The sequence below is a fragment of the Malaclemys terrapin genome, chromosome 22 (genome assembly GCF_027887155.1).
Source record: "Malaclemys terrapin pileata isolate rMalTer1 chromosome 22, rMalTer1.hap1, whole genome shotgun sequence".
Classification (NCBI taxonomy): Eukaryota; Metazoa; Chordata; order Testudines; family Emydidae; genus Malaclemys; species Malaclemys terrapin.
In genome coordinates this window covers 10,565,472-10,703,877 of record NC_071526.1, presented here as the reverse complement: position 1 = coordinate 10,703,877, position 138,406 = coordinate 10,565,472, and the positions used below count along the sequence as shown (strand labels likewise).

The window sequence follows — 138,406 nt, the reverse complement described above, 5'->3', positions numbered from 1 at the left end:
GCCCTTGTCTACAACTAGCGTAGAGCCATTTAGTTTAAGGAATCAATTGAAGTGAAATCGGAATTAGCCACTTGTAATCCGCTGTAAGCGGGTCCACAAAGGAGTGGGCAGCAGGTGAGCTAAATTGATTTAAAAAGCCAGTTTTAGGCGGGGCCAGGCAATTTGTCAATCACTGCAGTGAAAAAGGTACAACCTGTGTGTTTAGCTAGGACTTCAGATGAGCTAACACTTTACCTGGCTGTGCCACCATCCCTCTTAGCATCTCAAAGCGCTGGGAAAGTGAGGCAGAGAGCTGTTAAGGGACAACATGACCCCCCACTCCCCAGTCTTCCCAATCCTTCTGCCAGTGCATAGGCACGTCTACAGGGCTCTCTCAGCCTCTCTCTTGGCCTTCAGCTCTGCTAATGAGTCCTTCCAGGCCCTCCAGTGGTGACGAGTTTTCCCAGCAGCAATTAGATTTGCTCCTTGTGCAAAAGGGACAACGTGAAGTCACCATGGGGCGCACGAGACAGTGAAGATCTCAAGACACGTCCATGCAACAGCCCTACAAACTTTTATTATGGGCCTGATGAAATGCATCCTAGAATACTCAAGGAGCTGACTGAGGAGATCGCTAATGGCTCAGCTATTATCTTTGAAAAGTTTCAGAGTAGCAGCCGTGTTCGTTCTTTTTGCGGATACAGACTGAGTACTTGTGGCACCTTAGAGACTAACAAATTTATTAGAGCATAAGCTTTCGTGGACTACAGCCGAAGAAGTGGGCTGTAGTCCACGAAAGCTTATGCTCTAATAAATTTGTTAGTCTCTAAGGTGCCACAAGTACTCCTGTTATCTTTGAAAAGTCATGGAAGACGGGAGAGATTCCAGAAGACTGGAAAAGGGCAAATATGGTGCCAATCTATAAAAAAAGGAAATAGGGACAATCCAGGGAATTACAGACCAGTCAGCTTAACTTCTGTACCCAGAAAGATAATGGAGCAAATAATTAAGCAACCATTTGCAAACATCTAGAGGATAATAAGGTGATATATAACAGTCAGCATAGATTTGTCAAGAACAAATCATGTCAAACCAACGTAATAGCTTTCTTTGACAGGATAACAAGCCTTGTGGATGGTGGGGGTGGGAAAAGTGGCAGATGTGGTATATCTTGACTTTAGTAAAGCTTTTGATACTGTTTCCCCATGACCTTCTCATAAACAAACTAGGGAAATGCAACCTAGATGGAGCTATTATAAGGTGGGTGCAGAACTGGTTGGAAAACCGTTCCCAGAGAGTAATCATCCATGGTTCACAGTCATGCTGGAAGGGCATAACAAATAGGGTCCTGAAGGAATCCGTTCTGGGTCTGTTCAATATCTTCATCAATGATTTAGATAATGGCATAGAGAATACACTTATAAAGTTTAGTATCAGAGGGGTAGCCGTGTTAGTTTGAATCTGTAAAAAGCAACAGAGGGTCCTGTGGCATCTTTAAGGCTAACAGAAGTACTGGAGCATAAGCTTTCGTGGGTAAGAACCTCACTTCTTCAGATGCAAGTAATGGAAATTTCCAGAGGCAGGTATAAATCAATATGGAGATAACGAGGTTAGTTCAATCAGGGAGGGTGAGGTGCTCTGCTAGCAGTTGAGGTGTGAACACCAAGGGAGGAGAAACTGCTTCTGTAGTTGGATAGCCATTCACAGTCTTTGTTTAATCCTGATCTGATTGTGTCAAATTTGCAAGTGAACTGGAGCTCAGTTTCTCTTTGGAGTCTGGCCCTGAAGTTTTTTTGCTGTAAAATGGCTACCTTTACATCTGCTATTGTGTGGCCAGGGAGGTTGAAGTTTTCTCCTACAGGTTTTTGTATATTGCCATTCCTGATATCTGACTTGTGTCCATTTATCCTCTTGCATAGTGACTGTCCAGTTGGCCAATGTACATAGAGGGGCATTGCTGGCACATGATGGCATCTATAACATTGGTGGACGTGCAGGTGAATGAGCCGGTGATGTTGTAGCTGATCTGGTTAGGTCCAGTGATGGTGTTGCTGGTGTAGATATGTGGGCAGAGTTGGCATCGAGGTTTGTTGCATGGGTTGGTTCCTGAGTTAGAGTTATGGTGCGGTGTGTGGTTGCTGGTGAGAATATGCTTAAGGTTGGCGGGTTGTCTGAGGGCAATAGCTGGGAGTGCTGGTGGCGTAGGGTCTGAGTAGGGAGTCCACATATCCAGACAGTCCTTCAGTGAGAGTGCAGTTTTAGTGTATTCCTCAGTGGATCTGAGGAAAGTGGCCTGTAGAATCTGGTGTTGGAGAGTTGTCTGGCAGCCTCCTTCTGGTAGTCAGACCTGTTCATGACGACAACAGCACCTCCTTCATCAGCCTCTTTGATGATAATGTCAGGGTGGTTTCTGAGGCTGTGGATGGCATTGCGTTCTGCACGACTTAAGTCATGAGACAAGTGCTGTTTTTCCATAATTTCTGCCTGTGCACATCAGGGGAAGCATTCTATGTATAGGTCCAGACTGTCATTTCGACCCTCAGGAGGAGTCCATGTGGAGTTGTTCTTCCTGTGTTGTTGGTGGGAGGGTATCTGTGTATCAGTGCGCTGTTCAGTGTTACCTTGAAAGTATTCTTTTAGTCAGAGGCTGTGAAAGTAGGCTTCCAGATCACTGCAGAACTGTATCATGTTCATGGGGGTGCTGGGGCAAAAAGAGTCCCCGAGATAGGACAGACTCCTCTGCTGTGTTGAGTTTGTAGCTGGATAAATTGACGATATTGCTGGGTGAGTTAGGGGTACCCCTGTTGTGGCCCCATGTGGCAGGTAGGATTTTAGACAGCTTACGGTCCTTTTTCCTTTGTAGAGAGGTGAAGTGTGTAATGTTGATCTCCGGTCTTATTTTAGTAAAGTCCATTTGTGTGGAGAGTTGGTTATTTATGAAAGTCTCCAGGTTGGAGAGCTCTTTCTTGATGTTTTTCTGTTTGCTGTGTAGGATGCTGATAAGGTGATTCCTCAGTTTCTTTGATAGTGTGTGGCATAAGCTCTCACTGTGGTCTGTGCAGTATGTAGATAGCAATGGATTTTTCACCTTCAGTCCATTTGGTATGATGTCCATCCATTTGCATTTGGAAAGGAAGAGGATATCTGTCTGTATTTGTGCAAGTTTCTTCATGACGTTGATAGATTTCCATTCCATACGGCTAAATGCAGTGCCTTGCATGGTGTCAAGTATCAGAGGAGTAGCCGTGTTAGTCTGTCCTATCTTGGGGACTCTTTTTGCCCCAGCACCCCCACGAACACGATACAGTTCTGCGGTGATCTGAAAGCCTACTTTCACCACCTCTGACTCAAAGAATACTTTCAAAGTAACACTGAACAGCGCACTGATACACAGATACCCTCCCACCAACAACACAGGAAGAACAACTCCACATGGACTCCTCCTGAGGGTCGAAATGACAGTCTGGACCTATACATAGAATGCTTCCACCGACGTGCACATTTCCATTACTTGCGTCTGATGAAGTGGGCATTCACCCACGAAAGCTTATGCTCCAATACTTCTGTTAGTCTTAAAGGTGCCACAGGACCCTCTGTTACTTATAAAGTTTGCGGACGATACCAAGCAGGGAGGGGTTGCAAATGCTTTGGAGGATAGGATTAAAATTCAAAATGATCTGGACAAACTGGAGATGGTCTGAAGTAAATAGGATCAAATTCAATAAGGACAAATGCAAAGTACTCCACTTAGGAAGGAACAATCAGTTGCACACATGCAAACTGGGAAATGACGGCCGAGGAAGGAGTACTGCGGAAAGGGATCTGGGGGCCATAGTGGACCATAAGCTAAATATGAGTCAACAGTGTAACGCTGTTGGAAAAAAAAAAAACCAAATATAATTCTGGGATGTATTAGCAGGAATGCTGTAAGCAAGACATGAGAAGTAATTCTTCTGCTCTGATTAGGCCTCAACTGGAGTAGTGTGTCCAGTTCTGGGCGCCACATTTCAGGAAAGATGTGGACAAATTGGAGAAAGTCTAGAGAAGAGCAACAAAATTGATTAAAGGTCTAGAAAAACATGATTTATGAGGGAAGATTGAAAAAATTGGGTTTGTTTAGTCTGGAAAAGAGAAGACTGAGAGGGGACAGGATAACAGTTTTCAGCTACGTAAAAGATTGTTACAAGGAGGAGAAAGAAAAATTGTTCTTCTTAACTTATGAGGATAGGACAAGAAGCAATAGGCTTAAATTGCAGCAAGGGAGGTTTAGGTTGGACATTAGGAAAAACTTCTTAACTGTCAGGGTGGTTAAGCACTGGAATAAATTGCCTAGGGAGGGTGTGGAATCTCCATCACTTGAGATTTTGAAGAGCAGGTTAGACAAACACCTGTCAGGGATGGTCTAGATAACACTCAGTCCTGCCATGAGTGCAGGGAACTGGACTAGATGACCTCTCAAGGTCCCTTCCAGTACTATGATGCTTATTATCATGGGGTTAGTAGCATGCCTCCTGTTCGTAAGCTCTACACCCAGTCGTAAGCATTGGCAGGATCAGACCTTGAGGGTTTTTTCTCCTTCCACGTTAGAAAGATTTTTGGACACCTTTTTTGGTACTTGCTGTGGTAAGTGTGGGGCCATCTCTCTGAGCATCTCACAGGCTTTTCAGATATTTATCCTCACAGCTCCCCTTTGTGGTAAGGAAGTTTTGGTAACCCCATGGTACAGGTGGGGAACTGAGGCACAAAGGCTCAGTGACTTGCCAAAAGGTTGAGCTCTAGTATTTCAGGGAAAACCCAAACAAACCCATCACTGCCAGAGTCAATACAAGCTCTCATCTGGCTGCTTGATCAGTGATCTAATGGCAGTACATGTGCTGGATATGGGAGTTCGGGCATTGAGCTGCCCAGGAGGGCTGAGGCTGGGAGAACTGTGGAGACAACACATCCATTCTCTGGGGACAGCGACCCTCTTGAATCTCATCTAGGCAGGGTTTCTGGAGCTGCATTGGTGGTGCTGCCCAAGAAGATCATTTGTGTGGCTTTCCTGTGCACACAAAGAATCATCATGCATAACACGGGAACCTTGGGGGCAGGATGGTGGACCCTCCACAGACAATATGGTGCTGACTGAGGTGTATTGATTTACTACAGAACCAGGCAAAGCCTCCGAAAGGTGGCAGTGGGGGAGAAATCAGGCCAAACTGAAATTGTGGTAACTGAATTCTAACTCAGCTGCTTTCAGGCTCTGGCCCTTCGCCAGGAGTCTAAGGGATGACTGAGCGACCCGAGTAGCAGGTTTGATGTATCTAGATTCCCTGCAGCTTCAGGGGAGCTTTCTTCTGCTGCAGGTAAATAGAGCCCCCTGCACTTTAAGTGTATGTGAGCCTTCTGAAGAGCTCTTAAATGAGGTTCTGTCTGGGTATTAAGACTCTCATGGCCCTTTTTGGAAGAGCAGGGCAGGGCTTCCACCCAGTATCCCTGGCCAGGATCTCCTCTATACCCACACCACTGTCCACACAGCCACTGCTCCCCCCTCTACATATGGTGGTATTTCAAGAGTGACCTAGGCTCAGATCCTCAAAGGTAAATCACAATGGGAGTTAGGCACTTAAATACCGTTGGGAATGTGGGCCTGTAGTAGTCTCAGCCGAGGTTCGGCCCTCAGCGGGGCTGTGGGGTATCCCACCACCTCGCTCTGGTCCGCTGTCAGTCCTAGTCCGGCGGTAGTGTGGGACAGCAAACACACGGTTAGGGGCTCAGGCCCTTAAGCAGGGGCTGAGCCAATAGGTCAGAAAAAGCCCAGGCCCTCAATCAGGGCAGGGCAGCAACCAGGCAGTCTGGAGCTCAGGCCCTTAAGCAGGGGCTGAGTCAATGGGTTGTAGCAGCCCAGGCCCTAGGTCAGGGCAGGGCAGCAATCAAATAGTCAGGAACCCAGGCCCTTAAGCAGGGGTTGAGTCAGTGAGCAACAGGTCCCAACCTCTCTAGGCCAGGGGAAACAGGGGGAGTCTGCGGCAGGGGGGACACAGGCCCTCCCACTCCACTGCATCCCAGCCCGGGGCCCTAGCAGTGGTAGAAACTTGCTGCTGTCAGTGGGGATCCTGGCCACAACACACTGACATCAGCTCTGGCAGTGCTGCAGCCAGACTGGGGTCGGCTGCCCTCGGGCTACTTCCACACTCCCCCTCGTAGGGTACCTGGGCCGTACTAGTGTCCTCGGGGCTCTCCACCAGCATCGGTTCCTCTGGGTAGATAGCGAAGGGTATGCTCGGCTCCTCCTCGGGATAGCTAGAAAGGGGCAGGCTTGGCCAGTCCTCCTCAGGGTATCGGGTGAGGGGTAGGTTCGGCAGGCCTGGTGAGTCAGCAGGCTGGTCACGGCCTGCAGCTATCTCCCAAGCAGGAGCTCGGCCACAGACATCTGCTCTCTCCGCCAGCTTGTCCTCCACTGTGCTCTGCAGGCGGGCTTTTATACTTCCGGGTCGGCACCGTGACCTCTGAGGGATGGGCGCTGGACCCGGTGTCTCCACCCACGTTGGTGTTAGGGGAGGTTTGGCCCTCAGCGGGGCTGTGGGGTATCCCACCACCTCGCTACAGGGCCCTAATCCCTGTCAGCACAGAGATTGCTGGGGATCCTCTCAGATGAAAGGCACAATCTCCTGCAATGAGAGATTACTTTCAGGTACCTCCCGTATCACACACAGCACATCTCCTGGCTTCCTCAAGGAGTGACAGTTCAGCCTCCCTCAGACAATTTATGAGCTGGAGTTGTAAAAATGCAGGGCCATGGTACTTGCCTGAGAAAGTTTCCCACTGTCCACTCATCAGCTGTTCTCTGTCAACTCCACACTGAGAATATTTACGCCCAGCAGTTAACGTTCACCTTTTGGGCTGAAGAAACCAGGAGTCAGCCTGCCCTTCCTTGCCTTTTAGCTGATATTTATAATCACGAGGTCTCCTAATTCATACCTGCCAGGCAACCCACAGAGAAAGAGCTAAGGAAAAAACTCAGTATATGGGAAGCACAATATCAGTAAGAACTTGACTGCAGACTGGGAAGGGTTAATGCTAGTGGAGAAGAAATAGACACACCTCTCTTACTTTCCATAGCTGAACAAAATTCTATTCCTCAGCATTTCCTTGTGGCCATTTAATCACAGCGCCTACCTGCTGTAACCAAATGTGAGGTTAATAGTTACAATTAGGCTCAAATCAGATTTAACAACCAGCCCTCTGAAGTGACTAATCAGGCAGAGCTGAATCCTAATCTGTGTCTCATGCTGGTAGCCAAACTCATTAGTTCTAGATCAGATAGTTTAGGCCTGAGTAGATTAATTTAATGCCAACTGGCTGCCTCTGAAATTAAATGATTCTGAACTGACTAGTCTAGTGTGAAATTGATTAACTAATTTTGTCTGAAATTGATTAAGGAGGTTGGATAGACTAGTCAGGTTTGTAATGCACTGATAGGCTTCAGCACGGCTGCAGGCCTGTAAGTGTCTAGTACTGCCTCTAATTGGCTCTAGGTAGTTAAGTGAGATGCACTAATCAGCACTAGATAGATCCCTGCAGGTCTCACACGGATTAATAGGTAGAGTTAATTAATCCAGTCTGAAATTAACTAATAAACCTTCCATCAGCCAGGGAAATCTAAAGTGAACTATATGATTTTAACTAGGTCCAAAATTAATCAGGTCCGGTTAGATGATTTAGTCTTAGAGTTGCAACAGCACTGCTTTATCCAGGGAAATCCCTATTAAAATCATGTTAGCACCACTTGTTGACGGTAGCTGCCCACACTGCAGCTCACTCCTGATTTTCAAACATCAGGTTTCCATTCTAATCTCTACTTTTGCACAAACCCAGATAAGAAGAGAAGGAGAAAGGGAGATTGAAGGTTGGAGAGCAGTGTTTTGGAATCAATATATTAGTTGAGGAAGAGAGGCATTTTTCCCCCCCCAGAAATAGCCTGCCCCAATAAATGCTAGAATAGCAGAGGGATCCAAGGGAATTATATTAATCTCAGAGCGTCTACGTATTTAAAGTAGGAGCAGAGATCATACGTCTTTTCCCTCACGCTCCCAACCCTTTTATAACTTTTCATAAAAGCAAGTAATTTTGCATTGCATTTTAAATTTGGCTATAACTGTGAAGAACAGTGGTGGGCACTGTGGGGAAGTGCAACCTCAGTGAGTACTGATTCAGAACTTCAGCACGGTTAAGAACAGTGTAAACACAGCTGAAGAAAGGGGAGCAGGAAGTGATCATCCCCAAACCTAAGTGCATTATTAAAGTCTCTAAATAACTCTCTGAATTTGTGAGACTGACCCTCATTATCAGATTTTTTACTACAAAATTGGCAATGAACTACAGTGCGCATCATACACAGAAAACTCAAAGTGCAGATCTGTCTGTATCCACCTGTCCTCTTTTGTCTTAAACTTAGTTCCTGGTCCAAATCTGTGGTTTTGATCTGTGTTTGAACAGCACCTTGCCCAGTTGGGCCTGGTCCATGAATAGGGTTCCTAGGTATTACCACAAAGCAAATAATCATTTTCGAATTGCATGCAGAGATGGGCCCAAACGTAAACCTTGGATCCAAACCTCAAACTGAGAGGGGACTGGAGTGTACAGATAGAACTGCTCTTGATAACCAGCTAAATCCAAAAGCTCCGAGTCTGATCTGGATTTCAACCCTGTCCTTTTAACAGTCTTTGGAAGGATGGGTTTGGTTCAGCCCACCATACCGATATAAAATGCAGATCTACAGCTGGAATTCATGGATTCATAGATTTTAAGTCCATAAAAGGCCACTATGGTCACCTAGTTGGACCTCCTGCATCACACAGGCCAGAGAATTTACCCAGCAATTCCTGAATTGATCTAAACATTCTGGCCTTGAACTAGTTCAGAGGAGTTATATAAGCCTGGATCCATACTAGTCGCATTTCTATATCTGATTATTTGCATTAATGGACAAAATCCTCTTGAAGCTTCTAAAAGGGTTAAAAAATGCCCATTGTCAAACAAATCCTCTAATTTGATTATACAGCCCTCCCCGTTCAGTCATGACAGAGTAAACATTTCCCCTCTACTTTGCCATCTCTTGAAACCAAAGGCATCGCGCCACAGAATGTTGCTGTTCTTTGTGAATGGATTCTCATTTCATTCAACAATCTTGAAAATCAACCCCAAGACGTATTTGTCAAAGGCTGTATGGAGGATCGGTGGCCTCCAGGGATTGGCAAAGGGATATGGAACCTTTAATCTCTGCTGTTGGTTTAAATCCAGCCTCGCTCAGAAGTGACCAAGAGTTCTTACTCACGGAGTAACAACGTAGGTCTCTTTGCAGTTCCCAAGTCCACTTTGTCATGTACGCTTGTACACGATAGGTTGCAGGGCTGCTCCTAGCAGATGGGGCTTCTGTATCAGATACAGACTGACTACAAGCTTGCTTCTCAGAGAACACCAGATGTGTTCACTATAAAATCCCTTAATGCTCTGCCAGGTCTGGCTAAGGTTAGCTTGAATAAAATCTTTTACACACAGCACCACCTAGTGGCAGAACAGTATAACACAATTTAGCATTCGATTACACACATCACCACTATCAGTGCCAGCTAGCACCCTTGGAGACCAAAGACCGGACAGGTCACTAATCGGATCCCCTCTCGGACTTGCTGTAAGGGGGAGGCATGTCTGCAGATCAGCATGGGAAAAGCATGCCTGGCTACTGTGGCTGTTCTGTGGAATTGATCCAGAACCTTTCTCGGCCCTAAATTCATACTGAATTTCAAGTTATATGTTTCAAAATGGGCTGATGGGGGCTGGAATGACTTCCAGCAGCTGGGCATTTGGAAGAGGCGTCTCCCCTGATAGACTGAAGATCTCCTCTGAACAGAACATTTCCACTTTGTCCTGTTCCTGGGAGAATCTCATAAAGGCAATTTGTCCCCATCCCCTTCTCCAGAAGCACATGCCCTCTGTCTGAAATCACAGGGCGCCCCCTAGTGCCCTAAAAGCCAGATTTTTTTCACATGTGCCCAATGACAGCTGTTGTGGCTAGTCCTGCCTCCTTAATTGAGGATTTGCAGACTTTGGAAAAAACTCCCCGTGAGAGCATGGCCAGGATTAAGCTGGGCACAGGCAGCGAGAGGAAACATTCGCTGCTTTAATGTTCTCATATGTTGACAAAGCAAGTGTCAAATCACAGTATAAAAGACTAATAACATCCCTGCATTAGCTTAATGCAACAGGAATGAGGAGAGCAAAGCTGGAAGGTGTCTGTACTGTTTCTGAGATCAGGACAGGATAATCTGCGGCTCTTGGGATCCTCACCAGCTGCTCTGGGAAGGCGATCTCAGCGAAAGCCTCAAGAGAGGAGGCACGACACCCCCAGAGGCCATGCAGGGAGACAATGGCAAAAGAGAGTCTGTGGCCAGGGTTCTGTAAGGGTATTGAGATGCAGTGACTGTGGGGGACAGCATGGATGTGTAAAGGAGAAACGCCTGCACTAGGACAGCGTTGAAAGGAACGTGGCAAGCTGAACCCTTTCAGCAGCACGGGCAAGAGCAGAAGTAGCTCTCAAAGATTCAGTCAGCTTTGTACAAGAGGGGGATGGCGCATCAGACAGCAGTGATGGCATCACGAGTCTCTCCTGGAGCCCAAGAGCAGAGCAGCGTGACAGAGATGGCAATTTCCTACAATATCCTGCATAAACTTTACTGAATTAACTTCAAAATTATTGAATTAATAGACGTATTTTAGGAGCTCATTGGATTAAAAATGCAAATGTTTGTGGGAGTGTATGTAACTGGTCTAGGAGACATGACTAATGTGAACCTTGGAAATGTTATGAGCTTCAAGGACTCTTTTAAACAAAGGGCTAAGACATGAATGAACAATTAGTCAAGTAGGTTTCCCAGAAATCTCTAGGAGAAGGAGGATGCAAATGCACCTATTCCAGTTATTCAAGAACTGAGTCTTCGAAGCTTTGCGAGGAGGTGCGGACCTTTTGTCTGGCTGATTCCCTACTCAAGGTCATGTCAAAGACCCAGTCTGGATAAAGGAGTGACTCCCAGATTCATGAGCGTGCGTGGTCTGAGTGAAAGCTGTCATGAACTGTGACCAAAGGAAAACCCCGCAGTGGGGTTCGAACACCTGTTTACCACCCAGAGCCCGTGTTGGAGTCAGGTGTTGAACTCTGGTAAGCTTATCGGCATGTGTGTAGGTTCTTTTATTGTTTTTAATATGTTTTTTCTGGAATGCTTTTGCCTTAAGAATAAATGTTCCTACTTAGAGAGAGCTGTGTGGCAATGACACTGTTTACCATCTCTGAGGAGGAAAATAAAGCAAGCTGGCATAGGCAGCCAGATTTTGCTGAGGAATTCACCGAGTAAGGAGGGAACTGGGCAGCCTGCAAATACCCCGCCCAGGAGGGAAAGAGACACTGGTCTCCACCTGAGAGAGGCAACAGCTGGGGAGCTGGAAGCCTGAGAGTGGGTGCCTTCACTGGACCACAAGGAGGTACAGTTACCCTGAATGGAGACAATCAGGTTTAGGCTGTTGGGACGGGAAAGCACCAAGGGACAATACCAACCTCCATGCATGCAACAGTGGTAATAGGGAAATGCCATGTGGGATTTCACCTGGATAGCAGGGCCTCCGGGGATGTGATTCCTCGGGGTGAATTGGACTTGAACACACCCATTACAAAGAGTGATCACAATCTAATAGTGTTGAGAGTATAATGCAGCCCATAGGAAATGTAACCCCATAGTAACTAACCCGAAAAATAACAGATGGTCCCAATTGAAGTTTGTGGTAATGGACGATAAACCCCACCAACTCCTCCCGGGGAACACAGCCATACAAGCTGTGGAGCTGAAAGGAAGCTGCGACAGGAAGTGTACCCTACTGTGGAATCTGTGTTCTTACCATAAAGGGAAATTCCAGTGGCACTATTTCATCCAGCATGCAAGGTGCTCAAAAGTCTACAGAGCAGGCATATCATAGCACCAGTAGAGGTCAGTACAGCCTGGGGAAGCAGCATGGTAAAGAAGCCACCAGGCAAATTACACATAGAATCATAGAATATCAGGGTTGGAAGGGACCTCAGGAGGTCATCTAGTCAAACCCCCTGCTCAAAGCAGGACCAATCCCCAGTTAAATCATCCAACGGATTTTTGCCCCATATGAACTGGGCATGGAAAAGACTCCACTATGCACTGCCCACAGTCTGTGATGTGAGGAATGGGTTTTGGCAGAAGCCTGGATAAAAAGGCCAGCATGATAACAACCTTTGAATAACCATTTGATCTCTATAAATGGCTGCGCTTGCCATGGGAATAAGTCCACCACCAAAGGTGTTCCAGAGAAGACTCACCGATGCCCTGGAAGGGCTGGCTGCCTGGAATAAAAATAATTGCAGGTGATATCCTCATTGTAGGTGAAGGGAGCAAAGATACCGAAGCTGAACGAGATCATGACAGAAAATGACACGCTTTTCTATAGTAGTGTGGGAACAAGATCATACTACTCAACCCAGAAAAAATGTGACTCAAACAGTATGAGGTGGCATGCAATGGACATCTGCTCACAGCAGAGGGATTGTCGGCACATCCCAACAAGATCAAGGCTGCCAGAGATATGCCAGCTCTGTGGATGTGAAAGAGTTACATTCATAGAAACGATACATTTTCTGTCCATACCTGGCTGCAACAGCAAAATCCATACATCAGCTCCTAAGGCAGGAAGCTCAATGGGACTGGGCAGTTCCCAACAGCAAGCATTTGACACACTGAAACAAAGGATAAAAGATGACCCTGTCCTGAAGTACTATCTGCCAGGAGAGACCACTGACACACCAGTGCGATGTCTCGGAGAAAGGACTGGGTGTGGCTCTTTTCCAGGAGCAGCCGGTCACTTATGACAGCAGAACCATGTCAGAGGTGAATAGGGATACGCCCAAATACAAAAAGAGCTTCTGGCTGTGGTATTTGGAGTGGAGCTATTCCATCAGTACACCTGTGGCCACCCAAGTGCAATCAGACCACAAACCCCTGGAGACAGTCATGGCAAAGTCCCTTCTTTGTGCTCCAAAGAGATTGCAACGCATGTTGATGTGCCTCCAGCGACACCGGGCAGTGATTAGATATTGTCCAGGACAGTTACTGGTGTTAGCTGACTCCCTGAGCAGGGCATATATACCCAGCATCAGCGAGCTGGGGGTTCGGGATATTAACTCCATCAACATGCTGCACTCTCTCTCAGTTCTGACAGGGAAGCTGATGGAAACCAAAGAGGTAACGGAAAAGGACATCCAGTCAAGAGAGCAATACTAGCAGGGTGGCCAGAAGACAAAAGCCAGGAGCAGAACCATATTTTCAAATTCACAAGTCTATGATTGGCACACTTGAATCAGGAGCCCGCAGCTTTCCTTCCCATTGGTGGGTTAGAATCCAACAGTCCCTCCCTGCAGGACCCAGTCTTGCTCCTTGCACCATTCACCTGCAGCGGCTTCTTCAAGCTAGCTACAGCTTCCCAAGCTTCTGTCCTGCCTAGTTGGAGTGTCACTGGCTCCCACTCAAGCCCCACACTGTCCTAATCCGGCCTCTCCCTTATGTCCCTCGGCCTGGCCTGAGTTAGTCACATGACCTTTGATTGCCCCCCCCACCCGTGTTATATGATGGGCCCCAGTCAGTTATTCTGCAATACTTTAAATACCCTCAAATAGCTAAAACTAAACAAAACTTGTTGACTTGATCTTCCCTTTCAAATGGCAGTAAGGACTTTGGGAATTTAAGGGCCCGTCTATAATCCAGTTGGCCACTAGATGTCAATACAGTTTCACGCAAGGAATCTGAGGCACTTGAAGGGACATTATCCATTTAAAAATCACTATCTGAATATTTATTTGCTTATTGTTGGTACCAGTAGTAATTTACAGCCACAAACACGTGCTCAACTTTAAGCCCCATTGAAGTCACACCTCAAAGTGCTGGGTCATACTTTATATGAAGGGTATAGTTATCGTTTATAGAGGGTCAATCAATTATTAATAGATGTTATAAAGACATTTAGACGTGAATAGTACGTATTGGATGGTTGTTAAGCACATTGGTAGATGGGGTTATAGCTGGTTCTAAGCAAACTATTGACCTCCTGGAATGTGTAGCAATCTATTACAATTGGCTAAGTGTTTATTAAAATATGGATTGATCATCCTATCCTATCTCTGAGATTGACCTTGAAAGGTCATCATGTCCAGCCCCCTGCCTTCACTAGCAGGACCAAGTACTGATTTTGGCCCAGATCCCTAAATGGCCCCCTCAAGGATTGAACTCACAACCCTGGGATTAGTAAACCAATACTCAAAGCACTGAGCTATCCCTCCCCCCAAGCCATTTATAAATGTACCCTTACAATCAAAAAGAAGAACAGGAGTACTTGTGGCACCTTAGAGACTAACAAATTTATTAGAGCATAAGCTTTTGTGGACTACAGCCCACTTCTTCGGATGCTGGGCTGTAGTCCATGAAAGCTTATGCTCTAATAAATTTGTTAGTCTCTAAGGTGCCACAAGTACTCCTGTTCTTCTTTTTGCGGATACAGACTAACACGGCTGCTACTCTGAAACCTTACAATCAAGTCTGATCTTTTAAACACATGAGCACACATAGGTTATGAAGTGACTTGCCACAACATGGTGACATCCATTTTCAGCATCCACTACCGGACTCTTCCCCGCTCCCCCCCCCCCCCCGTCAGTAGAATCATCCAGTGCGGTGGCAAATGTGGAGGGATAGAGCGTAGCTTAACTGGATCAGGGAATTACCCCATCCCTACTGCTCACCCTCTCCGCCTCTCTCTTAATGCCATCAGTGCACTGATGCTTGCTGATAGCTATTATTGTGGGCTTAACAGCCAAATTAACAAACCATACAAAATAAATGCTGTCTCAGCTAATCAGACAGGCTTCATCCTTTGGCAAAAAAATCCAAAGAGCAAGATGTGACTTCCGTACAATAAAAGCTGACACCCCACACCCCAATATATTGTCCATGCTGTGGGGGAGAAATTGACTTTTATATGCTTGGATGCATACATCTCCTCCAGTGGAAACCCCACTAAAGAAAGAGGTTGTGTATGACATTGAGAAAGCACCTGTGTCTCTGGCAAGCTTCTTTTCTCCCACCTCTCAGTATAGGTAGACGTAATGGGCTGACCACATACTACAGATAGATGATCCAGTTCAGATAAAACAAGAACCAACCCAGATCAGACCTTTCTTTAATTAATCATATGTGCGACATAGTGGAGTCCAAGCTTTGCTCAGAGCAAAATGTAACCCAAATCTCTCCTGTACACACTGCAGAGGACATCTACTCCTGCTAGTGCTAGTAAGAGCTGCAGAATCTTCAAAAGACATTACAAAGCCATACATGTAATGGCTTCTGTGATGGGTTCGGTCACGGAGACCCCCTTGGGACTGTCACCTGATATACAGAGACTACCTCTGAGCCCGTTTTCCCTGCCAGCTTGGGGCCTCAGAACCCTGTCTTGTTGAGCCAAACATGCAAGCTTGCTGCAACACAGACCCAGGGTCTGAACCACGCCCCCAAAGCTGCAGACTTAACTGAAAACCATTCAGCAAGTACTTCTGTCTCCAGCACACAGACAGGCAGCTCCCAATGGGATCCAAACCCCAAATAAATCCATTTTACTCTGTATAAAGCTTATACAGGGTAAACTCCTAAATTGTCCGCCCTCTATAACACTGATAGAGAGATATGCACAGCTGTTTGCTCCCCCAGGTATTAATCACTTAATCTGGGTTAATTAATAAACAAAAGTGATTTTATTAAGTATAAAAAGTAGGATTTAAGTGGTTCCAAGTAACAACAGACAGAAAAAAGTAAGTTACTAAGTAAAATAAATCAAAATACGCAAGGCTAGCTTAATACACTAAGGATCTAGTCACAAATACTAACTTCTCACCCTACATGTTATCTCAGGTACAATCCTTTTCAGACCAACGTTGTAGTCGTGGCCTGGGTCTAGCAATCATTCCCCCCCACCCCCGTAGTTACAGTCCTTTGTTCCAGTTTCTATCAGTCATCTCTTTGGGGTGGAGACAAGGCCGGCTCCAGCTTTTTTGCCGCCCCAAGCGGCGAAGGGGGGAAAAAAAAAAGCAAATCGGTGGCACTTTGGCGGCAGCTCAATTGCGCCGCTTCATTCTTCAGTGGCAATTCAGTGGCGGGTCCTTCACTCCCTCTCCTCCTCTTCGGCGGCAGCTCAAAGAGGAAGAGAGGGACTGAGGGACTTGCCGCTGAAGACACGGACGTGCCACCCCTTTCTATTGGCCGCCCCAAGCACCTGGTTCCTTCGCTGGTGCTTGGAGCCGGCCCTGGGTGGAGAGGCCATCTCTTGAGCCAGCTGAAGACCAAAATGGAGAGGCTTCCAGGGCCTTTTATATTCTCTCTCTTGTGGGAGGAAACCCCTTTGTTCTTCTGTGCAAAATCACAGCACCAAGATGGAGTTTGTAGCCACATGGGCAAGTCATATGTCCATGAATGATTTAGTTTTTTGCAGGCCAACGCCATTGTTTACATGTTAGTTTGAACGTTCCTAGGAAAGCTCAGATGTGGATTGGCGTCTCCCGAAATCCATTGTTAGTTAAATACTTCCTATTACTTGAATAGTCCCTTCACAATATGCTAGTCAAACCTCCCTTATGTGTTTCCTACAACAAACACTTCAAATACAAACATAGAGCCAACACTCATAACTTCAGATATAAAAATGATACATGCATACGAATAGGATGAATATATTCAGTAGATCATAACCTTTGCAAAGATAGGTTACATGGCATATCTAGCATAAAGCATATTCCAGTTATGTCATATTTACACTCATAAGCATATTTCCATAAACATATAGAGTGCAACGTCACAGCTTTGTTATACTCTTTTTTCAGCAAGAGTTCAAAGGGACTGAATGTCTTGGAAACAAACAGAAGATACACTGGGACTGAAGTTCAAATTAGTCCAACCTGGGAAAACCTGCTGGCTTTCTCATGAGCGATCCTTGACTGTTGTCTTAAAATTACTGCAACCGTTATTACTGGCTTTGGAAAGTATCTACCAAGATAGGACCAATCTAAATAGTAAGGCTAGGCCGGTGGACTACTTTTGTTACTAAGTTCAGAGAAGACTATCGCCATTCTCTCTCTTGTAAGTCTACTGTTGAAACCACGTGGGTCATAAACAATGTCATCCAGGTATCTGCTACAACAATAGTAGATCTTTGTCCAGCAATAGAAGCTACCCTTGGATCAATCAGCGATATCCATTGAAATCGTACTGGAAGAAGCAAAGACTTCAGTCCAGAAGCTGACTAATGAAGGTACTTATATATTGATTCCTTAAGTGAAGAGGACAAGAAGTGTTTGTTAAGCCAGCTGAAACAATACACAGACTTGATTCTTACAAATATACAATAGCGATTTCTGGATTCTACTCAACCTCCACGTAGCTTTTACAGATGCCTGTCTTATAAAACACCTATAGTTGAGTGGAGTGAGGCACTACCAGCAATGGGGCTGCTATGTGATCAGGACAGAATAGAGAATTTTGAACACAGAGTGGCATATCATATGATGAACGAATGAAGATTTAACTTCAACTATTTCTTCTTTCTCATCACTAGTAGTTCGACCCGATCTTTGTGCTCTGTTTCCTGGGATGAAAGAAGTAGGAATTCATCTCTTGCTACTCCCAGTCACAACAGCTACAGTTGAGTGTTCTTTTTCCTCATTGAATAGAATTTTGTATTCTGAAATAAGTTGCCTTCTGCCTGATCACGAGCATATCATGAAGGACTGGAAGTAACAGACACACAAGACACCAAAGAGTTGTCCAAAATTACAACAAAAAACCAAGAAGGGTGTAGATGTAGTGCTTCATAGTAGGCTTGAGTAGCCAACTTTAATTTCTGTGATGATTATAAAACATTAGTTAAATCTAATAAAATGATCATGAAACATTTTTCAGTTTTTACTATGGTGCCACACAGCCTACCTTCATCCTCACGGTCTCGACCCTCATTGGCCCTCGCCCCCCCGTAAATGCAATCCCTGCCCCTAATTTCAATTCCTGGGGGAAACACTGGTGCAGCCCCATTCCTGGGAAGAGGGCGCCTCAGATCAGGGCACTTCCACTCTGACTGTTTTTCACAGGCAGGCGCTGGAGGATATTAATGAGGGGTGTAATGAATGCTGATCCCTGCCTGCGAGCCGTGTGAGAGTGTTCTAATGAAGACTGATACCTGACTGTCTTGTGCTATGAAGTCCAGGGGCATTAAACGTTAACCCATTCTGAGATGCGTGCAGTGGTGCCTTTTCTACCACATTGATCTGGGAGGTATAAGGAAGATGGGACCTCAGCTGCCTGTCACCATCACTTCTGAACTGTATGTCTTGCAGGTGACTAAGTATAATAGAGACACCGCATAGTCAGTAAGGGTGTCTTCCTGCTTCCCAGCAGGGAAAAATGCAGACAGTGTCCCTTTAAGGGAAGATACCAATAACCCTGCATCCTCTCGAGAAGAGGGGGGATCTTACCAAATGATCGCATCCTTCAATGTGCTTGCAGACCCCTAAAAGGCATGTCCCCATCACACAGTGACAAGGGATAACAAAAGGTGCAATCCTCCTCCCTGCGTGGCAAACAATAAGCTGCAGTCTAACAAGGGCTGCTTTTTCTTTTTAAAAAGGCAAAATAATAGGATTTGTTTTTTAAAATGGCAAAGATCTAATTGCAGAAGAGAAAAATGAGAAATACATAAAAATTCAGCAGGAAAATCAGCATCTATGAGTGACAGACACGGTAGGTGTTTGCACAGGGGACGGCAGCAAGCAGGGGGCAGCAGCATCTCCTTGGTGAAGTGGGCTGGGGAGGGCTTGGGATAGAGGGCACACCCTATGCAATTCAAACCATTATTACTTAACCGGAGCAGAGGTGCAGGTTGGATTTGCAACGGGGTGTTGATAATATCTAGAGAGGGAGACGGCGTGGTTTCCTCGGCCTCCTCCCCCAATCTCTATGTCAGCTGCGCGAAGTGGTGTATATTACCCCCCCCCCCCATGATCTGCATCCATGGCGCATCATCCCCTCTCCCTCCTTCCTTGCATCCTAACGTGAGCTGCACGAACGCCATATCCACCCCTCACAAACCAACTCTCCCCCCCCCCAGTCAGCTGCCTTAAGTGGTGCATCCTCGTCTCCCCTATTCCCTATGCTGCTCTGGGAGCTGCACCAGGCGTGCATCCCTCCCCCCACCCCGCATCCCGACCCCCATGCATGGAACCGGGGCAACGAGGAGGTCTATTGAGATGCATGCGGCAAACAGAGACACGAGCTCCTAGGGAAAGCCCCGCCCAGCGCGCATCCGGCCCAGCCAATGAGAAGCGGCGGCGCGCGCCACAAAGAAGGAGAAGGGACTCGCCCGCCGCTTCAGCCAATGGGGAAGCGGCAAAGGCAGGGCGCGTGCGGGAGTCGAGTCCGGGCTGCGGCGGCGGCGCGCGGAGGGGGGTGTGTCGGCGCCAAAGTGGGGGGGGAAGGGAACCCTATAATGGCGGCCGGGCGGCGGGAGCGCGGCGGCGCTGAGGTAACCTGTCCGGTGCGCCGCAGCAAAGGGCAGGCGGGAGCCGAGCGGGCCCGAGGCCTGCAGCCGGGGCTGAGGGGAGGAGCTCCTGACAGACAGCCCGAGCAACGCGGCCTCCCGTGCCGGGGGGAGAGGGCAAGCCCGAGTCCCCCGCTGTCAAGATGGGGGAGGGGACTGGAGGGGGCGGGGGCTGAGGGAAGGTGGGAGGGGGATGGAAAGGATGGGGGAAGGGCTAAGGGGAGCGGGGGGGGGGCTGAGGCTCAGGAGGGGCTCTGGGAATCTGGGGCGAGGCCTCACCTGCCTGTAGGGGAACGATGGGGCTGGTGTCCCGCTTGGGGCTCTGGGGGGTGGGGTCTAATTTCCTGCCGCTTCCCCACCCCCCCTCAGGAATCTTGGGCCAGCTCTGGTTTTGCTGGAGGTCTCTAGGGAGCACCAGAGCACTGGGGGGGGGGGTATAGAGAGTTTCCCACCCTGTAGTTTTTCCAGTACTTGAGTTAAATGTTGAGGAAACACATAGGCTCGAAACACCTGAGTAAAAATCATTTCACCTGTCAATCAATCAGAATACCCTTCCCTTACTTGTCTGATGTGCTCTAGTCATCTGAGTAGAGAATATGTGAAATTGGATATTACAAAACATGGGGGGGTGGGGTGACCTTTTTACCAAAAAAAGCCAAACAATTAATTTCCAGGCCCTACTCCTATATCCTAAAGGAACTCCCACCCCCCCAAAAAAGACATACACAATTGGGTGTTTCCTTTGTGGGTCAACTTTAACCATGCGTTCCTGATAGCCTCATCTTTGATGGTTAACTTTTAGCATGTGTCTTCTGGGGTGTGAGGTTTGGTTAGATTAGATTATTACATAGGCCCTGATGATATTTGGGAATGTTCTGATGCCGTATGAGAGAAGGGGCTTGTTGAATCTGGAAATGGCCTTTTATTTTTTTTTATTTTTTTGGAGGGCAGTGGGAAAGACAGGTGACAGTCTTTATATTTATTTAGCAATGGGAGTGCTTCTAGTACAGTGTAGAGTAAACTGATGTTTAAAAGGTAAATTGTGCTCCATGCTCTGTTTGAGCCTGAGATGACCATGTCTGGGAAATATGTGGCTTTCCTTCACAATTACATTCATTTTGTTGGTTTTTTTAATATCAGAACTTGATACCATTTTGTGTGCGTGTACCTTCCTTTGTGTGTTTTCTAGTTGCTATTCTCCATATGCTGCACTATTCTCCATATGCTTATATCATGATGATATAGGAGTAGGCTAAATAAATATTACTATCTGAATCTCACATTGTAGTGGCATTTTTGTGGCGAATTTATAGATTTACATTTAAATCATTCAAGACTGTAAACTCACATAACAAAGATGTTGCTGCCAAGTCTCCATATATCTGCACTGATGTTGTCATGACACTGATGATATTTGTAATTTATTTTGTGCTGCAAACCTTGTAGATACTTGAAAGTTGCCTGATGATAGAAGGTTGCTTCAGTGAAGTAGTCCTTCGTGCATGGTTTACTGTAGTAAATATACTGACCTGTGTCACTAACTTTTAAAAGATTATTAGAATTAAAATACTTAAATGGACTAATGGTAAAATAGCAAGTTATTTTCTTTTTGCAAATCACTCTGCTTAGCCAAACTTTATTTTCTGTCTGTAATTAGTGTCCCTTTCTGGTTGGCTTGTATTAGTGCAATGCTGTTGTATTTTTGGGTTTGTAATCTTGCAAGGAAGATCTTGGGTGTATTCCCATGATTTTTTTAAAAATATGAACATACAAGTTTTAGTCTAGCCTCCTTCCTTTCTTAACAAAACTAGAATTTGAGTGTAAACAGTGTAGAATGTCTTTTTAAATATCTTGACCTATTTAAACTGCCCATTCATAATAAGCTGTTTGTTCAGATTGTATTTAAAATTAAAATACATCTCAAAGTACTCCTTTTGCCTCGGTACCAGGAAATCATTTAATAGTTAAACTACAACAGAAAATTTTTACCCATGCTGTATGTGACTTTCTACTTAGGGGATTTTATACATTGTGCCAAACTGCATTAAGTATGGGCTTCAGCCAGGACCTTAACTGGAAAAATGCTATAATATATAGGGAAAGAAAGCACAGTACTACACTGATATTGTACACAGGGTTAGTGTAAAAGATGTTGAGATTAAGCAGTCGAGAGAGTTATGTGACCGTTCTATCCTGACCTAATACAAGTGAAAGATAGAGATGATGTTGTTGTGCCTGAACTGTGAACGTTTTATGATAAAGGCCAGCTAAAATGATAACACTAGTATATAGTGTATATTTTTTGAAAATTCTTCTTCGTCGTGATTTTACTAAACAAGCTTGAGGCTTCTTCATATTGGTAACTTCTGAATGTAATGGCTCATTGCAATCTGATTTATATTTGATGAATGAAAATGCTGATGATTTTAAGCACAGTGATTAGCCCAAACGATACTGATACAAAGAGAGGAAATGCAGATCAGTCGTCATTCATAGGATTATTAGTCCCATGTTATTGTTTTTCCCCCTAGAATCCTTGACCTTGAAGATGGTGAGTAGCCAGCCAAAGTACGATCTAATACGGGAGGTTGGTCGTGGTAGTTACGGTGTGGTGTATGAAGCAGTCGTCAGGAAGACCTCTGCGCGGGTTGCAGTGAAAAAAATTCGGTGTCATGCTCCAGAGAATGTGGAACTAGCTCTACGTGAGTTCTGGGCACTGAGCAGTATCAAGAGCCAGCATCCAAATGTTATCCATCTGGAGGAGTGCATCTTACAGAAAGATGGTATGGTGCAGAAGATGTCACATGGTTCCAGTTCTTCCCTTTATGTACAGGTACATGAAGCTGGGAGGGGGATGGGAGTAATGTATGGGTATCTAGCTGGGCAGGAAGAAGTGGGGAAGATATGGCCAACTTTTTTTTTCTTCATATGCAATGTAAACAATGCTAAGAGTTCTCTAGAGATCTTTGAATACAATGGGTTTACTAAACAGAATCCTCTGGATTTTCAGATTTATAGCCATGCAACTCCAGCAGACTTAATGAAAGTCACACAGCTAAAATCCCATATAGCTCTGACAATTGAAGGGAATGAAAACAAAACACTATCCAGGTACACACTGTTGCATTTTCTGGGTAACAGCCCTACAGTAGCTCTAATCATGAATGGACATTTGCTAATTTATTAAGACAGAACTCTCAAAGATTTCTAAACACCAGCTGTCCTTTGAAGAGGAAGTAACCATCTTTGCTTAGGAAACCATTGCTTAGGATTCTGCCTGTAACCAGGAAGTCCATTACCAGAGTGCAAGAGAGCTTTATTTATTTATTTTAAAAAGGGGGCAAATAAACCTTAAAAGCATTTGGAAGGGTAGCAAAGGTGATGAGGCCATGATAGGAATATATCTGTGAAAGTACATTCACATTTGTATATAAAAGCACTCTTCAGTGTGTGAGTAGCACATCCAGTGAATACTTATCAAATGTTTACTTTATTTATATATGTCATTAAATATAAATTGTGTGAGCTGATCAGATATGTAATAATCAGACACTTGTTCCTGTTGGTTTTTGCGTCCAGTGCAGGTCCTTTTTATTAAATATTTATTATGGTAGTGTTCAATCGGGATTTAGGCCCCATTGTGCTGTACAAATGTAGGAAGGCACCTCACAACTTAGCAGTCTTTTCATTGGGGGAGTGGTTTGAGCATTGGCCTGCTAAACCTAAGATTGTGAGTTCAATCCTTGAGGGGGCCATTTAGGGAACTGGGGTAAAAATCTGTCTGGGGATTGGTCCTGCTTTGAGCAGGGGGTTGGACTAGATGACCTCCTTTGGTCCCTTCCAACCCTAATATTCTATGATTCAGTGGACAATGTTAGACATGACTGCTGAGGAAAATTGTGAAAGTGCCTAGCTCACTGTTAAAGGGACCAGTGTTATTGACATTAAATTAAGTGAGCTAAAGAAACTTTCTATTTTGGATTGATGGAATAAGGATGATCTAGAGGGTACTGCTAGAATGACAAAGAGCGTGGGTTCAGTATATTTCTATTTATTATTACTTGTATTGTAGCACCAACAGGTCTCAGCCAAATCAGAGCTCCTTTGTGCTAGGTCCAAAAACAGCAAATGATAATACCTGCCCCAGAGAGCTTATAAGTATAGAATTATCTATTGTATCTAGACTTTCAAAGAGGCTTGGGTAACTTTATAATGACATTTATAATTATACATGTTAAGATGGGGGCAGTCAAATCTCTTGCCCTGTCCCTACCCAAAAAATAGAACACTACAGAATTGGCCAGATGCAGTATTCAAGTAGTAAAGGGGGAATGCCTTCTTAGGAAGCATTTGGGGACAGATACTCAGCTGGTATAAACTGAAGCCAATGGAACTTTGACAGTTTAAATTAGTTGAGGATCTGCCTGTTGGTGTTGTGCCACTGTCAGGGGTGGGATTTTGAACTTTGTGGACTAATGGTCTGAACCAAGGTGCTAAATACTATGAAGACTTGGCAGGGCTGTATGGAAGACAAAAAATGTACTGTTATGACATATTTCTCTAGAAAGCTTCCTCGCTACTGCCACAGTTCATCAATTTCACTGTCATGAGGTGTGGGTAAAATGTGAATATGTAGTTCGAACAACGTAATTTGTATTCCTTGCTCAGTCTCTGCTTCTTGCAACCTTAGGAGCACAGCTATATTAACAATGTCACTTTAAAGCTGCCATGTGTTTTGTACTCACTTTTCAGAAGAAGAGCCTCACCGTTGATTCAAAAAGTCTTCCTAGAAGGCTATATTAGCAGTTGCTTTGATTTTTGAAAATTCTTTCCAAGTATCCTTAGTCCAGTATGTATTGATAGAATGTGTTGTTTATTATTAACACAATTGGTTTGAAATGCTTAGCTTCCAGAATGTGCTGAAAGCCACCTCACATAAGCTGAAGAAGCAAATGTACAGTTGTGTAACTAGGACTAACAAAGCTGATTAGTCGTTTCATTAGTTTTCATGTAAATCAGTAACTGGAAATTCCTGCTCAAATATATTCCATGCATCTGGGAAAATAGCTCGTTAATAAGTGGTTACTTTAAAATAACTTCAACAAAAGCAGAAGCCTGTTTAGCTATGCATATTGTTCTTCGTTAGATTTTATTCATGGATAGTATGTTCAAATATATTCATGGAGATGGAGTGAAAAGTAAGTTTCAGAGTTCCATTACATAATGTTTCATCAGCAGAGGACAAGTGACTCCTTGGCACTGTATCAATGCTACTGGCTGAAACACTGTATTTGGATTAAAGTTGTTAGAGTGGGTGAATCTAGCTTTGCTGTGGCTGGGACACTGCCCAGCTGAAACAGATGAGAAGGTGATACTTGGGTATCTTTCAAAATACTGTTATCTGCCCATAGCTCTAGGTTCTAAATGGGAGTTTGAGCTATGTTTTTCAGGCAGAAAATTAGTAGGATTGTCAAATTCATTGATATTTCAAAATTTTTTAAATTTTACATGAAATAGATAAGAATGTAACTTCTTTCTCTGTTCATTTCTTCTTTTTTCAGTCAGTAGTTCTTTGTTTCTGTGAATTATGCTTCCTGAACAGGTATGTGAAATCTCTCTTCCTTGTTACAGCTTGTAGAGACCTCATTAAAAGGAGAAATAGCCTTTGATCCCAGAAGCGCCTATTACCTTTGGTTCGTAATGGATTTCTGTGATGGAGGAGATATGAATGAGTACCTGCTATCCCGAAAGCCCAGCCGCAAGACCAACACCAGTTTCATGCTTCAACTCAGCAGTGCCCTGGCTTTCCTTCACAAAAATCAGATTATCCATCGTGATCTCAAACCTGACAACATTCTGATCTCACAAAGCAGAATGGATGCTAGTGACTTGGAACCCACTCTGAAAGTAGCCGATTTTGGGTTAAGTAAGGTATGTTCAGCTTCAGGACAGAACCCTGAAGAGCCTGTCAACGTAAATAAATGTTTCCTTTCAACAGCATGTGGGACTGACTTCTACATGGCCCCTGAAGTCTGGGAAGGACATTACACTGCAAAAGCAGACATTTTTGCATTGGGGATTATAATTTGGGCAATGTTAGAAAGGATCACCTTCATAGACACTGAGACTAAGAAAGAACTTTTGGGGAGCTATGTGAAGCAAGGGACAGAGATTGTGCCAGTTGGGGAGGCACTTCTAGAAAACCCCAAAATGGAACTTCTCATCCCTGTAAAGAAAAAATCTATGAATGCCCGTATGAAGCAGCTGATTAAGGAAATGCTGGCTGCCAACCCACAAGACCGTCCTGATGCTTTTGAATTAGAACTCAGATTAGTCAAAATTGCTTTTAAAGACAGCAACTGGGACACGTGACCTCGAATACTCAAACCTCTCAACAGAGCTGCTTCTGTTTTTTAACAATGGTGCAGCCTTTTGTGGCACCAAAAAACAAAACAAACCTGAACTGAGAACTTCAGGGTTTAGTTTTTACCAACTGAATTTCTTTTGATTTGCATAAATTAAAGTAAACTTGAGTTGGCCATTTTGTTTTAAATACATTTATATGTATATTACCAAGATGTTATACTAAAGTGTGGATGTAAAGATAATTTATATAAGTTGGCCAAGAAAATTCATGAGTTGAGATGTTCTTGCTTTCCAGAAATATGTTATGGAGTATTGCAGACATTCCAGTTTCCTAGCACAGTATTAGGAATTCCCATGGAAGAGGAGGTTTGCATGCTGGTAATGCAAATCCTTGTGCTTTGTAAAGTAAAACTATGTGTATATATTTATGTATATGTGAGTGACTGAGCATGTGAGTTTGCATTCCATACAGAGAAAATGCCACTTTTGTTTAAATTATTTGGTGTGAATCTGGATGATTGGGATCTGTGAGAAAAACAAACGAAAAGCATACGTCCCTCCCCGCTCCCAAATGAATTGTTTTTTTACATTTTTATTTTTATAGCCTATAAATGAAAAAAAGGCCTAAAACTTGACTTTGTAGACAAAAATGCAATGCAAAGGAATCAGAAGATTTAAAGGTGCTGAGATGTGTCTTAGCTGAGCACTTACCACCTAGTAAGTTTGTAGCTGAGGGAGTCAAATTACAGATTTATGCAATCGTGCTAGCTTGTTCGTTAGATCATTAATTACTCAATTTTATTTTATTTTGATAACCAAATACTCTAACACCTTTGGCTACAGTTTCCTAACATGCCTGCGCTTGTGCATCTATAATCCAGTAGCAACTACAGCACTTTCGGGATGGTTATTTTATGAACTTGGTTTATGAAAATGTAGATACTTAATAGAGGAATCCAGCAAATAAAATAGTACTCTAAGACTCTTCCCCTCCCCCCCCCCCCCAAAAAAAAGACTGAAACACAATTTTTCTTTGTCCTTTTGTTTGTTACCCAGTTCTGTTAGTCACTTGCTCTTCCTTTCTTCTTGGCATTGATGCAGTTATGTCACTTAATGTGAGCGTGCTGTGGGGATGATTTAATTAAATGGTGAGCATCTTCATTTTCAAATGTTGGAGAGAAGTTCTAAAATTCAATGTGTGAATGAAATATCTCCGCTTTAGTTGAACCTTTTATGTGGAAAACTTTAATCAGTCCTTGCATTCTTTTGCTACATATTAAGAGGTAGTGTTTTATTCCTTTTGATTTGATTTTATTTTTAATCCTGGATGGTAAATCTAAAAGTTTTGAAATGGTACAAGGCTTTTAACCCATCTCCACAAAAACTGGTTCATATGTTAATGGAGAACTTTCATGAAGAGTGCATATTAGGGTAGACTAAAACAGCTTTGCAGTAGTGTCATAAACGCTCACTAGCTCAGGTGCATGATCTTACTTGCTTACCCTTTAAACTGATCATAATTGGGGGAGGAGATCTGAGACGAAATTTACTTATCCAACTGTCATGTCTAATTGATGAGTAAAATCCTAAAGTTGCAGTGGGCTTTTAAACAACTTTTTTACAAAACCAAGTTCATGAAATTTTTAAAACTTTCAAAATGAAAAACACTTCTTGTTTGGGCTTAAACGTTCCCCTGGAGTGCTTGCAATCCAAACATTGCACCCTAGGGCTGCTGTGTGAACATCAGAAAGTGAAACTGACCAGTCACTGTTTACTGTCCCCATGAATAAAGTGAAGTGAACACTTACCACAAATGAAAAGTACAGTTTGTCCCTCCTAAAACAAAAAGGGAAGGGACCATGAAGCAGGGTTATTGGTCACTTTACTAAATGTTTAGGAATTTGTAAGAGCCAATTGTATTCTGTCCTTGCTAGTGGGTTAGCAGGGAGCAAGGAACCCTGAATTTTATTTTTGACTCACTTTGTCACTATAGGCAAGTTATTTAACTTCTGTGTCTCTTAAATGAGTATACTTCCATGTTTCAAAGGTGTATTGTATGGCTTATTGGTTCTAAAGCATTTGGAAATCTGAAGATGCTGTAAAAATACAAGGTGGCAATAGATTTCAAGAAAAGATGTACTGTCATATTGAGATGTTGATAGAACACATTGGGCCAGAACCTTAGCTGGTATAAATTGGCATAGATTTCAATAGTGCTTTGCTGATTTATACCAACTGAAAATTGGCCCCAGTCATCTTGAGCAGGCTTATAGTGATGTCACTGTCTTTCTTGCATGTGACTTTGTCTATAAAGGTAAGGTTGGGAATTAAACTTTGTAATTAATAAATGGAACTTATTGGAAGTAATTTGTTCATCCTGTTAATGTTTTGTAAGTTGAATCGGTATACTGAAAGCCACAGCTTGCCTTTAAAGACAAGGTCACAGTGCAAGGAGGAAGGTAAAACTGGACTGTGTGTGCAGTGTTACTGTACAATGTATTAGTAACATTCCAACATTGAAAAGTTGATGCTTTTTTGAGGGTTATGTAAGATGAAAGATCGTGCCCTGCTAGAACTACAAACGCTTGAAGATTTTAAAAATATCAAAATACCAAAGCAGGGATACTAGTCTGTTCACTATTGTACCCTAAAATGTTAGTCTGTCTTGGAATAATATTTAGCACTTACCTTCTTTGTGAATCAATTAATCTCCTCTGAAGAGTTTCAAAAGATAACCATGAACCTGCTTCTTAACTTCAGTTGAGAAATTAATTTAAAGCGATAGAGTTAATGGATCATACAGTAGAACTGTTGATTTCCTAAAGTGTTTCTTTGCACTGATTGCCACTTTAAAGGCTGGGGGTACCTATAAGACCCTCGCATGGTGCTTAGCCTAGTGGTGGTGATGAAGCTGAGTGTTTCATTGGTTAACACTGAATGATAGTCCTTGAGGTCTGTGGTTTTGTGTGATTGTTTTTTTTTTAACCTTTGTTGTAAAACCTTTGATAAATCAAACTATTGTCGCAGCTACAAAATAATTCACCAGCATGACAAAGGTCAAGATATTCATCAGCACTTCAGAAAGAAAAGACTTTCTAATCTTTCTTTAAAATTGTAAAATATATTTTATGAAGAATTTATAAAGGGAGAAAATTATTGTGTAATTTATTAAGTTCATGACTGTTTTGAAATAAAATCTGAATTTAAATGAAACCTTTGGAGACTGTAGAGAAACTTTCTTCCTAGTCAGTGTCATTGGGTTTTATATTTAACCATCACCTAAACTAGAGACTTCTTTGTCTGTTTAGTCACTTGCTTGCCAGGAAAGGACTATTGAATAGTATCAGTTTCTTAGTATGTCACTTTCTTAAATAAATTTAGTGCTTATGAAAGGTGCTAGATTGATGTCTTTTGAACCCTGATGTCTCTTCTCCGTTCTTGGCAGAATTCATTTTTTTTTATTATTTTTTGATAACTTTGACAGTTTATTTTTACGCATTTAAACTTTTTTTTTTAATTTTCACATCTGTGGGAAGTTATGGAGGGGTCAGACAATCGACATTGAGATTCAAAAAGTTAAAGCTTTATAATTGTTAAAACACAAATTGTCAAGATTGTGTGTCAAAATATACAAAGTAAATATCCTTAAAGCACACTCTAGTAACTTCTCAAGCAGGATTTTTCTTTTTGCCTATCTGTACACTTTTGTTATTGAAGAAAATATTTTTTTCATGGGTTTGTAGGTGTATGGTGAAATTGATGTCTACCAACATTTACTGATTAAAAATCTAATCCTTCCAAGCCTATCTCTATTCATGGAAGAATAATAGCATCAGTAGTAACAAGTTTTCTTTTGGTTTCCCATCAGTGTGCCACAAATCTGACAGCAGGGACTGACGAGACATGAAGATCAACAGCTAATTTTCTTACCAATAGAAATGGGCCGTGTCCATTCAATCCCTGCTCTCTCTGCTGAGGCTGTTAATGAGGGTCTTATGCACAAGTTTTCTTACCATTAAGAAATGGTCTGAGATCACCAAAATGTTCTTGTACATATCACTGAAGGCATCAGATTGCAACAATTTTCAGTCATTGCCACCCTGGGCTGTCTTTTGAATCTCTGAAAGACCCTCTCTCGTTACCAATCCTGTTAGGTTTTTGAGCCTATCCCAGCGGGGTCTCTGTAGACAGAGATGCCTCAACCCTTTTGGGTCACTGACCTATAACCTATTAGAACAGGGGTTCTCAAACTGGGGGTTGTGACACCTTGGGGGTAGCGAAGTTAGTACATGGGGGTTGTGAACTGTCAGCCTCTGCCCCCAGACTCTTTCACCTCCAGTATTCATAATAGTGTTAAATATATTAAAAAATTAATTAGGGATGGGGGAGGGGTCAGACTCAGGCTTGCTGTGTGAAAGGGATCACTAATACAAAAGTTTGAGAACCATGCATTAGAATGACCTTTGTACTGTTAACTTATGCTCAAATACACACCAATGGGAGGCTCATCCTAGGGGGATGTCTGTGTGGTGCACTGGAATAGTCAGACTTATTCCAGAACGATGCCACACACTGTTCTGAATGTGTGTGGAAATTGTCACCAGCCCAGCAATGACCTCTTGCAACATTAGCCTCACTGCAAAGGATTGGAGGGAAGCATTAAAGAAAGGGGCTAATGTGTGCAGAATGCCTAGATAGGACCTTATTGTTTAAACTAGTCTGGTTTTAAGTTGGAGCTGGAAAAAAGCCTCCCCAATCAGAGGGCAGCATTGGTTGCTGATACTGGAGCCTGTTAGATGTAATTGACTCTTTTTGGGGAGGCATATGAAATGACACTGACTCCCTAGCACACTGGGGTCCTTGGCTAGGGCTTATTAGCATTACTGTAGTGCTTAGAATTATGATGAAAAATCCTAGTTGTGATAATGAGTAGAAATATTCTAAAAATACTCTCCAGGATTAATTAAAAAATAGTAGTAGGAGTGTTTCAGACTGAGGGATAGTACAACTAGGGTGAGATGAGTAATGTGTAGAATAGCACAAGCTGTAAACTTTATAAATTCTATTTCCTTGTCTTCTGACTCCCCTGTCCCTCCACCAAAGAAATCTTTCATCTTTGCCAATGCATCTAAATCCTGACCTATGATATGCATCTATCCCAGTGGAGAAAATGGACCAGGTTCCCAGCAGTGAAAGACTTGAGTGCTAAAATCAAGAAGCTAATGAGTTCCTCCCTCTGCTCCTTAAAGTATACATTTTTTGCTACAGGATAAAACTTGATTACATTCAAGGCAAAACTGTCCCAATTCCTTGCCTGACTTTTATTTATTTATTTATTTTTTCCAGAGTGATTTTTAAACAAACTAAATTCCCGTCCCACAAATGAAATAAAATGCTAAACCTACATCAATTCCAAATATGTATTACAGGTTAATGTTTTTAAAACTGAAATTAATTTGAGTGATGGAACTCTGTGGCCCAGCAGTTAGATGCAATGAAGGCCACATTTTTTGTAAGTTAATACAACTACTTTTATTTCACTCATTTTGCAATGTGTTAAACTGTAGTCTGATCTTGCTCATACTGTACGTATTGGCAGGGCGTTTCTCTTTGGTGCTGGGGTTGTGAACTTTACTTGTTTTTGCTTTCTGTGTTCATTTAAATAATGCTCTTCTCTGTGCATCGGCCAATCAGGGCTCCTTCCTAAATTGCAGTGTAATGATAGACGTTTCTTTTGTGGTTTAGATAAAATCCTGTCTGAGGAAACCTACAGTAATTATACCCCGCCCCTTGGAACATTGCCCTCTCGTTTAAAGTGCTGCACTTTTTTCCTCCTGAACATTGACTGTTTGCGCAAGCTCAAATGAACCTTGTACTAACAATCTGCATATGAACTTGGGAGGCTTTTGTGTACTGTTTTTTCTTTCCTACCAAGGATTGGTGTTCATGATTCTTTTATGCTTGTGTGCGCTAATTAAATGTCTTTCTAAACTTCTACTGAAGAGCTGTAAGAGAGGAGAAAAGGGTAATGAACTTCTACTAGAATACAAAGGATACTGCTTCAAGGTAAACTAGCAAAAAATGTTTAAACACAAACCATTTTAACAGGGCCCCACAACTCTCAGGAGACCGTGCCAAGTAGCATGTGCTGTGCCTCATTTTCTTTTTCAGTCATGGGGTGAGCAGCTGATGCAAAGTGCTGGTTATTCTTACAGGTACAGTTCCCACCAGTTAACAAAGAGGGATTTGTTACACCTCATATTGGAGGCCACAAAATGCCTCAGTGTGTCTGACCTATCTGGTGAATACTTATGAAAATACAGTAGAATAATAATACCCAGCTCTTACAGTGCTTTCCATCTGTCGATCTCAAAGTGCTCTATGAAGGAGATCAATATCATTATCCTCATTTTAGAGATGGGTAAATTGAAGTACTGAGGTGAAGTGACTTGTCCCAGGTCATCCAGCTGGCCAGTGGTAGAGACAGGAATAAAAACATTGGTCTTCAGAGTCCCCATGCAGTGCTCTGTCCACTAGACTGCACTGCATCAGATTGGCTGGGAAACTGCTGACTAAAACAAAAGATAACTGTGTAAGGAATATTCTTCATGACAAATAGTTGTGCCAACTCTAATATTTACCCAGTTCGACTAACCTGTTCTATTGGCTGTAACTTGGAACTTTCAAATGTCCCACTGAGTAATATTGAGCATGGCCACAAGGTGGCACATTATAACCATGATTTTTGCCCGAGCCTGCCTGGCTTTTGAATTACCTCACGGTGTTGATGGTGATGATATCTAGCTCGTACTTAGCACTTTTATTAGATAAAGTATGCTTATTTTACTGAAGATGAGAGGTTTTTTTTAAAAAAAACTAAATTTACAAAAATAGAAATGCGAACTCTTACATTTTTGTTTTCAGGGAGAGCCCTGGAGACTGAAATTTTCTATACAGCAATGTAAGCTTTCCCCCAGGCCACTCCACTAATGTCCCTCCATGTGACACAGAAAGTTTCCGGAGGAGTCAAGGTGGCCCATTCAGTCTATGGCCTCTTTGCTGTTACTGCCACAATGTTCCCACTTGTGGTGGTGGTTTATTGATGTGGAGCCCCCTTCAGTGAGAACTCCAGTGAGACCCATCAAACTGATTTCACTGAAGTCACTGGAAATGGTATCCTAGAGGTGAATCTCCCTTGCTGCAGATTAAGCCCATTACTTCTTGTCCTACCTCTAATGGATACAGAGGACAGTGGCACTCTTACAGGAGACCTATCAGGATGCATAGAAACCATCCTCCAATCACTCCCCTCATGAAGAGCCAGCTTCCTCTAGGACACAACCGACTTCCTCCAGAAACTCAGCACCATTAACAACCCTCCCTCTGAACACCAACCCTGCCACTATGGATGTTACCTCCCTGTACACCAGAATCCCTCACAATGACAGCACGGCTGCTTGCCTCAACTATCTACAAGGCAATGGACAACACTTAGATACCCACCCCAAACACATCACCAAACTCGTCCATAACAATTTTACATTCAACAACAAACACTTTGTCCAAACTGTGGGAACATCATCGGTACTAGGATGGCTCCCAAATATGCCAACTTTTTCCTGGGCTGCCTTGAGGAAGAATTTCTGGACAAACACACCATGCAACCCATGATATACCTGAGATACATCTAGGATGACCAGACAGCAAGTGTGAAAAATCGGGACAGGGGTGGGGGGTAATAGGAGCCTATATAAGAAAAAGACCCAAAAATCAGGACTGTCCCTATAAAATCAGGACATCTGGTCACCCTAGATACATCAATGATATTTTCATCATCTGGACACATGACTTAAACTCCCTCCTAGATTTCCAGCACAACTTCAACCACCACCACCCATCCATCAAACACTCTCTAGAACACTTCCCTACTAGCATCAACTTCCTGGACACCGCAATCAGCTTCAGCAATGGAACTCTACAGACAACTACATACAAGAAACCCACTCATCGCCTCACCTACCTACACAGATCCAGTAACCACTCCAAACACACCAAGAAATCTGTTATCTACAGCCAGCACTCAGATACTTTGCACTTGTCTATTTATTTAAATTCATCTTGTTAAACTTAGACTAATTCTCCAGTTTGTCACGGTCCTTTTGAATTCTAAGGCTGTCCTCCAAAGTGTTTGCAACATCTCCCAGCTTGGTGTCATCTGCAGATTTTACAAGCATGTTCGCCACTCCATTATTCAAGTCATTAATGACAATATAGAATAGTACTGGACCCGGGACTGACCCCTGTGGGATCCCACTAGGTACACCCACCCAGTTTGACAGTGAACGATTGAGGGCTACTCTTTGACTACAGTCTTTCAACCAGTTGTGCACCTACCTTATAGTAATTTCATCTAGACTGCGTTTTCCTAGTTTGCGTGTGAGTCTGTCAGGAGAGACTTTCAAAAGCCTTACTAAAAATCAAGATCTATCATGTCTACTGCTCCCCCCACCCTCCCCATCCACTAGGACAGTAACCCTGTGCAAGAAGGACATTTAGGCTGGTTTGGCATGGTTTTTTTTCTTCTCAAATCTGTGATGGCTATTCCTTATAACCCTATATCATCCTCTAGGTGATTACAAATTGATTGTAAGCACCCATCTCCCTTCCCTACCCTGCGTCCCCCCCCCTTCCTATCAGTGCTGTTGAGAAGCTGTAGGTGACTACTGTGAATTAGATCCCTTGAATCTCAAACAGGTTTCACTGCCTTGATCCTTTTTGTTTTCGATTTATAGACCAGGACTGCCCCCTCCCCCTCCCCAAGCTCTAGGTGCATGTTGAGGGCCTTCTACCTAGAATGAACAGCAGACAACACCCAGGCATAGAAATCTCGACACTCTCCGCTCTGGTGCATCAGCTGATCTTGCAGTGAGATCATGATACTGGCCTCCAACCATAAAGGACTTTTATGGATTAAAACAAGCAAGTAGAATTGCACCTAGAAACGGATGGGCACGTTACATGCTCACTGTGACATCTGAATGCTTTTAAAAAACAATCTGAATCCAGATGAGTGGTTGCCACCCAGCCCTGAGTTCTCTTTCCAGCAGCTGATGGGAAGCTGTACAAAATCCTATCGTTCTTACCCTGTCATTCTTATTTTGCCCACTACAGGCAGAGTCGTATATGTTCTCTGTCTTGCATTTTGGCTCATACTGTATTCTTCGAGCAGTCAAGCCATTCTATGTGCTAGAAAAATCTGATGTGGCATTCTCGAGTGCAAGGTATATCCAACGTTCAGGAGTCCTTACTATTAAGTCATCTAACTCTGGTCAGGGAAGGACTCGGAGATGACATGGTAGTAAAAATATGTGAGCTCTGTTTATGCTCTAGCTCAGTGGTTCTCAACCAGGGGTTCACATACCCCTGGGGGTATGCAGAGGTCTTCCAGGGGGTACATCAACTCCTCTAAATCAGTGTTTCTCAACCCGAGGGCTGCAGCCCCAGGGGAGTCACAGGACAGGTTTAGGGGGATTGCGAGTGCAGGGTCAGCATTAGAGATTGGCAAGCAGGACAATGCTCGGGGCCCCAAGCCAACGGGGGCCCCACAAAAATAAGTTACATGCTTCAGCCCTGTCCCCTGGGGCTCAGCCTTCAGACAAGGCTCACAAGTGAAAAACAGGCTGAAGTACAATATTTATATTCCAATTGATTGATTTGATAATTATATGGTAAAAATGGGAAAGTCAGCTATTTTCAGTAATAGTGTGGCTATGACACTTTTTTGTATTTTTTATGTCTGATTGTGTAAGCAAGTAGTTTTTAAATGAGGTGAAACTTGGGGTACGCAAGACAAATCAGACTGCTGAAAGGGGCACAGGAGTCTGGAAAAGTTGAGAACCAGGTCTAGGTACACTATTGCTAGCACTGGTGGAGAATTACAGGTCAAATGTGTTCGTCTCTAAGGTGCCACAAGTCCTCCTGTTCTTTCTGCGGATACAGACGAACACGGCTGCTGCTCCAAAAAGAGGAACTTGGGATCCAATTGAAACTGCAAGCGCAATTTGAGATCAGCAAAGTGGACAACATTTTCCAAAGCACTCAAGTGAGTTCAACTGAAAGTGAGGGGGATTTAGGCACTTCTGAAAATGGTTTTCCAATGTGTTTACAGGGGGCTGGATCCTTACATTGATTGACACCAGCTAACTCCATTGAAGTCAGTGGATCTCTGCTAACTTGCGGCCATCGGCAGCTGAGGTTCTGGTTCCATACATGTATAAGGTCCTTTGTCAGGTTTTTTCTGGGATTTTAAGGTGTCTGTTGGGGTGATTACCAAGCACTACCACAGAGCAGTACTAATTGGATGAATGCATTGATGGGAGCAATTGCAGGGTATTCTCCCTTGGAAAGCGCATTGCGTTGGTCCCCTCTGGATGGAGGAGGAGGACACGTGAAAGCGGAGGTGATTTTCCTGAAGTCTCTCAGACAAAGGCAGCACTTACGCTACATTCCAACAAGTGAACTGCAGCCCCCGGACTGCAGAACCGGATGCATCATGCCATGTACGCCCGAGCCAAGCTACCTTTGCTTTACAATAAGAAAGTGGGTGGGGGAGGAGAGAGGCGCTGCTGCTCAGGGCTGGGAAAAAAGGGGCTTCTAGTTCTTGGTGGCTGCTCTCTTCCAGTCTGCTAAGGGAAGCTGGAGCTGGCTGGGTTATTGCTGGCAGACGAGGCCTCAGAAACCTTCGCTGTTGTACCTGGAGAGGAATGTTGGCTTATTGACTAGGGCTTTATGGCATTCAGCATGCTTTGTGCATGCTGCTAGCAGGCTGTGATGGGAGCCGCTGGGGACTGTTCCTATGTGTGCTTTCGTGGGTCTGCCAGCCAGGAAGGCGCAGGCTGCCGTCAAAGGTTTGGTAAAAGGGCCCGGCATTAGCAGGAACAATCCCCATCTGCTCGGCTGCTGCTATTACTCACCTCTGCCTTTACCAGAATAGCTGGTTGAATTCCAGCACGGTAAACAAACTGAGCATAGTAAACAGTGACTCATGCTGAGAGCTAAAATAAGAGCGGATGTTTTTAACACTTGGCATTTCCAGCGTGGGACTCTCCTGTCCCACAAAGTTTGCTGAGGGATTCCTCATTTCCCGCTCTGGGTGCCCCTCTGACTCCCCCATTCTCACTCTCCACACAACTGTTGACCCACAGCTGCAAAGCGTGAGAAGGACCAAGCGTGTGGGCCTGGCACTCAGGTGTGAAATAGCTCACTGGGGTTTTCACACCTCGTCCCATCTGATCTGTGCACAAAAAGCTGGGGTCAGCAGTGTCTGATTTGCCCTGTTCTCCAACCGGACCTGCCCAGCTTTCCGCAGTGACGGTAGCGCTTTGCTCTTCGCAAGTGCTTTCCACCCCCGCTGGATACTCACACCAGCTGAGATCACTGCAGCCGGGGACAGGGGTGAAGTTAGTAGCCTGATTTTTTTTTTCCAGAGGTGCTGGGTGCCCTTGGCTCCTACTGCTGTCAATGGGAGCGTGGGGGCTCTGCACCTTGAAAATCAGCCCACCCGTGGCTTACCCAAGCCGTGCACAGTGACTCTGTGGCAGAGATGTAGGACTCTTGGCTGCCAGGCTTATGTCTCCTTCACTCGTCTGGAGAACCACCCAAGTCAGGGGCTAGTATTATCTCGGTACGTACATGGACAGCGCAGTCTAGCAGTTAGAGTGGGGCCCTGAAAATCAAGACCACTGGAGTCTGATTTCTGCCACTGACTTCCCGACTGACCTTGGCCAGGGCCGTTGCTCTGGGTGGCAGGATTCAGTTACTGCAGGTTTGGGAAGTGCTATGAGATCCTAAAGAAGGGCAGAAAGTCGCTCTCCGGCTCAGCACTTGGTGGTCTCCTGTTGCTACACGAGCAGCAGTAAGAAAGCCCTTAAGAAGAACCAGACGTATGGTATTTTCACAGTCCAGAAAGGCGCCCACCATCCCCCGCGGGGTAGTGTCGTTAGCAGGAAAAGCAAGCTCGAAGCTCAGCCATTGCTAGTCGCTGTGTGCCCTCCCGATGGCACTCTGATCTCTTCCCTTCCCTGCGGGCTGAGATGCTGGCGCCCTGCGTGCAGCTGCCTGTCACTTTCCCTGCCGGAAGCGAAGGTCGGACTGCAACTCGTGTGTTTTCTTTACCCAGACCTCCCTCCCCGTTGCTCCTTTATTATTTCAGATGGGCTCGACGGAGACTTCCACCCCCGTGATGATGGGCCAGGGGAAGCCGAAGTGAAACATATCCCCTTAGAGTTTTGCTAAGGCCCCAATTCAGCAGGTGAGTGGTCCCATTGGCCTCAATGGGGCTAATCGTGTCCTTAAAGCTATGCACATGGATAAGTCCCAGGCTGAATTGGGGCCTGATTCTCCAGAAGGACCCATGGATCCGTGTAGGGGTTGCCTACTGACATGGGAGGTCGTCTTTGATCATTCAGTGCTGAGAGTTTGAACCATCTCCAGCCCTTTCGGGCCTTGTGCATGCTGGGAACAAAATCATTGTCGCTACGATGGTGTCTGAGCAGGGTTGGAACTAGCAGAGTTCTGGCTCGTTTCCTTGAGCAGCGCTGGCTGGGCGTTTATCTGCCAGCGGTGGTGCTGATGGTGGAGTGGGCGTAGCATGGTTCTCAGAAGATACCCCTGCCCTCAGTCGTCGGGGAAAGCAGACCCAACTTTGCTACCAACACTGGCCTTGTCTGCCGTAAAGCTCCCACCAGTGCTAGCACCGTCCTGCTGGGGCCAGCACTACGTCTGTGACTGTCAATGGAACTCACTGGAGCAGGGTTAAAGCAGGGCTTGGGCTTGTCCACCGTGCAAGACCCAGCTGTGTTGAGACACTTCTTTGTTCTAACTAGGGCCCCTACCATGAAGCTGTTCCAATGTAAATGGGACCTATGTAGTCTTCTAGTTACAGAGATCCTTCGGGCCGGGAAGAAGCGGAGACTTGTGTACGACAGGTGCCACAGATAACTAGGCAAAGTGGAAGCGAAATGTCCTGTAGGATAATCCCAAGTGTGAGAAGGGTTCAGAGGCAGCCTCACCCCAGTCACAGCAAGGACAGTGTGAGCTGTCGCGCTCGGGTCAGTGAGAGAGACATGAAGTGAGCAAGGGGGATGATACAATGCACTCAATAAATGCACCAGGGAGAAGGCTGGACAGATACGGTGGGAAGAGAACAGGGAGATGGAAATAACTGAACAGGGGCCAGACCTGTAATCATCACTGTTAGCGATTTGCACCCGAGTGGCACCTAAAGGCCCCAGCCGCGTCGTGCTAGGTGCTGTACAGACATAGAGCAAAGAGACGAGCCCTGATCTCCTGCTCCCAGGCTGCGTCTACACTATAGCTATGCACCATGCCAGCATAGCCCGCTCGCGTAGGTGCAGCCTATGCCAACTGGAGCGTTTCTGAGATTGTAGGGACACCGCTTCCCAGAAGGGCTTTAGCTATTCGGAGGGCAGCCGTCTTCTGTTGACCGAGCTGCATCGACACTGGGGTTGTGTTGGCATAGCGACGTCAGTCAGGCGTGGCTTTTTCACAACTGTGACCGAGGTAGCTATGCCGACAGAACTTTCAAGTGTAGACCAGACCTAAATATATGCAAAAGACAACAGGTGACGGCAGCGAACAGGCAGGAGGAGCACAAGATAACAATGAGATGATGCTCTGGTACTGGGCCGATGCTGGCTCCAGGCGGTGCCTCTGGCCAGGCAAGGGGGAGCTGGGCTGATCCGTGTTCCTGGCATTGGCCCTTCCGGCAGCGTGGGGCTGATGACAAGGCAGGAAGGAACTGACTCTGCTGGAGAAAGGTGATTGTTGAGCACTGGACTCTGTTTCGTCTGTGGTATAAACAAACCAGTCTGGGCTGTAGCCCCAGGTGGATTTTCCTTTCCACTTTCCTTCAAGTCACCCTTCCTTTTGGCGCCATCGCTTCCGGCAATCACGCTTCTCGGAAGCTGGGGGCTGCAGTCACTCACCGCCAGCTGGAGTCGCACCACGTATCGACCTGCTGCAACAGCGTGCCCACTCGGTAGTGCTGCCAGTGGCCTGCTGAGTCCAGGACAGTGTATGAGCAGGAGCCAATCCCTAAAAAGTGTGTAAGTGTAAAAACACTGTTGCAACTTCTGTTATAAACGAACCCCAACTTTCATTGTAAAGAGCCAAGCTGCAGCCCTGAGAAGGACAGGAGCGAAACGCATCCCCTGGGAGGGAGGGTGAGCTGTGGGGGGGGTGATATCGTTCCTCGGGCTCGGTGCCTAATCGCACTTTTCCATCTCTCGCATCTCTGCTCCTGCCTCTCAAAACTGGGCTGGAGCGTGAAGAACTGAGACTGGTTTCAAGTCTGAATTAGCTGAGAGCAGACGGAACAAGCTGCCCTGTGTCTGCTTCAGCTCCGCCTGCAGCCCCCGCCGGGGGCAGCGTGTGGTTTACAGATCTGGTCAATTTCCCTGCCTCGGTGCTGAGGGCTGTGTGGGGGCCTTTCCCTGCAGAATGAACAGCCCTTGGACAGGTCAAAGGGCAGATGTAAAAATAACCCCTGGTGCTCACTCCACCTTCCTGCAATTTATAAACTCCCCAGGAAAGACTAAGGGCCGGAACCTTCCACTGGCTGGGGAGTGTTTGGCCAGGAAATGCACCAGCAGGACTTGTGCTATCCCTCTGCTGGTTCAGAATCTCGTGTCTAGAACCGTTGTAGGGACAGCCGGACACGTCCCTGCTCAGGGACAGTGAGAGGTTTGCACTCAGGATCAGGGCTTGTGGGGGTTCATGGGCCTAATTCCCCTCTGGTGTTGCTTCACTGCAACGTGTGTTGGGGATGGATCTGGGCCAGGGAGTAAAGGCAGCAGATACAGAGAATTTCCGGGAACTCCCCCTGCTATCCTCCTTGCGGTCCCTGCCAGTCCCAAGGTCCCGTCAGACACAGCCGGGTGTCAGCCCATCAGCGCTCAGCAGGGCTCCCCGGGGAAGGTGAGTTCCTGCTGCCGGGCTGGACCCCTGCCTCTGAATAATGAGGTGTAAAATGTGAAACAGCTGGGGCCCTGTATCACTTTGTCTCCTTCCAGACACAGGGCTGGCAGGGAGAGGGCCGAGAGAGAAGCGGCTGTTTGCTGCAAGGGGCTGAGGGTTATCTCCCAGCACAGACAGTGACACCCGCGCCATTGGTGCAACCTCCCCCACCTCCACTGCCCCAAATGGCAGATCAAGCTGTGAAAGCACAGAGAAACTGAGCAGGGAGAATGGTGTGAGGGTGGAGCTTGGTCTACGGCGGGGGGGGGAGGAGAATGGGACATAGACTCCGGGATTTAGGCCCAGGTCCTCGCTTCCTTTGTTGTGATGGGAATTAGGTGCTGAAAAACCTTGGTGATTTGGGGGTTAATGACAGCAGGGCTTGTTTGGAACAGCTGGGGGAATTGGGTGGGTAAAATCCAGCCCTGAGCACTGTTTAAACAGCGATGGCCCCCGTGCGGTATTTGGATGTGACCATTGGTGGTAAAGTCGCACGCACAGACCGCAGCTCATATTAGTAGTATTGGTGGCTTGTCATACGTTGTGCTCGGTGCTGCACATATGCCTGGGGAGAGTCCTGCCCTGAATGGCGCAGTCGACATGAACCAGACAGGAAGGATCCTTGCCCCCATTTTATAGATGGGGGAAAATAAGGCTCAGAGAGGTGACGTGACTTGCCCAGGCTCACTCAGGCATCTGTGGTAGAGCCGCCACAGAACGCAGCTCTTCTGTGTCCCAGTCCATAAGACCAGCCTTCCTCTGCAGCCACTTAAAAGGCCAGAGATTTCCTGTGAATGTCTGAGTCAGACAGCCTGTGCCGCTCGGGCAGCACGCAAACAGGGCAAAGTCAGGGCCCCAATTGAAACCTGCCAGGAGATCAACTGCGGCCACAAATGGATTCTTCCTGGCTATGTGTGCATGCAGCCCCCTCCAGTATGCTAGAGACAGAGATGGGGGGTCAGCAGCAGGGGAGTGGAGGGTCTTCTCATCAGGAAAGAAGAGGGAGAGGTATGGATGGTAAAGCAGAGAGGAGGAAGGTAGGCAGAGTTAGCACCGGGATGTCATTTCAGAAAAAATTGGGGGAGGGAGGGAAGTCATGTTGTTATATGTAATTGTCTATTTCCTGCAAAGCCTGGGGGGTTGAGTGGAAGACACAATTGAGCATATAGACCAATGAAAAGTCTGGGGGCTGGGTGGGAACCAACTGCCCCCTTGCCCCATAGCAAATGATGCCCCTGGTTAGGAGGGGGCAGATTGTGTGTAACAGAGCATAAGGCAGATGTAGTGCACTAGGCCTGGCAGGACAGGGGTTAATGCTGGGTGTGAGCAGGAGGGAAAGGGTTAATGTGCTGGGTGTGAGCAGGAGGGCAGGGGTTAATGCAGGCTGCATGGGGTCAGGAGGGAAGGGGGTCAGAAGGGAAGGGGTTAATGCAGGCTGGGGGGGACAGAAGGGGTTAATGGGCTGGGGGCGAGCGGGAGGGAAGGGGTTAATGCAGGCTGGGTGGGGTCAGGAGGGAAGGGGTTAATGCAGGCTGGCGGGGGGCGAGCGGGAGGGCAGGGGTTAATGCAGGCTGGGGGTGAGCAAGAGGGAAGGGGTTAATGCAGGCTGCGTGGGGTCAGGAGGGAAGGGGGTCAGAAGGGAAGGTGTTAATGCAGGCTGGGGGACACAGAAGGGGTTAATGGGCTGGGGGCGAGCGGGAGGGAAGGGGTTAATGCAGGCTGGGTGGGGTCAGGAGGGAAGGGGTTAATGCAGGCTGGCGGGGGGCGAGCGGGAGGGCAAGGGTTAATGCAGGCTGGGGGTGAGCAAGAGGGAAGGGGTTAATGCAGGCTGCGTGGGGTCAGGAGGGAAGGGGGTCAGAAGGGAAGGTGTTAATGCAGGCTGGGGGGGACAGAAGGGGTTAATGGGCTGGGGGCGAGCGGGAGGGAAGGGGTTAATGCAGGCTGGGTGGGGTCAGGAGGGAAGGGGTTAATGCAGGCTGGCGGGGGGCGAGTGGGAGGGCAGGGGTTAATGCAGGCTGGGTGTGAGCAGGAGGGAAGGGGTTAACAGGCTGGGGGCGAGTGGGAGAGAAGGGGTTAATGCAGGCTGGGGGTAGAAGGCAGGCGTTAATGCAGGCTGGCGGGGGGGCGAGCGGGAGGGCAGGGGTTAATGCTGGGGGTGAGCGGGAGGGACGGGGTTAATGCAGGCTGGGGGTGAGCGGGAGTGCAGGGGTTAATGCAGGCTGGGGTTGAGCGGGAGTGCAGGGGTTAATGCAGGCTGGGGGCGAGCGGGAGGGACGGGGTTAATGCAGGCTGGGGGCGAGCGGGAGGGACGGGGTTAATGCAGGCTGGGGGCGAGCGGGAGGGACGGGGTTAATGCAGGCTGGGGTTGAGCGGGAGTGCAGGGGTTAATGCAGGCTGGGGTTGAGCGGGAGTGCAGGGGTTAATCCAGGCTGGGGGCGAGCGGGAGGGACGGGGTTAATCCAGGCTGGGGGCGAGCGGGAGGGCAGGGGTTAATGCAGGCTGGGGGCGAGCGGGAGGGACGGGGTTAATGCAGGCTGGGGGCGAGCGGGAGGGACGGGGTTAATGCAGGCTGGGGGCGAGCAGGAGGGCAGGGGTTAATGCAGGCTGGGGGCGAGCGGGAGGGACGGGGTTAATGCACAGGGAGGGGCTGGCTCTCCCCTGACCGTGAATATCCACCAGCCGCTGCCTGCCCTGGCGGAGCTCAGTTCCCTGGGAGCTCTTGGCAGGGCAGGACCAGCTGGTGCTTGACTGGAGATGCCTTAGCCAGGCTTGGTGAGTGCCCCTCCGCCCTGCCGCCCTGTGCTGGAGCCCCTGCCCTGCCCTAGAGCCCCACTGCGCAGCTCAGCAGAATTCCTGCTGCAAGGCTGGGGGGTCCCAGGGCTGGCGTTACGGGGTAGCAAGCAGGGCAGTTTCCTGGGGCCCGTGAAGCTAAGTTGCTTTAGCCCCTCATGGCGGGGCTCGGGCTTCGGCTTTCTGCCCTGGGCTCCCGCCAGTCTAACACCGGCCCTGGGAGGTACTAACGGGGGATGCATGGCAGTGCCAGGCTCTGGGCAGGGCGTAGTGTCTTGTCCCTTGGGGCAGGCCATGCCCTGCTGTGGGCTCCCCTGGGAGCTCTGTTTGCTCTGTTCAGCCCTGGCAAGCGGGTGCCACCTTCGGGCATCCAGCTCTTGGCCTCAGTGGATTTCCAGAGGGAGGCTGGAGGCCTGTGCTGAGATCTGGCTGCCCCGTGTTTGAGCTGTCTCTGCAGGGCACGTGCCAGGGAGGCGGGCGAGTGTCTGCCCTGGAACCGCTTATTTATAGCGCTGATGGGAGGCAGAAGTTCAGCTCTTTGGGCTTTTTATAGCAGGTTGTTGTTTTTTTTCCCCTTCCTTGCATCCTAGTGGCCCTGGGATAACACGGGATGGGATCTAAGCTCCCAGCTGGAGAAATTTTGGGCTAGCTTCAGTGCTGTGTTAGGATCCACAGGGGAGAGCCCCGGGGGGAGCCTTCCAGCAGCCTTTACAGCCAGTCTCCCCTTAGTGAGCAGTGCATGGGGTGATCTTTTCGGATGCATGTTTTCCCCTCTGGTGTCTGGCAATGAGGCATCTCATGCCCTGGCTGCTGCTGTCCCAACTCGTGTGGCATGTGTGTGTGTATGGTTTCCAAGTGCTCAGCGCCTGTTTATGGCCAGTTTTTCAAGGGCATTCAGCCATCAATAAGCTGAGCTCTGCTGAAAATCTGGTCTTTGGTGTCCTGGCCATATTCTAACTCTGGAACGCTCTCTCTGCCCTGGCAGTTTCACCGGCGCACCATTCTTCTTTTCCTACACCAGCCGTTGGTGTAGTGTTGCTGTGTGCTGTTCAAGACTTGCTGTGTTCCACCCCATAGGTGGGTGCAGTGATCCTTACCTGTCTTTACATACAGGACTGTTGTGTGGCTTAATTCATGTGTGTAAAATGCTTTAAGGTTACCCACAAGGTGCTGTACCCAAGGCAAGTGTTGTAGTGGTAGGAACAATCGCATTTTGACTCAGATCTGCTGTGGAGTGTCTATCTAGAGTATACTGGGGAGAGCTGGTAGAAAACTTTCCTGGCAAAATATGGAGTTGCACTGAAATCAAATTTCCCTGGGGGAAAAGAAACTGTTATTTATTTGTCTTGCGATAGCATGTGAGAGGCTCAGTCAATGCACCAGGGCCCTTTGTGCTAGGGGCTGTACAAACATAGGACAAAGAGACACTCCCTGCCCCCAAAAGCTGACAATCTAAGTATATGACCAGAGACGACAGATGGATGCAGGCAGCTAGAGCGGCACCAGGGAACCAAAAATGTGGATTTTTTGTTTTTGTTTTTTTAATTGGGAAAACGTGAAAGGAAACGGTTTGACCGAGTGTTTCACTCTGATAGAACATATTTCCTCTCCCAATTTCTCAACTTTCCAACTTTTTGCTTCATGAAAATTCTCACCGTTTTGACTTTTCCTCCTCCTTTGGGATGAAAGCAAATGTGGAAAGAGGGATTTCCTGCAGGCTGGAAATTCGATTTCCCCAGTGGCTCTAATAACCGCTCCGGAGCTGGTCTGTTAGCTCCCCTGCTGACTTGATCTCTGCCCTAGAGCTGGAGTTGAAATTCCTGCGCTCAGGACTGATCAAGGCAGTGAACCTTTCCATCAGAAATGCCCCTTGGGAATCTGTGCCTTTATATTATGCAACCCCTCTTTGTGTGACCGAACTGGGTATGCCAGACCCTGGGCAGACTCTCCCTGGGTGGCATGAAGTCTCCATGTGAAAGTCTTACTGATCTCCAGCATGTGGGGTCTTTACCGTGACCGTGCAGGTCAGAGGTGTGTGGTGGGATTAAATGGCAGGAAAGGCGGAAGGAACCAGGGCTTAGCTGGTGGAGGGTTTGGGTGGGTGGATGCTGAGCCCTTCCTTTCGAACACCACAGTATCAAACTCCAGCTGTTGCCTCTTTCTCAGGCTAGACTCTTGCTTCTCGTCTCAGAGGTCTCTGTTAGTTCGGCTCCAGGGAGATCTGGCTCTGCCATAGACTTCCTGCGGGATCTTGGGCAACATGCTTAACTGCTTCATACCTCAGTTTCCCTGCCTGTAAAATGGGAATGAGACCGACGGCGCCTCCGGGGGATGTTGAAAAGTTTTATTTTGTTCTCATTTGTCATGTGCTTGGAGATCCTCGGCTGAGAAGGGCTAAGTGTTCATGTGACAAGTTAGCTGGGGGTTTGTCCTGAGTGTTCCCTGGCAGGCTGGAGGGGAATTGTGGGGGGAGGGAATCCAGCTCCGAGTGTAGACGGGCTTGTTTCCAGCAATGGGCAGAGAATGGTGACTGCCTGGGGTAGGCAAGCTAGTTAACCATTCGCTTCCAATCAGTCACTGCTGGACTGAGAGGCTCTTCAGCGCCATTTGTCTCTTCTGTTAAAGGAAACCATCTGCTTGGGGCATTTACAGCTTCTGCATCTGACTCCAGGCCCCCTGCACTAGCTGCTGTCAACTTCAGCACCAGATTTACTGCCCTGGTCCCACCCTGGCCCCTCATTCGCCAGCCCCTTAGGCTCAGACGCTACTTTGTTCTAGTCCTTCCCTGGAGGGATGGTCAGTCGGGAGGTGAATAAAGGCTCTCTGGTGGTCACGATGCCAGCAGTGACCTCTGGCTGATCATTTAGGGTCTCCTATGAATTAGGAATTAGTCATGGGGCAAAACCGGGGAGGATTTTGCCCTTTCTAAGCCTTGTTGGTCGCTGGCTTGTTCGGTGTGAATGAGAGGTGGTTGGGAGCTGAGCCAGCAAAGTTTAATGGTTCTGGGATTGACCCACCTGTTCCAGGATGAGGCTCTTTGGTTCTAGGATCCTTTATCCTGGGCAACTAGACAGGTGCTTGTTTATATGACAGTAGCACCTGGAGGCTTTGCACACACACCCAGTCAGCGCCAACTCCTGCCCAAAAGAGCTGACAAGCTAAACAGTTGAGCCACGTGGGGAAACTGAGGCACGGAGACAAAGGGGGAAGTGACATGCCCAAGGTTACCCAGCAGGCGAGAGCTGGGAGTAGAACCCGTGTCTCCTGACTCCTGGTCCAGTGCTCGAGCCGCTGGGCCATGCTGCCTCCCTGGGGACTCTAGCCCTCAGCAGCCACTGTGGAGTCAGTGTGTCAGTTGGCTGAGACTTTGACAGATTTAAAAAAAGCCTTTTTCTTGTTTTCCTTTCTGAAAAGGGAAACCCAGAAGGGAGCCCGTCCCAACGCGGGGCCGCTCAGACGCTGTGATTATTCTGAGCCACACGGAAGGCGAGTGGAGCCAGAAACGCCCTTGTGGCTTTTCCACCTCCTGCCGTCTGGTTCCTCCCCTCCCAGTTGCTCCAACCTGGCTCCTCCGTTGCTCCCGAAGGTAGCACCGGCGGTGCTGGGGGCTGCCGGGAAGCATGGGTGGCTCTGCAGCACTTGATGGCCAGATTGTCTTTGTTCTGCTACCGTTGGGCACATAAAGATAAGGCGGCTGGCTCCGGTATTTTTTCCTGTTTAAGTTGCTCTTGGAAGCTCTGCAATAACCCAGGCGACTTCACAAGCTGTTCAGTGCTTTCCCCTTCCTGCAGTGATTAGTCCCACCTAGAGGCCTGCTGCTGTCTAGAAAAAGGCCCGTCTCCCGTCCTCTCCCAGTCTCTTTGCTGTGCATCTGAGCCAGCCAGGTGCCCTCCTTGGCTCCTACTCATCCTGAAGCGCGGTGGTATCCCAGCAGAGATCAATCAGCCCGCCACGTCTCCTTTTCCAGCCTCCTCTCTGCTGCTATGATTCAGAGGATCAGGGGCTGTCACGGTGGGGCGAGGGGGAACTCGCACCCACCTGAAAAATCACTGTGCCCCTCAGCAGCCCGCCCCACGCCACTCTGAACCGCACGACGTGTCTAGAGGTGGCATCAAAACCCTCCCTGAAACTGCAGCCCCGGCCGGCTGCCCCATTCCTCCAAGGTGCCCCCCTCCCTCTCATCAGGGTCTCCTTTGCGGAGCGGCCCTATGCGGTAGATAGGTTTCCTCCTGGCGCCTTGAACGCAGCCACGGGGGCGGGTGGTTCACAAGGGCATCTAGCCCGGCCCCTTTATGGGGCAAGAAAATCAAGCTCCTTCCCTGCTCCCGACTGCCCCCTCTCCTCAGCTCTGGGTTGCCCCTTCGCCAATGCATTCTCCTCCTCTTCCTCTCCTCCATTCCCCTACCCGCATTGTCTTGGGCTCTGGACTGTCTGGGTGCCCATCTCTGCCATGGTGAGGGGGAGAGGCTCAGACCAGAACCCTCATCTACCCCCAACACGGGGGTGGGGAGGGAGTCCCATTTTGTGGGGGAGGTGGGACCTGAACAGACTCCTCCCCCCCCCTCCCCCGGGCTCTTGTCTTCCTCTCGCTCCTGAATCCTTGATCGATCTCCCATAGAGCGATACAGCAGGCAGCAGCTCTGGGGTGCCCCATCCCCTGCTGCCATATCCAGGCTCTCTGTCGCTGTGGGGCCTCGTCCGAAGGGTCTTCCTATGCTCCAGCTCTGGCTGATGCAGCTGAGTTGGACACACTGCTGCCCGCTGGGGAGAAGATGGTGCTGGGTACAGGCCCCTCCTGACTGCATCCTCCACAGCCAGGCAGAGTGGAGCTGGGGGGGGGGGAGGAGCTGTAGCCTGGGTGCCATATTACACTGGTGGGGGGGGGGCAGGGCACCTCTCTGTGCACACAGTGCCAGGGAGGGGGAGATGGTGTGTGTGTGTGTGTGTGTGTGTGTGTGTGTGAATGACCCAGCTGGAGGGTGACTTCCACTTGAGATGATGGTTCCCACTCAAAATGGTCCATCTGGGGGACACTTGGGTGCTACATTATCTGCGTCCCCGTTCCCCCACAAACAGAACTCCTCCTGCGGTGGGACCAGGTCCTGCCCCAGCCTGCGGATGGTTGGCAGCTGCCCGTTACCCATGCAGGGCCCTTTGCTGGTGGTGGTGGCAACAACTTTCCTATGACTAACCACTTCCCTCCTCTCCTTCCAGGAGCTGAGTGCACCTTCCCCACGGCCACTGAGGACTGGCTCCTTGCGGATACGGAAGCCGGTGCCAGAGAGCCCCTCTTGCTGTCCTGTCTGGATACAGATTCCAGCTTCTGGGTGAAGAACCGTGTCGGTGTCCTGTGGCCCACTCGAAGGACTGGCTTTAGAACAGTGTGGATTTGGGGTTTGGGGCTTTCGCGCTATGGTTCCCCTGAGGGGCCTCCCATTGCAGGTCGCTGTGCCCTGTTCCTGAGAGCCGAGGTGCAAGTGCACGAGACCATGAGGCCTGTGTCTCCTGCAAGTAGCACATCCCCCCTGCGGCTGCTGAACCGGGGCCCGGAGTATCTCCGCAGGCAGATGGAGGTGGGGAGCGGGGGCCGCACCCCGAGTGCCGTGGAGAGGCTGGAAGCCGACAAAGCCAAGTACGTCAAAACCCAGCAAGTGATCAACAGCCGGCAGGAGCCGGTGCTGCGTAGCTGCCCCCCGTGGCCTTCCCCTCGCAGCAGGAGGCGCCTGACTCTCCACCAGTGTCAAGAGATCTGTCAGAGCTCAGAGCTGGGCCGAGACAGCCCCAAGCAGAACGGCCCCAGGAAGCTGCTGCCTTCCCCCCAGTCCCCCGTGGCGCGCAGGGGCAGCAGCAAACGCCTGCTGAGGCCCGACTCCCTCATCATCTACCGGCAGAAACGGGACTGCACGGCCATCAACAAGGAGAATGCCAAGGGCTCCGGCCTGGTCAGGCGGCTCTTCCAGGGGCCTCTGAGAGACAAACTCCCCAGCTCCCCCTCCTCCAGGGGCCTGGGCAACAGGCGGCAGGGGCCGGAGAGAGACGAGACCCCCATGGTGTGGGTGCCGGTGGAGAAGGAGGCTGCTAGAATGCAGAGCCCAGGGGGCGGCATCTTCAGCCCGAACGCGAGCCCTGTGGCGCAGCCTCCACACAGCAGCCAGTCGGGGCCAGGCCCGAAGGAGGCCAAGAGGGAGCTGGCCCGAGGCTGCTCCCTGCCCCTCTCAGAGAAGGAGAGGTTTTTCAACTACTGCGGCTTGGACCGGGACCTGGTGGAGGTGCTGGGCAGGGAGAGGTTCGGGCCTGCTGGCTGGGACGCGGCCTCCTCCTTGCTCCTGGGGAGCGTGGGCTCGGCTGGCTCGGAGCGCAGCGGGCCGGCCCACTCCAGCGGCTGCGAAGCGGGGCCTGACGCGGAGGAGCCGGGCGCACGGCGCTGCTCGACCGTCTCCATTATCGAGCGCAATGCCCGGGTGATCAAGTGGCTCTACGGCTGCCAGAGAGCCTGGGCGATGTCCAGGGAGTCCACGGTCTGAGGGAAGGGTCCTTTAGAGACCCCGTCCCGTCTCAAGGGCTGGGGGCAGGCGATCTCCACTCCAGCTCAGGACCCGTCCCGGCACTGGTCACGCCCGCCAGTCCTGCCTCCAGCGAAGGCAATGGCACCCCCCCGTCACTCTCAGCGTGGGCAGGAGGCGGCCTGGGGCATGAACCAGGCAGATCGTTCGGCCCTTGACTGAACCAGACGCTCGTGGGGGTGAAGATGCCCGGAGCTGGCACTTCCCATGCTCCTGCCCTGTGTGTGCAACTACCCACAAGCGCCTTTCTGCACTGGGGCTGCCAACTGGGGACTGCCATGTAAATGGGGGGGCCCAGGTGCTTCCAGCAATGCATGGCCTAATCCTGCTGAGCGGGGGAGGGGGTGCGGGTGACATTCACCTCTCAGGGCCAGTGTGCTCAAAACAGAGACTTTCCTCTTTTCAATGATATTTTAAAATGTGCCCGGGGAAGGAATTGTGCTGGGGGAGGGGGCTTGGAGCAGCTCCCCCTCAGGACTGGCGCTGGCACCTGAGCGTGGGACCAATGGGACTGGAAGGGGAGACAAACTGGCCACTCCCTGCGTCCCCCTTGACTGGCCCTTTAACCCTTTCTCTGCTGCTACGCTCTCGGGCTGGCCCCTTCACCGATGCAGCCAGCTCTGCAGAAGATGAGATCGTAAGGGCAGAAATGGACCCTCTGGCTGCGTGGGCTCCTCCCTTGCTGAGCAATCCAGGAATGGCCGGAGGCGCTGGCGTGACACTAGCAGCCTGGGGTGTGTTTAGGTGTATGGCTGCACCGTGAGAACGGGATCCAGTGGTGTGGGCAGCCGTGGGACCTGGCTGTGCCAGCCCCGGGAGCCCCCCACGCTGCCAAACTTTCTTCTTTTTTTCAAGAGAAATTGTTTTCATTTCGGTTGGATCTGAAAAGATCTGAATAAAGCCGGCTGTGTTTTCAATCCTGCCGCGTGTGATCTCTGCCCAATGGCGAGGATATGTCAGAGCTGCGTCCTGTCTGCATTTCTCTGGACTCCCCCCTGCACTCCACGTGGGAGCAGAGTGAATGTGAACTGAGGGGGGCTCTGAGCCATTGATGTTCCTCTTCCCGCTAGAGCCGACAAAGGGGACTGGATGGCAGTGGGGCGTGCTGGGATCGGGGCCATGCTCAGGCTAGGGTACAGAGCATCACCAGTTCTCCCACCCCTCGGCAGAGTTCAGCGTCATTCTGGAGAATCGGCTTGCCCGAGGCTGGTGGGCCAGTTCCCTCCTGGGTGCTGGGCTCTGCCCTCCTGCGGCCCCTTCCCCCCACAACAGCAGCCTTGCCTTCGGCAACTTCCACTGGCCACCATCCCTACCCTTGCTTCCCCCTCCCAGCCCCCGCAGGAGCAGAATGATCCTTCCCAGCCCGTGCAGATTCCAGCCTGACAGGAACCTGCCTGAGAGCGTTCTGCGGGATGATTTACTCATCCTTTCAGGAGCCCCGATCACCCCCGTGACCTGTGCCCTCCTCCTCCAGGTGCAGGAGGGCTCTGGCGCCCGCTGTGCTCCAGAAGCTCTGCTGTGATAAATGGCTCCCTTTAATCTGCAGGGGGAAGAGGAGTCAGGTTATCTCAGGGGAGCGCTGAACCAACCGACTCCTTTCATGTCCTCTGCTCATCCCCCGCCCCCCCCCCCCCGGGCAGTGGCAGCTGCCTCTTGGGGTCACACCTTCTGCTTGACTTAGAACGCAAGGGGGGGCTCATGCCTCTAGGACTTTCCCAGCCAGCCCCACCGCTGGCTCTAGCGGAAAGGCCTGTAACCAGCCGGGAGGAATGGCTAATGGGAGAGTGGTTCTCTCGGGTGGGCCATGGATGGGCAGCCCCTTTGGTGTGGGCAGTTAAGAGGGAAACAGTACTCCGAGTGGAAAGAGGTGGAGAGGCAGGATGGTGGGTTGAAAGGAACCCCTCTTATGACTGAAAACTGGAACTAGGGTGACCAGATGTCCTGATTTTATAGGGACAGTCCTGATTTTGTGGGCTTTTTCTTATATAGGCGCCTATTACCCCCCACCCCTGTCCCGATTTTTTACACTTGCTATCTGGTCACCCTAACTGGAACAGTCCCAAGCCTGTTCTGTATCTTGGGTTATGAATTTGTTGGGCCTCAATTTGGTTCAGCGCAGCCCTGTTTATCCTAAACGTTGCCACACCTAGCTGCCAGGTTGGGAGGCCAAGCACTCAACAGTGCTGGCCATCCACGCTTCTGGCTTTGCACTGTGCTTCCTGCTCACAGCTCGGCATGTGACCCACAGTACGGGAGTCCTGCCAACTCCTAGGGCCACATGGCTCTATGCCTGTGGCACTGGGGCCTGGCACTGCGCCAGAGTCACAGCAATTAATCCGGGTATTGCTTAGGGTTACCATATCTCATAAATAAAAAAAGAGGCCCCTCCACGGGCCCTGGCCCCGCCCATTTCCCCACCCCTAGCCCCGCTCCTTCCCCACCCTAACTCCGCCCCCTCCTCCCTCCCACTCCCAGCCTGGGGGAAAGGGCTGCCCCAGCGCTACTGGCTTCAGGGTTTGCCGGGCAACCCCCAGACCCTGCGCCCCCAGCCGGCGCTTCCCCAGCGCAGCTGGAGCCCGGGAGGGGAAGCGCCCAGCCGGGGGCGCAGGGTCTGGAAGCTGCCCGGCAAACCATGAAGCCAGTAGCGCTCGGGCTTCGGGCAGCCCCCGTGCCTCCGGACCCTGCGCCGCCGGAGCCCGGGAGGGGAAGTGCCCGGCTGGGGGCGCAGGGTCTGGAGGCACGGGGGCTGCCTGAAGCCGGTAGCGCTCGGGCAGCCTGGCTCTTAAACAGAGCCAAAGCGTCGGGGAGGAGCAGAGCCGCCATTTTCCCGGACATGTTCGGCTTTTTGGCAATTCCCCCCGGACGGGGGTTTGACTGCCGAAAAGCTGGACATGTCCGAGAAAGAGAGGACGTATGGTAACCCTAGTATTGCTTGAGCTGTCCCCTCTTACAGCCGGGTGCCTCTGCTGCATGGCCTGCACTGTTCGCAACTAACACCTGGATTTAGTGATTACAAATCAGTATCTCACGAGTGTAGGGGGCCCTCTGAGGAGCTGGGGAGCCCCCTCTCCACCCTGAAAACTGTCTGGGACAGTCACTGTCTATTCTAACACTTTTCTGCTATGTGTTTGGGAGCTGCCTGGCAGCCCTGAATCTGAGATCTGCGAGCCAGCCGCCGTTCTCCTGCAGAAAGTTACATCCTCGCTGCTGCAGCCATGAAGATCAGATGATGCTTCAAGTTAATCAGCTGGAACTTCTGAACTCTCCGGCTTGTCCCTGGCATTCTAGCTACCGAGCTCTTTACATAGAGTGACCAGAGAGCAAGTGTGAAAAATTGGGATGGGGGTGGGGGGTAATAGGAGCCTATTTAAGGAAAAGACCCAAAAATCGGGACTGTCCCTATAAAATCGGGACATCTGGTCACTCTATCTTTACATTTACTGAGGCCTCCTTGGAGCTGGGCTAGGCCGGTCTGGCTGGGGAACCACAATGCTCCTCTCTGGCCTTGCACTCTATGAATAAAAACTGAAGAGTTGGCGCTGTTCTTTTCAGGGTTCTTTTCTCATGCTGTACACTTACTGACACCTAGTGGCTGCTCTAGGAACAACAACCATGTCAGGGTGACTTTAATAGAAGTTTACCATGTTGACGTTCTTTCTTTTTCGCAGAATTGGGGGAGCAGGGAGGTTGGGGGAGGCTTTATACTGTTAAAGAGAAATTAAATATTGGGGGGGTGTGAGGATGTAAAATTAATGTGGAATCTATCCCCCTTGCGCTGGTGCCAGCAGTGGGAGTTGAGAGGCGAGGCAAGGGGTCTATGCTCTGTAAGTGGAGATGGGGCAATATGGAGGGGTGGAGGTGCTTTTGTAGAACCTCGTTGGCCAGCTCCCATGCCAGGAGTTTGGGTGGGATCCCACATCCCGTCAACCTGAAATTGCAGGGGTGGGGCACTACCAGGATAGAGGGTTCCCACCATGTCCCAGGACTAGCAGGAAGGTTAACAAGGCCCCGTGCTACATTAAAGCTACTCCTGCTCCAGCCCCCAGAGATCCCAGCTCCTGCCTGGTCTTTATCCCTTTTCTTTTTTTTAACGTGAGAAGAATGAAGGCCGGAGAGGCTCTGATTGGTGAGGTGGCTTTCCCTGGGCATATGATCTTCCTCATGAGCTCTGTAAGCCTTGCTCTTTGTGTAGAAAGAAAAAGAAATACTTAGATCTCAGTGTCAGATGCAGACAGAGGTGCTGCATGGGCAGGGTCGGCTCCAGGCACCAGCATTCCAAGCAGGTGGTTGGGGCGGCAATCTGCAAGGAGCGGCACTCCGTGTGTTTTTGCCGCCCCAAGCAGCGCGCCAAATTGCCACCACAGACGGCGGGGCAGTCCATGTGCCGTTAGGGCAGCACGCGTGTTTCCACGGCGGCGGCAATTCGGCGGCAGCTTCTAGGTTCAGCTGCCCGCGACGGCAATTTGCTGGCTTCTGTCTTCCGGCTGAAGATAGAAGTTGCTACCGAATTGCCACCGCTGCGGAAACGCGCATGCCGCCCCAACGGCACACGGACTGCCCCTGCTGTCTGCGGTGGCAATTCGGCGCGCTGCTTGGGGCGGCAAAAACAGTAGAGCTGGCCCTGTGCATGGGGCAAGGGGCACATGTGGGGGTTACGTCCCCCCCCCCTCCAGATTTCTGCCAGGTTTTATAGGCCGTGCCCTGAACTCCGCTGCATACATTGTGTGTCACCCTCCCTCTGCTGTCACCAGTCATGACTCATCTCTGGGTGCAGGGAAGGTGAACTCTTCCCCAGGAGGGAGCAGGGCTTGTTTGGCCTGTGCACGACTGTAGAGATGTTTGAAAGGATGCGATGCAGCCCAGCCAGGAACTGAATCTGTCTTAAATTTCTCTTGGTAGCCAACTCTCCGACCAGAGACCGAGAGAACCTGGTGGGCGAGTGGCTCGCAGTGTATCGGCCCGCTATGCTGGTCTCTCTCTTTCTTGGGTTCCCCCATTGGAAAGTAGTTCAGGAGAGGGGGCTACATGGGCGGAGTAAGGGGGGGAGCCTGCCCCTCTAGGTTATCAGTTCTGAGCTGGGGGAGATGGACCTCATGGACTATCTCACTGCTAATCCCCTCTGAGATGGGTGGCTCTACACTGCCCTTACGTGGCCGACATGGACTCCAAGGTTGTGTATCTACAGGCATGATGTAGGTAGAGCTCTGTGAATTACCTGGCCCTTGACATGGTGAACGTTCTCCCTCTGCCATGCTCCCAGGCAAGTCCCTCTCAGGTCAGCTCAGCGCCAGTTTCCACTGAAGCTTTATTGCCTGCAGCAGCTTATCCCCTAGGGACTAAGCGGGGAACGCTAAACTCCTCTCATTCGGCCTCGGGGGGGCGGATCCTCAGCGGGTGTAAATAACCAGAGCTCCACTGACCTCACTAGTGCTCTGCCAATCTCCACACACTGAGGATCTGGCCCAGGTAGTCTTGTTTTCCAGGCTGTTTTTCCACTAGGCTGTTCAGTAGAGCAAGGGGACGTTTGGCCCTGTTGCTAAACGCTGCCCCCCTGGGCTCAGCTACTCTGCAACCATACTGAGTAAAAATGTGATGACCTTTCTGCTTGCCAAAGTGTGACTGTCCTTTGCAGGGCAGCCCCTAGCTTGACTCTGAGCGCCGGAGAGATGCCACAAAGAAATGATCCCAGGCGAGCCGCGTCCTCGGGATGTGGAAAAGGGGGTGGAGGGAAGGGATCTTTACTTTATACACGTCTACATATGATAAAGATCAGCTGAAACTAACTGCAAATGACACCGTCAGTGTTAAACAGGCACAGCGGCGGGAAAATGCCTCACTCGCGTGCTCTGCAAATGCAGTCCAACTGCAGCTCCCGTCCACGTGTGATGGTGGGTCTGAGTCGCTGAAACAGAGTTTCATGCGGGGAAGCTTGGCTGGGTCGGTTCCCTGCGGCTGGGTGATCCAGGCCTTACAAGGAGCTGTGGACCAGTAATTCACAAGCCACCATGAACATCTAATTCCAGAACTCTTCCTGCTGGAGGGGGAGTTCTTGGCACTCCTTAGCCAAACACTAACCCAGAGGCACCAAGAACCTGCTCCTTCTTATCCAGGCTTTGGCCAAAGAAAGTGTCTGAAAGCCCGGCTGCCCTGGTTACACGAGTTAGGATGGAAGCCACCACGGCCAAGCTTTTTAAAGCGCCTAGTGATCTTTGGTTCTTCATTTTCAGGTATCCAGCTGGAGCCACCTTTAAAGAGGGTCTGGCTTTTCCGAGGTGGGTGCTCTGCTCTTTCAACAAACCGGGCCCCTTTAAGGGCTCCCAGGCTCGGCACCCACAGGCTCTGGTCACTTCTGAAAGCCTTGGCTTGCCAGGTTTGGGAAATCACAGTACACAGAACTGCAGCTCCTCGGGCTCTGGGCTTCCTCCACTCCAGCCATGCAAGGATCACAAAGCGCTCTAGGTCCATGAATTGCTCAGTCCATGGGGCAGGCTCAGTCCAGTCACCTCACACCAGGCCTGGGAGGTAGCAGATAGACAGTCTCTTGCTCACGTTTCAAATGTTGTGCAAAGAGATGACGGGACTTGCCCACCGTCACTCAATTCAAGTCAATAGCAGATCAGGCAGCCCAGGTCCTGCTCTAACCACTAGGCTGCGAGCATGTTGTACAGTACGGGTAGAGAGTGCTTAGCCCTGTGAGATGCATCACACACTGGCGTGGTCCCAGGATCTCTCCTTGACAGTGCAAACGGTACAGAACACAAGGCGGGAGCTTAGTAGAGACCTCGCTCTGACAAGGGCTTCCCAGCAGTGGGGACCTCAGTGATATCATGCAGAGGCCGGCGCTGCACCAGGGTGATCCAGGGGGGTGTTTTCAGCTGAGTTTCAATGTTTTACCTACTTGATTCTTCTGGGCATGATGGGTGCTGGCTGGACCTCCACCCTGTCCCCAAGATGCCCATGTGGTACAAGCTACCCCGAGCTCTGGACTCGCAACCCAAGTGCCACTGTTGGCCCAAGGCGAGGGGAGCAAGACTCCAGGACAGGCTAACCCTGGATTCCCCGGCCCAGCCACGTTCTTAGGCCCAGCTGGTGTCACTGTGAGCAAAGCCCAGGGCGACCAATGTCCCCGTGTGAACCACAGAACTCGGAGAGCGGGAAAGCCGGTGAGACGCTCTAGTCTCTCGACCCCAGGGCAGGCTGGGATCCCCAGAGGGAGAGGGTATCAGCCACTGAACCGTCCAGCCCCTTAGCTCACAGGGACAGACACCAGGGGTGGGGGGCGGGATACTACAGCCACGCTGTGGGTGTTCTAGGCTGACGGTGCTGCTGGATTCTTTGCAGGGACGGAAAGGGTTGAAATGCTGGGTGTTCTCCTCCTGAGTGAGCGAGAGGCCCTGTGCTGAGGCTGATGGGAAAGGTCCTTCCGCTCTAGTTACTCTTGGGGGCATTTTTATTCCTTATCTCAGCCAGTTTGCTGACCAGGAAGCCCCACTTGAAGGCGCCCTCTTCTGGCTCCCGGAGGTCGCTGCCATTGTTAGAATAGGTGGGCTCCTCTCCCGGGGGCTCCCCTGGCGCCCCGCTGAACTCGGCCGCTGGCTCGCTGAACTCAGGCGGGGCTGTCTTCTTGTCCAGCGCAGAGGCCTGCTGCCACTTGGTGGCAAAGACATCCCAGAACCCTGACGTCGTCTTCTCTGCAGAGGGCGACTCCGCTGGCTTCGGTGCCAGGGGGCTGGAAGCAAGAGATGGGGAGATTAGGGGGCGGGGCGCGTCTGAGCATAAAGATCCGGACACACGCAGGAGAGGAAAATCAGACGCCGCACGCTGCGGGGGAGAGCGTCAAGGAGAGAAAGGGAGAGATGAGCAGCAAGAGGGAGGCGGGCAGTATTGCAACATACAGGGAAGAGACTGCGCCTGTATAGGGGAGACACAGATAGACACACAAAGAGATCCAGGGAGCGGCAGAGACAGGATGCCGAGTCCTGGTGTCTGGACAGGCTGCTAGAGCGCGTGCGAGAGAGAGGCTGATTCACACAGACGTAGAGTGACCAGGCAGCAAGTGTGAAAAATCGGGACAGGAGGTGGGGGGTAATAGGAGCTTATATAAGAAAAAGACCCAAAAATCGGGACCGTCCCTATAAAATCAGGACATCTGGTCACCCTACACAGACGTGACCGTAGTTTAATAAAAATCCCGGAGCCACAGGCTTCCCTTCGGCAGATGTTACTGAACCAGCCTGGTTGGGAAGGGGGTGGCTTCTCATTAAGGCATGGGGGCTACCCGAACGCCAGCCCCCGTTCCTAGGCACAGGGCCAGAACACAGGCACTAGCCCGGCTCTGGGTTTGATAGACACAGCGGAAGCCATGTGGGCACTGGGATGAACAGCTGGTTGCTGGGCTCAAGGCTCACCCTGCCTACATGACTGGGGGATGCTCGGAACGGGGGGCTTTGAACTCTCCTGGCCCGGGAGGATCTGCACGTAGTGCCCCATGGCGTGGGACAGGCAACTTCTTATTGCAAAGCTGCCGGCTCTTGGGGCTGAACTGAGGCCGCCCAGTGGGAGGCTGGAACAGTCTCCACACAGGCAAAGGAGCACATGGGAACTGGGTAACTTTTCTACGGTGTGACTGAGGTAATTTCTTCTCTCTCCTCCTACGCCGGCTCCTGGGAAATGCCTCTAGATCTAAACACTTTGCATCCAGCCCTGGAACAGATTTCCACATGGACATGACCAGGACAAGACAGCAGCAGGGTGTGGGTCTCTTGCCTTCAGCCTTCACCTGCGTCCATCTGAGTGGCCCGTGCATCATGTCCCCTGGCTAGTAGAAGCAGGGGTGAGAAGATAGCCGAGGGGGCTGTTGTAGGACACAGTTTCGGGTTCAGACTCAGCCATGGGGTAAGCAGGTGTAGCTCTCACTGATATCAATGGGACCGGGGTCCATGGACAGCAGGGCTGACTTTAGTCCTAAGCCCTCACTGGAATCCCGGGCAATGACAACAGGGTCATTGTGATCCTGGACTTGAGAGGACCCCTTGGCTGGCTGAGAGCTCAGGTGTCACAGGGCCGTACACGCATCCTTGCTCTGGGGGGGCAAAACCCAGACACGCTTGTACCTTGCTGCCTGCAGTCTCACCCCAAAGCCACCCCTCGTCCTGGTTCTCAGGCCTGTGGCAGACTCTCAGCCCTACCATAAGCTGGGCCCTGCCTAGCTGGGTACTGCCTAGAAGGATGGGAGCCCGATGGAGACGCTACGATGGAGACGCTACGACCCAGACGCGAGCGTCAGTCTTACTGGTCAGCGCAGGGCTCGGGGGTCAGCAGCTTGTGCTCATCCTCCCTATTGAACAGAGACGACATGCTCCTCCAGCCTCTGGCGCCAGCCCCCTGGACCTGCAGAGCAGAGGGAGGGAAACCACTGGTCAGTGACGCTGCCCAGGTCCAGGCAGGAGTGGAGCTAGTGTGGTTTGGCCGAGCTCACGTGGGCCCCTGGGAACGTCAACGGGCCCCAGAGCTTTGCTCTATGGGACTGACGCAGCAGGAATGTATTTCCTCTGCCTTCTCCTCCTCCACACACAGACTAGCCTCACGGACACACCCCACAAAGCATCACTGTCCTCTGTCACCCTCAGCATTCTCTCCCCCTCCCCCAAAAGGGCAGTGCCTGTCTCCACTCCAGCCCCTCGTCCCAGGTTAGGCAGGGGACGGACAGCAGATTCAGAAGGGGGTCTCTGCCCCGCTCAGCCCTTGCATGCCCATTGCCCCCTTGTTTTCCATGCCCCCTTCTGAGTGACCTCACTGGTCGTTGTGCAGGTGAGGAACAGCCGGCAGAGACCCCGGGAGCCCACAGGCGAGGGGGCGTTTGCCCTTCATCTTTGTTAGGCTGGGTGTAGGCTCTTTGGGGCAGGAACCAGCCTTCTGGTCTGTTTGTACAGCACCTGGCGCCATAGGGCCCGGGTCCAGGACTGGGCCACCTCGGTACTATAAGGACAGCACAGACATTATGACAGCACATGACCGGGTTCCACACTCACACTGCCTGTCCCCCACGAGACCCAACCACTCCCTCCACCTGTTTATGGGCATCTGCCACCCACTGCAGCAAGAAGGCCTCCCACGGGGAGTTCTGCCATCAGGGTGGCAAAGGAGCGAAGGTTTGACCAGCTCGAGCCGGGCTGGCTGGAGACTGATCAGAGCCAATGCGGCTGGGCCAGGGAGGGGATGGCTGACGCTGGAGGGAAGATAGTGTAACGGGTGCCTGGATACAGCTGGGCACCCGGAGCCACAACACAGCACCTAATTTCTAGAATGCTCAGTGCTCTCTGAGCACCTGAGGCTCTGATCTGACAACAGACTGGGTGGAAGCAGCCCCCAAGCCTGGCAGTGATCAGGGCCTCCAGCAGCCAGGCACAATGCCCCTGAGGGGGATCTGGGCACTCAAGTGACTTTTTTCCCCACTTGTGGTTGTAGATCTGCTGTCCCTTTCTATTATCTGCGACCTCTTCGCCTTAGGCCGGGCTCTGCACTAGCACTGGTGCTTCGCTGTCTACCTTTGGAGGGGGTCTGTTTCTTTAAGGACACGTGTAAGAAAGACCAGGTTACGGTCAAATCAAACGCATCTGTCTCTGCTAATTCACATTCATTAAAGAAACCTGCGGCCGGGGGAGCCCTGGTATTAGGGCCAGAGAGCTTGAAGCCTCCTTATAATAGCCTGGTTTGATTCCCCTGCTCTCCCGCAATACGTTATTGTGTGCTTAATCCCACATCCGGCTTTTCCCTCGGAGCACTGCCCTCTCGTTCGGGCTACAGCTCCACTGCCTTCTTCCCAGCGCGGAGCTCTCCGCTGTAACATCCTAGCCGAGATGGGGCCCAGGCTGTGGTGAGGTGAGGGCCACCCGAGAGCCCGCACGCCCAGGGTTTGGCCTCGCTCGTTCCACTGCAGGAGGACCCACCTGCCCCTTGTCTGTGGTGAAGACAAAGCCCCTGTTACATGCTGCAGCAAGGCAAACCGTGATGCAGTGCTGGGCTGCCACAGATGCAGTAGGGTTGCCGGCCCTCCAGGACTGGCCGGGAGTCTCCCGGAATTGGCATCCATCTCCCGGTGACTATTGAAAGCCATCCGGGAGATTTTAATGGGCTATTTTAAGAAAATGACATTACATCACGTTGGTGGGGGAGAAAAATCTCCCGGAATAGCTTCAGTCAGAGTTGGCAACACTATGATGCGGTGGCACCGAGGGGGTGACAGAAAGCCAGGCAAATCTCCAGGGCAGATTGGAACCTACAGAGACTCCTGAAAACAATCCCAGTGAGCAGAGAAGCCCCAGGCTGGTTCGGCTGGGGGGTGGTGACTGGGGCCAGAGGTCTGATGCTAAGAGAGAGCTGGTCGCTCTGGGAGGCAGGTGGAGCGCCTAAGAGGGGAGACCTTACCCTTCGTGCCAGCTGGGAGATGGGGTTCGATCCCTCCTCCATCAGAACTGGGGCATCTGTGGTTTCCACCAGCTCGGGGTTATCCCCCTGAAACAGACTCACAGCATCAGCCATGGGGCAGCAGCGCGTGTTGAGGAGGGCAGCGTGAACAGCTGCAGGGGCAGCACCTGGAAAGACTGGCTGGCTCTGTCCCTGGATGAGTGGAGTTAGCAGCAGGATTTCTCACCTCCTAGACTCCCCTCCCACCAGTCATTTTTTTTCTCCTCCTCCTCTAGCTGCTGCCTTTGGACTCGGTCTGGTCCATGCACTAACTATTCCCCGTGCAAGGAGCTTCCACCAGAATTCCTCAGTCGTTTGGCCCTGGTCCTAGCAGAGTGTTTGACCCAGGCTCGGTGTTGTGGCATCTCCTGTCTATTCCCTACTGAACAGAAGCTCCCTTCTGCAGCTCACCTTCTCCAAAGAATCAGGCCAAACCCTCAAACCAGGGCAGGATTAAAGAATTCGGGGGCCCTGCGCATGATGGAAACGGGGTCTCCCCACCTGCCTTCACCTAGACAGTTCAGTTAGTTAGAGACTAGCTGTGGGCAAAACCAGGCAGCTGCCTAGGGCTGCAGGTTCTGTCTGGGGGGGCTGGGCCAAACCTGAGTGGGTGGCGCTCGATCCTTTCCCACTTCTACCATAACCAATTTTTTTCCCAGTGGTTGGGGGGGCCTCCCTGAGATGGGGGCCTTGTGCAAGTGCACTGAGTTCACATTGGCTAATCCGGACCTGCCCTATGTGACTAGATGGGAGCGGAGAGTCTCGTGTTATCACCTGACTCCAGGAGCTGGGGCTTTAAGGAAAACATCAAAAATCATGCCATTTGGCCACACTGAAGATAAAGTGACCAGCTGAAGTCTCTCCATGCTAAAAGAATCGTCTCTGCTCCGAGCTCAGCGACCCCTAGAAATGGGTTTCCCTCATTTCACAGCTGTATAGCACCCACCAGTTCTGGAGTTGTACCCACCCCTCCACCCCTACTGGTCCTTCTCCCTGCTCTGTAACAAGGGCCAGTGCTGACTTCACAGGGCCAGGGCTGGGTTTGGATTTCTCTGCGCTGAAGGGCACAAACCCCATCGCTTTTGCCCCACCCCAAGACTCTCCAAATTGCTCGGATCTGATTTTTCTTTTTACTTGAATGATTCGTCAGTGCCCAGAACGCAGATCTGCCAAAAACCAGGGTCGGGCGGGCAAGCCAAGCAGAGCGTCTGAAGTGGCTGGCGGCTCACGGGGCACAAACGCCGGGCGCCAGAGAGTGACTGGCTGCCACAGGCTGCAGCAGCAGAAGCAGAGAGGGGAACAGCACAAGGAGAAGCAGCAGCAGGGAGCGTGGTGGCTGCTGCACTGGCTGTGACCACAGCAATAGGGGCCCCAACGGCACTTGTCCTGCCAGAGACTAGACGTGGCGGCAGCAGCAGCCGTGCTGCGCACTGGGACTCTCTGAGTCTGGGAATCGATGAATAAACCCCAACGTGGCTTGGGAGAGGCTGGTGCCAAAGGGATTGAGGGTGTGGAGCTGGGGGTTGGGCCGGGATCCCGGGGGCGCAGGGTACCAGAGCGGGCGGAGCCGGGGGCTGGGTGGGGATCCCGGGGGCGCAGGGTACCAGAGCGGGTGGAGCAGGGGGCTGGGTGGGGATCCCGGGAGCGCAGGGTACCAGAGCGGGCGGAGCTGGGGGCTGGGTGGGGATCCCGCGGGCGCAGGGTACCAGAGCGGGTGGAGCCGGGGGCTGGGTGGGGATCCCGGGAGCGCAGGGTACCAGAATGGGTGGAGCCGGGGGAAGTGCGGGGATCCCGGGGGCACAGGGTACCAGAGCGGGTGGAGCCGGGGGCTGGGTGGGGATCCCAGGGGCGCCGGTTACCAGAGCGGGTGGAGCCGGGGGCTGGGTGGGGATCCCGCGGGCGCCGGTTACCAGAACAGGCGGAGCTGGGGGCTGGGTGGGGATCCCGCGGGCGCAGGGTACCAGAGCGGGTGGAGCTGGGGGCTGGGCGGGGATCCCGCGGGCGCAGGGTACCAGAGCGGGTGGAGCTGGGGGCTGGGCGGGGATCCCGGGAGCGCCGGTTACCAGAACGGGCGGAGCTGGGGGCTGGGTGGGGATCCCGGGAGCGCCGGTTACCAGAACGGGCGGAGCTGGGGGCTGGGTGGGGATCCCGGGAGCGCAGGGTACCAGAGCGGGTGGAGCAGGGGGCTGGGTGGGGATCCCGGGGGTGCAGGGTACCAGAGCGGGTGGAGCCGGGGGCTGGGCGGGGATCCCGCGGGTGCAGGGTACCAGAGCGGGTGGAGCAGGGGGCTGGGTGGGGATCCCGGGGGTGCAGGGTACCAGAGCGGGTGGAGCCGGGGGCTGGGCGGGGATCCCGGGGGTGCAGGGTACCAGAGCGGGTGGAGCAGGGGGCTGGGTGGGGATCCCGGGGGTGCAGGGTACCAGAGCGGGTGGATCTGGGGGCTGGGTGGGGATCCCGGGGGCGCCGGTTACCAGACCGGGTGGAGCCGGGGGCTGGGTGGGGATCCCGGGAGCGCAGGGTACCAGAGCGGGCGGAGCTGGGGGCTCGGTGGGGATCCCGGGAGCGCAGGGTACCAGAGCGGGTGGAGCAGGGGGCTGGGTGGGGATCCCGCGGGCGCAGGGTACCAGAGCGGGCGGAGCTGGGGGCTGGGTGGGGATCCCGCGGGCGCAGGGTACCAGAGCGGGTGGAGCTGGGGGCTGGGTGGGGATCCCGGGGGCGCCGGTTACCAGAGCGGGTGGAGCTGAGGGCTGGGTGGGGATCCCGGGAGTGCAGGGTACCAGAGCGGGTGGATCTGGGGGCTGGGTGGGGATCCCGGGGGTGCAGGGTACCAGAGCGGGCGGATCTGGGGGAAGTGTGGGGATCCTGGGGGCACAGGGTACCAGACCGGGTGGAGCTGGGGCCTGGGCGGGGATCCCGGGAGCGCCGGTTACCAGAACGGGCGGAGCTGGGGGCTGGGTGGGGATCCCGGGGGCGCAGGGTACCAGAGCGGGTGGAGCTGGGGGCTGGGTGGGGATCCCGGGGGTGCAGAGTACCAGAGCGGGCGGAGCCGGGAACCCCTGTTGCCTGCCCCTATGGCTAGCGATAGAGACCAGAGGCCCCTGCCAGGACCGTCCCTACCTCATCCTTGAACTCCTCCTCCTGCCCCTCGCTGCCCAGAGTCTGCAGCACTTTGGACTTGTAGACTTTCCAGAATCCCTGAGTCATGGTGGCAGCCGGGAGGTTGGCCCGGAGGCCCAGTGGCAGCCGCGCTCCTACAGCCGGTAGCAGGAGAGGCCCGGACAAGCAGGCTCCTTGTGGCTTAGGCGGTTCTGTCTGTGTCGTGCCTGGCAGCCTTTGGCTCAACTCCTGTGCCCCGCGTGCCTAGGGCAGGGGTGGGGTGCCATTGCACAGTTATCCCCGGCGCTCCGAGGGCTCTGCGGGGAATTGGGGACTTGGCGGGATGCTGGACACGCGTCTGGCACCAGCGAGTGCTTGCTGGGATCTGGTGTCTTCATTAAAATTGCAGGGGCCTCCTTCGATATGCAGTTCAGACCACAAAGAGGAACTTGATCCGGGTCTGACCCAGAATGCCAATGGGCTCCTAGACATAGGGCCGGTGGGCCTGTGAGGAGTTCTAGCTGCCTGATCCTGGAGGGGCTGTCCCCTGTCCTTCAGCTCCCCCCATATCTTGCCTCCAAGAAAAGGTTCTCTCTAGCCCCTCATCCATCCCCTCTGTCTTGTTCCCAAAGGGGGCTCTCTCCTGGGCCACAGCGACCTTCTCCATCCCACTCCCCGAGTCTATGCCTGGCCAGTCAGCATCTATGTCCCTTTGCAACAAAGGTCTCTCTCTTGCCTACTATCTGTTCCCCTGCCCCTGTAGAGGCTTCCAGCTCCCAGAGTGAGGTGCTTGCACAGCCCCCACCCCATCCCGGGGCCCGCAGACAGTGTCATCCCAGCTTGGCTGAGCTCTTGCGTTACCCTTCATTGTTTGTGGCCTGTAACTGATCCCCTCTGAGAAGGGGCGCCTGGAACATAGTATCTCAGCAACCAGCTGAAAATAGCGTCCGGCAGCTAAATTATTCCTTAGGAGTTGCTGGCCCTGCAAACCCATCTCTTCTCATTCACGTATTTAGTTTCTGCTCAGGGACCGAAAGCTTTTTGGAGCTGGGTCTATGCAAATTGCCAACAAGGGAGGAGAACTCGAAGCTGGAGTAGAAGTAGGGCGGCTAGCTGCCTGCGGTCTACGAGGAAGGGGCTTCTTGCCTGCCACACATGAGGTGAAGGGACATGGAGGCAGACAGCCACTGGTGGCCCGGAGTGGCAAGACCCTGATGTCTGGTATGGGGGTGTCTTTTGTTCAGTCACCCTCCTGAGCTGCACTGTGTTAATGACAGAGGTCTGTCTGCCATCGCTACGTGCCTGTATGTATTATTGATTCCTAAGCAGAGAGGTAATGTGATCACAGGTGGCTAGCTGACTGACGGCCGCTCCTTTGTTGTGGATTGACAGGTGTATCCAAAATGCACGACTCCAGGTTTGCTACTACACTTCATGCCATTAAGACACCCACCTCCAGTGGAGTTTAGTCATGCTGAGAACCCCCCCAGCTCAGTGCAGCAGTGACCTCACCCAAAGTGGCAGCCATGCACCTCCCCATTCTAAAGGTCACCCGCAGGTTAAAACCCTTTCACCATTTGTGCTGTTTACCTTTTGACCCTCACTTTGCTTGGGCAGAGGGAGCAGAACAGGCTGGATCACTGGTTCTTTAGTCAGTATCAGATTCTCCCCTTGCGGGGGAAGTAGAAGGTTGCAGACACTGCAGGGGAATTTACACACCCCAATCAAACACTATTACCTCCGAAAATCAAAATCCACAACCACATTTCTAGGTTTGTTATTTCCTGCCAAATGTTTTAAACATGTCAGACAGGACCTTTATGCCTCCGTCCCACAAAAGCTTGCTTTTGATTTCACCGAAATGGAAAGCCAAAGTTAGACTCACTGAGCGTGTTTAGCTCTCCCAGGGTTTTCTTTTCGGGCTTTCAAGATCATTCAATATAAGGGTGCAATACTCCTACTAACTGCACATGTCTGTATCACTTTTCATTCAGCCAAGCTGCCTTAAAGAGTTTATTTATAGAGATCATTCGTCCACCATGTAGGCATGCCCACCTCTGGGGTGGGAGGCTACAGCTGTTTATACACAGCAAGGGGCAGGGCACATCATGGTTTCAAGCAGAAAGTGAAGTACATTAGAACATAAGAACGTCCACACTGGGTCAGACCAAAGGTCCATCTAGCCCAGTACTCTGTCTGCGGACGGTGGCCAATGCTTCAGAGGGAATGAACAGAACAGGTAATCATGCCTCACCTGGACACTGACAAATACATAGCTGGAATTCGTCTGGCTCACCTGTGTGTTAGTATTGTTAAAACAGGTATCAGAGTTGTAACAATGTGCTTAGTGTTTAGACCAGGGGTAGTCAATTATTTTTGCCAAGGTCCACATTTCTTGGTCAAGGTACAGTCAAGGTGCGGACTTCAGGGAAACATTTTTCACACCAAGTGCCACTGTTCAACGAACACATACAATTCTATGTAATATACCCAGGGGCCTATTGCTTATATTTTTAGTGCATTAAATTAAAAATAAAATCAAACCACTGTATAACCTAAAAATAGCCTCCAAGAAAGATGTAATAAATTACATCTGAGACTTTGAGAAAGTACATAGAGAAAATGTCAAATAGAGGCAAATATTAGCATTAAAACACTTTCAGACACCTGTTCTAAGTTTTGAATGTGTTTTGTCAAATAAGATTATTGTAGGCATATATGTATATATAGAGATAGAAAAACTCTTCGAAACTTTTGTGGTTTATTTAATAAGTATCAGAGTATGAAAGAAAATAACACTTAGTACACATGAACTCTTTATCTTTTATGATTCAAGTCTTTCCAATAACAAATACACACCCACTTACACACGTATTAAAAAAGACTCATGAATAATTACTCTGAAATACCTGTTAAAACTGTAGTATCACTACTGAAAATGTAATTTTATACAGAGGTTCACATTTAAAATAAAATATGCGTGAATAATGTATAATTATACTAATGGTCATTGGTGGGAAAAGTGATAGGTCCTTTGCTGCACAAGGGCCTTGAAGTTTGGAGTGAGTTCAGTCAATGCAAGACGAAGGCAATTGCACAGATGATTATCAGTCAGAACAGAGCGATACGGGATTTAATCTTGTTCATTGTTGAGAATGCTGATTCACACACGTAGGTGGAGCCAAACATAATCAAAATGTTAAATGCCACATTCCGCAAGTGTGGATACATGGACTCCAGCACAAGAGATGTCCAGAAAGTTTCAGCTGTAGTTTCAGCATGCTGCACCCTAAGCATTTCATTCGCTTGTAAATCAATAAGCTCCAGCTATAGTTTTGCTTTTTCAACATCTGGAAAGGATGCTTTTGCTTGATCACACCAAGTGCCATTTTCTTATACCACAAATGGGTTCCTTACAAACAGGAAGATGTCTTTAATACTTTCAAATTCTTGGACCCTCTGTGGGAAGTTTTGAAGAAGTCTGTCCAGAGATGATGCCATCTGAGTCACGTCTGCAGTGTCCCGGCAGCTTAGCAGCATTGGGAAATGCAGCATCTCTCCAGTTTCCAAATCACTTTTGAAGAGACTCAGTTTGTTTTGAAATGAGGTGACGCTGCTGTGGAGATCCACTATGTTGTGATTTTGCCCCGGTAGCTTTAAGTTGAAATCATTTAAGTGGGCTGTCAAATCAACAAGGAAGGTCAGAATGCTCATGCTTGCGGCATCTCTCAAAAATGCATGTACCTCTTCGGTCTTTTTCCCTGGAATGTTATGTACATATTCTTCCACATGAACTCGAATTTCCCATAGCCTTCTTAGTACTTGCCTTCTGCTCAGCCAGCAGATGTCATTATGAACCAACAGGTCATTGTAATCGGCAGATACTTCTGAAAGAAAGCTTTCGAACTGTCTGTGTTGCAGTGATGGCTTGGACCGAAAGAAGCCGACACGTTTAATCACCATTGACAATACATTTGCATACTCATCGCTAAGCTTCGCACAAAGTTCTGTTTGGTGAATTACACAGTGATAGGAAATCAAATTGGGGTTCAGATCTTGCAGACGTTTCACAAGCCCTCTGTGAGTGCCGATCATGGAAAGAGCGCCATCTGTTGCAATTGACACAATCTGAGTTACGTCAAGACCTTTATTAGACAAAATAGTTTGAACAGAATTAAACAAATCTTTGCCTGCCGTGCAACTATTATGCAGTATAAAGGACAACAACTCCTCCTCAAATTTCTCTCCATAAAAAAAGGGACATACAATGCTAGCTGTGCTGTGTCCCTGATATCATGGGACACTTCCACTGCCATGGAAAGTTTTCAGTTTCATACACAATTGCTTGAAAATGTCTTGTGCCATCATCTCAGTATGCCTAATAGCTGTTGTGTCCGAAAGCGGCAGTTGTCTGAAGGCGTCAACAATGTCTTTCTCCTCTGCAAAATGGATTTCAGCTGTAGTAACCATGCACTGCTTAATAAGGTCTGCATTTGCAAAAAGTTTCCTGTGTTTTGCTGTTATCCACACATATCTCTGTGATGTTTCAGTTGCCTTTTCCTAAGCACAAGTAGCCTTTGAAATAATATTTGTGCTCAGAAAATATGTATCCTTCAATGAAGCGATCTTGTCTGATCTTAATTGGGAGCCCAGTGGATACTTGAGGTCAAAATCCATGTGCTTCATTTCGTAGTGCCATTTGAGGTTCCCACATTTTACAACAGCCACAGTCTCTGTACAAATTAAACATACTGGTCGACCCTTTGGACGTTGAGGCTAAATAAAACAGTAAGTGTCAGTCCACTTTGCTTTAAACAAATGGTTCTTGGTGTCGACTTTCCTTTTCTTTGCTGCCATGTTTAAACACGGTGCCATTAGATGTCAAAAGGGATGGAGGTGGGACAACCTTGGCTCACCTTTGCTCCTCCTGCAGTTCACCCCCCTCACACAGGCCAGGGAGGGAGAGGAGAAGGCACAAGAGCCGTCCCCTTGTCACAGGAGTAGAGGACAGGGAAGCGCAAAACTGCCGCAAGCCACCAAACTCTGTCTTCTCCTACCTGCCTCCTGTAAGAATGGGGCCTGCTGGGACGGGGGAGAGAGCAGAGCCTGCTTCCCAAAGCACCCCTGATTGGCAGAAAAGGAAAAAGCAGCCTATCAGAGGAGGTTGACTGGGCAACTGGGCAACAAAATAGCAGATGAAATTTAATGTTGATAAATGCAAAGTTGTGCACATTAGAAAGCATAATCTCAACTATACATATAAAATGATGGGGTCTAAATTAGCTGTTACCACTCAAGAGCGAGATCTTGGGAGTCATTGTGGATAGTTCTGTGAAAACATCCACTCAATGTGCAGCAGCAGTCAAAAAAGTGAACAGAATGCTGGGAATAATTAAGAAAGGGATAGATAATAGGACAGAAAATATCATGTTGCCTCTATATAAACCCCTGGTATGCCCACACCTTGAATACTGTGTGCAGATGTGCTCAGCCCATCTCAAAAAAGATATATTGAAATTGGACAAGGTTCAGAAAAGGGCAGCAAAAATTATTAGAGGTATGGAACAGCTTCTGGGTATGAGGCGAGATTAGTAAGAGTGGGACTTTTCAGCTTGGAAAAGAGACAGCTAAGGGGAGATATGATTGAGGTCTATAAAATCATGACTGGTGTAGAGAAAGTAAATAAGGAAATGCTATTTACTCCTTCTCATAACACAAGAACTAGGGGCCACCAAATGAAATTAATAGGCAGCAGGTTTAAAACAAACAAAAGGAAGTATTTCTTTGCACAATGCACAGGCAACCTGTGGAACACCTTGCCAGAGGATGTTGTACAGGCCAAGACTATAACAGGGTTCATGGAGGACAAGCTATTAGCCAGGATGGGCAGGAATGGTGACTCTAGCCTGCCCTGAGCTCAGCTCCCACTCTGGCCCTGTGCGTTTCCCGCATGCGCACTGGGCTCGTTCCCTTGCCAGGAGGGGGTCGCCCTGTGATGAGGTCACAAGCCAGCGCCGGCCGGAAGCGGAAGTAGGGGAGGACGAGGCCGTTCCGGTTTCTCTCCCAGTCGCCCCATGGCGCCGCGGAGCTCTCGTCAGACGGGCTCGCACAAGGCGCGCTCCCTGGCCCGCCAGTGGAAAGCGAAGCGGCGGCGCCGGGACCTGGACCAGATCCACGGGGACCTGCGGCCGGACAACGCGGCCAGGCTGCTGCACCAGGAGCCGGACCCCGACATGCCCGGGAGCGCGCAGCACTACTGCCTGCACTGCGCGTGCGTGAGAGAGTGTGCGCGCGGGGGGGCATTGCGCGTGAACTGGGGGCGTCGCAGTGGCCCCTCCAGGGACCCCCCCCCCGGTCCATCTGCCCCTGTCCCGGGGGGGGGAGGGGGCAATGGGAGCCCAGCTGCAGTGCATCCACCACAGCTGCAGTGCATCCACCACAGCAGGCACGGGGGCTGCCCACGGCCTGCGGGGTGTGAGGGGAGTGTTCCCAGGGCCCGACCTGAAATCAGAGAGCCCAGTCCCCTGGGCTAATTGGGAAGAGGTTCCCCAGCCGGGCTAATTGGGAAGAGGTGCCCCAGCCGGCCTTCCCCCATGTTTGCACAGTGGGCCCCGGGACCAAATACTTAACTTCATCAGGCCCCTTTCCCCACCTTCTGATAGAAAAAATGTTTGGTCAGTAGTGACCTTTGGTATCTTGAGCCTTCAACCCTCTCTTCTTCAGTCTGAGTCTCCAAAGCCCCCTGTTTAGTTCTTAACTTGACCCTTTCCTGGAAAGGGCACTATTGTTTTCAACTGCCTGAACTTCTTTCTTCTCTCCCGACAGGCGATACTTTGTAGATTTGAATAGCATGAAGGAACATTTCAAATCTAAAGTTCACAAAAGAAGGTAATGTAAATTCTGTTATGAGGGCATATTTTTCTTAGAAGACTATTAGTGTGAAAAAAAATCTGATTTATTTGGGGTTCTTATGAATAAGAAACACCCCCCCACTCCCTTTTCCCTTCAAAAAGTTATTTGAAAAATCTATTTTTCCATCTCTTCTTCCAACCCCACCAGTCTTCATGGCTCCTTCAGTCTTCTAAAGATAGTTTAATTCAGCTGGTGGCTGAAAGTGTCCATCTAGTCACAGAACAGGTGGTGCAGCATTGATAGCTTTCCCACTGCTGTTCTTCAATCCCACTCTGAAATTTGAGCACCTGAGACTTAGTCTGGATGTCCTGGCAATGTCAAATGTGGCTTTCGCTGGTTTGGGTTTGTGATAGTTTTTTAAAGTGCTCAACTTACAGGGGGAACATTAAAGATTGGAACCCATGTGCCTCGCTTGGGTTTCTTCTTTCTCTTTTAGACTGAAGCAGCTGAGTGAGGAGCCTTATACCCAGGAGGAGGCAGAGAGAGCAGCTGGGATGGGATCCTACATTCCTCCAAAGAAGATAGAAGTACAGACTCAACCGCTTGAGATGGAGGAATCTGGCTGAATACGGAGGCCCAGAGATTATTCTCTGATCCATTAGAAAGTGCCCTTGATTAAAGCCCCACTTTGTGGCAGCGTCTTTTCTGAGTTCAGCAAGTGTCTTTAAAAACACTCCCCCTGCAACAAGGCATAACAACTAACTCCGCTGTTCTCATTAATTCTTCAGCAAGGAGTAGAGCACTGACCAGCGGAGACCTTTGGACCCTCTTGCTTTGGCAGATATTGTGCATTATGTTTTCATTGGCAACATGGACATACAGTGCAGCCAGAGGTCCAGGGAAAGGATAAGCAACGTCCTGCTATGATAGTGACCTGATTGTTACAGTCTTTTCTCTTTGTGTTGGTATTTTAAGCAGTGGATGCAGCTCTTGGCTCAGAGTGTGACCTCTGAAATCACCCATCAAACTATTTTAGCAATCAAGCTGGCAGCTGCTGAAGGAGCTGTAGAACATTCCTTGCCAGTTTGATCCAGATTGAGTTGTAGGCACTCAGTTTGGAAAATGAGCTGAGCTGAATTGTTAGCAAAAACAGCCCTTTCACCAACCAGCTACCTGGACTGGGGCTAATGCCACCAGCTTGATCGTTCATGATGACTGTTTGAATTAGTTGCTTGAAGTCGCCTATCCTTGTTTGTGGGGCGCCTAGAAAAGAGGTCTGAGCAGCCTTGCAGCTTGGTCACTGCTAAATTCCCACTATATTTATTCTTAATATATTTCCTTTGGCAGATGTTTTAACATCTCAAACAATTTCCTTTCTGCCCTCTTCGTGCGTCTAGTTAACTCTTCCCTGATATGGGAGGATGACTTACTAAGCTCCTTCCCTTCTCTTCTATCAAGAGGAGTGCGCTGAAAGACTGCCCCAACCCAGCTGAGCCTAACCTCATCACATTGCTAGGGATGGATACAAATTGCATATGAAACTTTAAAACCCACTGAGAGTCATTTGATTGTGGGAGATCGCCTTCCAGTCAGGGAGCTGTTTTGGGTGAGATCAGTTGCCTAAGAGGAGGGACACACTGCTCATAGAGAGGGTAGGCAGAGTCCGCGCTGACCCACTTTACAAGTAGGGGACTAACAAATTCAGCCCTGTTCCACCAGATGTCGGATAATATTGGGTGGCACATGCCAATATGCTGCCACAGCATAGCTGGGTACTTGGCTTGGTTTTGGATTTTTGGATTTTTACTGAGCCCCTCAAACAGGGAGGCGCTTTCTAGAAAACACATAGCCTGTGTTAGGATAATCGCTTGATCTGCAGGGTGGAATGTGGGGAATGCCACTGTCTGCTGTAAGTCCCTGCAAAGCAAGTTCAGCTAATGCCGGCCACCGCAGTGTGTCAGTGGAGATTAAACATCTTCAGTTCTCCCCTCCCCCAAGGGTGGGGAACCCACCCCAGGTCTTTGTAACGTTTTTATCACCTGACCGTGTATACTCTACTGGCCACATGGAGGTGGGGTGGCAAAAGGATGAGACAAGGCAGGTCACTTAATATAAAGGGATTTATTTAACATACACCAAATTATTTCCTCAGTTCTCCCCTCCCCAGGTATAGGGGAGGGTGAGATAGATGATCAAAATTTAGAAATGTCTTGTATTAACATCTAGGCTTCCCTGTTAGCAGCTTAAACCTAGCAGGCGGGCCACAGCGGTAGAAGTTTTCAGAGAGGTGATGGGTGTGAAGATTAGCCTGATGCTGTCTGAGAAGGTGAAGTGTACCTGTCCCTGGTGCGGGGGGGAAGAGACATGTACTAATTGCTCCATGAAAGTGTCCTCACGCAATTGCTGCAATTAAGTAGTCCATGTCGGCCAGTCTGGACTTCTTGAAAATCCCCCTTTCTAATCTGTAGTTTAACAGCATGATTTAGGTCCCAGCCATCTCATTGTGTGCGCTGTTATATAACAGCAATCGGCAATGACCTTGTTCCAGCTTGTTTTGCTATCCTATGATGCACTGCTCCTGGCTGAGCTGGGCGGGGGGAGGAGATGATAAAAGGGCTCAGTCAACCATGTGTAAATTCTCTCTTGCTGTCAATGCAGCGCATTCCGCCTGTCATACCCCATCGCACTGGTTTAGAGAGGGACACACAAGTGCAACCAGTGAGGTGGAAGTTGCTGTCTGGAAACCTCTTGCTGGAAGTCTCATAAGCCAGGGTGACTGGTAAGCTGCCAAGGTGGATTCTACCCCTGGCCTGGGAGGATGCCTTCTACCCTTTCAGCCTCAGTTCCTGCAGATCGTACTTTATATATATCTGTCCAACCTGTGGGAATGAGTCTTGTCTTCTGTCTCCCACAGGGCCCGAGTCGGATCTCACTTCTGTATAAAGTGGGAGACCTCCCACTGAAGCTTAGAATCCGGCCTCCCATATGGAAGTAGGTTCCCCAGCCTTCTGTCATGAGCTCTGGTAGAGCTTCAGGGAGATGGTCTAGCCTTTCATTTAGTAGCTTAGTTGTGCATGTAGTGGAAGGACAGCATGGACAGGTGCTGGGGTGGTCCGTGGATGGGGTAGGACTTCGCAATGAAATCCATTGGCCCAAACTGGTGTAACTCCATGAGAAACTCTGGAAGGGGTGTGACAGGTGTGTTTGCTTCACTTACTCAAGGACCCTGGACAGCAACAACAGTGAGAGGCTAGGAAAAGTGGGATGGCCCAGAGAGTATGTACCGAGCGATCCCTTTCAAGCCAGCACAAAGCAAGTTGGGAGATGCTTCTAGCTACTCTTTTAGCCTGGGTCCAGGAGAGCAGTGCGAGGGAAGCCTGCGACTAACCTTCCACTACAGACCGAGGGAGGAGGATGTAGCTGACCCTAGTATGAGAGCAGGACTGGAGCATGATGTCACCGAGTGAATGCCAGACCCAAGACCTAGTCCCCACCACCACCTCAGAGCTGCTGGAATCTCCTTAGATCTAGAGCACTCCATCCACATGGATGAGCCTCACTGTTCTGGTGGGGTTTTAACCGGCTCGGTCATTTGGCGGACGCTGTAGTAGGACAGACTTAGCCCCATGATAGCCAAGACTAGAGCCAAGTGATTCACCAGACGGTCTTTAGGTTTGGACTCCAGCCCCCCGGCCAGCTGCATCTATGAGAGGAGAAAAGGCAGCTTTTTAGAACAGGCGAGGCAGACTGAGGGGAGAGGAACTTGATAGTCTCAATGCTTGAAGGACAAGGGAAGCCGGTCTCCCATCAACCCTTGTGGGTTGTGAACTTGAAGTAACCCCATATTCCTTGTGGATGGCAGGAGTCTATTCAGTGATCTGCACCAATTAGAACTGGAGCCATTTCTATCTGCAGTGCATGCTTTCCTTTAGCTAGGGGCCTGCCCCAGGGGACACCTTTCCTGGGATGCAGACAGCAGGGAACACCAGCTGACTCCTGGCTGATACCCAGTTATGTCCATTCAAAGCCACCCCAGGAAATCTTAGAAAGCATTCTCCATGCCTGGCTCCCTGAATGACTGGATTTAGTGTGCGAGCGGCCGGTGCTGTCACTTCTGACCAAGAGGCTGGCTGTAAATTCTTCAACTCTGTGCTCTAGCGGAGTGAACCCTGTTGCTGAACATATCTAGGCATCGCTGCCCTTCTGCGCAGAACCATTCTCTCAGCCCTCATTAGTGACTGTGCCTCAAATTAACCGCTGATCAGGGTTTCTCTTATGCTCTAGTGGGAGGGTCTGTTTCTCAGCTGTGTTCTCATTTGGGATGGGGAATCCAGGCCCCTGTGGCCCCGAGAACAGAGTCTGGGTCTGAAACGCAACCTGCCCATTTTGACAACCAGCTCTTCCAAAAGAGACACTTTCTGTGGTGCAGTGTCGTCAGTGGCAAGGGGGAAGAGAACAGACAGACAAAGTCTATAACAGTTTTCACGGGAGTGGTTCTGTCCCTTTCAAAGGGGGGATGACGGGAACGATAACCAGCTGCTCTGCAGGTACTGGCAGAGAAGCCATAATAATGCCCTGTGGGGCAGGCGTCACCCTGAAATGCTCAGCACCGCTCCTTACATGGAGCCATTTAGGCAAACGCCCCTGTGAGCAAAGCAGCGGCGCTCCTAGCCTGAAGCTAGCGATCTGAAACCTGCATACACCTGGTGGGTGATTACCACTTCCCTCCCCAGGCATGCTCACAGCCTCCCAAGGCAGGACTTGCCATCATACACAATATACCCCCGGACAGCAGGTGCAGTTAGAGCTCAGCGCCGCCGATGATGCCCCTGTGGGGGATGGAGCCCGGGAATGCTGACTCCCAGTCCCCTGCTCTAACCACTAGCCCACGCTTCTTGAGCTGCTCTGAGTTGTCTTCTCTTGCTGGAGCAGCGACTAACCAGGGCAAGACAATGACGGTGCCCGCCTGGCTGCATACGGCTGCGTGCTTGGGACGGACTGAAGGAGGAATCGGCAAACTGGCCTTATCCCAGCCACTGGTATGGACAGCAGAGGGCAATTCCCTCCCCTGCGTGATGCTGCGTGATCAGTGGTGCAGGGACATTCGCTCTCCGCTCCCCGGTGTCTACGCAAAGTGCCCTATGTAGGGCATCACTGCTCAGGCGGCACAGAGCGTGCCTGGCACACATGGAGCCAGCGTGGACAGGCTGCCTGTTGCCAGACCTGGCTCAGGATGAACTGATGGGGCAGGGTCGGGGGAGGTATTAGCATCTCACATTTCGATCTGCCGGAGCTGGGCAGCGATTGCCACTGAGTCTGGGTGATTGAGGCAAAGCTGCGAGCCCTGTACCTGTAAGTACCGTTGTTCAGAGCTATAAGCTGGGGGCCGGGGGTGGTTTAGCAGCCTAAACAGCAGGGCTGAGATGTGCCCCAGACCCACAGGCACAAATCACAGCAGGCTCAACTCCTCACTCAGAGGAGTTGGAGGCAGTGTAGTGGGTGTGGGCCCGTCAAGCCCTGGCTATTCCGTGTGGGCATGAACACGCCCCAGGCTCTGTTCAGAAGAGCGGGGAGTTGCTCCAACATTCTTGATTAAAATTTCCCCTCTCCTAACTGCTGTGTGGCAATTGACTGCCCTCCCTCTCCCCCAGAAGAGGCTCCGGGGATGCCAGATATTGATCCTGGACAGGCCAGGGAGGGCTGGTGCACTCGATGAGAACTAACTCTCGGCTTTGTGTCTAAAACACCAAGACAGGCAGGAGGAGAGAAGCAAAGGGATCAACCCTATCAGAGCTCCAATCCAAAGCGCCCCAGGCCCCGGGATTGCTCTGGTCACTGGACAAGAGAGGGTTCAGGCCCTGGAACTGCATCCCAGGAAGATCAGTGAGGAAGAGGGGGAACAGAGGCATCGATAAAGGCTCATGGACTGGCTGGAGCATCCAAGCAAACCAACAGCCCTACTGAATGGGAGGTGGGTGTTACCTGGAGCAAGCGGAAGTACCCCGGGGTTAAGTGCCTGAGGCGGATGATCATAGCTCCCAGGAGGAGGAGGGGTGGATGTCAGGTGCTGCCTTCTGCTTGTAGTCAGGCAGCTTCACAGACTTGCCTTGACTGCCTCCTGCTGTAGGAGGAAGATGGGCAGAGCTGAAGATCAGGGAGGGTGTTCAGGAACCGGGTAGCAGAGAGCAATCTCCATCCAGATGAACAGCCGTAAAGATGTGTTCTTTGGCCCACGGAAATCACTGGTAAACAGCCTGCCCCCCTCACTCCCCCAGCCTGCTCCAACCCAGTGTTTCCAAAATGCACCCCCCCCAGCCCAATGGCTGAGCGCTCCATCGTTAGGCCCAGATTAGAACCACGTCATTAGTGTTTCCCCTTAGATGCGCCTTCCCAGTCCCCAGCACTGGCACTTGTACCCCAAGCTACAGCTAATGGCTTTTTCCCAGGCTGAGGGTGAGAGGAGCATGTGTTTCCCCCACCCCATTTTGTGAGGGGAATCCCTATCTAAATTCCCCTTCGCTCTGAACCAGTTCCTGGACCCCAGCCTGTCCTTCCCCCAATAGAAACAATTTCCTCTCAATGCAATGGGGATGGGTTTCATTGTTGATCACTTACCTGTGTTAGACTCCAGTCCCTGAGTGCCAGGCAGCAAGACTCCCAGGCAGCTGTGTTGTGGAGCTTTTAAATATTACACACACACACACACCCGCCCTGATGACGATCCCAACCACAGCCAGCCCCGGGAGCAGCTGTCACAAGAGATCAGCGCTCGCTGCTTCGCTGAGCGCGTGCGAGAGAGACGCTGAGAGGGAGAGGCATCTGCCGGGCAAGAAAGCGTTTCATACTGTATATATCATTCTGCAATCTTCTCCAGTGCCCGCTAAAGAGGGGCCACAGCGCCAAGCAGGAGGGAAGCAAAAAATCACGCTGGGCACAAGAGAACGGCTGAGGGCTTCGCTTGAAGGTTACGGATCTGGAGAGATGAGGATGGAAAAATCTTACACGTACCAACAGGGGGCGCCCTTGCCTGGCTGGGATCCAGCTGCCTTGTGGGTAAGGCAGGTGTGAGACGCAGGATGGACTGGTGCTGTGGTTAAAGCACTGGGCTGGGACCTGGGGACAGGGATCTGGCATGAAGTCTGAACCTTATGGTGAGCCATTGGGGTGGGATATGCCTGTCCAGGCCTCAGTGCATGGAAACTTTCTAATCACGCCACCAAAGCTGAAACTCGCTTTCCGCCCCGCCCCAACCCCCTGCTGCATTCCCAGTCAGTTTAGACAGCTGGAGATTATCTCATGAAAACAATCCCAGCACTAGACTGGGGTCAAATTCATGACAGCAGCAGCCTTAATCTGAGCCAGCCCGGGAAATCCAGAAGCACAGTGGCAGATGCTGATAATCCAGCCTCGCTCCCTGGGGAAGAGGGGCAGACAATTGCTACAGGGCAGGAGGAGCTGTGTATGGAAGCCCCGGATTGAAGGAACTTGGAGAGAGCAGCTTCCCCTCCAGGCCCAGGAAAGGATGGAGCCTCCAGGTCAAGGTGAGAGCTCATTGGTGATGTGTTGGGGGAGGTGCGTGTCCAGAACTGGATGAGCATCAAGAATGAATTCCCCTTTGTCAGCAAAGAGGGAAGCAGCTGAAGACCGAATTCCTCGTCCATCCCATGATAGCTGCGTCCTTCCAATGGGGGGATGGCTTCCAAGAGAGGAGCAATCAGCATCCCAGCATTGAAAGAACATGGGGCATGAAGGAGAGACCATCAAACAGCTCCAAGGGCTCTGGGCAAGGGTGAGGACAGTAGGAGCCGGGGTGGGTGGAAGGAAGTGTGGTCTAATGGACTGGACACCAGACGGGGCCCCGCCTACTTCCCAGCTCAGACACAGACTTCCTGTGTGACCGTGGGCGAGTCACTCGATCTGCAGAGCACACATGGTAGTGCTGTGAGCCTTCCTCGCAGAGAGAGCTCTGCAGGTGTTTGCGTCACAAAAATCACAACCCCCCCTGGCGCTAGAGGCTCCCTGTGGGTCCGGGCAGCAGAAAGGCCAAGGACTGACTGAACTCCCCTCTCACCGCCTGAGGGGGGGCGCTCCTGAGCAGGCCCAGGGCACTCCAGAGGGCAGGGTGGGAGAAGCTGGTGCCCATGCTCTGTATAGGCTATGTCTGCCGGCATAGCCCCCTAGCAAAGCATAGACTCAGCTTGCACTGACAGAAGGAGGTTTTTGCTGGTGTAGGGACGACACCGCCTCCCCGAAAGCCCTTAGCTGTGGCGCCAAAAGCCCTCTTCCATGGACACAGCAGCGTCTACACTGGGGTTTTTAGCTACGTTGGTCAGGAGTATGGGTTTTACTCCCCCTGGCTGACAGAGCTATGCTGATATAAGGTTTAAGTGTGATCAAGCATAGGCAATATGAGCCACCCATCCCTGTCCGTACTGCACCTTCCACCAGCATTACCTTCACTTGAGGGGAACTTCTCATCAAAGGAGGCCAGTGTAATTAGCCCCATTTTACAGATGGGGAAATTGAGGCACAGAAAGATGCCCAAACTCACCCAGCAGCAGAACTCGGCATAGAACTCACCTCTCTGGAGTCCCAGGCTAACGCTTTAGCTGCTGCTATGCTGAAGAGAAACCTAAAGAATAAAGCCAAAGCCTCCTCTCTGATTAGAAAGGTTTGGAAAACGCCCCTGCAGATACTGGAGTGTGGAGCTGGACAATCAGCCAGACGCCCAGCCCCTTCTATCCCTGCCTGATCCTCCCTTTGTATTTACAAAAGCAGAATAAAGCACCTACGGATGCAAAACATGAGCTCAGAACAATTGTTCTAGGCCAGTTGTCAGACAGGGCTCCAGCCTGCAGTGGAGTGGGTGGGGTAAAGCTCCTTGCTGGAGTCAGAATGGCGAGAAATTCGGGTGTCTCCCCATAATAAGGCAAGGAATGTGTCAGCTAAAGCGGCTGAAAGCAAATCGCCTGTCGGCATGTCCTCAGGAGGCTCCTAGGGTGTGATGCCCTGTACCGATGGGATGTCAGGGTTTTCCGTCCCAGGGCTAGTTCCTAGGGAGCTAGATTGTTAAAGGTATTTAGGTGCGTAAAGATCTGGCCCTAAGGGACTAAGAGCCGCAGTTCTAGAGCATCTGTGAAATGGGCTCCCTTTGTCATGGTTTGTATTAGTGGAGCCTAACAGCCTCGGCCAAGATCAGGGCTTGTTTGTGCTACGACCTGGAGGAAGAGACAGTCCTGCTCCGAAGAGCTTGCCACTGAAATAGACAAAGGGCAGAAGAAAGTGTTGTGAGCCCCATTTGACAGGTGGGGAACCGAGACATGGAGGGATGAGGTGACAAGGTCATGCAGGGGAGTCTGTGGCAGAGCTGGGAACCGGAATCCCAGCCCAGGGCCTAACCTATAAGACCATCCTTCTGTTCTGGGGAACTGATGCCCTCTACCCATGAGGAACCCCCACCACAAGAGGGTATTTACAGCGATTTCACCCCCTCCTCCGTTCCTCGCCTGACTACAACCAAACTTCTCCTCTTCCCCCTGCAGATCTCACCCCACGTGCATGCTACAAACAGTCTGCGCTCTGCCCTGCAGGGTGACCAGTATCTGCAGCACCACCAACCACACAGGAGGGAAGATACTGCTGGGTGAGTGCTCAAGGGGTCTGTAGATGACTTCCCAGAGGAGTCATGTGGCTCTTCCAGCCTGGATCCCGTCAGCAACTGGCCCTGGCTGCAACAGCCGGATCCTGCAAAACCTTTGGGGAGCTGAGCTGGCTTCAGTGGGGCCTGCTCAGGGGAGGAAGGTCGACTTGCCTGGGAGAGGATTTGCAGGGTCAGGTGCATCTCTGTTGGCGCATCTTGCAAGCTGACCTGCCCCTTCGTTCAGCAGAGCAGCAATGTTTTCCGAAGGGTAAAAGAACAGAAAAAGTGGGCAACTCTACCTTCCTCTGTGGGACTCCCGGGCTGGCCTGCAGAGCCCTGAACGGGGCTGTGGAGCTGCTAAGGGGAAAAGCTTCCGCCCCCACCCCCTTCCCCCTGCAGACCGCCAGGGCAAAGAGCAGAGTGAGTGGGTGGGGGGTGAGGCAGTCCTGGGGGCAGGGAACTCACTGGGCGGGTGTGTGCATGTGGGAGAGGGCTTGACAAGACCGAACGGGGGAGGGGTGTTCTTGTACTATGGGGGCGGGGGAGGCGCTGGAGAACAGAGTTGAGTATTTTGCGGACATTATCTAGGGACTGTCATTGACTGGCACAGCCAGGCCTAACATGGAAGAAGCCTGTACGCCTGGGAAATAGGCAAGTATTATCTCTATTTATAGAGGGGGAAACTGAGGCACGGAGCGGGTGAGTGATTTTCCCAAGGTCAAAGAGGAAATCATTGTCAGACCAGGGATTAGCGTTCCTGGCATCCAGTCCTATGCTCAGAACAGGCCTCTTTCCTCAGCGGAGTTCCTGCCTCCGAGGGGACTGTAGAGCAAGGAACCCAGTGAGGATCTGGGGAGGGGTGATTAAGGTGGCGGCTACGTGCACTGCCGAGGAGGGTGTGGGGGGGAATGCGCTGCATCCAGGGTACTAGGAAAGAGGAAACACGTCAGTCCTTCGAACCTGTGCTGCAGAGGGGAGGCTAGACACCAAGAGTCACCACTCGGCTCCATGTTGGAACTCCAATTTCAATTGGAACTCCCAGTGCAATTAGGAGAATTGGACTCCGGGGGGCGCTGCTTCCACAGAACCAAACAATGGCCACAGAAATGAGTCAGGTCTTTCCCAGTGCTTCAGCTGGAGAGTGGCTTTAACATTTACTTTGTCCTCCGCTGTCATGCTTCACTAGGATTGCAAAACACTTTCCAAGCAGATACGAAAAAAGCCGCGATCGCGATCGGCGGCAGCTCTACCGCCTCCTCTTCAGCAGCAATTTGGCGGCTGGTCCTTCGCTCCAAGAGGGACTGCGGGACCCGCCGCCGAATTGTGGCCGAAGAGCCGGATGTGCCGCCCCTCTCCCTTGGCCGCCCCAAGCACCTGCTTGCTGGGCTGGTGCCTGGAGCTGGCCCTGTCTGTTACGATCTGGGATGTGCACTGCTAACTCTTGTGACAGGTGTTTTGATGATCTTGACAAATTGGAGAAATGGTCTGAAATAAACAGGCTGAAATTCAATAAGGACAAATGCAAAGTACTCCCCTTGGGACGGCGTAATCAATTGCACAAATACAAACTGGGAAATGACTGTCTAGGGAGGAGTACTGCAGAAAAGGATCTGGGGGTTATAGTGGATCACAGACTAAATATGAGTCAACACTGTAACACTGTTGCAAAAAAAGCAAACATCATTCCGGGCTGTATGAGCAGGAGTGTTGTAAGCAAGATACGAGAAGTAATGCTTCCGCTCTACTCCACGCTGATAAGGCCTCAACTGGAGTACGGTGTCCTGGTCTGGGCACCGCCCTCCACAAATTGGAGAAAGTGCAGAGGAGAGCAACAAAAATGACGAAAGGTCTAGAAAACATGATCTCCATGGAAATATTGACAAAATTGTTTAGTCTGGAGAAGAGAAGACTGAGGGAGGACATGATAACAGTCACCCTGTATGTAAAAGATTGTTATAAAGAGGAGGGTGATGAATTTTTCTCCTTATCTACTGAGGACAGGCCAAGAAAAAATGGGCTTGAATTACAGCAAGGGAGGTTTAGGTTGGACAGTAGGAAAAACTTCTTTACTGACAGGGTAGTTAAGCACTGGCACAAATTAGCTAGGGAGGTTGTGGAATCTCCCTCACTGGAGGTTTTTAAGAACAGGTTAGACCAGTGATAATCAGACCTCAGAGTCACAGTAGTGTGAATTCATTGTTTCATTTACTACACCTCTACCCCGATAGAACGCTGTCCTCGGGAGCCAAAAAATCTTACCGCGTTATAGGTGAAACCGCGTTATATCTAGGGTTACCATACATCCGGATTTTCACGGACATGTCTGGCTTTTGGGGGCTCAAATCCCCGTCCGGGGGGAAATCCCCAAAAGCCGGGCATGTCCGGGAAAATCGGGAGGGCTCGGCCGGGGCCTCTTTGGCCGGGGCCGGGGTCGCGGGGCCGGGGGCATGGTGCCGGGCCGGGAGCCGGCCGGGCTGGGCGCGGGGCCGGGCGGGGAGCAGGGGGCGCGGGGCCGGGAGCCGGTCCGGGCCCGCGGGGCCGGGCCGCCGGGGGGTGCGCTGGGCCGCGGAGCCGGTGTCGCGCCGGGCCGGGCCGCTGGGGGGTGCGCCGGGCCGGGCCGCGGGGGTGCGCCGGGCCGCGGAGCCACTGGGGGGTGCGCCGGGCCGGGCCGCTGGGGGTGCGCCGGGCCGCGGAGCCGCTGGGGGGTGCGCCGGGCCGGGGGGGTGCGCCGAGCCGGGAGCCGCGGGGTGCGCCGAGCCGGGGGGCTGGTCCGGGATCGCGGGGCCTGGGGGTGCGCCAGGCCGCGGGGGTGCGCCGAGCCGGGGGGCCGGTCCGGGAGCCGGGGGGGTGCGCCTGGCCGCGGGGGTGCGCCGGGCCGTGGAGCCGCGGGGTGCGCTGAGCCGGGGGGCCGGTCCGGGAGCTGGTCCGGGGTCGCGGGGCCGGGGGGTGCACCGAGCCGGGAGCCGCGGGGTGCGCTGAGCCGGGGGGCCGGTCCGGGAGCCGGTCCGGGGTCGCGGGGCCGGGGGGTGCGCCGAGCCGCGGAGCCGCGGGGCCGGTCCGGGAGCTGGTCTGGGGTCGCGGGGCCGGGGGTGCGCCGGGCCGCCGGGGACCGGCCGGCAGTGCTGGGCGGGCCGGGGGTGGTCGGCCGGGGCCGGCACCCCAGGGCCCGAGCCGACCCAGCCTGGGCCACACCTCCTCCCCCCCCCCCCTTTACCTGCTTCAGGCTTCCCGCGCGGGAAGCAGGGGAGGGGGCGGAGACTTTGGGGAGGGGGCGGAGTTGGGGCGGGGGTGGGGGCGGGGCCGGGGTCCCGTGGAGTGTCCTCCATTTGGAGGCACAAAATATGGTAACCCTAGTTATATCGAACTTGCTTTGATGCGCCGGAGCGCGCAGCCCCGCCCCCTGGAGCGCTGCTTTACCGCGTTATATCTGAATTCATGTTATATCGGGTCGCATTATATCGGGGTAGAGGTGTATTTATATATATATATATATATATATATATATATATATATATATGATTCTCACAGCAAAATGACAGACCCAGTATTATTATTTTATCACCTACAATTGGCTAATAACATAGTAAAAGCATTCTGATTGGTTAAGAACTTAGATTGGTTAATAATTCAATCACACGGTGTTTTAATATCATGGGCTGCAAAGAGCCGCAGGAGACACATTAAAGAACCACTTGCAGCTTGTGAGCTTCAGTCTGAGTATCGCTGGGTTAGACAACACCTGTCAGGGATGGTCTAGGTCAGGGGTTCTTTGCCTGGGGTGCGAGATGCCCTTTCTGGGGGTGCGAGACAGGCCAGATTTTTTTAGAAGGTAAATCATTGAAAACACCAATTTAGCACAGGCACGTAAGTATAACTACTTTGTTTCATCAAACCTATGTATTTATTAACATTATACATTTTTTAACGGTTACTGTAATATACAAACAAAAATATATCTAGGTTTAAGGGGTGCGAGAACATATTTTGAGAACCAAAGGGGTGCAGGCTGCAGTAAAGGTTAAGAACCACTGGTCTAGGCGATACTTAGTCCTGCTTCAGTGCAGGGGATAGGACAAGATGACCAGTCGAGGACCCTTCCAGTCCTACATTTCTAAGATTCTGTGATCTCCAAGTATTTACCAAGGTGAATCCATTTTAGAGAGAGGGAAGCTGAGGCTAAGTGACGTGCCCATGGTCACGCACTGAGACAGTGGCTGGGTATAGAATCCAGGAGTTTCTGATTGCCAGCCTCTGCGTGAACCAGTAGGACACGCTCCCGGATATGCAGTCAGCAAGGACGGTGTTTGCTTTAATATTTAGAGTGAGGATGCGATGTTTAGCCACACTCTGTTAGTAATAATACTTTGTACTTTTACAACACAGTCCATGTAAGGATCTCAAAGCACTTTACAGACTTAAACTCTCATGATCCCCCTGCGATGAGCTGGTAGGCCAGTCGTACTTATTCTCATTTTACAGGTGGGGAAACTGAGGCACGGAATGTCAATGGTGAGCGTGTGTTACAGATCCCGGAGCTGCAGAGGCTACCTGTGACAGCCCCTGCTCAGGGACCTTGCTTCTTTAGCTCAAATTGTAGTCGCTCCTGCTTTTAACTCTGCAAGTCCTCCTTTCCGTGCCGGGCATGTCAGCCGAGATAGCAGGTGTTGTGTTAGTGACTCGCCCATGATCAGATGCGGAATCTGATGGCACTTGGCGCTCCTAGCACCCAGTCCTGCCCTCTGCCCACTAGGGAACACTCCCTCAGTGGCCAGGGCCGAGGTAAACAACCTACTGTGGGTCTGTGCCTTTAAGAGAGTCAGGAGACAGCCTGGGGGAACTGGGTGTGTAAGCCTGTTGAATCAGTGAGACTGGGGGGTTGGAGGCTGGGCAGAGCTCTGAGCTGGGTTGCTAAGAGTTTGGAATTCCCCATGGGGAGGGGAGCAAGGGTCCTCCAGAGGGGGCGGGCCTCTCCCTGCTGAGCGACAGGCAGCTGCACCAACCCCAGAGCCGGCTGGGAGTTACCTGGTGGGGCTGCCTCAGCTCAGGTGTGTCCGGGAGGCCTGCCCCTGGACAGACTTTCCGGGAACAGGGAAGTCCCAGCTGGGGAGCAGAGCTGGGCATGGAGCCCATCAGCGCCTGGGGCCCTGTGCAGGTGGCGCAGTGGCTGAGAGGTGAGTGGGGCGGGGTGGCGGGTCCAGGGCTGGCAAAGTTTGTATGGGGGGGGGGGTGCTGAGAGCCATTGAACCAAACTGTAACGTAAACCCTGTGTATGATGGAAACCACTTCAAGCCAGGGGGTGTGGTAGCACCCCTAGTTCCAGCACCTATGGCCAGGGGGTGCACTCCAGCCCCTCGGGCAGGCAGGCGGCTGCCCGCTCCCAGGGCAGAGTCTGCGCTGGCAGGAGGAGCTGTGCAAGTGCTGCTGGGAGCAGGAGCGACTGAAACCTTCTGGGGGCTCTGGGAGAGGCGGGTTACACTCCTGCTGGGATGGTATGGCTGGGCACGGCCCGGATCCCGGCCCTGGGGGAGGAGAGACATTCCTGGGGGAGGATATACAGTCCAATGCAGGGAGGTGCACATACTGGCGGGGTGGATATGCAGCCCCATGGGGACCTGCCAGTAGGGAGGAAACAGATCTGGCAGCCAGGGAAGGTAACTGGTGTTACACACTTGGTGGGATGGGGGAGAAGGTACATCAGAGAGAAGGTAGAACGGAGGTTCTGTTCTCCCAGTCTCCTCACACGAGGACAAGGGGCCAATCAGTGAAACAGAAAGGGGGACAAACTCAAAACCGACGCAAGGAAATATTTTTTCACACAGCACGTAGCTAGACGGTGGAAGTCCTTGCCACAGGATGCGTCTGAGGCCAAAACCTCAGCAAGACTCCAAAGGGGTTTGGATGCATTTGGTGGATAACAAGAACTGTCTGGAGTTAGACGAGTTAATGCTATTCTGGAAGGGCTGTTAAAAGTCATGCTTCAGGGCTTAAGCCCAGGTGGCGGCGAGAGGACAGGAAGGCCTGGCAGAGCTGTCAGCAGAGGGGGAATCCAGGCAGAGGTCTGGACATGGGCGATCTGGGAGCAGCTGCGTTTGCCCCTTTCAGGCCTGGACAAGGCGCTGCAGGAGTATCCCTTTGAGACGTGGTCCCTGACCGGGAACGATTTGCTGCAGCTGTCCTACCGGCGCTTGGAGGAACTGGGCCTGAGGCGGGTTGGCCATCAGGAGCTCGTTCTGGAAGCCGTGGAGCAGCTGTGCGCGCTGGTGAGTGAGCGGCTGTGAGGCTGGAGCGAGGCCCTCTCCCGATCTCCAGCACCGCCTGCGGTGAGCGACGGCGTGAGGGTTCCCTCCCGGTGTCTGACCTGCGGTCTTGCTTCCCAGATGGAGGGAGCTCTGGGATTCAGGGGATGGTTGGGTCGGGGATCCTGCCCCCCCCCCAAGCAGTTTCAGGGAGCAGTGCAGAGTTGGGGGGGAGGAGATCTGCCATCCACAGCCTTCGTTCTGAGCCGCTCCAGGGCTGGCGCCTCTCTCCTCTGCTGAGCTAGTTTGGATTGTTCTCCAGAACTACGAGCTGGAGACCACCAGCCTGGGGACACTGACAGAGAAGCTGCAGCAAGTCGCTCGGACCACCCAGACCCTCATCCTGAGCCGCAGGAAGGTGACCGCGTATGATGGAGAGGCCATCGAGACGCCCTCCCCGGACCTCCTGGCCTGCATCGCTGAGCTGATCACGGCGGCCAAGGGGCTCTTCTCCTGGCTCAACAGGTACTTGCTCCCCCAGTCTGCAGAGGCCAGGGAAACACCTGGGGAGGCTGGAAGGCCAGGGCCATGTAAGGCGGGATCCCACATGATGAGGAAGGGGGTCGCCGAATGGCACAGGGCGCAAGCTACAGGCCTTCTGTGTCTGTGGGGTTTGCACACACACTCTTTACAGAGGCGGAAAGGGATGCCGGACCAGTGCTGCCAGGACTGGATGCAAGGCAGCCAGTCTCCCTGGCCAGAGGAGGATGGTCTGTTAGCCCAGAGGGACGAGGCTCCACTCAGTGACTGGGGACAGAAGGGCGGTGCTGTGACCACACTCATCCTGGTGATGGTGAAAACAGCAGCATGACAGCCCGGAGCCTTCTGTGCAGAGAACGGGCACAGCATGGGCAGTGACTGGACAAGGATCCCCTGCTCACTTGCCTCTGCCCTGCAGGGACCCCCTCTTGCAGCCAGAGGGGAGTTCCGTCTCCACAGCCTGCTCACTCCTTTGCTGAGGTGGCTCTATGGGGTGTGGACAAGATTGAGACTCCCACCTTGTTCCACGCAGGCCACTGAGTGCCCGGCAGCTGCCCACTGCAGGCAATTAGCTCTGTGGTCAATTGGGACCCCTTCAGAAAGCACCATAAAACCCTGGAAGCTTCCTCGCTTGTGTTAAGCCCCTGGCCCACAGGGAGGACGGTGCCTCGATTAACTTGAGGCTCATTGGGCCCTCTCCTTTCCTGCCTTCCTTTGACCTGACGACTGTCTCACTCCCGCACCTCACAGGTATCTCTTCTCTCACCTGAATGATTACTCAGCCAGCCGGGACATTGTCTCGCTCTGCGGAGAACTGGCCCAAATCCTACAGAAGGTCAGTAATGAGGGTTTTAAAAATCCCAAGAAACCAAAGCCAGACTGTGGCAGGGTTGGCGTGTTTGTGTATTACCCCTGAGATGTGCAGATAGGGGCGACGTCTCTTCAGTACTCATGTCATGCCCGGGTGTCTCAGGACCTAGGAAGTGAGAGTAGGAGGGGCAGAAAAGAAGAGCTGTCCAGATACGTGGTGATGGGCACAATGTAAGGACTGACCGACACTCACATGCCACACATGCTTGTTTCTCACTAGCAAACAATCAGGGAGATGTTTCCCAAAACTTCATCAGGATCTCCATCCAGAATGTTCCTCCTTGGCTGATGAATACCCCCATATCCCAGGAGAGTGTGAGCTCCTAGCGGGTCTGGCGAATCTATTTATTTGTTCTTATTTCAATTCAAAACATTTTTCTCGTAGTCTTGGCACCCTGATCGACCAGCAAATATCCTGGCCACTGTCAATTTAACCATTGTGTTAAAACTGTGTTATTAGCCCCTTGGATTTTAAAGCTTTTCTTTCCCATACTCTAATTTGTCCCTCTTTGTTTGTGCATCTCCCTCAGCTCAGAGAATGAAAATTGCTCGTGTCTGTTTCACGTTTGTTTCAAAGTCAGTTGCATTTTGGGGCGGTCCCCTGCTGCAGTGTTTTGTTACTAATGCTTCAGGCAGATGTTGTTGATTATTAATGTGTGTTTTCATTACAATTTAAATCTAGACTGGAGACCTTCCTGTTGCTCTTAGTGTGTCCATACATCTAATCTTGGGCCACTTCTGAACAGACAAGTGAACCTTGCACTGGTTCTACAGTATATTTTTCAGGGATAAAGCGTATTGATAGTGTATTGATAGACTAGCCCAATGTCCAATTTGGAGCTTGTCGCTTATAGAGGAACCCAACCATATCCTTCTGCATTATGATTTGTATCCGTGCAATATGGTTCATTTCATAGGCAAACCATTTGTCCTTCCAAAGTGTTTTTATCAGATGCGGGGCACTGTCCCCTCAGGCAGGGATGGGTTAGCGGGTAGCTGAGTTAGATGAATGGATATTGGTGGAAGGATGGAGACTGTTTAAAAGAAGGAATCTGACTGGAGATAATAAACTGTCAGCTGATGGAACAGATAACCATACCCTGCCTTTCAATTGCACCTTTTCCCTACAGTTCTCAAAGTGCTTTACAAACACGAATGAAGCCCTATTAAATAAGTCAGGGTCACCCACATGTATATATGGGGAAACTGAGGCACTGAGATGAACTGACTTGCACAATGTGTCAGGGCTAAAATGCCTGAATCCTGGCTCCTAGTCTCCTGCTCTAACCACTAGAGTCATGTCTATAAGCAAGTCGCTGCTGGAGGGGAGGGGTGTCGGAGGGGTGGTATTTGGGTCATGGGAAGGAGTGCTGTTAACTACCTTCATCCTCCAGTTCTCCTCTGTTCGCTAGTCTTCTGCAGTGCTCCTTCATCTTGGATTTGCAGGTTGCAAGAGGGTAAAAGCAGACTCGGGTCTCAGCCATGCCTTCTAGCCAGCAATGCCTTTGTAGTCCACAGGGCCCAATGGTGTCCCAAGTATGTTCTGACTCCTCTAACAACTCCTTGGACCCCAGCAGGGCTCTCCAGCTAGAGTAGAAGGTTACCAGCAAGAGGTACCAGTGCTGCTAGTTCAAATACTAGGCATGCGCCTTGCCTTCAAGAACCCAATTTAGGGGCAAGTCCATGGGGAACCTTGGGAGCCCATCAAGGAAGGGTCAGGGAGGGACTGTAGGTTTTAGTGTTGCAAGCACACTGTGAAGGCTTCCTGGAGAGAGGTCTGGAAGTGGAGAGACGGTTCTTTGCCTGGGGTGTATGTGATCTGGTCACCTGAGCCCACGTCGGTGTCTATCTCGGGAACGGCCTCACTTTACAGAGAGGTTATGGCAGTGATTCAAAGCTGGCCGAAGGGGCACATGTACCTGAGCTGCCCGGGGAAGGCTCGGTGCCTCTGAGGTACTGCCCAGGGGGACGAGGGCAGTAGGAGATGAGCCATGGATGGGTGCATCTGTGGACCCTTAGCTTGGCACAGTTCAGTCAGCTGCAAAGAGGGGAAGGGAAAGAGAAAATGACCAGAGTGTGAGCAGGGAAGGGACCAGGAGATAAACAACATCAAAGGGGGGGTGGGGAACTGTTCTTTATATAACCCTGTGATTCACCCTTTGGGATCAGGTTCCGGGCTGGGGGGAGCTCAGTTGTTCATGAGACTCAGCTGAGCGAAAGGGAGGAGAGAGACTAACGGGCTGAGCCAGAGATTCAGGGGAGGCTGCTCGGCTGAGCCACAGGTACTGGGAGCTAATCATTCCCTGAAGATCCTGCCCTGCTCAGGGGGGAATGCGGCAGGAGAGGGCGTGTCTGGAATGGGCTCTGGGGGAGGCTTCTCCGGCTTTGGAAACGAGAAAGGGTAGGGTAGCTGTGAGGTGGGGGAGGGGAGACTGTGACATGGAGAGAGATGGGAAAGGAGGCTCAGGGAAACCTTAATGGTTTGTAAATGGGGGGCAGGGGCAGGCGGGGGGCCGGGGGACAGGGTCTGGGGGGGCAGGGGCAGGCGGGGGGCCGGGGGACAGGGTCTGGGGGAGCGGGGGCAGGAGAGGGGGCGGAGGGCCGGGGGACAAGGTCTGGGGGAGTGGGGCCGGGGAACAAGGTATGGGGGAGCAGGGCCAGGAGAGGAAGCGGAGGGCTGGGGGACGGGGCCTGGGGAGCAGGGGCAGGAAAGGGGGCGGAGGGCCGGGGGACAAGGTCTGGGGGAGCAGGGCCAGGAGAGGGGGCGGAGGGCTGGGGGACAGGGTCTGGGGAGGTGGGGGTGGAGAGCCAGGGGACAGGGTCTGGGGATAGGGGGTGGAGGGCCAGGGGATAGGCAGGGCCGGCACAACCCATTAGGCGACCTAGGCGGTCACTTAGGGCGCTACAATTTGGGGGGGCGGCGACCGCAGTGGTATTTCGGGGGCGGGACCTTCCACCGCCTCTGTTGGGGGCGGCATTTCGGGGCGGGACCTTCCGCCGCCTAGGGCAGCAGAAAAGCTGGCGGCTCTCCTGGGGACAGGGTCTGGGGGAGCGGGGGCAGGAGAGGGGGCAGAGGGCTGGGGGGCCAGGGTCTGGGGGGGGCGGGGACTGGAGGTGGCGGGTTTAGGGCTGTGGGGCAGGAAGAAACTGATCCTACTAATAACCTAAAAGTAGAGCCATGATCCACCAGTGCCACCCCTGCAACAGAAGGGAGCTCAATGCCGAGGCTGTGCTGGTTCGCCCCTTCCTCTGCCATGCTAAGCAGAGAGGTCCCTGCCATTGTGCCTTGGGGGGCGGATTCCTTTCTGATCCCAGCTCCGGAGATTGGTGTAACTCTGTGTGTGTGAGCAAGAATGGCCTCAGTAAGGCATCTCTCGCCCATTACCCCCGTCCCCCATCCCATAACAATGGATTCTTCTCCCTTGGGGATGGGGCAGAACCTTCCAAACACCGACTGACCTGTGGACAGATACCCCTGTGTGCCTAACCCAGCGGCTGCCCCACATTCTAGCCGTGTGTGCTGCCTGGCTTATTTCCCATGCCCAGGGTGTTTTCCCCACTCCCGTCCCCCGGCATTCTCCTCTTGTCGGAGTCACTGATTTTCTAGTGAAATTCACAAGAAGGGGCTGGAGTTGGGGCCTCATCCAAAGCCCCTGGAAGCCAAAAGTCGTCTCTCAAAGGTCTGTCCTTCGAGCGAGGAGTCCCTCCGACACCACTGCCAGCTCCTCTGCTCCTGGATTCTTTCTCCATTGCCGTACGGGGTCGTGTGAGGGCTCAGTGACTCCCCAGACTGACTGTGTCAGGGAGTCATGTGCTGCCTGGGACAGTTGTGCTCTGGCAGAGTACCCGTTTCTGGGAGCATGAGCACCATCAGCCGACCTGCAGGGCCCAATCCCCCTGTCTGTAGGGGAAGGGGTGATAGTGCCTCTCCACAGTGCCTGGCCTCCAGGATCCCAATGTGCTCTCTAGGCCTAGATGTGATCGGCCAGGCCTTCCCTCCCCCAAGCACCGGCTTCCCTGCCACATGCAGCCGCTCTCTGGGAGGAGCCAGGCGGCGCTGACGGGAAGGAGTGAAGAATGGCGTCTCCATTGGAGACAGCTGGAGGAGTTGCTCTGGAAGCTGGCCAGGGCGCTGGGGTTAATCCTGCTACTGCGCTTAAAAACCAATGCTGAGGAGTCTTTCATGACTGCACAGCCTCAACCTTACGTCTCACCTGGAGGCCGGCGGCACGGCACCCTCTAGCACAGGGCGGGGGCATGGGGAGAGGAGCCACCAGCACCACTACTGCAAGACCTGGGGCTGTGTTACGTGAGTCCCCCATCCATGTAAAGCTGGATCAGCCTAATTTATCGCGTGTCTCTTGTTCTTCTAGGACTGCAGCGTGTCTGAGAGAGAGAACCAGATCCTGCTGATTGTAAGTACTACGGTGGGTGGGTGGGTGGATTCAGTGCAGAAGAACACACATTGGGGTTTGCCTGAGGTCGCTGCTGCCCTTCTGTAGACGCCGTGAGGACTTGGCGGAATGAGTCTCTCCTGCTGTCCTTCAGTGCAGGCACCTCGCGGGGATCTGTGAGAACATCTCGAGCTGCAGCCCGGCAGCCCTGCTGAACCAGACCGCCATCTTGGAGAGCGTGGACCTTGTGCCCACCGAGCCAGAGGACAGTCTGGTGAGTCCGCTTCTCCACCACAATCCTCGCCTCTGCCTCTGGCTCAGGCTGGGGACTCATTTGACGTTTCCAAACTCTCTCTGTCCCTCTCTGCAGGGCATCGAGATCAAATCCACCAACTCCTGCCTCCACTTCATAGCGGGAACCACCACTGAGGTGAGAGATTTGGGGGAAGGGGAGATGGCTTCTGATTTGGTCTTTCCAGCCTGCAGGTGCAGGGAGACGGCTCAGAACTGGTGTCCCAACGTAGCCCCCTTCATAAACCGTCCTATGCTGGCCCATGATGAGCAAAATCTAGTTTGGGTATCAGAACCCCGTGGGCTTGTTAAGGTGCTAAACCCTCTTCCTGAACCAGCTCTAGGACACGGGCTGCACTGGACAGGACTTGGCTGAGTCCTTCCAACTCCGCTGACTTGTGGCCGTGTGTCATACTAACCTTGGCCAAGGCTTCAGCCGGCGCCTTGGTTCAGTTGTCTCCTCACGCCTGTGATCCAACAGGAATCGCCCAAAAGATCAGGCCTGCAAGTTAATGGTAAATCCCCCTTTCCTGAGCCCCTCTGACTTACATCAGCCTGAGAGCTGCTTAACTCTGATTAGGCTCAAGCCACTTGCGCCGCTGCCTTTCTCAGCTTCCCAGCAAGCACAGTTCTGACACCGCTCGGTCTTTTCCTTGCCTCTCCTCCTAGTCTCCAGCTGACCACTGCAGCCAGATCCTGCCGGGGGATGAGATCGTTCAAGTCAACGGGCAGGTTGTGGTAAGTATGGCCCTGTCCTCGCTCCCATTAGCATGCTGGTCTCTTGGGACAGCCAAAATCCTACCAGGAAAGGGGGCTTCTGAATGTAGCTGAGATCATGGCTGATGTGTATGGTCTGCCCTGGGGAAGAACGTCACACTCGGTAGAGGGTGCGACATGGCCTCTGGTTAGAGTGGGGGCTTTGGGTTCTAGTCCTGACTCGCTGTGTCACCTTTGGCAAGTCACTTTCATTCTCTCTGGGTCTGGTGGGGTTCCCCACGTGCGAGGCTCTTTCCCAACAGAAGGTGTGATCCCCGCCCTGAAGGGATCCGGCTAAAACTCACTTCGACTCTGGGCCTCGCGCACCCCCTCCTGACAAGGGGATCATGCTGGTTCCCCCTTTATATAGGGCTCTGAGGTCCTGGGATGACAATGCAACGTATCCCTACTCCTGTTTCTAAGACTGGCTGGTTCCCACTTAATCGCTCTGGACCCTCTTGGCTGTAGGAGTCTGTATGACCCAGATGCCGCTGGGATGCTAGCATGGCTAGTTTCCTTTATTAGAAAGCCTGGTGCTAGCTCTTTTTTCTTTCCTCCGTCCCCTCTTTGCTCTTTGACTCACATCCTGCATGGAGGAGAAGCAAACGCCACCAAAGCCTGGCTTCCACCCCCTCACCCCCCTTTCTAAACACAAGCGCATGGGCACGCCCAGGAAACAGGTAGAATCGCTGTAAGGAACCCGGGTGTTTCTGCCCTGACTCTCTGTCGAACCACATGCTCGACAGACTGAAACCAGAAGAGAGGGGGAGGAAAGGAGGGTTTCAGGCTCTGTCCTGGGAGAGGCAAACACCAGCACTTGGCTGAGCTCTCCACGCGCTTACAACCATCAGTTAATTTAGCCTCATAAAATCTCGACTGCCCACCCAAGTGGGGTCAGAATCATTCTCTCCACTTGACAGTGAAGCATCTGGTTAGGTGGGCGACTGTTTGCTCGAGCTGGTCGGAAAATGGGTCTTTTCCTGTGGGAAGAAAGGTTGACTTTTCAGCAAAAAATCAAAACCTGAAATAACTGGGTTCAGCAAAGGTGCTGCAGTACCTCCTGGGAGTTGTCGTTAGGGGAGAATGGGAGCATGAGCACCCAAACTGGGCTTCCTGGCTGGACTGTAGCTCCCATGATGCACCAGTCTCACCTCTTGGGGAGAGCAGATGGTGCATGATGAGCGTCCCTGGGTGTGATGCAGCATGGGATATGTAGTCTGACTGGAAAGCCCAGTTTATAGAGGAGAACAGGGAGATGAAGAAGCTGGACTACAACTCCCATGAGGCACCACGAAGGTCTATCCAAAATGAAATGTTTCAGTATTTGAACAAAACCTGAACTCTTTATGGGCATTCAGGTTTGCAGCAACAATAAAACCAATTTCCACAGAAATCCGATACTTAGTGTAAAAATTGTTCCTCTGAAAACCAGTTTTCCTGGGGACAGCTTTCAGAGTGGTAGCCGTGTTAGTCTGTATCAGCAAAAAGATCGAGGAGGACTTGTGGCACCTTAGCGACTAACACATTTATTTGAGCATAAGCTTTCATGGGCTAAAGCCCACTTCATCAGATGCGTGCAGTGGAAAATACAGTAGGAAGATATATACATACACCGAGAACATGAAAAAATAGGTGTTGCCATACTAACTCTGAGACTAATTGATTAAGGTGGGCTATTATCAGCAGAAGAAAAAAAAATTTGTAGTGATAATCAAGATGGCCCATTTCAAACAGTTGACAAGAAGGTGTGAGTATCTTGCCGACCCTTTGACAGGGAGGATGGCCAGCTGGATGGCTGCAGGCTATTAGCTGAATGTGTCTCTGCCTGGCCGGTGGTGCTGCAGAAATGGACAGTGAAACGAGAAGGGTGTGGATGACTAGCTTACGAAACTGCATTGATGGCCAGGTGTTTAACTGGTTGGTAGCGTTGTTTGGAATCCCTGGTTATTGGGCGGTAGCAGTAAGTAAAAGGAGGCATGGTGGGTTGCTGCTGGCTAGCTGGATGTCTTGTGAAATGCGCGGTTGCCGAATCGTGGTTCTGGTGACTATAGATTCCCTTGCGCACCATGGAGCTGTAATCAAGGCAGGTGTCTAAACCCTGACCATCGATTGTACCAGGTGCCCAGGGAGAGAAACCTCCCCTTGCTGAAATCCTGTGGTAGTGGTGCTCGTGGCCTTGCCAGCTGACAGAGCCCATGTAACGGAGTAGAATGACCTGCGGAGTTGCCTGTTTCAAACAACCCATTCAGTGCGATTCGGCCTGTGCTGGCGATGAGCACTGATCTGCTAATCCCGTGCGTAGGTGGGTTGGACTCGAATGAATCTAGTGAAGAAAATACTCGAAAAGCCAAACCAGGTGACATTGGTGCTGAAGAAGATTCCACTAACCTCTGTGGGGTCCCCGTGTTCCCCCAGGTCTCCGTGCCATCAGGTAAGCAGGACCCGGTACCCCCACACCCCCAGCATGAGAACTGAACCTTCATTTGCTATGCTGAATAGGCAATGACTGGCTAGGAACCCAGTTGCGCTGGGCTAAGCACATGCGTTCGGAGATGGATCACAGGGCCCTCTTTGCCCGGTCCCCAGGGCTAGCTGTAGCTGCATTGGTGTCTTGGCGGGGGCACCAGCTCCCATCCCCACCCAGTGTGCTCCCAAATCCTCCTTGTGCTGGCTGGAGGCTCCTTTCTGGGGCTCAGCAGTTCTGCAGCTTCCCTTTCACTCCAATCCTTATCTCGTGTCAATGCTTTTGTGAAGTGCCCGGAGTCAGCTGAAGGCATTGTCCCAGCAGCATAGAAGAGCGGTAGTAAGGTGACCCCTGCTCTGCTGTGTGTCTATTGAGCTCCAGTGGTGCGCAGGATGGAAATTCGCTGGCTGTTTTATAGGCACCTGGAAGCTTCTCGGATGCTGCAGAATCTCCTGGCTTGGAAAACAATGACTCTCCAATAAGCTTGGTCTCCCTGCCTTCCAGGTAAGAGCCCAGAACCTTAATCTGAAGTGGCTTCCTGTTGCTTGTCTTCTCTACCCTTGCCGCTGTGTTGGGAGGAGTGACTAGTCATTGTCTGTTACCCACAGAAAGGTGGGGCGGGCAGGGACCTCAGAGGACTAGTCCAGCCCCCCGTGCTGAGGCAGAAGTAAGTAAACCTAGAACCAGCGTTTCTCAGATGTGGCCACCAGGAGCTTTTCTTGCGGCCGCAACCTATGGGGGGGGAAGTAACAGCCCCTCCCTCTCCCTGTTGCTCCTGAATGCACCACCTTGTTGTTGGTTGCTCGGGCCCCCAGCAGGGGTTGAGCCCTGTCCCCCTCTGGAGACACCTGGGGCACAACGCTGGAGGAGCCGGCAGCCGGTGAGTTCCCCACCTTCCCAGGGGTGGTGGGGTGGCAGGCTTTGGGCTTCCGCCCTGGGGTGGTGGGCTGGCAGTGGGGCTTTGGCCTCCAGTCCCAGACTCTAGCCCCCCGCTGCCACCCCCAGCCCCTCATCCAGGGCTTAATTTGTCCCCAGGTTTGGCAGCGCTGAGTACGTCTACTGTGAAAAGTGATACTTGTGCATGTGTTAATTTCACTTTTCACAACAGACTTACTAGCTAGCAGTAAATCTAGTACAATGATTTGGACGTGTCTATGTGCATATTTATTTGTTTTTCCTAAAGCTAATTAAGTATTTTAGGAAAAAGTGTGAGAGTGGCCACCAGCAAGAGTTGGTGGCCGCACTCTGAGGCCATCAAAATATTTGTCCGGTGAACCCCTGACCTAGACTATTGTGTTCCAAGTTCGATAGCTTTTCTTAATATCTAACCTAAATCTCCCCTGCTACAAACCAAAGCCAATTACTTCTTGTCCTACTCTCAGTGGACTTGGAAAACAATTGAGCTTGGTCCTCTTTCTCACACCCTTTCAGGTGTTTGAACTCTGTTATCATGTCCCCATTAGCCCTGTCTGCTCTAGACTAAACAGGCCCAATTCGTAGGCCAGGCAAGTCAAAGACCCTACTTCTGTAGGTTTGCTCAGTAGACGGTAGATCTGATAAGATCACGGTCACCAGAGCAAGGTTCCTGTTTTCAACCTCACATGCCAGGGAAATTTTTTTACGTTGTTGTGAATTAATTATAAGCAAAACTATTGGTTTCCTTAAGGATCTTCTGGGGTGGGGAGGAGAAAAGATTAAAAACATCTCTCCTCTCTCCTCCTCATCCCATTCTTCCCCAAATGCAAAGGTTCCTGTTTCCCGGGAGGAAATGTGGTCTAGTTTTTTTGGATCAGACACTGGGAGTTGGGACTCTGGGTTCCATTCCCAGTTCTGTCATAAATTTGCTATGTCACCTGGGCAAGTCACAGCACCTCCGTGCCTCAGTTTCCCCATCTGGAAAAGGAGGAGGAGATGTCCCTTCCTCACAGTGGTGTTGTGGCCTTGCTAGGCAGTGTTTGCCTCATGGATAGAGCCCTGGACTTCAACTCTAGAGACTTGAGTTTTATTCCTGGGTTGGCCACTGGCCTGCTAGGTGACCTTGGACAAATCTCCCTTTTTTTTTTTTTTTTTTTTTTGTCTGTGCCTCAGTTTCCCCATCTAGAAAATGGGGATAATTTATGAAGTGCTTTGAGATCTATGGAAGATCTAGGCAGTATTTATTCAATTTTTATCTGGAGCCAGGGGTGGCTCTATGGTTTTTTGCTGCCCCAAGCATGGCAGTCAGGCAGCTTTCGGCGGCATGCCTGCAGGAGGTCCGCCGATGCCACGCCTTCAGCGTCCCCCGCCGCCGAATTACCACCGAAGCCGTGGGACCGGCGGACCTCCCGCAGGCACGCCACCCTCACAGCAACCAGCAGGCTGCCCCCCGCGGCTTGCTGCCCCAGGCATGCGCTTGCTGCGCTGGTGCCTGGAGCCACCCCTGTCTGGAGTCTCACAATTGTTTTGCCCCACTGACTTTTCCATGAAGTAACGTTTTGCGTGGGAGAGGAAAACGATGCAGAATCAGCTCCTAGATCGCCCGTGTGGTGCCAAAGGTAAAAACAGCCCACGTGACCAGCACTGACAGGCGTTTCTTTGCTGAACTGAACTCTGATGAAACGCTCCCACTCACACACCGCTGGGGCTTGCAGGGCGGCGCGATCTGCTGAATAGCAAACATGCTACAGGGTTAGTTTGCTGTCAAGTGCTAGTTAAAGGTTTCTCCTCCCCTGAAGCGTGATCGCCGGGCTGGACTCTGCGCTGGATCTCGCCACTGACGAAGAGGTGGCGTTCGACTCAAGCCACCCCGGAGAGGAGACCAGGGACTTCCTACAGCGACTCCCCACTGAAGGTAGGAGAGAGCAGATGCCCTCTGCATCCTGTGGAAAGCAGCAAGCCCTCCTCTGAAAGGCTTTCCACGCTGGGGTGAGCGCTGCTTGTTGCAGGCTAGTGGGACGGCACTGTGGGCAGATACTTGGCTGAGAGTCCTGGGCAGAGCAACACCGGGACCATAGGTGCTGACTCCGTGGGTGTTCTGAGGCTCAAGCACCCGTGGGGGGGGGAATAGGGGGTGCTCAACACCCACCAGCCACAGCTGTTCGGCAGGGTCTCAGTGCTGCCAGCAGAGCAGGGAGCAGCTGGGAGAGGGAGGGGATGCCTTGGGTGGAGGTGGGAGGGATGGAGAAGAGGCGGGACCTGAGGGCGGAGCGGGGATGGAGCACCCACCAGGGAAAAATGTCAGCCCCTGTGACTGAGACTCCTGTTATAAACTCCCTGCCCCAGACGCTCTGCCTGCCTCCCGTACAGCGCCATGCACATTTGAGGCCCGATCTGATCCTCTTCGTGCTACTGTAATATAAGTAAGTCAGGAAAGGGACCAAGCCGACTGGAGTCAGGGCAGGTCTAAAGAGTGCCGCCTACTGCTCAGAGCGGAGGCCTGGGTATCTGGCGTCTCTTCCTGGCTTGGCTGCTGACTCACTGTGTGATTTTAAGCAGGTCCCTTAACAGCCCCGTGCCTCGGTTTCCCCATGTGCAAAACAGTGCTGATAGTACCCTCCTTGCAGGGCTCTTCTGAAACTTTCATCGACTAAGGTTCCCAGAGCCCTTTGCGATCTCCTGAGAGATTATCCACTGCGCGATATGTGCAAAGGCGCTCCATGTAGGGCACATGCAGAGCATGTGGTAACGTTGATCCTGGAGGGCCAGCTTCCCCCAGAGCTTGTTTGGTTTGTATGGCCATGGGGTGGGGGATGTGGGTTGAGACTACAGTGATCGGGTAAAATGTGGCATCGATCATACAGTGCTTCAAGCCTTAAAGGGTAGGCCCCTTACAAACCTCTGGGTTTGAGCACCTGGAATGGCGCTCGTGTTACAGAATAAAGGCTTTAGTGGGGCCAGCGGGGGATCTGGCCCTAAATTTTTAACCCGCTGTCTGACCTCTCTGTGCTAGTGAAATACAAATCGCCACGTGGCTCAGAGGTGTTGGTGTCCCCCTGACCGGTTTGATCTTTGCAGACGCTTCAGCAGCCCCTACGTTGGAGAGCCAAGCTGTGGGGGCAGGATTTGAAGGGTGCAGCTCCCCCGTTGCTGTCGCTCCAGCCAGACCCAGCACCTTGGAACTCGGATCGAAGGAGTCCCCAGAGAACGGAATTGGGAGCAGAAGTCGGGGACCAGAATCTCCCGCTCTTCCAAACAAGGTGAGAGGAGAGCGACCGAGCCTAGGCCAGTCTCTTCCTGTGTGTCCGTACAGCGACAACCCCCTGGGCCTGAGGTGGCTGAGGCCTCTAATGCAGCACCCAAGACTAATATAAATGTGGATGGGATAGAGAAGGCCACGTGGGCTCCTAATGCCCCTGCCCTGTAAGACCAGAAGGAAAGCCATTAGAAATTTAAAAGGCAACAAATGTAAAACTGAGATGAGGGGAAAAATCTTTAACTTTGGGTGCGGTTAACTTGTGGAACTTGCTGCTGCAGGATGTCTGAGGCAAATAACTTAACAGGACCCTCATCTTCATCCTTGCAAATGGTAGGCTCAGGGCTGGCCTAACTCTGTTCCCAGTGAAGTCCCTGGGAGTATACCCTACCCTGCAGTTAACATCACCTGGTGGGCAGGCAGCTGCATGCTGAACTGGCTAGAGCCCTTGGGTGCTCTAAACAAGAGAGCTGTGATCGCCCAGCCATTTCCCACATACGACGGCCAGCCAGCGAGTGCATTGTCCAGTGCCGTAGAGAACGGCGCCTCCTTCACTTTATTGTCTGCCTCCCAAAAACCGTGAGTTGCTTGCATGGCCAGGATCTTTCTAACCACGTGTATCTGTGTCCTCTTCATCCCTTTCAGAGCAGCACCAAGAGTTGCTCCAGGCAGAAAGGTGAGTGGCCTCCACCCGTCCCCCTGTGAGCTTGACAATCGTGAGCTCCAGGTTAACCAGGGGATCGGAGCGTTTCCTCCCCTTCCACATAGGTTTGTTTTTCCCCAGGCCCACGGCACATTCTTAGGTTGCACATTAACTTGGCCACGGGGCCGGTGGCCCAGGGCAGCCTGCCAAAGAGGGCGCCGGGTGCAGGGTTTGCTGAGTCCCACCTGACCTGCAGTAGCTGGGCTGATCGGGTGAGCAGCAGCGTCTGGAGGGGGTGGGGGACCCAGGCTGCAGGGGGGCAGTTGGATGCCCAGCCAGGTGACTCCTCTGGAGCAGGGGTGCCCCTCCTCCCTCCTGCTCCCCTGCTGCTCGGGACTGGGAGTGTCCTGTTTGCTGTGCGGGGAAAGGGGGGCAAGACTGATGTCGGGGTGTCCCCCTCCCCCTGCCCATGCACCTGGTCTCCACTGAGCTGGGGTGACAGGGCAGGGGGGAATCTGCCCATGCTGCTGCCTCTCTGGCTCCCAAGACAGCTGCTTGTGTCTGAACAAGCCTGCAGGCTCCTGATCTGGAGTGCTTTCTTAAAGAGACAGCGCGCTCATACTCACTCGGGCGCACACACACTCTCGCAAGCACCAACACACTCTGTGTGTATGTGAGAGACCATTTTCTCTCTCTCACACACACACACACACACACAACCAGGGCTCGTTCCCCACCTGGGCTGTGCTGTGAGGCGAACATCAGGAGCTGCTGCTCTCCTTACCCAGAGCAGGCAGGGAACGTGACCTGGATGCAGGGAGCCCTGACGTTGCTCCTCGCTCCCCCCGACACCGCCCCCTAAGGGTGCGTGGGGCAGCGGAGCCGCAGTTCCATGTGGGCGTGAGCAGCAATGCAGCTGCTCCGTGCATCCAGGTCAGTTTCCCCAAGCGGGCGCCGGAGGGGGATGCAGGGGTGTTAGGGGCGAAGGGGGCACAGTGCAGGGGTTAGGGGGGGAAGGGAGTGTGGGGATCCCGGGGAGCCCATGAGGGCAATGGGGGGGTACCATACCCATGGGGGCCAGGGCACCAAAATACAAGTTTGCCCAGGGTGCAATTTCCCTAAGGCCGGCCCTGCTTGGCCACGCAGCCAGGAGGGAAGAGGGGTCCCGTGGGCTGTGGCCCCCCGGCGTTCTGTGCCGTGTGGCACTAGATGCAGGACGCACTCAGGCTGCATAGACCCGGAAGGAAGGGCCAGACGTGGTGCTTGGGGCTGCATGCCAGGGAGCAGAGCACGGCCCAGGCAACCCTCTGTCCGATGCTGCTTCTCTTGGCTGCGGAGCAGAATCCGGATGTTTCTGTTTGGAGCCTGGGGCTGGGAGAACCTTTCTCTTCCCCTCCCCACCCTTCCTCCCTCCTCTGCTCCTTGGTGAGCTTCCGCCATGGAAGTGAGGGGTGCTGTTCCAGTCCCCTTGTCCCCCGCCGGTGCAGCTCCTTCCCCATCTCCTCGCTGCCGGGTGCCAGCAGCTGCAGCCCAGAGTGGTTTGGGGGTATGGAGAGAGTCCCTCCAGGGGCTAGGCCGACAACCACCAAGCTTATTTCCTTTGGGAGCAGAGGCAGACTAGGATGAATGGCTGGTGCATTAATGGGCGTGGGCACCCAGGGCCCAGGCTCCCCGTTGTCAGGCACCGAAAAGAGTGGGACTTTCCCCCCTGCCTACAGGGCTCTTCCGTGTCTCTGCTGTCCCCTAGCAGTGAGAGGGCGCAGAGGGGTGGGGATGGGGGAGCTTCGCAGAGAAGCCGCTGACAGGACACGGCTGGTGGCTCCTCTTTTGGAGAGAGCTCCCCTCCCCGTGCCTCACGTCCCCCTGCCCCCTCTCCTCCTTCCTTGCAGGAGTGGCTACCAGGCTGAGCCGCCGGCGGGTGTCCTGTCGGGAGCTGGGCAAGGTGGACTGCGATGGCTGGCTCCTGAAGAAGAAAGACCACGTGGGATTCATGTCCCAGAAATGGAAACGCTGCTGGTTTGTGCTGAAGGGCCACGTTCTCTACTGGTACAACCAGCCCAGTGTGAGTGCGTCCCATGAGCTATGCTGGGGGTTAGTGGAAAGGGGCAGGTGGGGGGGAAGCAGATGTGCCATATACTCAGGGGGCTTAGGGCGGGAGGGAAGGGGGTGTTGGCTGCTGGAAGTTCGACTTCGCTATGCTTGGAGCCCAGTGGACTCCCCCAGGCCTAGGTCAGCCCAACCACTGATGGGTCAGGGAGTCCTCGCTGGTGTGCCGAGGAATCGGACGTCAGCGTAAGAAGTTTAGAGTAGGGGGTAGAGGCCTCCCGTTAGCAGCGGTCCTCACTGCACCTTCTCTCCTGGCCCAGTTGGTGCATGTCCCCAAATGAGACTCCTCTACGCTCCGATAACTCAGTGAGCCAAATTCAGAGGTGATGTGTAAGAGGGGTGGGTGGGTGTAACAGCCCCACAGAGAGAGCTGGAAGATGGATCCTGCACCAGCTTTATGGGCTTTTCCCCCATCCTCTGACTCCACCAACCCCATTTATAAGGAGGACCCTGATCTCCTCTGTAAAGCGCATTCAGGCCTATGTGCGGAAAGGCTACATAAGAAGAGCTGGGGATTATTATTACAATCATAGACTATCAGGGTCGGAAGGGACCTCGGGAGGTTATCTAGTCCAACCCCCTGCTCAAAGCAGGACAAATCCCAGACAGATTTTTGCCCCAGATCCCTAAATGGCCCCCTCAAGGATTGAACTCACAACCCTGGGTTTAGCAGGCCAATGCTCAAACTACTGAGCTATCCCTCCCCACAAGGATGGCTCCAAGGACAGCATGATGTTCCCGGAGTAAGCCGCACATTGTTGATTTACCTTCTTGGCACACATATCAGGGGATAGCCGTGTTAGTCTTTAAGGTGCCACTGGACTCCTTGTTCTTCTTGGTACAGTGGCTCTCCTGGCCACTGAGTCCCGCGTGATGCCCCAAAACCAAATGAATCTTGCTTCTAAATGCCAACGGCAGCAAAGCCCCCTGTGTGTGACGTGCTCCTTGTTTCACCGCTCAGGACGAGAAAGCCGTAGGCCTGATCAACGTGTCGACCTACGACCTGGAAAGCACCCGGGAGCAGAAGAAGAAATAGTGAGTGCGTGAGATGCTGGGCAGAGACCTCGGCTTCGGGAGAGGAGGACCCTGAAGCACCCAGGAGCTGCCTGGCTGCTGGGGATGGCGTGGGAGCATTCTCCGTAGGGCAGCACATCCATCGGAGCACTTGGTGCCAAGTGGACTAGCCGTACGCAACAGTGCAGGAGCTCTGTGTGGGGAGATGCTCCCAGCTGCTCCAGTCCCCGCCTCTCCAGCAGGAGGCGCTGAGTAACGGTGCAGGAGCCCTGGCTGTAGGGGAAACAAGCAGCCCTCTCCCAGCAGGAGGCGCTGTCGGGCGTGGTGCCGGAGAGCCATCTACCAGGTGGAACTTTAGAGAACTGCCTAGAGGGAAAGGCTCTCTCCAGGTTGCTCATTGTGGATGGGTTTGAATTTGATTAATGTCGGGGGAAGGGGGAGGGTAATTTAAAAATCCCAAAGAAAAGGCTCTGTTGAAAGTTAAGGGCGAACATGTGTTTCAGCAGAGCCCAGCTAGCCCCAGGGGAGGCTGGAAACGGGGCTAAGAATGGGACACTAGCTTCACTCTTAACGAGGGGGTCGTTACAGCTGCCTGCTAATACGGGAGGAATTGTGGAGAATGCAGCCACGTCCTTGTTCTTCTTTCAGTGTCTTCCAGCTCTGCCATGAGACGTACAAACCTTTCATCTTCGCAGCAGAGACTCTGGCTGATCTGAGCATGTAAGTAGCAGGCCGGGCTGTCCCTGCGTGAATTTGACATTGCTAAGCAAACACCCGGTGGTGATCCAGGATTGGCTACAAAACCCTCGCCTTGCTCGCTCAAATACCTGGATGCAGTTAAGCTCCAGCATTCTAGTGAGGGTCTGAACCAGCCCGAATCTACAGTTCCTGTGGTCACTGGAGGCTGTGTCCAAATGGCCGGTACGATTCAGTGAAGACAGTGGTTCTCAGACTGTGCTTTGTGGAACCCACCCCGAGGGTTTGGGCTGCCTGGAAGGGAGGTGGCTGTGGAAGAGGGCCGGATCTCTGATTCTGAAAAGCATTGGTCTGAGATGGCTTTCCCCACGTGTGAGGTGGTTCGTGTGATGGAAGGGGAAGTGCCCAGACACCTGGGAGGGGATCTCTTTGGTGACTGTATGTGACCTGTTTGTCTTCCCAGGTGGGTGAGTGGTTTGATCGCTGCAAAAACCAAATACAAGCTGGCCCAGGAATCGCTCCCGCCCAGAGAAGAAGGTAGGAACCAGGCATCTTGCGAACCAGTTATTATATGCCACGTCCCTACAGGGTGACTGGATGAGCCTCTCCCAGCATCCTCCTGACTCCAGCGGGCTCCACTCCCGTATCTATATAAACTGGGGCGGGATAGTTAGCTGAGGGGGGGGGGGGGGAATGCTGCAAGTGGTCTGAAAAGTGGGGGGGCGTCTCTCGTAATCTGGGAGCAGCCACTTCAGGAAGACAATGCTTAAAGTGCACCCCTCAAGACAGTGCTCTCTTTTTAATTGGCTGGGTCTGTGACCCACATTGTCCTCCATCCCCCCCGTTCCCCCCCACACACAGGTGCACATAGACATGTTAAATACTGGTGGGGAACCAAAGCTCTTGGATCTTGGAGACCAGTAGCCCTCACTAGGGGGAGAGAGGAAAGTCCGTTGCCTCTGGCTTGGGGGTCAGAAGCGTGGGCCCTGTGGCACAGAGCGTCTCTTCTCCAGAGTCCTGTACTCAGCTGGTGAAGGCCCAACTGCACGGTGACCGAGAGGGGCACGCACGAGCGATTCACGTGGGAGACCTGAAATTTGGCGGGATCCATCCCGCCGGCATTGGGACTTTTGTAACCTCAGCGCAGTGCTTGCCGATGCACGTGCCTTTTGACAAAAGCGAGGGGACCCCAACTTTGTGTGCAGCGTAGGACCTTTGAGACGAAATGAGGGACACCCCTGAAAAAGGTGGTGAGTTTTTGGGGTAGAGGGGTCAAGGAAAAGGGCCCCGCTCTGCACTGACTGCAGGCACCCCCCCCTTAAGACCAAGAATCCAAAGATGTGGGCAAGCCAGGCTCCGTTCCAGCTCCCGGTCTTTCCTTCGCTGGCCTGGGAGGAGCTTGCTGTGCTGTATGAAGGGGAGGGGGTGAAGATGAGACTCCTCTTCCTGAGCCGGGCTGGAGCGACGTTGGGTGACAAGATGCAGTGAGGCTCTAATGGTTAGATGACCAGCTCGGGGACCAAGAGGCCTTGCCCCACCTTCCCACTCTGTGAGGATCATCCCCAGCTGGGAGGCTGGGCCCCTTCTCACTAAAGTGCTGTGGGATCCTTGGATAGAAGGAGCTGGAGAAGGGCAACGTGTGCCGTGTCGGAGCGAAGGTCCGTGGCAGGTCCGGGCTTTCCCACTGATAGTCCCCTCTGTGCTTCTCCTGCCAGACTGCTACAGTGAGACGGAAGCTGAGGATCCGGACGACGACGCCCCCAGGCCTGGCTCTGATCTGGTGAGTCTCATCGGGGAGGAGGGCGGATCCTACAGTCCAGCTGGGGAGAGCCCTGGCCCTGGGTGATGGGAACTGGGACCAGCTCTTGGCCCTCCCTTTGCGGATGCTGGCAGGCGGTGCTGCGTTGCGGGTGTCAAACGCAGCTTGGCAAAGGGCGAGAGGATTGTGGCTCTTCCCAACCGCCTTGGGAGCTGGGATTCCTTGGTGTTGGGGGGAGGTCTCTAAACAGAAATGTTCTTCCTCAGCTGCCAAAGAGAAGGGAGCTGCTAACCACTGTGGAGAGAGCCCAGCCCGGTGCTGCAATGGGGAGCCCCGACTCCACGGGCCCAGTGGGGAGCCCCCTGGGGAGCCCCGTCCCTGGCAGTGGCAGGCCCTGCTCGCCCCTGGGTAAGTGCTAGCGCTGCTGCTCTGAGAGCAGCCTGGATTTGGGCCACTGAGCATCACCTGCGCTCAGTGGGGCTCTCTGGTGACTGATCCAGGTATAGTGGTTAATGAATCCTCTGCTCACCAAGGTGGTTCTCTCGCTCAAGCAGAGCCCAGGGGGGCTGTTACACAAGCGGGTCCTTTCTGGGGCAGGTGGGCATTGGATTGGGGCGGGGGGGTCAGGGCTTCTCCTTCGTTGTGAAGAATCTCCTGAGATTTCTCCCCCCCATCCCCTTTCTGTTCAGCCTCCCCCGGGATCTGCTCTGGTGTGTCCCAGTACGATTGGTGTCAGAATGTCCAAAGGGCCATAGCTTCCGTTGTGGCACCAACATGCCATTCCCTGAGCTAGCCGCTGTGTCTGGGGCCTGTCGCATTTCTCCGGCGCCTTCTGTGGAAGTTCTCATAACCCTCCCGACCACAGAGTACCAGGCTCCTGAACTGCCTGTAGTGCTTGGGGCCATCCTGGCAGCAGGCACCACCTACTCCCCACAAGCACAGAGGCTGTTCCGGCCCCATTCTAACTCTGTCTGCTGTGTCCCCCCCGCCCCTATGCAGACTCCCCTGGCAAAGAACTGGAGTCCCTGATTCAGTGTCTGAAGCAAGGCGGGGTGTCTCTCATCGGCACGCGCCAGCTCCTGACCCACGAGCAGTACCGCAGATCCTTCATCAAGCGCAACAAGAACCCCCAGATCAACGAGAGAGTTCACCTGGTCCGGGCCCTGCAAAGCACGCTCAAAGTAGGTGAAACGTTCAAGCCCTCTGGCTGTGTAATGCCCTCTGATGCACGAGCACTGAGCAGCGGGGAATGTTCTTTTCCTTTTGCAGGCGAAGGTGGCTGAGCTGCAGATCCTCGATCAGCTCTTGAACGACTCGGAACTGACCTCGGAGAAATTCAGACACTGGAAAGAAGAGCATCAGGAGTTATACCAGGAAATCCACCAGTGGTGGGCGCCCAGGCCCAGCCAGGCTGAAGGTCTCGGAGCAGAACTTGGCGCTGAATCCAGTCCACAGGAAACTGCCGGTGCGACGCCATAACACATGGAATCGGGGCAGATCCTGGCAATAACGTTCCCTTCATAAACCTCAGTGCAGGGAATAACCCGTCCCTCTCTCATTCCGGAGAGATTCCTGTCGTCTCTGTCCCAGCAAGAAACGCGATGCTCTGAGAGCAAGGAGGAATGGTGCTCACTCACAACGCGCAGTGCATCAATTTAACTGGAAAGTGGGCTGCATTTTAAAGACCCCGTTTGAGGCTCTCCCCTGAGAGCAGGATTTTATGTAGGGACCCACTTTTGACAAAGCCTTGTCATTCTGAGGACAAGGAAGGAATTCTCAGAATGGATCCTCGGTTGGTCTAGAGAGTCTTGCTTGTTTTAAAAGAGCTGCTGTTTCCATTTCCCAGTGATGCTTAATGAATATGCATCCATATACTTCACTGAGTAACTGACCCCAGCGCTGTGAGGCCAGGACGGTCCCTCTGGGGATAATTCTGAGATTGGGATATTCAACATGTTGATGCCTTGGCATTTCTCATCACTCGACATCCATCCAGAGCCCGATCGGAACCAAGAACCCGTGTGATGGAAGATCTTTTATGGATAGAAGTGCTGCCTGGCCCCCCTCTGGCTCCGCCTGCGGTGGTAGATATTCATTTGATAAAGAGAGAGGCTGGTTTTCATACATGTACAAATAATTGTGTGTTACAGTATTTGCTAGTGGACAGAGTTGGACTCAAGTGCCATTCTCTGCTCTGCTGCTAACTCCCACGTGTGCCCTCGGGCGATTGCCTTAGTTTCCCTGTATTTAAAAGGGGATAAGACTGATCTGTCTCATAAAGCAGCTGTGTCGTTTCATTAATTCATGGGGCCAAAGCTCTTTGAGATCCTCTGCTGCAAGGCCTTGTTACAGATGTAGGCTGGTTAGCCAGGGGAAAGTTCTGATCCAGCCCCCCTCGCTGGATGGATGTGTCATTGAGTGAGTTCTCTTTAAACATCCAGGACCTGTCTACACTGCATTGGAAAGCAAGCCTCCCCGCTGACCTCCCCAGACGCGTGCTAGCAGGGCTCACGCTACCGCTCTAAAACTGGCCGGGTCGATGTTGCTTTAACGTTGTGACGTGGGCTCTCGTGCCCACCCACCCCCCTTCATCCCCCAGTTGTCAGAGCCCAAGCACCAGCCCGAGCCGCAGTGTCTACACAGCTGTTCTTGCAGCACTAACACAAGTCTGAGGAGGCGGGCTGGGGGGCTCACTCCTGATGCAGCATGGACAGGCTGACACCAGCTGGCTCGCTGCAGCCCTGCCAGTAATTTTAACTAAAATATCCAGCTGTTGTCTAGCATTTTAACTGTCCATTTTTATTTTTTGTTTTGCAAGTGCCTGATCCCAAGTCCCCGTCCTTTGCTGACAAATCAGTTCAGGCCTGTTTTAGCTAACCTCGACTCTTATAGGAACCAAGGTTTGCTCCAATGAAATGGACCCACCCTGTCCCCCTACATGTGAACCAGAAGCTGCCTCTGGCTAACGGCAGTGAGTTAGCAGGGCATTTCCTTGGCTGCTTAGGGCAGGAGACGGTTGAGCCTCCATCATCTCGTTCTCGTCAGCAGCTGCCAGGACTAGTGTCCAATTCGAAGCTTAGTGAGAGTTTTCCTATTGCTTTCAATAGGCTTTGGTGCCTGAGCTTGCCTTCACTCTAAAGTTACCACCCTCGCTGCTTGGTTCTGCTGCCCTAGCATTCCCTTACTCGCCCCCTCTCTAATTCAGTACCTCCAGTCTCAGCTTGGCTACAGGCTTGGGGCCTCGTTCCTGTTGGGAGGGGGGAAATCCCTCCATCCCTTTCGAGCTTCGGGGAAAGGAAAGCAGCCATTGTTATATTTTTGTTTTTCTATTGTCAAAGCTGTTTTATTTTTCTAAGCACTCTCCCCTGCCGGATTTGTATACGGGGTAGATTAGGTTTTATATATGATCAAACCACTTCTCTGTTCCATCCTCAATCTCTCTGCATCTGGCCACTTAGAGCTGGAATAGACAGGGGTTGTTTGAAGCAGGCAAGGTTGGTTTTCTTGGGGCATGAATAAAACTGTGTTGATGACAGGTCCAGCTTTGCCTCCTTTTCTTGGATTTTAAGTTTCGGAATAGCGGCCTGTCTCTAAAATGCAGGGAGTAGCTGGCTCCAGAGAGACAGGATCCCACCCCCACTTTGGCCCTGAGTCTCACCAAACCCCTCTGTGCAATAGTCTTTCTCCATCCCTCTTTCCTTGCCTTCATCTCGCTTCAGGGGCTGGCCTCTCCTGCCCTGAGGGATATTCAGCCCCTCTCAGGAGGAAATAAGATGACTTCAAAGACAGGGACTATGCCAGGGTGTTCTGGAGGTGGGTGATGTCATCATGTGCTGTGTTATCTGAGCACTTCCAGGGCCCCAGACCAGAGAGCAGAGCCCCATAGCCCAGGGAGAGCAGCTGAGCACTGCTGGCTTCTGCCTGAGGGCCAGAAGCATTTGCATGTCTCCTTCCCACCCCCGCCCCCAGCAGCAGCAGGCACCATCCCACCCCTATCAAATCTGTGCTTGGAGAGTCCTGACTCTGCTGCCAGCTGTGCTCCTCCCTTATCAATGTGCCTCAGCTGGATCACCTCTGGGCCAGCCTCCACTGCCAGTTCTCCACCCCAGCTCCCCCCTGGGCTGCCCTCATAATGCTGCCCCCGCCCCTTACAGATGTGACACAGCTGGAAGCGTGCACTCCTTTTCTGCTGCACCCTCCCTCAGCCCCTTCCCCTGAGTTGGGGGAGGGAGGGGGGGCGGCGGCGTTTTCAAGTAGCATCAGGAAGACAAACCTACAGGCTGGCAAAACCCCAAAGCTGGCAGGGCCCCTGAGACACCTCATTAGGGAAACGATCGTCAGCCCATCTTTAAAATTGGCTTGATTGAGGGGGGTGATTTTCCCTGCCTAGCCGGCCCGTACATCCCTGTTACCAGCAATGCCAGTCCTGCGGGGTTGAAGATGCGCAGCTTGATCCTGGCGCAGCAAGGTAAAGGCACAGTCATGCTCAAGCAGCTACAGCAGGAGACCCACATGGACTCAGTGCACAAGGAAAAGACAGTTGTAGTCCCCCAAAGAACAGTCCCTCAGTTTCCTCTCCCGGCGCTGGCCTGGTAGCCCCTCCTCAGTAATCCACCTCATACGGAGCAGCCACATTCCCTGGGCTGCTTCCCTGCTTCCTTTGGAAACTGACGGCCAGGCAGATCCCAGCCAAGATCTCAGCGACTCCGCCGCTCCAGCCAAGGTAGAGACAGGTCCCAAGCCGGAACTTGTCCCCCGCAGGGGTCTGGGGGTTGGCCATGTTCTCTAGGACTTTGTAAGCCATGTAAGATGTGGCACATAGATACATGGCTCCAGAGAGAACCAGCAGGAGTCCAGCAGTTCCCGTAAGCTTGGGGTTGGGCTGGTGTGTCCACCAGCGTACCCCCACATGGGCTAGGGAGTAGCTCAGGACCCCTGTAAGCACTGAGATGACAGTGAGTGCTCTCAGCATCTGCATGGGCCAGGAGATGGCCGTCTCCTGGGGGATGGCTTGGCACACCCTGCCCGGCACGCTGATCACCTCCACGCAGCTTTCCCACAGACCGTCGCTGAAGGAAACGTCCCACGGGAAGCCGGGCCGCCTGGAGAATTCTCTCCACTGCGGGGTCACCGTGGCTGCCAGCAGCAAGACCCATCCCATGGGAGCCACCACCAGTCCAAGCACCATGGAGCCAGTTGCCATGGTCTGATGAGAAAGGGCCCTGGTCTCTTAGTCTCTTCAAGGGAGCTCCCTTGGGCTGGGATGCAGAGTCAGGCAGAGACGCTGTGCAATCGGGAAGGCGTTTTCTGGAGTGCACCCAGCCTGGAGCGGAAAAGAGAAAGTCGTCGCTCGTCTCCAGGGCACTCTCGGGCTGGGCTGGAGGCTGCTGGAGCCCAGGTGAAGCTGTTGGTTATGGTTCTACTGTCCGCATCACCTTGACTTTGTAAATCCTCTGTCGCGAACACGTTTCCTTCCTAACATTTCAAGCCTGTTGATTAAATGTTAAGTGACCCCCATTTCCATGCCCCCTGGTTACACATTAACATCGCCCCTCGTTCTGCTCTGGGCCTAGTGCGTGGCCAGACATAACGAAAGGCTCTAATCATTAATATGCACTAGGAAGGGGCCCCAGTGAACAATGCTCTATTGACCTCCACCAGGGGTAACTGCACGCAGAGCACCTTCAGTTAGACCGTTTATGCTGCTTGGATCACATCAGCCCCAACGTGACACTTCTGACTGTACCAGGGATGAACTTGGCCCAATAGCTTCCTGAAGGGCAAAGAGGTTGGAGGATTGGGGTGGGGGAAGGGTGTGAGAGGGGTGATGAACGCCAGCATTTGCGTTGTGCAAGAGGGCATGTGTCTGGGTGGAGGATGGGTCTAGGAGAAGGGGTGTGTGGAAAGGGGACCTGGGAGAAATTGGGTGGTGGGACAGGGGATTTGGGTGTGTCGGGTTGGCTGGGAGTGTACAGGAAGGGGAGCTCTGGAAGACTGAGGGACGTGGCGGGAGGGGAGACTAGAATCGCTGTGCAGGTGTCCGTGAATTGGCGGCTGCAGGCTCCAGGTTCTCATTGCCATGGAAATGTTCCTTATTAAAGATGCCGGGTGGCTCCATCCTGTGCACGATGCTGTACACAATGTACCGCACACACTGCACTCTACACTTTATCTAGGCAGTGGGCTAACATCCTTTCTCAGTTACCCCAGCATGAACCTAGTGTAACTCCAGAGAGGGCCTGGCCATTACTCTAGATTTTCCCCACATGACAGAAGTTGGCTGGTGCAACAGAAAAGGAATCCGCCCAAGTGGGTTCTAGGCCTGGCTCTGCTATGGACCTTTTCCCCCTGCTCTGCTCTTCTAGCCTCATGTATTTAAAGGAGCAAGGTGCCAATGTTTGTCTTCCCAAGTGTCCTTATTTCTACTTCTCAAACGTTGCCAGGTGTGGGAAGGCCTCCTGAGCAGAGGGCAGCATTCTCCTCTCCCCCCCCCCCCCCCCTAGTGCTCTGGGTATAAACAGTAGCTCTAAACCTACATAACAACTTTGGCATCTTTCTCACAGTTGGTAGCTGAAAATGCTCAGAGCTTTCCTCCACTCCCGGTACAGGTTTGCTTGGTAGAAATACTTTGTCCTGCTATAGCCAGCAGCACCTGCCTAGGTTACAAAAAGGACCCTCTGGCCAAGTGAGCCAACTTTTCTGTTTCTTGAACATGACTGTGGGAGAGAGTTCTCAGGGGTGGGAGCTTGTATGATCAGTGTGGTGTTTAGATGTTGCTTGTGATTATTAGAACTGGGAGCACTGGCTGTTGGGAGTCTGAAAGGCCAGGAAACAGGAAAGAGGGGGGAGGAGTTGAGGAGGCAGAGTGAGAATTACAGAGGGTGCAGCAGCAGTTTGGTAAAGAGGTTTCCACTTTAAAAATAAAGTCTTGTTGATACAACCATCAGTTACCTTCAAGGTGGGAGTGGTTTCATTGAAGCCAAAGGAATGCTGGCAGGTCACTGAAGCATTTTGTCCTCCAGGGGTTGGTCTACTGTTCGGTACAACACTGCAATGGTAGTTAGGTGCCTAAATGGCTTTTTAAAATCTGGTGCTTAGCGCTAAGGGTAAAGCAGACTATAGAAGTGCATCCGCCTGTCAGGGGTGGTCTAGGTTGGCTTAGTCCTGCCCCACTGCGGGAGGCTGGACTTGATGACCTCTAAAGGTCCCTTGCAGCCCTGCATTTCTATGATAAATTTTGTTAGCTATGAAACTGCTCCGGGCCTTAGTGCTCTGGAATAAAAGCATGTTCCAGTGGCTATTCATCTCATGCCAGTCCTGTAGCTTGCAGTAAGGGGGTTGTTAACGAGGTTACAGTTTCTTTCTCAAGATAACATATTATTGGTTATTGGTACTGGGTAGTGCCCAGAGGCCCTAATCAGGCTGCAGTCCAGTGTATCTCTCCAGTGCATTTGTAGAGATATAGGCCTGGTCTACACTAAAATGTGAGCTCGACCCAGCTACGTCGCTCAGCGGCGTGCAAAGTCCACACCCCTGCGCGCTGTAGTTACGCTGACCCGAGCCATGGCGTAGCAGAAGAATTCTCCCATTGCCCAGGTACCGCCTCTCTGGGGGGCGGCCGGGAGACCCCCTCCCGTGGCTGTGGGTGGTGGTCACGCAGCGGCACCGCTGTAGCATTTCAAGGGTAGCTAAGCCCTGGGTGGTGCGGCATTGAGCAATACCAGCTGACTCTGAGTTCTGGGGTGGCCAACCCCTGTATTGGGCTAGGCGGACCGGGCAGTGCAGATGTTTTACGGCGGGGGGCGGGGCAGGAGAGCAGGGAACAGATGTTGAGGAGCCTCCACACTGGCTGCAAAACCTGCAACTGAGAGTGGCCCCAGGGCTAGGGGGCGGGGCCTGGGCCAGCCAGGCAATGCCACGTGGGGCTGCAAGGGGGGGGGCAGAGGCTGGGGTGGGACCTGGGGTTTGGGAGGAGAAGGGTCAGGGGCGGCCTAGAGGTAGGCGAGGGTTGGGAAGGGGGCGGGGCAATGGTGCGGCAGCCCTAGGCCCCGCCTCCTTTCTTTACGGGTCGCTGTGGCAGACATTTCTCCGTGATGCGCTTCCGTTATTCAGCGCTCCCGGCGGGAAGGCGGAGCTTATGGATCTGGGGCGGGGAGCGGATCCCGCGGGCCAATGGCGAGGGGGTGGGAGGGCACGAGGCGGAGCCGACGCTCCGGATAGGCTCGGCGCGGGTGGGGGCGTGGTTAGCTAGCCTGGTGCCCCCGCCCCCCGGCACGGCTGTAACGGTCGCCGACTCCGTGTGCGTCCGCGCCGCGAGACAGTGAGAGCTCGAGAGCCGAGCGGAGCCAGGTGAGGGGGGGGTGAACTCCCTCTGCCCCCCCCCCCCGCTAACTGCCATCCCCCGGGTAACCCCCCCCCCGGCCTCCCGCGGGGCCCGCTCCCCCCACCCGCCGGGCCTCCCGCCTAGCTCCGACCCTCCCCAGTCCCGCTACGCCCCTGCCCCTAGATATACCCCCGGGGGCTGGAGTCCCGATCGCTGCCACTCTCCCCGGGGGTTAACCCCGCCCCCACTCCACCGGCTAGACGACCCCCCCCGCCCCCCATTGCCCCCACTCCACCGGCTAGACGACTCTTCCCCCCCCCCCCCATCGCCCCCTCCCAGCGCACAGGCCCCGGGCTCCCCAGCCACTCCTGCGCCTTAGGTCAGCTAATACCCCTGCCTTCATCCTGGGGCACCCCCCAACCCTGCCCCTCAGCTCCCCGCTGCCCACTTCCGGCATGAAGTGCTGCCATCCAGTCCCAGCTCTGCTCCTCTCTCGTGTGGGCCGGGCTCTGGGGCCCGGGGCTGAATCTGCTCACCCCGATTCCTGCCCGCCCAGATGAATAACTGTGGCTGGAGCTCTGGGCTGGTAGCTTAAGGCTGGGGGTTTAAAGCAGCAGCCAGGCTGCCCCAGCGGGGGGTGGGGACAAGGCATTTTGAGGGATTTTAAGGTTATTTCCATCACTTCATATCTCCTGCACTCTTTAGCATGACCTGGGCTGGTCTACTCTGGATAGTTGCTGCTGTGCCTGACGGCTGCTAGAGACTGGTCTAATGTCAGTCGGCTGCATGTCTTTCTGTTTGAACCCGGCTGTAGTTAATAACCAATAACCATAGTCAAAACACATAATTGGGACCCTACCAAATTCACGACCATGAAAAAAACGTGTCAGAGGTGAAATCAGACTTTCTCTGTGAAATTGGAGGGGAGGGGCAGGGCTGGGGTGCCCCAGCTGGGGCTCCTACCATGTCTCCAGCTACTAATCCCCTCCGGGCTGGGGAGGGTTTGGATTTACTCTTCCTCTGCACAGCCACTTCTGGGTAGCAGCCCCAGGGCTTCCTGCAGCTGCAAGAGATTGCCAGAGGTGGAGATAGGTCTGATCTCCCTGTGCTGCTAGTTGTGCCCTGCAGCTGGGGGAGATTCCCTGAGGGGGGTCTGATCACCCACCCCCCTCCCAGAGCAGCTGTGCAGGGGAAGAGCAAGTCCTGTCCCTCCCCAGCATGGCTCAACTCACAGCTAGGAGCCACCAGCTGGGGTGTTCCCAGCAGCACAGAGGAGATCAGACCCACCTCCATCTCTGGGGCTGCTGACAGCGCAGAAGTGAGGGTAGCAATCCCATGACACCTCCCTCCACCCGCCCCCCCCCCCCCCCACACACACACACACTCAACAGATTTGCGACCCCTCCATGACTCCCTTTCGGGTCAGGATCCTCATGGTTACAACACTGAAATATCCCTTGAAAACATCTGAAAAGATGAAATTGACTATTTTTCAAATCATATGACTGTGAAATTGCCCAGAATGGCCCTTGAATTTGGTAGAGCCATACACATAATCCATTAACCTGAGTTAACCATCAAGTTTTGTTTCTCTTTGCTCAGAATGGAACTCCACTTCTCCCCATATCTCATTGCATTCCCTACTGTCTCACCATGTGACTGGTGCCAAATCATTAGCTCTGTTTTCAAAATAGAAATATTTTCCATGAGGACTTTGGATGACAAATTTACTTAAAGTGGGGCCTGCAAGGACTGGATAATAGGGAGTTATTATTTCACAGGGTTGAAGGAAATGAGAGCTTGAATTTGATAATGAAGAAGTTTGCAAGTGCTAGATATTATAGTCATACTCTGGGCAGGAGATTCATGTGTTTGAGATGATTTCATATACAATAGTCAACCAACGCTCTGGATAGAGCATGATCATAGCTGATGGTGTAACATCACTTATGACTGACTGACCAGGTTTCTGGGTGTAGCTGCATAAAGTAATCTTCAGAAGGCAGAAATAAACTGGCCAAGTGCTGAGGTTTGTAAAAGGAAATTTTGAATAATTATAGATATAGAACGAATACCTAGATACTATGGTGGCTGATGCCCTATAAATAACCAAGATGGTATAACATGTGGCCAGGTTTTATGCTGAGCACTTTAAGAGTGTTACAAACCAGAACATTTTCCATTTCTGAAAAGTGTGTTAATCCAGACTAATTGCACTTCTTGAAGTGTTAACTGCTGTTCTATAGTGGAAAAAGTAGTGGAAAGGAGGTGCTAATTAAATGTGAAACATAGTATTAAAGATAAATGTCTCCTATAGCGAAGAGTAGCTGTAGTATTTATGTCAGTGTAGGATTTGTATACTTGCTTGGTCAGTGGCAAAAATGGATTGGATTATGTTGATTCTATTTCTTTAATTTTATAGTTGACTGGAATAGCTGTGATGGCCACCCTTGAGAAATGCCCAGACCTGAGGTTCCAGCAGACAAGTCCAACAGGTTTGAATTATGAATTGTTTTCCTTAAAAGTCATACTCCTGCCATATCCTGGGAGGAGATTCCTTATGAAACCCAGGACGTGGCTTATTTACCAAAAGCTTTTTATTAAAAATAAAATCTTAAAACAATTATTTGATCTGTTAATATCCTGTGCCTGCAAAACAATTGCATGTCCGTCCAGGGACGGATCGTCACTTACACATACACCAACCTCTCTTAAAATCCAGCAGAGGGGGAGTTCATAATATGATAATATTGCAATGCATCTTTACCATCACCAGTATTATCTCTGTACTTCCGTATGCAAACACTGTCACTCTGCCGCTTCTTCAGTTTCGGAGCACACGCATAGTGATACCAGTGAGATATGCATTGCATTCTTATCTTCCATAGTGGTGTCCTTTCCTCTCTTGCTGACTTGGGTTAGGTCCTCTGTGCCTGTTGCTAGAAGATTTGCCATAAGGAAAGAGATTTCACAAGCAGCGATATTTTGGAGGAATCAAACAAAGAACAATTCATATCCACCCAGTAAGGAAATGTGTGAATACAGCTTAATGCTGATTCTCAAGCAATTGACTTGCTAATCATTCTGGAGAGATCCACTTCTTTTTTTAATGAATTTAAATTAAACTGGAAAAATGATTTTGTAACCAAAAGTTCAAACTCCATTTGATAAATTAAATTGGCTTGTTGGTCTCCTTGGTAAAATTAATTTCTAATATTTCCTCCGTTCACCCCAGCAGGGGCAAGGATAAGGATGGGTTTAATAAGTCTCTTCCATTTGCCGTCTCCTATAAAGAAATCTGAAACTTTATTTCTTTGAAATCAGCTGCGAAGTCATCTTGTTCATTTATTACCTTTCAGTCTCCTTCACTGGCAAATATCTCTGAGCAGGTGGAACAGGCTGGGGATACTTTCCCCTCAGTTTAGGTTCTAAAGGTTGATCTTTGGGGAACACTCTCTCGGTGTAATACTGATAGGTAGTACTCTGAATTATATATATGCCCACAGTGTGACTCTTTCCCAGACTCTAATACAGGTCAAAAGAGCTGTTCTTTGGAGACCGACTGGAAAACCCCAACTCTGTCTGTGAAGTTCCAGAGTCGCTTTGGTCACAGTTCAAGTATGGCTGACAGTGGGGATACAGCAATCGGGACCTCCTGCTCAGACAGCACAGAGGGTGAGTCTGAATGTCTGATCCTTACAGTAAAAGTGCAGAATTCTTTCTAGTTCTTCTTACAACATAAACCAAGCGTCAAGAACCTCCCGATACAGAAACAGCCCTAGCGTATGAAATGGAGGGGAAGACGACCTATCCTGTAGTGAGACTATTGTACACTTTCACACTTAGCCGTCAGTTTTGTAACCTAAAATGTAAAAAATATATATTGGTTGAGAGATTCATTATCTTATCTAAAGCTTGAAAGGAGATTAGCCAAACTGCATTACAATTTCTAGCTTCAACGGTAGTTACAAGTTTGTCAATTAAAATGACTTTTGACAGAGGTAGATTAATAATCTTTAAGATGCACAAGGATTCTGAACACCTTGAGCTCTTGAGCTTCAGCCTCTGCTTCACATTAATATACTTTCCAGTAGAAAGTGTGTGAGGATCTCGCTCTACACAATATGCCGGACAAAACTATTGCCTCAATATTCCTCTTTACCTGTATTTTGTAAGAATTATGGTCAGTTTATTAAAATGGATAGAGACTGGTATATTGTGGCTCTTGAGCTGCAAACAGAACAAGGGAATTTTTGTGTAATAGTTCTCAATGATATCTAGACTTGACCATTTTGATTGTGTAGTGAGATGCATTCTGCGAGGTCACTTTTCATATTGCATCCAGTCCTAACCAGGGGATTGTTAGCTTGGAGTTCTCCTTTCAGCACAAGGCTTCCCAAGAAGGCCATGACTTTAAGAGCACGGGAAACTGACATTGCTATCAATGGGGCAATAATCATGTTTTTGCTTTTTAATGGGGGAGAGAAACTGATCCACTTCTTGTCCTTCTGTTGTTTGAATTCAGGCTTCTACACTTCCACAGCATCATGTTGGCTTTTTGAATTGTATGCAAGTAATGTACTCTACAGCAATATAGGAAACTGCGCCTTCCCTCGTGCTAGATGAGACAAACTCTTGTGTATGTGTGGTCTGAGGCAGTAGTCAGGCTTGTGTAGGACAGTGGTTCTCAACCACAGGTACGCAGAGCTCTTCCAGGGGGTACATCAACACATCTAGATCTTTGCCTAGTTTTATAACAAGCTACATAAAAAGCACTAGCGAAGTCAGTACAAACTAAAATTTCATACAGACAGAATGAGAAAGTAAGCAATTTTTCAGTAATAGTGTGCTGTGACACATTTGTATTTTTATGTCTGAGTTTGTAAGCAAATAGTTTTTTAAGTGGAGGTGAAACTTGGGGTATGCAAGACAAATCAGACTCCTGGGACGGGTACAGGAACCTGGAAAGGTTGAGAACCACTGGCATAGGACACTGCTCGTTAACCTGAAGCTCCTTTCAGTCACAAATAAGGAGGGTTTACTTGTATTGCTCTTTAGAAGAAACGCTTCTTGTTCACTTTCCCATTCTTCTTCAGGTGTATGGTACCATTTGAAACTTGCCATATTTTCTAACAACACAAGATTCAAGATCAAGGTGTTCTTAAATAATTTTTTCAAAGTATTGTATGCCTGCACCTTGAGGTTCCCCATATAGTCTTTCTCAACACAAGAAAATTTCCAGTTGCACTCAAAGTGGGGTGGTGGTGTCGATAACACCACAAACATACAGCAAGACAATGTCCCTTCTCTGAAGAGCCCAGATTAACTTGCAATACTGATAGTTATTAGAATTCTATTTTGACTTTTAAAATCAGCGTACTTGTTATAAGATGCTACTGGCTGTGGTGGTCATTCCCATGCTTCCAGGGACTGATTCATTCCCAGTGGAGTCCATTGCTAGTGGATAGAACTCAATAGCTCCTGACCATGATGCTGCAATCTAAGCTTAGGAGACTTGAGAGAAGAAATCGGCACTGACTCTCCTCAGTCTGTTTGAAACGTGTATTCTTGTCTATTTGGAGGGCTGTTTCCTCTTTGAAGGAGTCCTAGGTGGAGCTGATATCCGTAGGGATTTCCTTTTCTCCTCCCCTCCCCCCCCCCCCCCCCCCGTTTAACATTGAGAGATGACATTCCTTCATATTAACATCTTTTATGTAGCTTGAGACATTTGACAGGGTCCTGCATAGTTCCTCATTCCAGTTACTTTAAAATTGTGACTTCATTCCTTCCCATAGCAACACTCTGATGTTAAAAACATATGGGAATGCGAACTCACTGTCCCAAAGCTGGGCTGGAGAAATCGCACATCAGGATGGGCCTTATGCCAATGCATTGAGAAAACAGGCTAGCCCGAGGAAACATGAAATTGGTACCCAAATATATGGGGAAGAGGAAAAATCAACACATTGGGAAAGAAGACTTCTCAGGATTTGCCCAGTTGAGCTCCTGTTGTTGCTCTATTGAAACCTGAGAGTTACTAAGAATAACTTCAGACTTCCATGGAGGCAGGTTTGGTAGCTGCGTGAGATGACGGATCGGCACTTGGTCTCATTTCCTGTGACTGTGGGACAGGGCCATTACTTTTAGTTCTAGGAACGGCTGGTTTTGTTGCCATGTTCCAGGGGAGTTCTAAGGTCAAGGGCTCTGTGGTGTGTGCTCAGCAAGGCTTGCAGCTTATCATGGGCTTAGCTCCTATTGCTTTTAGTTACAGTGCAGAGTCGCTGTGCTGTGGGATGAGCAGAACGTAACCACGGTCTCAGTTTTCAGTTCCTGAGTAAGTTTCAGCTTTTACTCAATTTCAGGATTTATTGACAAGTGACTAGACAGATAAGTTTATCAATAAGTTTTGATTAAAGAATTTTAACACCAAAATGTAATGGTCTAGGATGAATGATAGCAGTTGTTGCCCTTTTGCATTTACTCGGGCAGATAAATATCATGGGGCACCTGGAACTTTTAATAAAGGAAAAAACAGATGTGCAAGTGTGCCCTTGTCCTGCTACTGTGTTTGGTCTCCCCCAGCCCCTCGACCGTAGGAAATGTTCCTAGTAGGATAAGAAAAGGTGGCAATTGTCTTGTAATTTAAAAGTGCTGCTTTAATTCTAACTCTCAGAAATTCTTTCCCTAGAATTTTGGAATTCCAGTAGCAGTTCCTCGTTTCAGCCCATCAAAACCCAAGTGACCATCCCCACAGCCCATGTCATGCCTTCTACGTTGGGTACGTCACCCGCCACGCTCTACTCAGCAGGTGAGCCGAGCTCTCTGCAGAATGCCCCAGTTTCATCCAAACCAGCCGTACCAAGATCGTCCACTGAAAATGGAGGACTGCCAAGAAGTGGAGGTTTTACTGCTGTGAAATCCTCTCAAGTGGATCTCTTGCATCTCTACGGGACATCTGGGGGAAATGGTTTTGAGCAGTCCTGGTTTCCTATTTCTGATCATCTGAGAGCGGAAGACACTCGAAAATTTGACACTCCTGCCATTGAGCCTACCCTTAATCAATCTGTTTTGCTGGATACGCTGCACGCTGACCCGGCCCACAAGTTCCAGGATCCAAGCTTGATTTCCACTTACAAAGTGCTGCCAGAGACTAAACCAGCAACAGGGGCCAGTGAAGCCTGTGAGCCACGAAATGGTACTTGGCCCACTGGGAGCAGACTGATGCCATTGGGATTTCAGCCCAATAACGTCTTTTCGAAACCAATGGCGGCTCAGTCTCAGGTGTGGAGGCAGGAGCCTTGCACTTTGCATCCACATCAGAGGGCCTGTGAACTCAGTGCTTGGAGGCAGCAGCTGGACAACATACGGTTGCAAGTAGAACAGATGCAGGTAGAAAAAGATCCACTTTTTAAACAACAAAACCCTTTGAAATCACTTTCTCCTTCCCTCTCCACCTCTCTCGGAGTTATATGTAATGTCATCACAATTCCTGACTAATGCAGTAAGGGGGCGGAATGTCTTGTGCTTCTATTACACATTTTTATACAAATTATCTCAAAACTATCTACATATACAGGTCATTCCTCACATCACTGAAATGTGGCAACCATGTAACACGGGGGTGGGGAACCTTTTTTCTATCAGGGTCCACTGACCCCAGAAAAAATCAGTGGCGGACCACACACAGCCCCGTGGGGGAATACAGAGGCTCGGGGCTTCCCCCCCGCCAGTGGGCAAGCTAGTGCTTGAGGCTCCAGCCTAGAGAGGGGGCGGGCACAGAGGCTTGGGGCTTCCCCTAGGCTCCGGGTTGGGGCCATAAATGAGGGGTTCAGGGTGTGGGAGGGGGCTCTGGGCTGGGGCAGAGGGTTGGGGCGCGGGAGAAGGTGAGGGCTCCAGCTGGGGGTGCGGGCTCTGGTGTGGGGCTGGGGGTGCAGGAGGGGGCTCCAGGCGGGGGCCAAGAGGTTTGGAGTGCGGGCTGGGGCCCCGGGCTGGGGCAGGGGTTTGGGATGCAGGTCAGGGTGCGAAGTCTGGGAGGAAGTTAGGGTGCAGTAGGGGGTTCTGACCTGGGGCAGAGTGTTCGGGGTGCAGACTCCGGCCGGGCGGCGCTTACCTGAGGTGGCTCCTGGTCGGTGGTGCAGTGGGGCTAAGGCAGGTTCCTTGCCTGCTGGGGCTAGGGATCTCTGCGTAGTGCCTGCTGCCCTCAGGCACCGCCCCTGCAGCTCCCAATGGTCGTGGTTCCTGGCCAATGGGAGCTGCGGAGCTGGCGCTGGCGGCAGTGTGCGGAGATTCCCGGATTGCCCCTGCCAGGAGCTGCGCGAAGCCGACTGAACTTCTGGCAACCCAGCAAGCCAGCGCTTGCTGCTCCAGCCCTGCAGGGTGCACCGCGGCTCAAGGCCTGCGGCGCGGAGACTTGCTGCCGGCTGGATGAACTGAAGCAGCGGGCCGGATCTGGCCTGCGTGCCGTGGGTTCCCCACCCCTGATGTAACGTAACACAGCAATGCTACACAATAGTTTAAATCAGGTGGTGATTACCCTTTCCGATGGGAAGTGCAGGGGAAACCTATGCAGATAGAAGGTGGTGGTTCTCAGTATTTCAACTAGCAGACTAACCTCGCTCCATATCTAGACTTGTGGAACAATTTTAAGTAGATTTTTATGAAAATATCAGGCTTTCACTGGACGGGGAGCCATTTGTTTAGTGAGCAGTTGGTGAGTAGCAATATTAGAAACCAATGGCTTCCAGTGACACAGCACAGTGGTCTAAAATTATTCAATAAACTCAGTGCCTGAGCTCAGCCAAAATGACTTGTTCCCGGAGCCCAGACACAGGCTGAAATAGCGCTGTACTAGATGAACTTTCTGCGTGCTCGCATGCCAGATGAGCACACAGCGTACAAAATAGCCCCAGCAATGCTGCAGTTACCTTCTGTGAACCCTATGCCTCTCCTTCCTACTCTTTCAGTTACAAAATGGAGCGGCGGCTTGCCACCAGCCTTCAATGTATGCTACTTCACTGCACTCCACTGATCCAGCCCAATGGGTCAGTATCCTGAACGCCAGTGAGAATCTACTTAAGGAAAAAGAGATCCTCATTGACAGGTAGGAGGTATTTCAGGAGAGAGCAATAAAGAAAAAAAAAAAGAAATGTGTTATCCTGTGGGTTTTTATTGACACTAACAAATAACATAGTACTTGTAAAAAAACATTTGAAGAAATGCCCTTGTCTTCCATGAGATTTCAGAGCGATTCCCATGGAAGCGAATAGTGAGGAAGTGAGACAAGTGATTCCTTAGCAGCAGTGGCTAACTTAGAGGATCTGCAAAGGATTTTTAAAAACTGCCTTTGTGCGTTTTTCCTGCTTTGTGACAGAGAAGGAAGAGCTAAACGCTTTTAAAATGTGTTCTCCTGTTTGTTTACATGAGAAACATTTGGAATGCCAAGTCTGCTCTTCCTAGTTTTGCTGGAGGACCTCTTTGGGATCTCAGGGATGTTTATTTGAGGCTGGTGAGTCTTTAACAAATCTCTCCTTTCTCCAAAGTGCTTATTGACTATTGATGTCAGGTGTTAACATGCGTGAAGTTTTAAACATTTGAACTAAAAATCCCTACCCAGGTCATTTGCTCAGCTTGACTCTTCTGACATACGCAATTTCACCAGTAAATTCTCCAGTCGCCGTAGAAACTTGCAGGGCAGACAAGACTTGAATTTTTAACGTGAAAAACAAGCATGTTTTTGACAAAAACGCTTTCAAGCCTTTAAAAATTGCTATTCCTTTGCAGGCTATTTTTAAGCTATGTAGTTGTGTTTTTTGTCATGATGGAGGGCCCTGAGTGAGGAGCTGTGTGTTTTTTGACTGTACTGGGTTTACATAGCTGTCAGAGTGCCTTGTCCTATCGGCTAGGGCAACAACTATGGGGTATGTTTGAGAAGGATGTATTGTCTGATCTGATTATTTTTTTTTTTTTTTGCAGGCAGAGGCAGCACATCTCCCAGTTGGAGCAGAAAGTGCGTGAGAGTGAGCTGCAGGTTCACAGTGCTCTTCTTAGCTGTGCTGCCCCCTATGGAGATATTTGCATGTTGAGAATGCAGGTAAGTAGGAACAGCAAGAAGTCAGTTGAAAATAGCATGCACTAAACCCACTTGCTGCAGTGTGCTTGTTTTAGCAGGTTATTTCTGCATAGGAGGGGTGGGCAAGGTAAAAGTCCATTCCAGGTGTGTCTGCTGGTGCCAATTCATCTGGCCCATCTGGGTTTTTCTGTGGTCTTGACATTTAGAGCCTTTGATTTCTGAACAAACTGCAGTGGTCATGCTACTAATGCTGGTGGCTAACAGCACCAGCCAAGCAGTGTGCAAGCTAATTTTGCAGGTGCATAAGAGGTGCTGTAAAGATCTTTGGGAGCTGTGAAGGGTGGATAATACATCAGAGTTGTAACTGCTGTTCTGGAGAATAGGGTCTGTTATGTTTAGTGGACAATGGGAACCCTTACGCTGATTGCTGGGTGTCTGTTGGCAGGAGCTGCAGCGGGAGAACTCGTTCCTGCGAGCACAGTTTACTGAGAAGACTGAATCCCTCAGTAAGGAAAAGATTGAACTGGAGAAGAAGCTGGCTGCTTCAGAGGTGGATACGAAACTGATTCGGGAGACACTGAAGGAGACCGTGCAGAAGCACGCAGAAGAATTGAAGAAACAAGAAGAGAGGGTATGACTGTTGGTGCTCTGGAACTGCGTCAATGCCTTTTTTTTCCCCTCAAGGGTGGGGAGTTGGCCCAGTGACTGGCATTGGCCCAAGGAGCCATTCCTGGCACCACCACCTGTTGTGTGGAGCCATTGGGCCTGCTCTCTTCTCTTGCAGCCCCCAAAGAGAAACCTCAGCCACCATCAGGCTGTAGTTGGGAGCAACTTGCTTTCAAAAAGAAGCAAAGAAAAACCTCTGGAGTGGCCTTTCTTTTGCCCCTTAATTTTCTTCAGTGTGTATCACTGTAACATCAGTGACTTGTCTAGACACACTCTCTTAATTATAATTAGCAAATCAATATAATTAAGGCTTCATTGTGAAGGAGAATTTAAGGGTTAGTACAAGAAATAGGTTGGACTCCCTCTTTTGACATAAAAGTCCTTCCCCTGCTCGAGGTAAAGTCTGACTTACGGATCCACGTTTGTGTCACATGGATCACACTCGGCACTTAAACACGCTGAAATGATCTATTCAGTGAGGAAAGAGTCTTGGCTTAATTAATAAAATGTTGTGTTTTGAGGCTAAACCGTTACTTATTTTTCTTGTGCATTCTGGAATATAAATGTCACACCCTGAGTAGAACTGCCTGTTCCATTCTTGCCTTGTACTAGTAAGAGTGCTCCATTTGGAGGCGCTCTTCTCTTGTTCGTCTCAGCCCTATTCGTCCTTGTTCCCTGTAAATGCAGTGATCCTATTTTTACAGTTCTAAAAACAAATGATACATAAATCTGCAGTTTGTGGGGAGTGGGTTTAGTTTTCCTAAAGTGGGAAACTCTCCTATGTTGCTGCGTTAGAGGTTTGTTCAGTCAAAGTTGTATTTTCGCAGGTTCCTCTGATTATTTGAAGAGGACAGGAGCACCCAAGCATTGCGATACTCAGAACCTTATTTGCAACTTGCTAAGAGTCTGAGGGCTGTGTTAAATTTGTGTATTTAATAACCTCATATTGTTTGGCTTTAATTATTTTTATATTTCAGAATTTTAACTGTATTTTTAATTTTGTGCAGCATCTTATAAGTGTGTGTGGGGGGGGGGGCGGCGCACTTGATAACTTTTAAATTCCAAGCGTATTTGCTCATTCTTTCTTTGAGTACAGAAACTGCTCCTTGCTTGGGTTCACCAGCAATAAAAACCTGCAATTACAGAGGGTGGCTTAGGAGCGCATGTGCTGACCAGATAACTAGCATATAACTTCCAATGGATGAAGTTCACTTTCAGATAACAGTGAAAAGAAAAGGTGCTGAGATGCGGCAATTTGTAATCTTGGTGATGGGTGCTGCATAAATGCTTAGATAGATAAGCTGGAGAGAGAGAGACACACGGAAATTATAACATAAGCAAATCAAACCTTCAATTGTCTCTTCATGCAGGTAAAGGGAAGAGACAAACACATTAACAGTCTGAAAAAGAAATGCCAAAAGGAGTCTGAGCAAAACCGGGAGAGACAGCAGAGAGTTGAGACCCTGGAGCGCTATCTGGCTGATCTGCCAACGTTGGAGGATCATCAGAAACAGAATCAGCAGGTAAAATGACATCCTCTGTATAGTGCTGCGTTTGAGGCATTAGCCTGGATGCCACAATTTACTGCTGCCAATAATCCAGACACTAGGCTAGTAGAATTGCAATCTGTCCTTCTGAAAGAGAAATGTTCTGAGCTATGGGCTGTAAACTGCCACAGCGATAGTAGAAATCCCTGTCAACTACTGGGGTAGCCCTAATGTGGCACATGGCAAAGGATCTCTAGACTTGTTAGTGCTGAGCAATGTTCTCTGTTCCAGTTAAAGGAATCGGAACTGAAGAGTTCTGCTCTGCAGAAAACCGTGACGGCGCTGAAAAGAGAGCTTGGAGATGTCCGGGCTGCCTGCAGAGAGCAGGAGATGCAGCTAGAAACACAAAAACGCAAAGAACTGGAGTTGCTTTCCACTGTTCACAGGTAAAGCCCCAAAGATGAAGGCGAGCCTGACTTCTGCCTAGGAGCGAAGGCAGTAGCTCTAGAATCCTGAGCATGGAGAACAGAGAAGTGGAATACGCTAGAGCGCATCTTTCTACTGCAGTGTAGTTATGAACTGGGCTTGTATTGAGTCTCTGGATATTGTGCTCGACTGTAACTTCTAGATAAAATTGAATGACCATAACTTGTGGCTGTTCCAAAATGGAGGTCTGGCTCAGGGAAACGCATGAAGCCTTTCTGCTCCAGGTCCCTTGGTTCATATTCATCAGAGGCTACTGAAGCTATGTGAAAGCAGCTTGTGGCCTCGGACTAGTTCCCAATGGATATGTGTCTATATCACACATGATACAATTGAACATCCCATTGTGACAGCCTCAGCCAAGAGGGAAATGGTTGACTGGGTCACGGGGGCTGATCGTTCCCCTCTATTCCTTAGAAATAAATCGCCTCAAGTCACATGGAGGAACATTGACAGGGCAGTGGAAAAAGCTTTTCCTGTCTGTATCTGTCCCGTGGCAGAGGATGTCCGTTTCTCCTATTGTCTCTTTAAAAGGGAACCACTGCCACATTATGTTGAAATTTCTTATATTTGCCAGTTCATTTGATGAGCTGTTTATCTCAGCTTGCAGGACAGAGTGCAGCAGTGTGTGAAGAGTGCAGGCAGGGGGTCACCTGTCCAGGAGGTGGAGAAACAGAAATCAGAAAATGATTCTCTGCAGAAAGACTGTGATTGTCTCAGGAAGGTAACTCTGAATATACAACTCAGACATGGGTGAGACTACCCCACACTAACTCAGATTTCTCTCCTTCCTTGGACTGTTCCACATCAGGCATTAAAACAGGGGTTCAAGTTTAACATTCAAACTCTTATGTACTTATACAAGTGCTATGCGCTAGTAGTTCTCAGCATGCCACGCCTGGAGGGGTCTGATAGCCATTCTTGGTGTGAATACTCTACAATTCTGTAGTAGTCTCTTAAACATCAGTGACGAGAAACTGAAGAATCCAGAAAAGGAAGCAGGTAGGGAGGGGGAACCCCAAGAATGCAGCCTCTCCAGTCTCAGTACATAATTGCTGTTCCTACTAGCACCCTCCACTAGGGAATCTCAAAGCACTTTACAAACCAGGCTGTAATTTAAAGTGATTAAAAACTGATTTGTAGCTATTCGATCAAAGGAAGGAATCCCAAGTGGTATTACTGAGTACGTTTGGGCATGTTCAGATCTGAGATGCATCTGCTTTTGATTTCAGATTGTGGACAAACAGCAGAAAAAGATGGAGCAGTTGTCTTCACGAATAAAGGTGAGAGGTGTGAATGCTGAAGGTCTGGGAACTCTGGAGCATCGATAAGATATGTTGAACTAACTTCTCTCCCTGGGTTTGCTGCAGAGCCTGGAAGAACAGGTGTCGCAGGAAGAGGGGACAAGTCAGGCTCTGAAGGAGGAGGCGACACGAAGAGAAAACGCACTGCAGCAGCTACGCACTGCCGTGAAAGAGGTCCGAATTGGAGTTTGTGTATGAACCCAGTAGCTGAATGAACAATGAACTGTCTTGTAGCGGGGGACTTAACGTGCAGTTGCTGGGTCCTCCTTCACTGCATCTTGTCAGAGTCTGCTAGCTGCCCTGACAGTGCTCTAGAAAGGGGGTTCCTGGTCTCTATTTTAGAACCATGATTTCTCTTTTTCATCCATCTTGCCACCTAGTTGTTGCTTTTGTAATGCATGAGATCTGGTTGTGCCTGGCTCCCATGCAGCAGCTTGGCTCCCTAACTCCCAACTTAGTGTGGATTGTGATTGTAGTTACTGATGTGACCACCAGGGTGCAGTAAAGAAGTCTTATTCACCACAGCTATATACCAGAGCTTCATAAGCCCTGAATGAAAGATTCTAGGTTGAATTCCATCTGATGTCTTAAAGTGACCCAAGTACTGAGTGTGTCTCCTGAGGGAGAATTCACCCTGCATCAAGTTGGGCAAAGAGAAGGGGGAAAGAGCACAGGCATCCCTTGGAAGCCACTGCATTATTATCCAGACTGAGGGCACCAGGGAGCTAGTGGGATAAGGCGTTTCCTGTCCTGTTGATTTTATATTCTTCTCTTTTGAGAGAAGCAGGCTCCTATTTTAAAAAAACCTAGTGGTGTGGTGGTCAGGCCCAAAATTTGACCTTTAAACTGTTCTAGCTGGGTTTGAATCCAGAGGACATTCTTAATATAAACCCACTCTTCTGGTCATCACCACCACCAAGTATCCACACTGCTAAAAGTATATACCCCTTCTGGCAAGACACAAAGTTCCAATCCTGTGAAAAGAAAACATCCTGATTCAGAAAACAGTGTCTGTACAGTTCCCAAACATATACATGCAACCAAAGTCTGTAACGCCTGCTCCACGCTGAGGGGCCATTAGAATCAGACGGCCTATCTGACATAGTTAGGACTTGGCTAACGTGACTTTTGTTTGTTCAGCTTTCCGTGCAGAACCAGGATCTGATTGAGAAGAATTTGACCCTACAGGAGCACCTCCAGCAGGTAGAGATGAACCAACCGCTTCCTGTCGGGACAGCACATCTCGCCCATGAGTTACACAGTGAACTGGCCAGCTGCCTACAGGATTTGCAGTCTGTCTACAGCATTGTGACTCAAAGAGCACAGGGCAAGGATCCCAACCTTTCCCTGCTCCTGGGCATTCACTGTAAGTACACAAGGGACTCTCAGAGTGTGTGTATGTGGGGGGGGGTGGGCTTTGGTTCATGCACTGGGTGGAATAGAATAATTTGTTTATATCAGTGGTCCCTAAATTTTTTTCAGGGTCACATTCCCCGTCTCCACCCGAGCCGGGGCAGGAAGCAGGGCTGGGCTGGGTGATGCTGAAAAGTCTTAAAAGCCAGCCTGCCTTTCTCTGTGCTCTGTCGTTCTGTTCAGACCTCTGATTCACAGACTTTAAAGATTTGAATTCCCTGTATGGATCTGCTGGGTGTTAACTAATGCCATGTACTGTGGATAATTTGTCTGGTGTAAAGTGATGTATTCACTAATGCATGACTCCTGTTCAGAACTGTGTCTCTGATGTGATTTCATTCTCTAACTATACAGCTGTGCAATCTTCAGTTAAGGAGAAGGATGACTTGCTGAACCCAGACGTGCTTGCAAAAAAACGGATGGAGGCGAAACAGCTTCACAAAGAGATCGAGGACTTACGGACTGCAATATCTGACAGATATGCACAGGATATGGGGGACAACTGCATCACGCAGTGATGGATAAGCTCTCCCCAGGATAGCATAGGAACAACTGGAAATTAACACTTGAAAATCTGAGGAGATTAGAGCCCATGTAGTGGAAAAAACTATCAAGCACCTTACCATCTCCATGCTTTAGGTACAAGATGCTGGTGCTTATCCACAAGAGGAAATCAGGGATTCTGATGCCAAGGTCATTCAGTTGCTGATTGGCTAACTGGAACGATTTAGGATCTTTGCTGTTCATCAGACTTTGCAGCAACTTTGAGCCGTTGGATTCGGTGCAGTCTCCGATTCGATCTGGTGGGTGAGTTACTAGTTCTCTTCCAAGTATGTCAAATACTGAACATGGAAACACAAGGATTCAAACTGACCTGAAAGGGAAGCGGATGCCATGGCCTCTGGCCTTTCTGGTAAATAAACAATCCAAGCAGATTCCTTCTGAATATTCTGGCCTTACTGATTGCACAAAAGTGTTCAGAGGAAGTCTGTGGAGTTCATAGACAAGCTGCTACGCCAGTAGCACTGTTCAATTGTCCCTAGAAGTACAGTGTTACAGGCTTATCTGCAACAACCATGTATATGGTTCTGGCCCGGATCAATAGTGTGTGGCCATTCGGGTAACCAGGTCTGCATTGCTCAGGTATAGGCCACTGATGTCTTTCAGTAGCCAACAGGCTGGAAAAAAGGTGATGCTAAAACTGGGTTCTGAAAATGCTAGTCTTGATGAGGCCTTAGGATTTTATCCCTTTAACGATGCTCTGAATGTGGAGAGCAGCAAGTGGACTGCTACTGAAGTGCCTTAATCTTCTAGAGAAATTTCCCACCTACTTAACTTCATCCCTAATGCATCTTCTGCGAGGTGTGGGGGAACTGGTCTTTCTCCTAGCTGCCTTTATAGCCATAAACCAATCCTGCAGCAGCCTTGGGCATACACACTCTGCCCGGAAGGACTGCTCCCTGCAAGCAGCAGAGAGCCTTTGCAAGCCTGCAAAGGCTCTCTGCTGCCTCCCTGTAGCTGTTCAGTGGGAGAAATGACAATCATTGCATGGGGTATCCTCACTGTGCTGCTGTCTGGGATGTGAACAGGGTTTTCCCAGAAGTCCTGCAGGGTAGTGACTGCAGTGCAGTCACAGGGATCCATCGCCGCTCACATAGACACACCCGCTAGATTAAAGCTAGCTCAGGACCAGACCGGTGAAATTGCAGCAGGGTACGTTAGAGCCGCAAGTAATTACCCAGGATTCCGTGTGCGCGTGTATAGCCTGCACTGCCGCACCTTTACTGCTCCAGTTCCTGAACTAACTAGATTAAAGCTTGCTTGGTTTTGTGTATGTGAGCTGAAACCGCACCCTGCGAGCTGAGTGATGTCAAAATAAGCACATGAAAATTCTTTTCCATTCTTATATTTTGTCAGCGCTCAGCCTTAGGGGTGACTCTGAAGTACTAAATGTCTGCTTAGTTGGAAAAGCACCCAGGGGCTAATGATGAAACCGGCTGGCTGGGTCAGAAGCTAAGAAGTCAATTCAGTCAGATGAAAACCCTGCTGACACATGTTAACATTTGGCTGTTGTAGGTTTGCATCCTCCTTTTGGGGCTGATCCCCAGTTCTGTGAAGATGCTGTTCCTGGTGCTCTTTTGTCAGACTTCATTGACCAGTGAAATCTGGCCAGCACAATGTTTGTTCTGGAAACCACCTGGCTAATATGCTACCCATGACTAAGATCAAAAAGTATCTGATGGGTGGCTTGTTAGCTGGCATATTCCCTGCTGTGTAGCTACACTATCCTTCCTGGAGCATCTGGTAGTGTAACATGGATCATTGCTTATAATCATGACATCTCTCCACAGGTGTTGCCTCCAGCCAGCTCCCTTGCTGAGTTACTTAGATAGTGGGCCAAGATAATTCCTTGAAGTCAGTTGCCCAGACTATTGAGAAATATGGGCACGACAGGGCCAGCAGCACCAAACATGAATGTTGCTGGGTAACTGGAAACCTTGGTGACCATGTTGTTTAACAGAGATGCTGTTAGCCTGCCAGGGAACCTGCATTTAGCACCTGACTTTTTTAAAGCAGCCTCACCCACGTTTCCATTTATACCCACAAAACACATGCAGGGAGGAAGAGAGGAGATAGCTACATGTCCCCAGCGGCACCCACAGAATGATTGGTGCAAAACCAGAATCTAGGTCTTAAATACATAAGGGTTTCATTTCTTAAGCTGATACAGAGCAGGGCACTGCATTTCTGTCCTTGGGGAAAGAGGTGATAGGCTCCTACGTGTCATGGCACTCGGGTAGTATATTACTGTGCCTGCGAGAGAGAGAGAGAGAGAGAGAGCGCTTCATTTTAATCCTTTTGCAAAGGTTTGTATTTAAAAAAAAGTTCTTTGCATACCTTGTTAATAAAATAACTTCGGTTATAGCAGGTATCCACCAGCTTTGGTGGCTAGAGCACCCAAGACCCAGATATCTAAAATAACCATGTACTGTGGTTAGTCTCATTGCTTACGCAGGACGTGTTTAATAATTGACTTGGGCCTGGTGTTTCCTTGTACAGTTAAGCACAAGTATATTTATATGAATATTTGTCTTACGCGGTTGTTTGTACTGAGTATTTGGATTATAAAATAAAGCTGCTTTGTTCCTGTTGTGCAAAGCAATTCAGGGTATGGCTCTGCTTCTCAAGGATGTGGCAGAGGGAGGTGGGATTGGATGGTATTTCATAACACTGCATTGTTCCTACTAACACTTGTGCTTTGTCAAACTGAAACCACTTCCTTCACGGCTATAAACAGACTTCGGAATCAAGTCCCATATTCTGCTTCATCGGTGTGTCACTAGACTTGCTCTACTGAAATCAATGGGAGTTTCACTGCCATGCAGTGATGAATCAAGCCCTAGGATTCTTCACTGCATAGAGTTACAAATTCAAGCTACTGTTTACAATAAAACCTTGGATGTAGGGCTATGAAGGAAACTCGGGGCAATGGAAAGCAGAACTGTCTCACCAGTAACCTAAAATAACACATCCATATAGGTTGCAGAAGACTTTTTTTAGAAGTTCCTACTCTGTTTGTATGGGGAACTACAAGCTGACCATGCAGCATTTAAGATCCAAATAGCTCAAACTGGGCACAGAACTGTGCCTTCCTTTTAATCACGTGCCTCCAGGAGGGCAGAGTTTGATTGCAACGGCTAGTATGTTTCGTTCAAGTACTGCAGTGCTTACTACCTCCGTGTTAGTCTCTAAGGTGCCACAAGTACTCCTGTTCCTTTTGTGGATACAGACTAACGCGGCTGCTACTCTGAAACCTACCTCCTTTCTGTGGCATTCTGAGCTATATAATGGCGTGAGTGCTCAGATGTGTGTGCCAGTCGCTTTGCTGTAAGGGGATAGTTAGCAGGATGCCCACTGCCTTCATGTGGGGCGAGGCATGAGGCCAGAAGGCTGTACAACTTGAGTGATTACAACAGAAAGCGGAGGCTGGCTGCCTCTGCCTCCCACTGGCTAGGCTAAGCAGTGTTGCTCTCAAGGATACTTTTCCTTGACAAGCATTGGGAATGGCGGCTACCAGAGGAGGTTATAGGGATTTGGGGAGGGTGGGTGCTAACTGAGCGAGTGATCTGTGCACAAGGCACAAGGTGGTGCCTTATTCCAGGTTCCCTGTGGCTCCCGGTTCCCTATTCGAAGGTTAAAATTACTTCAGAGTGAGATGAAATTTCAAAAAGTGTAACAAATGTTTCAATGGGATTACGAATTTAATTTCGTAACGACTTCATCAAGGAGCTGGGGTTTGACTGGCTGTAGGTGACCAAATAAATCTCAGATCACCCAGTGCCCCATCCGTGCAATGGCCAGACTCTGCTGAAAGAGCTAGGACATGCCACTTCCTGATCCGAAGCTTCCTTTTTGCACACCCTAGTGTCACACCTCTGACCGCTTCCCCAGTGGGCTTACTTCTCCGATAAGGAGCTGGGTTGTGACTGGCTGTACGTGACAATGTCTCAGTTTGCCCCCAAATGACACATCCCTGTGGCAGTTGTTTTGAGATGAAGAGATGCCACTCCCAGAGGTGTGAGCCTTTATTTTTTTTTCCCTTGGTAGTAAACACACAATATGCATATAAAAATTGTCACAAAGCAATATCCAGCCAAGTTGTTGCAAATCCAGCTGCAGTGTTTCCACAGAAATTATGGGATAGCTGCTGTGGTGTTAGCTGAATTAAGACCAGGAAAAAAGGCAAAATTTGTTCAATCACATAAGATATAAAAATGTGTTATGATTCGAGTTGTGTCCTTTACTCGCTGCACAACAAAAACTACAAAGACGACACCACTTGGGCACAGTTGGCTCCGGACTCATGTTTGTTGGCTGGATGCAAACATATATGGCCTAGCTCTGCTGCTCTGAGTGGTTTCTGATGGCTTTGCAGAAAACCATGTGCACCACTAGAGTGCTTACCAACCACTTGAAGGAATACTATGCTACACTTAGGGTACGTCTTCACTTACGGAGGGTCCGGCGGTAAGCAATCGATCCCGGATCGATCCTGGAAGTGCTCGCCGTCGACGCTGGTACTCCAGCTCGCCGAGAGGAGTACGCGGCATCGACGGGGGAGCCTTCCTGCCGCGTCTGGACTAAGTTATTAACGTAGCTGAATTTGCGTACCTTAGTCCGAAGTGGGGGCTTAGTGGGGACCAGGCCTTACAGGCAGCTACGCCACTGTAGTGCTTAGTGAAGATGTTCCCTACGTTGGGGTAGCTACTTATGTCAGCAGGAGAAGCCCTTCAATTGACCTAGCGCTGTGTACACGGGGTTAGGTCAGTATAATGACATTGCTCAGGCACATGGATTTTCCATACCCTTGAGAACGTAGTTAAAGCGCCATAAGTTTGTAGTGTAGACCAAGCCTAGGTTAAACTAGCTCGTGTCGTTAGTGCTGCTGTGATATTCATACAACAGCAGCGTGGCTTCGGGCACGTCAGTGGAATCTGGAGAACTCGACCTGTGGCTACAGTATCTCCCTCTCCTTTCTTTTTTTAATTCTAAACTTCCATCACCGAATACCAGCTCTCAGTTTGATCAAGGTTATGGAAACCTATAAAATGGTTCCTAGTGTTGTATCCCAACAGCCTTGTAGCTAGAATGACAACACGTTTGCTTTAATAAACTCGACTGTTTATGCAAATAACTTTGATGACTTCTATTGAACTGATCAATATTTGAAACATTTTAAATATTAATGCTATACTCAAGTTACATGGACAAGTACTACAGTGAGGGCAGCTTTTCTGGGGTAGGGGCATTTCATTGTTGGCTGAATGGTCCATGAATGGTACGTGAAAAGACGCAGATCACCACTTTGAGATGCATCCACCCACATGCATCTTGTTTTCTTTCGAATTACTTGTTGTGCACAGAAATCTGATTGAAATAGCCGAGGGTCAAATTTTTGAATCTTTCAGTGCTCGGACTTAGCTACGCGTGTGATGAGTAAGAGCCACCGGGAATGAAACGACATGTCCTCAGTTGACGTGATCCTTTGCCCTTGTTCACTTTGACTCTGAAATTGTAAGAGAAGTTACCATTGTAACAAAAATATTAATTGAGCAATTGGGGCTGTTGTGCATAGTGGTGATCACTGGTGACACCTAGATTTAAGCACCCTAAGGATTTGTGTTGCTTTTGCACAGGAGGGAAGTTTCTTCATGAAGTTCTGCATCGACTTGCTGCATAATTTGGTGCTGTCTCTGCATACGGAGGTTTTTATGGTCTGTAATCTTGATGTAAGCAATTACTGCATCGAATGCCTATGTGTAGCAGGGCTAGTAAAAGGGTTTCACAGATGCAAAGAGAACAACTAGATCATGTAGTCTGACTTCTTCTATACCACTATAGAATTTCATCCAGTTACCTGTGTACTGAGCCCAGTAACACCTTGTTTGACTAAAATACATCTAGAAGGGCATCTACTCTTGATTTGAAGACAGCAAGAAGGAGCATCCCTTCCCTTGGGAGTTTGTTCCAAAGGTTAATCAACTTCACTGTTAAAAAATTAAGCAGTTTATTTGTTTTTTAATTTGAATTTGTCTGGTTTCAGCTTCTAGCCACTGGTTCTTGGTCTGCCTTTCTCTGCTAGCTTAAAGAGCCCTTAAATATCTACTGTTTTCTCCCCTTGAAGATATCTGCACACCATCATCAAGTCCTATCTGTGTTCTTTTAGATAAGCTAAACAGCGTGAGCTCTTCAAGTGGATGGCATTTTTGTCAGTCTTTGAATAATTGTTGTAGCAGTTCTCTGTGCCCTCTCCAATTTTTTAACCTTTTTAAAATAGACACCAGAACTAGATGCAATATCCACCTCACCACGGCCTTAAACAGAGGCAAAATCACCTCCCTGCTCCTATTAATTTTTCTTGTTTATACCCCCTAGGATTACATTAGTCCTTGTTGCCGCAACATCGCCCTGGGAGCTCATGTTCAGAGGCTTGTCCTCTTCATTAATGACTTGGATAATGGAGTGGAGAGTACATACATAACATTTGCAGATGATGCCAAATGGAGAGGTTGCAAGTACTTTTGGAGGACATTCAAAATGACCTTGACAGATTGGAGAATTGGTCAGGATTTCACAAGCTAAAATTCAATAAAGACAAGTGCAAAATATGTTACTTACAAAGGAAAAATCAAATGCACAATTAGAAAATGGGGAATAACTGGCTAGCTGGTGGTACTGCAGAAAAGGAACTG

At 50.9% G+C, this 138,406-nt stretch overlaps 7 protein-coding genes and 1 long non-coding RNA gene across 11 annotated transcripts; 5 read left to right on the top strand and 3 right to left on the bottom strand.

Annotated features, from left to right (window-relative positions):
- Positions 1 to 19,589: 19,589 nt before the first annotated feature.
- On the top strand, positions 19,590 to 29,232 carry PDIK1L (PDLIM1 interacting kinase 1 like). Of its 2 annotated transcripts, XM_054012138.1 has the most exons (3): positions 19,590 to 19,644; positions 22,191 to 22,492; positions 25,291 to 29,232. In XM_054012138.1, exons 2-3 carry the CDS (start codon positions 22,208 to 22,210, stop codon positions 26,029 to 26,031), a joined length of 1,026 nt encoding a protein of 341 aa, XP_053868113.1. In that variant the 5' UTR covers positions 19,590 to 19,644; positions 22,191 to 22,207; the 3' UTR covers positions 26,032 to 29,232. The 2 variants fall into 2 exon arrangements, with proteins under 2 accessions (XP_053868113.1, XP_053868112.1); XM_054012137.1 differs by lacking the exon at positions 19,590 to 19,644 and having other exon boundaries at positions 20,090 to 22,492.
- Positions 29,233 to 43,775: 14,543 nt separating this feature from the next.
- Positions 43,776 to 51,998, top strand: FAM110D (family with sequence similarity 110 member D). Its single transcript, XM_054011902.1, has 2 exons — positions 43,776 to 43,833; positions 49,066 to 51,998. Exon 2 carries the CDS (start codon positions 49,341 to 49,343, stop codon positions 50,373 to 50,375), a length of 1,035 nt encoding a protein of 344 aa, XP_053867877.1. The 5' UTR covers positions 43,776 to 43,833; positions 49,066 to 49,340; the 3' UTR covers positions 50,376 to 51,998.
- A 5,844-nt stretch (positions 51,999 to 57,842) lies between these two features.
- Positions 57,843 to 65,084, bottom strand: C22H1orf232 (chromosome 22 C1orf232 homolog). The gene is made up of 4 exons (XM_054011601.1): positions 64,998 to 65,084; positions 61,842 to 61,928; positions 59,707 to 59,804; positions 57,843 to 58,143 (listed from the first exon to the last, which is right to left on the bottom strand). Exons 1-4 carry the CDS (start codon positions 65,082 to 65,084, stop codon positions 57,843 to 57,845), a joined length of 573 nt encoding a protein of 190 aa, XP_053867576.1.
- Positions 65,085 to 71,002: 5,918 nt separating this feature from the next.
- Positions 71,003 to 72,529, top strand: ZNF593 (zinc finger protein 593). The gene is made up of 3 exons (XM_054012054.1): positions 71,003 to 71,247; positions 71,802 to 71,864; positions 72,325 to 72,529. Exons 1-3 carry the CDS (start codon positions 71,051 to 71,053, stop codon positions 72,452 to 72,454), a joined length of 390 nt encoding a protein of 129 aa, XP_053868029.1. The 5' UTR covers positions 71,003 to 71,050; the 3' UTR covers positions 72,455 to 72,529.
- Positions 72,530 to 72,629: 100 nt separating this feature from the next.
- Positions 72,630 to 78,477, bottom strand: LOC128827866 (uncharacterized). The gene is made up of 3 exons (XR_008443112.1): positions 78,444 to 78,477; positions 77,811 to 77,949; positions 72,630 to 75,531 (listed from the first exon to the last, which is right to left on the bottom strand). It is a non-coding gene; the product is annotated as an uncharacterized LOC128827866 (long non-coding RNA).
- Positions 78,478 to 78,633: 156 nt separating this feature from the next.
- On the top strand, positions 78,634 to 110,943 carry CNKSR1 (connector enhancer of kinase suppressor of Ras 1). 3 transcript variants are annotated; one of them, XM_054011982.1, is made up of 22 exons: positions 78,634 to 79,369; positions 81,371 to 81,471; positions 87,571 to 87,728; positions 88,027 to 88,229; positions 88,995 to 89,079; positions 93,488 to 93,529; positions 93,663 to 93,782; positions 93,879 to 93,938; positions 94,469 to 94,537; positions 96,858 to 96,986; positions 97,438 to 97,523; positions 99,734 to 99,849; positions 101,013 to 101,194; positions 101,836 to 101,866; positions 103,723 to 103,895; positions 104,901 to 104,974; positions 105,602 to 105,673; positions 106,113 to 106,186; positions 107,365 to 107,429; positions 107,675 to 107,816; positions 108,408 to 108,589; positions 108,678 to 110,943. In XM_054011982.1, exons 2-22 carry the CDS (start codon positions 81,387 to 81,389, stop codon positions 108,885 to 108,887), a joined length of 2,358 nt encoding a protein of 785 aa, XP_053867957.1. In that variant the 5' UTR covers positions 78,634 to 79,369; positions 81,371 to 81,386; the 3' UTR covers positions 108,888 to 110,943. The 3 variants fall into 3 exon arrangements, with proteins under 3 accessions (XP_053867957.1, XP_053867956.1, XP_053867959.1); XM_054011981.1 differs by lacking the exons at positions 78,634 to 79,369; positions 81,371 to 81,471 and adding an exon at positions 86,308 to 86,639 and having other exon boundaries at positions 87,288 to 87,728; XM_054011984.1 differs by lacking the exons at positions 78,634 to 79,369; positions 81,371 to 81,471 and adding an exon at positions 86,309 to 86,639.
- Positions 110,944 to 111,739: 796 nt separating this feature from the next.
- LOC128827635 (claudin-1-like) lies at positions 111,740 to 112,611 on the bottom strand. The gene has a single exon (XM_054011583.1). It carries the CDS (start codon positions 112,609 to 112,611, stop codon positions 112,012 to 112,014), a length of 600 nt encoding a protein of 199 aa, XP_053867558.1. The 3' UTR covers positions 111,740 to 112,011.
- Positions 112,612 to 115,678: 3,067 nt separating this feature from the next.
- CEP85 (centrosomal protein 85) lies at positions 115,679 to 134,321 on the top strand. Its single transcript, XM_054012110.1, has 14 exons — positions 115,679 to 115,757; positions 118,154 to 118,226; positions 119,254 to 119,406; positions 122,420 to 123,120; positions 124,695 to 124,831; positions 125,704 to 125,821; positions 126,246 to 126,431; positions 127,837 to 127,989; positions 128,245 to 128,399; positions 129,040 to 129,160; positions 129,669 to 129,719; positions 129,807 to 129,914; positions 130,881 to 131,106; positions 131,508 to 134,321. Exons 2-14 carry the CDS (start codon positions 118,172 to 118,174, stop codon positions 131,669 to 131,671), a joined length of 2,328 nt encoding a protein of 775 aa, XP_053868085.1. The 5' UTR covers positions 115,679 to 115,757; positions 118,154 to 118,171; the 3' UTR covers positions 131,672 to 134,321.
- Positions 134,322 to 138,406: the final 4,085 nt, after the last annotated feature.

What these genes read in the sequence shown, in the direction of transcription:
- PDIK1L (XM_054012137.1), top strand. Translation starts at nt 22,169, where the DNA reads ATGTTATTGTTTTTCCCCCTAGAATCCTTGACCTTGAAGATGGTGAGT. An exon ending in GTTCTTCCCTTTATGTACAG is followed by an intron (nt 22,493 to 25,290) that starts GTACATGAAGCT and finishes TCCTTGTTACAG; the next exon opens with CTTGTAGAGACCTCATTAAA.
- LOC128827635 (XM_054011583.1), bottom strand. Translation starts at nt 112,611, where the DNA reads ATGGCAACTGGCTCCATGGTGCTTGGACTGGTGGTGGCTCCCATGGGA.
- C22H1orf232 (XM_054011601.1), bottom strand. Translation starts at nt 65,084, where the DNA reads ATGACTCAGGGATTCTGGAAAGTCTACAAGTCCAAAGTGCTGCAGACT. An exon ending in AGGAGGAGTTCAAGGATGAG is followed by an intron (nt 61,929 to 64,997) that starts GTAGGGACGGTC and finishes AGTCTGTTTCAG; the next exon opens with GGGGATAACCCCGAGCTGGT. An exon ending in TCTCCCAGCTGGCACGAAGG is followed by an intron (nt 59,805 to 61,841) that starts GTAAGGTCTCCC and finishes TCTGCTCTGCAG; the next exon opens with GTCCAGGGGGCTGGCGCCAG.
- CNKSR1 (XM_054011981.1), top strand. Translation starts at nt 87,441, where the DNA reads ATGCTTCAGGGCTTAAGCCCAGGTGGCGGCGAGAGGACAGGAAGGCCT. An exon ending in CCGAGCCAGAGGACAGTCTG is followed by an intron (nt 93,783 to 93,878) that starts GTGAGTCCGCTT and finishes CCCTCTCTGCAG; the next exon opens with GGCATCGAGATCAAATCCAC. An exon ending in CCAGGCCTGGCTCTGATCTG is followed by an intron (nt 107,430 to 107,674) that starts GTGAGTCTCATC and finishes GTTCTTCCTCAG; the next exon opens with CTGCCAAAGAGAAGGGAGCT.
- CEP85 (XM_054012110.1), top strand. Translation starts at nt 118,172, where the DNA reads ATGGCCACCCTTGAGAAATGCCCAGACCTGAGGTTCCAGCAGACAAGT. An exon ending in CCAGCAGACAAGTCCAACAG is followed by an intron (nt 118,227 to 119,253) that starts GTTTGAATTATG and finishes ACTCTTTCCCAG; the next exon opens with ACTCTAATACAGGTCAAAAG. An exon ending in TGAAGAAACAAGAAGAGAGG is followed by an intron (nt 126,432 to 127,836) that starts GTATGACTGTTG and finishes CTCTTCATGCAG; the next exon opens with GTAAAGGGAAGAGACAAACA.
- ZNF593 (XM_054012054.1), top strand. Translation starts at nt 71,051, where the DNA reads ATGGCGCCGCGGAGCTCTCGTCAGACGGGCTCGCACAAGGCGCGCTCC. An exon ending in CACTACTGCCTGCACTGCGC is followed by an intron (nt 71,248 to 71,801) that starts GTGCGTGAGAGA and finishes CTCTCCCGACAG; the next exon opens with GCGATACTTTGTAGATTTGA. An exon ending in TCTAAAGTTCACAAAAGAAG is followed by an intron (nt 71,865 to 72,324) that starts GTAATGTAAATT and finishes TTTCTCTTTTAG; the next exon opens with ACTGAAGCAGCTGAGTGAGG.
- FAM110D (XM_054011902.1), top strand. Translation starts at nt 49,341, where the DNA reads ATGAGGCCTGTGTCTCCTGCAAGTAGCACATCCCCCCTGCGGCTGCTG.